The 144179-nt window shown below is 41.0% G+C and overlaps 2 protein-coding genes across 3 annotated transcripts; both read right to left on the reverse strand.

Annotated features, from left to right (window-relative positions):
• Positions 1–2636: 2636 nt before the first annotated feature.
• LOC148031935 (uncharacterized) lies at positions 2637–13512 on the reverse strand. 2 transcript variants are annotated; one of them, XM_087682523.1, is made up of 4 exons: positions 13243–13512; positions 5685–5805; positions 4666–4836; positions 2637–4398 (listed from the first exon to the last, which is right to left on the reverse strand). In XM_087682523.1, the coding sequence occupies exons 1-4, from the start codon at positions 13428–13430 to the stop codon at positions 3664–3666; spliced, it is 1215 nt and encodes a 404-aa protein (XP_087538649.1). In that variant the 5' UTR covers positions 13431–13512; the 3' UTR covers positions 2637–3663. The 2 variants fall into 2 exon arrangements, with proteins under 2 accessions (XP_087538649.1, XP_087538650.1); XM_087682524.1 differs by having other exon boundaries at positions 4666–4833; positions 13243–13511.
• Positions 13513–34124: 20612 nt separating this feature from the next.
• On the reverse strand, positions 34125–99748 carry LOC148031936 (uncharacterized). Its single transcript, XM_087682525.1, has 10 exons — positions 99382–99748; positions 63593–63630; positions 63328–63419; positions 39677–39727; positions 38318–38529; positions 37182–37269; positions 36471–36643; positions 35354–35500; positions 35148–35279; positions 34125–35001 (listed from the first exon to the last, which is right to left on the reverse strand). Exons 1-10 carry the CDS (start codon positions 99535–99537, stop codon positions 34612–34614), a joined length of 1479 nt encoding a protein of 492 aa, XP_087538651.1. The 5' UTR covers positions 99538–99748; the 3' UTR covers positions 34125–34611.
• Between the last annotated feature and the right edge of the window lie 44431 nt (positions 99749–144179).

The raw sequence follows: 144179 nt of genomic DNA on the forward strand, positions 1-144179 counted from the left end.
GTTTTAGGCTTTGAACTTTGAATTTACAACAAAAAATTGTCATCTTTGTTACATTTGCTAGTTCACTTTCATGGGAGTATTGAAGTTCAAGCAAGGAGAGAATATTGTGATGATCTCTTTAAGCTTTTAGCCAAATCAATTTGACCTAGTTTTGCATATGTATTTCAATACATGTGCACGTGAAATTTTTATTACAAATGTATTAAAATGTTAGTTCATGGACTTTAAATTCATGTTAACTACATTTTATATAGCTCTGTTAGAGAGAGAGAGAAAGAGATGAAGCCCCATCTTAAGTGTTGAAATGTCTTCCTCTCATCCCTCGATTAGGACATATTTTGATGCAATTCCATTGCTACTTTCATCTTATAGCATTAAAACTGAAAGATCAAAAGATCATGATGTGAGGTTCCCAAGCCTTAGCCACATGGAGAGACATCAATTTCACATCCAAACTTCATAAGATTAGAGTTTGGGCTTGCAACACATTATGTAAATCCTTTTGGCACCAAATCAACAGATTGTCAATATTGCATGTCTTGTTGGTGCAATGCAACATCGTCCCTTGGTTAGGTATAAAGAAGGGTACTTTGATCTATCCCCTATAGATTTGAGGGAAGCAGAAGGTCACGATAGGAACACATTGATTGAGAATTTTGATAGAGATTTAATTCATATGTACGAAGCTAGAATAAAAAAGGGAGTTTGCCCTTAATGTATTTGAACATGGACAATGCACGGTCATCCAAGGTTTGAGGGGTGCATATCATTAGATGTAAGTGGCTATAATGTATGCATACTTGCGGTAACAATTGCATGCATGTTGTAGCAAACACTTATTGAAAAACAATTTATGGAACATTGTAAGTATCTTCCTCAAAATTGCCATATCCTTAAGGTATGGCAATAGCACGATAGGAAATTTTGCATTGGTGAATCATCTTGAGGTCTAGTTAGCTCTGTTGATTAGCATTGTCCATGGACATGCTATTTTATAGAAAGTCAACATGCTTTGACCCGAGCCACTATAGATTTCAACAGTAGTGCAATCTTGGTCCTTTAGCAATGGTATGCCAACCCTTTTGCCATATGTGCAAACTCATGCATGCACCAAACTATTGGTAAAAACGTTGCTTTTTGTCCCACATGTTATATAGTGATGGTTTGATACAAAATGAAGGGGGATGGAGGTAGAGGTTGAGACTGAGATTAACAAAAATTTTGTAAGAGGTTCACTTTAGATGCAAGAGATCTGGAAGATTGTTAATCTAATGTGAGATTTGGAAGGAAATAAAGGACACCATCATATGACTCGACACTCTTGAAATAAATCAAAGGGTGTCCCAAACCATGGGTGCTTCCAAATATATAATTGTGTTCAATAGGGTCTATAGTTGTAGTATTTTGTGAGTGTGGATTCCTTGAGCAAACCCTCACATGAGAATGCGAGATCTTTGAGATATGTATACAATTATGTATGCAAATTTGCCTCAAATAATGGATGGTTACAATCAAATCAATGCAATACTTTCACAAATTACTCATATGTAATTTAGAATAGGAAGTATATTCAAACTACAAGTGTAAGAACTACATGACAACTTATCCATGAATAAAACCCATAGCCAAATTCTATGGGCATTCATAGCATCCTATTTTTAGCTTCAATGGTATGTGATACAATTGCTAAAAGGCATTGTTCTACCATCGTCATAGAGATGATGCACAAAATGTGACTTTTATTATGGTTGGTATTCTCCTTTTCTGTAAGATTGCAATAGCTAGAAAGATTGCTTTGACTTAGAACATATACTACAAATAGGTAGATTCAACAAACTAGAGGCTTCATATAGGATACCAACAAAATTGGTGGTGGATACACATTCTCTTTATGAAAATGGAACATCCTCAACCAAGAAGTGAACGATTGGATATTTGAACAATTATTGAGAAGCAAGCATTTCAAAGTCTAGAGAAATGGATGGAGCACTCCATATCCAACAAGATTGAAGATATGTTTGTTAGCAAATACAATACTACTATGGACACCACTCCATATCCAATAAGATTAATGATGTGTTTGTTAGCAAATTCAACATTACTTTGTCTACCACATACTCAAGCAAGGTGTCCATTAGCATTGTTTGAATTGGCCCTAGCATCTAACAACTTATAGCCAAATTACTAGTGCAGAAGAATAAATTGGCTAGCAATCTATCCTAAAAATTGACATGTGGTGCTTATCTAAAGAACTAGTTTCAAACTCCCACAATTATATCGGCTAAACTCATTGGTATGTTAATGACTTTTTAGTATATTGTATGAACAATTGACTCTAAACTATCTAATACATAAACTCAAATTGTACTTTTGTCTCCAAAATGAGGATCAATCAACATATCTAATAAAACCCTTTTCTTATTAGACTAGTGAAAGAGTAATTGTGACTACTAAATATATATTCTCTGACTGTGAATCCTCATTGACAAGTGTCCTTTGGACAGAATGACTAGACTATTCTTGTTGGACTTGTCAAGCCAATAACTAGTTGCTAGATGTTTAGTAGTACTTTGTGCCAAACTACAAACGAGCATGATTCCTCAAATTTTGCAATTCTCTAGGAATTTGGAGACATCTTTTTACAAATTCCCAAAGTTGCCTTGATTTAATCCTAGCTTGAAGTGGTTCTTTGGTAGGGCTTTTACTTACAAACATAAGTAAAAACGATCACTTGCAAGGCATCTTACATGTATGATATTACTTATTTTGCCACAATTCCTTCAAATTTTGCAATTCTCTAGAAATTTGCAAGCATCTTCTTACAAAATTCCCAAAGTTACCTTGATTTTATCATGTCTTGAAGTGGTCCTTTGCTAGCTTTTACTAACAACCGTAAGCAAAATGATCACTTGCAAGGCAAACAATCTTACGTTCCATATTCCAGAAATTGTTTCTTTTCTCTCTCTCTTGTGTGTGTGGGCATGGGTAGGGGTTTGTTTTGTAACATCGATTCTAAAATATGTTCCGTGGCATTTCATCTAGTTCCATGTTCTGTTAGTCAATCTGTCTCATTGTATGTTCCGAATACCAACCTAAAGCTACAAGGCGCGTATTTAAGGTAGAAATACCAATGTGTAGAATTTGGGCATCCATTTTTTGAACTGCAAATGTAGAATGACTAATTGCTGTTGTCATATGGTTGAACTGTTGCAGAAGTACAGATGACATGGACTGGTCTACATTGTGCATGCCTGTAGCATAACAGCACTGGCTATACTTGGGTTTACGTATGTTGCTTTATTTCAGCTGCCAACAGATGAGCCAGACGATCAGCTTAGCAGCTGCCCTGGTATCATCAGCAGGCAGAAGCAAGATTCATGTTTTACTTCAGAAGACCTTTGCACACATCTCGTGAAACTCCTGAAGAAACACAATACAGTTCTTTAACGTTGATCTGCCAAGTTTTAATGCATTGACAGCTGATACTATTCGCATGTTGAAGAGAATTTGCAAGAAAAGGAGTGAGCCTGCAAAACTGCTTCTGCCATAATATTTAACTCCCTCTGGCTCAAGCTTGCCATTGCACATGTGACATAACTCTTTGCAACCACTAAACATGGGTGCATCACCTCACAAGCTGCAGAGCTACCTGCTGCCACATGATCATGAACGTTGAAATGTATTGACATTGCCATCTCCTATAGACCGTTCAATGAAGTGTGTGCGCCTTCGCACACTCTCTTCTACAGAGGCATTCTCTCCTTTCTTTGTGCCATACATATTTCTAGCAGTCTGATCAAGAAAGTTTTTACCACTGGAAGAGGCATTCCTTGCTAGTTCACGAGCATCAGCATCAGAAGCTTTTTTCAGTCGGTGCCACCGTTGCTCCTCATGGACCTCTGCATTTCTCTGCATTTCTTTCAGTCGGGCAGCCTTTTCTTCTTCAGAGAGTTTACCTGCTTGGTACCTCACCGTTTGCTTGACCTCATTCCAGTTAGAAAGTTCTGAACTATGGCCAGAACTCTTCTTCACAAAGTCTGTCTCGCATTTTCGGCTCTCATAAGAATCAACATGCCTCCTTTTGTGAATATTGGAGTCACGCTTACTTGATTTTGACACATCACTTTCGTGAACTGATGATCTTCTGCTCCTTGCTAATTCATCTATGTCATCATCCAATTTTTTGCTTGGACTATACTTGCCTTTGGTTGATTTTAAAGTATGTGTGACTTCACCATGATGTGCAGACTCTCGTATCCTTTGTGTCTCCCATCCCCTGTTGCTAGTGTCAGCATTGTCATCTCCAGAACTATTGGACTCTCGTTTCTTCTTTTTTTTCCTTTCCTTCTTAATTTTATGCTCCAGTTTCTTCTCCTTTCTTGCCAATTTCTCTTGAACCTGAGCATAACAAAACATGGTCAGCAGATTGAGATGGCTCTATTTGACATGCAGGCAAACCAAGTTTAAAAGATGACACACAAAATACAGAGCATCTTTTTTTTTTGAGCTTCCCAATATCACCGGCTGATAAGACACCATGTGCAGATTAATATTTCTAGATCTTACAAGTGATGTTTGACGAGATGTGCCACAACTGTGCCTTATTTATCACTAGTCAGGACCAAGTTTGCCCCTTTATGTACAGTTTCAGAGAAAAACACATACCGACTTCTTTATCATGCTCATTTTCACTGGGTTGTCTTTAATCCGCGCGAGAGCTGCCTGCTCTTGCTGTCTAATCAGTAAGAGAGGGTCCGAGTGGATTTTGCGCCACTTGTCATTTGCAGATTGTGGTTTTTCTTCAACAAAAAGTGCACCTGGAGCTGCTGCTGCCTGCTTAGCATTTAAAAGAAGAAAGAAGAAACCATCAATAGATAATACAAGATGTAAAACACAATGGCTTCCACTGCAGTAAGAGAAAAGTTTCCTTTTAGAATGAACACAATGCCCTTACTAGAAACATGATATTCCAGCAAATATCAGGTTTTAAAATAGAAGAAAACTCCTAGCACATATGTTTAGACCCTTTAAAACTTGCTCCTCGAGTTACAATAACAGTAGTTAGTTAGATGTGTGTGCATAGAGCATTTTACTGTAAACCATTGCCCTATGTACACATATACACATAGTTACATGTATGAATGTGCCCATCCATGTGCCGATGTGAGAGAGAAACTGCGTGCAGGCGGCCGGGGGGGAGGGGCGGAGGAAGCATAATTTCTGCTACCATCAATTTCTGTCGAGCAAATCTTTTCCCTGGGATTATCAGGCCTCCTGTGGTCAGTCCTTTCAAGCACATACTTATTTTGTCCCAGGGCTGGTTTTGGAAACATTGTTAATGATGTTGTTGGTACTGCAAATCGTATAAATACTTCTACAAATGCAAATGCTCATCACCACCCACTGTCCTTAATGAGCCCATATTAATTCTCTCTATGAAAAAATGCAGATATATGAAACAGCCTACTATCCTTATTTTTGCAGAAACTCTTGAATATATTTTCTTCTTAAGTTTTAATTCTACTTGTCAAATCTTATAAAACAACTTGCTTCTGAGATTAAATACAAGCAGATAAGTGCATCTTTGTGTGCACCAACTTGTGGTTGCAGTCAATGGGCTGACATTATTTTCATTTCCACACAGACTTACAAACACTTGAATACATCTTTTGAACACATAGTACCTTTGCAGCATCGTTTTCCCCTTCTTTTGCATCAACTGGCTTTCCAAGCAGATATTCGTCTGTAGAGCTCCTGCCCACTGCCAGTCCTGAATCATAAAGAAATTCCAGCCGCTCTTGTTTTCTACATAGAGAGGATACTCAAAAGTTAAGGGCAAAGGAAACAACATCCTAACAAGAAAACAACACCTTTAACAACTCATATCTACTGAATGGGTTTAAAAATGTAAAATCAGAAAGAAAGCAGCATTCTGACGTATCAATATACTAATTAATCAACAACTTCAACGTCCTGCTATAGCAAAAACTTATGCACCACCATCAAATGAAAAAGAAAGAAGCATTCTAACAGCATCAATATACTAAGTAATCAACAACTTCAATGTCTTGCTATAGCATAAACTTATGCACCACCACAAAAAGAGTTTCAACCACATCCATCACTAACAGTCCATCATTCATGGTCCATCTCACAATGTCAAACCCATGAAAGATGCGCATGTGGGAGTGAGCCTTGAGACTAGTGAAGTCAAAGATAGCCATGCCTTGTGAGACTTAATCAGATATAGTTATTGCTGGAAGGTGAACCAAATGTCTCAGAGAGCCACGTTAGTCTTATAGTTATTGCTGAAAGGTGAACCTAGGGAAACCTTGGCTTTAATGGATGTGCGAGAGTATATAAAAGTTACATAATATTGTCAAGAGGTTGTCAACAGCAAGCACGAGGTTTATGTCATCAAAATGAGAAATAAAATTAATGATATAGCTATAATAAATTCTAATTCTATTACTCTTAGATCTTGGCATGGTGATCATTGCATCGGCAATGAAGTATATGACACCACACAAACAGTGAACACGTGTATTGGCTATGTGATACAAGGACAGTGCAAAAGGAACTTCGAAAATGTCCAATTTTCGAAATATTCATTTTTAAAGGTTTAATGATCACTTGAAAGTTTCACCTTGTAAGCAGCTCACTTGAGTTGTAACTTGTAAAGCAAGGCCGGTGCTTAACTTTGGTCTAGTGAACAATTGTAGCTCACTTATGACTAATCAACCATCAATTGAGTAGCCCTTGATCAAATTTGAATTTTGATTAAAAAGCAAGAGGTTACTCATTTAGAAAGTTGATATTGGCTATTTGGGATCTCTCCCATTTGCATTTGGTCGACCTACGAACCCAATGATCAAGATTTGCTAGCTGTTCAACCTACAAATCTGCATTAACAGCACACTATTCTGCGGGTTCAACATGTTGTACAACTGGTTCTAGTTGTTTCAAAGGCATCTCTTCTTGCTGAAATTGTGGTACATCATGGGTAATATCTTGTTGATCATTTTCAACATTATTCCTTGCATTTTCAGGGCCATTTACAGCAGGTATTTGCTGTTGTCTAGCGGGCATTCTTTGCTCTCCTATCGGTACATCTTCCCGGAATACAACCCCTTTGACTTCTTCAATCTATTCAGGTTATTTGTGCATGTGATCTTCCTAGAAGATAGCATCATTTCTGCATACAATTTTCCTTTTTTCGAGATCCCATAACCTATACCCCATTTCACCCTCATCACCATATCCTAGGAAAATACATTTACAAGACTTTGGCTCAAGTTTGTTGCATTCTTCCTTGCGAACAAATGCCTCGCAACCAAACACTCTCAAGTGAGAATACGAAGGTGGCTTACCCAATCACGCTTCTTGAGGACTCCCCTTCCTCCCAAAGACCTGTTTGGTAACCGATTAATCAAGTGAACGGATGTCATAACAACCTCTGCCCAAATCCATGAGGTAAAGCAACATGTGAGAGCATTGTACGGACCTTCTCTTGAATGTTCTTGTTTATAAGCTCTACAACACCATTTTGGGGCGGAGTGTGAGGGGCAGTGAGCTCCCATTTAATCCTTTCGCTATCAGAAAAGTCCTGAAGGGCTTTAGACACATATTCCCCACCATTGTCAGAGCGAAGACACTTAAATGTCTTGTAGCAAGTGCTAAGAATTTTTTTAATTTATCTAAGGCCTCGTCTTTGCAACAGATTGGATAAACCCCTACTTTGTGTGTGGCATTATCAACAAAGGTAATGAAATACTTCTTTCCCCCTCTAGAGATAACCTTGGCATCTAGCATACATCTAAATGTACCAACTCTAAGGATAAAGACTTTAGAGAGAGATTTTGTATGTGACATTTGAGCATGCTTACCATAAATACAATGATCACATTGTTCAAAATCAACATACCTCAAAGACAACAAATAACCCAAACGAGAGAGCACTTTCATTTCAATTTGACTCATGTGTCCCAATTGGCTATACCACAAAGAAACACTTGGTTGCTTGGTTATGGCGACTACATGATCACGCACGCTAGATACATGCAAAGGATACAAAGTATCACTTTTGGAGCCCTTGGCAACAATGCGAGAGCCCTTACAAATTTGCCATTTGCTATCCCCAAGGTGGTGTGATAGCCTTCGTCATCTAGTTGCCCTGTGCTTATCAAGCTCTTCTTGAGCTAAGATACATGCCTCACATTATGCAAAACAAACACGGAACCATGCTGAAATTTCAAATTCACACTGCCAATACCTGCAATTTGACATGCAAAGTTATCCCCCAAGTAGACAACACCACGTGCGCACCGCGATTGTAGTCAGAAAACCACTCATAATGTGGTGTAACATGAAAAGATGTACCTAAATCAAGTATCCAAGAGTGTGTCATCATCAAAATCTGCAATCAATGCATGTGCACTCAAAGAAGAAGCAAGGAGTACATCACGGTCACTATCATTTTCATGAGTGACTACATTTACCTCCTCTATCTTCACACTGCTTTTCTTTGTAGGTTGGTTATCCTTTTTCTCAGCCTCGTTGTCTTCAATGTTTTTGCTTTTGCCTTTCTCTTTCTTCAACTGAAAGCAATCCCGTTTGTAGAGCCCTTTCCTGCCACAATGATGGAACTCCACATTTTTGCCATAAGACTTGCTGCGTGCTCTAATTTCAGAACTGTCCTTTTGCTCTATCTTCACACTACTTTTCTTTGTAGACTGGCTGCCCTTTTTCTTGGCCTTGTTGTCCTCAGTATTTTTAATTTTGCCTCTCTTTCTTCAATTGAAAATAATCCCGTTTGTAGTGCCCTTTCCTACCATAATGATGACAGAGGTTTCAAGAGCTGTATCTTTGTTGCTCACACCCCATTCATGGAGGACATCGTCGTCAGAGCTTCCACCAGCCACTTGCTACCATCTAGCGCTTGATTTCAGCCTTCTTCACGCATTTGCGACTTTTGCCAGACATGTGGAGCCGTCACCTATAGTTGGGTGTTGTCGCCACCTGTTAGCTGTTGTCGCTATGATTTTCTCTCACCTCTATCTGTTGCGTTTGCACCTGACAGTTGTGCAGATTTTCTCTCCTTAGTTTCCTAGGTTTTTTAGTATTTCTCTCTTCTACACTGCCGTCTGCATCAGAGCCAACCTTCCTTGGCTACATTTACTAGTGTTCAATACTCACAGGTTGCCTTTGCTACAATTCAGGATCTATACAGAGTACGACACTCTATAATTCATAACCTCTGCCTTGATCCTAGAGAGATGAGAGTTCGAGATTCAATATTCACTGCATAGTGTGATTGCTACATGAGCACTATATATTCATTATTCACACTTTATTATTCATTGTGTTCATTGTCTCTAAATTACCCTAACCTAACCCTAACATTGTTCTGAGTTTATTAGTCTATGCTTTGACGTACGATTGGTTTCATGCTTTTTTGCGTTTAGAGCATTCCTTCACATGGTATCAAAGCTAGATACTCTCTGAGAAACCTTGGGCATTGATTGGAAAGCTCATTCGCGAAAACAAGAACAATAGAAGGATCACATGACTTTAAATACATTCACAACACCGCTCCAATATCCACACCCAAACATGGACAGAAACGATCAAGGGTGGGCCTCCTAGCTTGCTATTGCCCAATCTAACATGGAAGGAGAACCACAGAACTACCATGGAGTCCATAGACCATATTAAATCTCTACCACTCAATATGATCTCATCCTTATGCATAGGGCTCAGCAAGAGGTTGAATATAAACTTGAGTTTTCTCCTTTAGATTCAATGCACAGAACTAATGATCTTGCAAGACCTTCGGAATCTCCACTACGGACTCGCCATCCGCAAGTGGAACCTGGCTCGGATTACACATCACTTCCACATTACTTCTTTTTTCCAACGCCAGGTATGAATCCTAATTTTTAAATTCTATGCCAACTGATTCTGTATTTTTTGTTGGATCGGAAGATGGTCATCAAGAAGGGACTCTTTAAAACAAGCTTTGATTTGTGAATAATGAGAAAGACGTGTATTTCTTCATGAACACAAAACTAGGTAAGAAGCTAAAAGAGGAACTTGTAAGTATTTCTACCCTTCCTTTTCCTTCAAATGATTATATTTCTCATGGTCACTATGAAGTAGATGCATCTTTATCCAGTGCATTTAATGAACAAAAGGAACCAAAGATGTTTCCCACAACATCCATCAGCACAAATCCATTTGGGCTCCCACCCATCTCTCATCTTTCGTTGCGTCTTCCTTTCCACTTCCATTAACTACACCACAATACCCACCACCACAGACCACATCGGGGGTTTTACACATTTAGGCACAACCTTTAGGACCTCTACATACCCATCTCTGGGTAGTGTACCTATGATGGAGGCTTGACCTCCCACACACACACTTTCGAGTTTTCCCCCTCCATGGCATTCTTCGAGTGTGGATCGTTTGGTATCATAGTTTGCCTCTATGGCATTACCTAGTGGACTGTCCAATCATTCTATAGTGCCCGAGCAGACACTTCAATAAGGCTATTGTGTCCCAATGCCTCCACTTACACCTATGGTATCCTATGGACCTATGTCCATTTTGGCACCTCTGTAGCAATCGGCACTCATTGGACATTAGTAACCTATTTCTGCCTATCCATCTTTACCCCCACCTCCTTATCCACCACCACCACCACCATCTTATTCCATCTATCCATCTTCACAAACACCTCATGGTTCTAGTTCCTCACCTGCCAAGCATGCATTAGATGCCCACATTTTATGAGTTTGAGTGTTAGTTGTTGCGTTACGCATGATTGTTTGATCAATTCCATAACACGTCCACAATAGAGAGGGTTCTTGTTGCATCTTCTCAAAGGGGGCAATAGGGCAAGGGTACACAAAATTCAAATCAAAATCAAAATAGGGCTAGTGAATCCCAAGGAAACAATCAATCCACACTTAAACTAGGATGGCAGAATGTACCTAAAAAGAATAGGTATTGTCTATATTGTCAAAAGGCTAGCCATTATGACAACAAGTGTCGATCTAAGAGGCATACAGCCCAAATCCAAGAATCAGACCCCCATAGCCCAATCGAGTAACCCTCAACAAGGAAAGCAAAGTGGTGGCAACCCTCAGTAGGGACGTAGGAAATAACTCCTCAGTCACAATTCAAGCCCAAGGTCGCATCAGTTTTCCCACTAACCTAGATCCAAATCTCACTTTGCTAGATGATGTATATTTAGTATTATGTTCCCCAACTTGAGGTGAACTTGTTGTCCGTTCAGCAACTTTACCGGTTGGGATAGGTTGTTTTCTTCACAGCAACAACAGTCGAGGTCCTAGACTCTTAGATTAGTTTAGTGATTGCTCACAGCAAGGCACAACCTAATGGCCTTTACCACATGACCCACTTTCTTACCGAGCCGACTACTGATGATTTGGAGTTTTCTTGCTTCCAAGCTTTGGCCACTACATGGGGCCCACAAACTCTAAGCATCTTTGGCATTTTCGCTCAGGACATCTTGGCTACAACTCCCTTTATGAGTTGTCACATCAAGGGATGGTTGAGGGCCTTCAACACCTAAAATTGTTCTCAAGAAGTTTGTAAAGCATGTCAACTAGGTAAGCAGCATCGTACACCCTTTCCTTAGCAATCTATCACTCAAGCTGCGGAATCCCTTAAGCTCATTCATGTAGATCTTTGTGGTTCCACATCCGCTGCAGCCTTAAATGGCGCACTATGCTTCTTTTTGATAGTGGATGACTTCTCTAAATATATGTGGGTGTACTTCTTGAATCACAAGTCTGATGCTTTTACTTATTTTAGTAATTGGGTGCTGCTGGTTCATAACCGTACTAGATGTCGTATGTGTACTATGAGGAGTGATTCTGGTGGCGAGTTTACCTCCTACGAGTTTTCTAAGTATCTACAATAGCAAGGCATTGCACACTAGCTCACCTCTACCAAATCCCTTGCACAGAATAGAGTCATAAAGCATAGAAACTAGACTATCCTAAACATGACACGCTCTGTGCTATTCGTAGCAGAGCTCCCTAGGCACCTTTGGGTCGAGGCTATTAACACTTCAATATACATCCTCAACCAATGCCCAACAGCGATAGTCCCTAAAAAGACTCTATACAATGCATTTTTTGGCTCTCAGCATATTATTTCTCACTTTAGAGTTTTCGGTAATCGTGCTTATATGCACACTTCTAATGACAATATAGGAAAGCTCACCCCTCGAGCAAATCTCTTGATTTTTGTGGAGTGGACCTCCCAACTTGCTACTACCAGATCTAACATGGACAAAGAACCATTGGACTACCATGGAGTCCACAGACCATATCAAATTTTTACTGCTATCTCATCCTTATGCACAGGGCTCAAAAGGAGGTTGAAGATAAACCTAAGTTTTCTCCTTTAGTTTCACTTTAGAACTAATGATCTTGCAAGACCTTCGGAATCTACACTACGGACCGGCCATCCGCAAGTGATACTTAGCTCGAATTACACATCACTTCCACAATACTTCTTTTCTCCAATGCCACAAACAAACCCTGTTATTTTAGATTCTATACCAAATACTAATTTTGTATCTTTGAGTTCTCTACTTTTGCAATGTTCTTCTCTTTTCTTTCTCTTTTGTCTTGTGTTCAACAGCTTATTTCAATACTTGTCTATGCTTCCATTGCTGCACCACTTCTGACATGTCACACGATGATGTGCACAAACAGACCTTAAGTTCTATATGGTTCATCACCACACATAGTATGTGCTGAACCTCTTCTACTTTGAAGCAATCCTTGTTGGGGTTGTGTTTTGACCACTTTTACATAGCTAGCTTACTCATCCATGTCTCGTTTGAGCACTACATCTTCTACAATCCTCCGTGCACCATTCTTTGGCCATGTACCTCTTTTAATCAATGTTTAGCTGACTTTTTATAGCCCGAAAACCCTTGCTTAAAGATATTGTAGAAGAGTGACGGGGGATGCAGACTTACAGTGCAATGAAATAGAAGATCACACTCTATGAGATCGTGTGCACTTATGCAATATGTGGAACCCTAGATCCTCAAAAGCTTCAGAAGGTGTAGATAGGCGGAGGTAAATTCTCATATTCTAAATCTCTCGCTCAATTTCTAACAAAAGTTCTGGAAAACTTAGCAGGCATCAGATATGATCAGGTTGGATTATGCGCTCAAAATAATGAGGAATCACTTACGGAACGAGTCCGGCCTGTTCTTGGAGGAGGCGTAGTTCTTGTGCCGCACGCTCGTCCTGGATTTGCTTCTTGAGCTCCTCCAGCTTCTTCTGTTCAGCCGCGTGCTTCTGCTCTGCCTTCCAGACATTCTCGATGTTGCGGAGACTGCCCGTGTGCCAGCCTTTCTTGTTCAGAAATTTCAGAGCCATGGCTGGCAGCGCCTCTCTCTTTCTCGCTCGCGGATATGCCTCTGTTGTGTATAATTCCACCTGTCTGATGGATTACACGCTAATAAAAGGGCTATTTTACTCTCTTCTACGCGGGTAGGTACAAAAGGGCTCGTGTACTGGCTAGCTAGAAAACAGCCCACGTCACGCGGGCGTTTGATACGTCTATTAGGTGGTAACGACCGACTCAACGAGGGTGATGCCACACGTACTACTTGCTACACTTACTGAATGTATAGCAAAAGAAGTGAGGTGCATGTAACACCTAATTTAAGCCTTTATGTAACATGCTATCGAAGTGGCTAACTTTATTAATTAGACATGGAAAAACTCTAATTGTGATAACCAACTAATCTTCGACTCATTGAGGACTAGGATAACCAACTAATCTTCATAGGAAATCATTGGGACAAAATAAGGGGAGAGATGGAAAGCTAGAAAGCCATGACTAGTGATCTGGATGCTATATCCAATGTGCTAAGAGGAGATGTGAATTATATGGACATGTCAGAGTCCGTTAATAAATATACTCCTTGCCTAGAGGACAAAACAATGTTGGATGCACATTCTTGCCATGCTTAACATACTATTTACAAAAGAAGAAGAGTATAGAAAAGCAAAAGAAACATTAAGTCAAGCTGGCAATGACAAGCTTACTACACATATGGTCTAGCCCAACACATTTGAGTTGACCATACTTGTCCTCATAATGAATCCTAGACCTTCCCTACTTGACATCACAAGATTCAATGTCCACATCAACCATTGGGAGTTAAACAAAGATTCTTGCTCAACGGTGATGACTAAAGAATAGTCCAGAGGCCAAATTGTTAATAGTCAAAAGAGTTGCTTTAATAGCGTCAGTGGAAATGGACAAGGCTGCAGCAAGCATTAATCAATCATCATCCCAAATTGGTTGCATCCTTGATGAAGGTCGAAGAAGAAGAGGAAGATCCGACCATGGAAGAAGAATTCGAAAGGGCGACAATCCATGCCGCTCTACACAAGAAAGGGCCGAATCGCCAGTTCTCGGTGATTCAGACACCGTCAGACTATCAAGGTAAAGGTTTCAAGACCTTGATTGATTGTGGTAGTATACATTCCTTTATCTCACCAGTATGTGCAAAAAGTTTAGGAATAGCCACAGTAGAAGCACCTACCCTGCTTGTGGAATTGGAACATGGTCATCAGGTTACTTGTACCAGGCAAACTGCTAAGGTGGAATTCTTTCTGGGACATGAATCTAGGATTTAGATGGCAAAACCATGGAACAAATTATGGTGATCCTAAACTTGAAAAGGTGGATAGACTACTTGTGGATGTACGAGTTGTTAGAGTGAAGTTGGAACTGGGAATATTTGGAGGTGCTCGATCACAATTGAACAGGATTTCAACTCTCAGACCTTATTCTAGCTCTTGATGTCTTCAAGATTGTAAAAGCACAAAATGAAAATGAAAGTTCACTCGAAGAACCATACGTGACAAGTTTAGAGTTGGACAAGAGCACATATTTTGATCTGGATATTCCACAATCGACTCTAGCCAAGCAATCTAGCATAAAAAAATGATACATCTAAGGTAGAGAAAGATGAAGGAAGCCCAAAAAAATAAAGACTCTAATGTCATATGACAACAACTTAAAAAAGCCACAGGATCTCTGGAAGAGGTTCACTCACTTCAAGAAGGGGGACCGTGTGGTCATTCTAAGGGAGCTATATGTGACGGGGAGTCCAGTGAACCAATTGAACAACCTGCAAAAGTCAAGGAAGTGAATCTTGCACAAGAAGGAGAACCTCCTAAGCCTGCATATACTATCGATGATCTTGTGAAAATGGATGAGAAAGAACTTATCATAGTTCTTAAGAAATTATGAAACATGTTCACATGGAGCTACATTGATCTTAAAGGAGTACCATCGCATGTGCTCACCCATACTATCCAACTAAAATAGGCTAGACCAAAGCTTACATTGACCAATGCAATCCTCGACCCCTATGGAGGAAAATCATATTCTCTCTTGGGAAAATGTAGAATCCTCACAACTATCAAGATCGACCATCTTATTCCATGTGCTCTCAAATCCTGAGAATGTAGGAAAAGAAACCCTTCTAGGTAGAGCTTTCAAACGAGCAACAAAATGCTAGGTTGATTATCTAGTGCAACAGATACATCTGACACTCTCAAATGTGAGGATAATTACAACTTTCAATAAGGGTGATCTTTCTAGTCCTCAAGGGAAAGGCAAGATGCAAATCTTCTATCCAAAAGAGATATCAACTAGTGAGAGAAGTGGGGAAGCACTTGAGAAGTTGCTTCGAGTATACAATGAAGAGCAAGAACCTATTAGCACGATTGTTTCTCAAACAGAAAATTTAGTGAGTGATACTAAGGACACAAGGTGGACCTACAAAAATGATAGAAAACTGCAAAAAAAGGCCCAAACCTCGTAACTGGCAAAGACAATAGTAAAGAACTAATAGGCAACGATCAGTTCCACAATCCCTCCTGCTTGCTCAAGGGTGCTATGTAGGAAATCACCAATTGTGGTTGCCCAAGCCACTTGCAAGACCACCTTTGTCACACCACACACACGTGTCTCCTCAATGCAAGAAAAATAAACCTAACTATAAAACAAAACTTGAAAAGGAACAGTCAAAGGAGGCAACATTGACTATGATCCCCTACAAACAAGCCATCTATAATTGGACAGGGTAAAGCCCCAAATACAACAATTGTGAGAAAGAACAATTTCCAACACACATAATTAATACACTCAATGAGGAAGAGATAGTTGAAAGGCTCGGCTCCTCAATAAGAGACAATTAAATCATTGTAGCCTAGCATTATCCCTTAGTATGACCTAGGGAAGCCTCACAAGGAGACAAAAGGAAAAGAGAGCCCTAATGAGTAGTCCAAGGATACAATTGCTAAACTAGGTGAGGGCATAGAATCTCCTAAGCCTGCACTTTCATTATCCAAGCAAAAGAAAAGGAAGCAAAAGAAACAATAGTAGCAATGAATTGCTAGTACTACAAAAGCTACAAAAATCGAATCCAAGGAAAAGAGTGAGAATTCGATAGTCTTGATGCACGACCAATCCATAGACATCCCCATTTTTGCTTCCCCAAAAATTGCTAAACATGTGAATGCTTTGAAAGTTTCAAGCATTCCTAGCAACTAGTGCTTCCAACTATCACAAATAAAACTCAATCCACTAATAACAAGGTGCATGCTGTCCAATCAAGTGTGGAAATAGAATAGTGATGCCCATTGTTTGTGACACTTGTCATGTCTAATAAGGAACAAGATATGGTGGCCACAGAAGCTTAAGATAAACATAGGAATCTTGAAAGCACAAGAAATCCTACACTCCTTCAATCTTGCATGTCTCGACGACCTAAATCTCCTTTGCCAATGCAGTTATCAGAACCCTAGAAGAAATGGCAGTAGAGGAAACATGCTTAGAAAATAGGAATGCCATTGAGTGTCTCATAGAATTGGATGCTAAGTTGAAATTCCTTGCATGCATTTATGTCCATGCCAACATGGGCACATTGTCTAAAGAACATGAGAAATACCTAGCATATTCACTAACATGGGAGGAACAAGAACATCTTGAGACAAGCACTATGATGAGATTCTAGACAATCTTTGATGGCATATCTTTGATGTGAAGAACGATGCTTAATAGTTACATTCAATGAGGCGGTTTGTCAACATGATGTGCTCGAGATCAAGAAGATTAGACAACAAGTTGAGGGACAAAGCCAATTCATGAAATGGTGGTTTAATAATTAGGTTTCGATGGATGAGCTAGTTCTAACAGAGTAGGAACTGCATGTTGCACCTAGTAGACTAGGACACGGGACAATACTACTCAATGTTGCAAAATACTTATCCTTCCTAGTAAAGTTCCTATGACTTCTCGATGCTTGCACTCCACTAGAGTATAATCCTGAGTTCTACAATTGGCTTCTAACATCTTAGAGTGATAGGGATTCATAGTTGTAACCACATACATAAATTGATTATGTTTTTAATGATTGTGTACAAATCATATTTGTTTATATTAAGTTTTTAATTTTAAAACCAACAAAAGGAAAAATAATAATTTCACACCTTGTCGAGTAGAGAGAACTGCAATCAAGGTCAATGCAACTAGACTCAAGTAAGTGGCATTGTTCTAATAGAGTCCTATCAATAAAATTTAAAGCACATCAAGTGCATGTACTCCAAAATTTTTTTCCAAGTGAATGCAGCTTTAGCCTAGAGTTCATCCATCTCCCAATCCATACATACATCCTATGCACTTAATCAAACTAGCACTCCCCTAGAGAGAGAGAGCACGAGAGGTTTGCCCTTGCAAGTACAAGTGAATGTAGTGGCTAGCAGCTTCTATCTTGAGCCAACATCATTTGTGGTGCCCAGCTTCAACTAGTCCAATTGATTCCAAATGATCTCCCACCATTAGATTCTACTTCTATAAGCTGCATTTAATTCACATTACCACTCTTTGCTTGGCATCCAAAGCATTAAAATTTTCCAATTCCCACAAATGCCTTCCAATGACTTCAATATTCAAATCAAGCTCAAGCAACCACCACCACTCTCCTTGTAATGATCCCCCAATTGTCCTTGACATTCTTTGTCTTTAGTGCAAGCTAAAGCATGCTAACTCTGACAAAGAGTGCCATGGGATTGGTACTTGTTTAGCATCAAGCCTTCACTTCGTGGCATCGAGGAGAATGTAAGCCAATGAGTTTACTATACCCTTATCGATTTGTTTGTTCTTACTTTTGTATGGTTTGGGAGAAGAATGGACATATTGATAACTTTAGAGGATGTATTGGCTATGTGAGAGGTAGCAATTGCCAAATCGAATGAAGCACTTGAAACAATAAGCATTCTGTCAAGTTTGATAGTCGAGCTTGTGAAAGCTCCAATAGGTGATTTTGGCATGAGTGTCTAATTGTGAGCAAGGAGAATCTAATTTGCTTAAATAAGCTTGAGTTTAGGATATTAACTAAATCAAAGGGAACATTTTTGGAAATTGAGCTAAATAATAGCTTACATCATTATGTATTAAAAGACACAATCTAAACCATCATACAATACCAGGGAACAATTCTAGAAATTGAGCTAAATAATAGATTACATTATCATGTATTAGAAGACACAATCTAAACCATCGTACATTACCAAGGAAAAAAAGAAGTAGACTTTTTTACCTTTCCCCTAGAATAACTTTGCAATTTACTAGGTTTACTTTATCAAGAATTTCCCATTTATCTTCGATCAGTCTTTCTAATTTTACTAACTAACTTAGAATTAAGTTGGTCCTATAGCTTTCTAAAATAGAAATCATATGCAAGTCCCTTATTTACCATGAAGTGCAAGATAGCTAGAATCAATCTTTTCTCTCTAGTTAATTTGTTTGATAAATTGCTTGTAACCTAAATACATTTCTTGAGTTAACTTGGTGCCTATGCTTAATTCTTAGTTACTAAACTTTTATGCAATCTTCTCTAGGACCCTTTCGTATACTATTATTTTATCATTGACTAACTAAGATGGTGGAACCTGGGTTGGTATGATTAGGGTTAGTGTTACTTGTATTCCGACTCATATTTCCCAAAGCCCTCACAGCTCCAACAGTTTGAGTAGCTTTTGCAACTCTCACATCTCTTGGGCTTCTTCTTTTGGGAGCCATGACAGTTGCTGGCTTCGATAACTTTAATGAACTTGATAAATTTTAGCTTGGATGTTAGAAGCAATCTTCTTTTCCTTTATCTTTTTCTCTCTTCTCCCTCTATCTCTCTCTTTTCTTGTATTCTCACTCTCTATCTCTTATATTCTCTCTCTCTACCTCTTATCTTCTCTTATCTCTCTCTCTCTTTTGTTTATCTTCTCTCTTTCTATCTTTGATATTATATCTTCTCCCTCTATCTCTCTTTTATATTATACCTTCTTGCGCTATCGTTCTTATCTCCTTCCTTTAGTCTTCCAAGAGTAGCATGTTAGGATGTGATCCCCTGCCCGACCTCAGGCTTATGAGCCTAGCCTTATATAGGCTGACAGGGATACCCCCCTCCCCCTTTCTCTCTCTATCCACATCCCCTCCTAGAGTTTCCTAGATGGCTAGCATAGACTACATGCTTGCCATGATTGTTGCATAGGAATGAAGAAAGCTTTGTTTTCATGTTGTCAAGATGATGATGATGATGGTCATGGTCATTAGCAAGCAAGGGGGTAGTGAGTGTGGAGAGGTGAAGGAGTGTGGTGGTGGCTCTAGATGATAGTGCATGTAAGTTTTTTATTTTCTTTTAAATATTAATTTTTTTTTCTTAAAGTTTAGTTATCAAGGTTTAATTCTAGCCCTTGTTCTTATGCAAGGGCAAGAGTGAAGGAGTTTAAAAGTTGGGAGAGTCCATGTATGTCTCCTAGCTTTGAGGTATTGATTCATGTGACAAAATCTAAAGCATAATCATGCGAGGAAAAGAGAACTTGAGGTTTTTGTAAGTTTTGGTGGACATGATGCAAGAGAGAGACTCAATTTGGGATTTGAGACATTACAAGTCCAATGGAACGATAGGCACAAGATTGCTTTTGCCATAAAATGGGGATTATTTGCATACATAGTCACGCCCTTCGGGTTGACCAATTCTCTAGCCACTTTCCAATGCCTCATATATACTACCTTCAAAGACATGCTAAGGAAATGGCATGAGGTATTCATGGATGATCTTTGTGTCCACTCTAGTTAGGAGGAACACCTTGAGAAACTTCCACTCGTATTTGAGTGATGTAGGAAGTGCCACTTATCCTTCAATCTACTAAAGTGCCATTTGGGTAAAGCATGGCATCATTTTGGGCCATGTTATATCCAAAAATGGCATAGCAACTGACATTACCAAAATCAAATGATCACCGATCTTCCATCCATTGCCAATCAGAAAGGAGTTTATTGCTTCCTAGGGTATATTGGATACTATAAGTGCTTTGTTCTAAATTGTAATATCATAGTAAGACATTTATATAATCTCTTTATTATTTGGGAATGCATCAAAGTATGCCAAGCTACTTATGAGGCATTGAAGAAGGCTCTTGTAACCACACCCATTTCACAAGCTTGGCACATTCCATGTTGTTGTAAAGAGGTTTTCACATTATTTACTTGTTGTTTCATTCACTTTCTTTGTAGATCATCAAACATTGTTGTATTTATTGACTAAGCCATAAACAATTTGAGTTGATGATAATCTACCTGATGCCCATTTGTTTAGAATACAACAAGAGGCTTTACTTTTTAAAGCCAACTTGATACCATATTGGGTTGATGACATTATTCCTATCCTTGAGAATGGTTTACCTAAACAATCAACCAATAGAAGAGGAATGGCACATCCATCTTCTAATCAAGATTAGACCTATTAGACTATTGCAAGACAACTCTACAAACCACCAAATCCCCTTTTCTACCTTAGTAGGACTTATTATAAATTGTTTGAAGAGATGACAAGTATCTAAAGTGACACAAAAAACCTTGAAGGCTACTTTTCCCAAACATGTTGTAAAAAGAATCTAGTTCTTATCACAAATGCCACATGAAAATTTGTCTACTACATTGCCTTACAAGAAAATATCTAATGGTGTCTTTAGAGTATGTGGTTTGTACTCTTTCTCCTAAGACCTAAAGGTAATAGAAATAAATTTGTAAAGAAAAAATTATTATATAGAAGCTAAGGAAATTAATTAGCAAAAAGCATGTAGTTCATGAAAGGAAAGAAAAATGCCTAAAAGGATGCTTTTCATTATTTTTGAGCACAAGAGCTAAGAAATACATGTCCATAAATACATGCATGAGGGAGAGGCTCTCTCATGCATGGGGGGATATTGTACTAGTTCTCTTGTCTTGTACTCTTATCTTTATTACTCTCTTGTTCAATTTGTGTTCTCTCAATTTTTGGTTAATAATTGTGGTGAAAGGCTATGACTCGGGTATTTCCTTACCTTGAATTTAGATATCTCATTTGATAGACTTGAACTAATGCATGTGAAAGATACAATATCATGCAACAATTCCAAGATCCAAAGTGTTGATTAATAATTGTGCATGTGGCATTTGAATCTTTTGCAACCAAGAGATTAATGTTGGTGCCTCCCATAGTGTAGCGAGATCCGACATTCCCACATCTCTAAGCTCCATGGTAGAAAGCTCTCCCTCAAAAGAGACTTGATCCATGCTTTGATATTTTACTTATAGTCTTGTTGTATTTAGAGATCCATGCATTTTTAAATTCCTCATTTCACTCCCTTAATCATATTAGTGTTATTGATCCTTATTAACTAAAACAAAACAATACATTAGGCTTTAAGCCCATGAGCTCTTACATATTGAATTATATCATGTTCCATAGAAATATCAAATAATCACTTGAAACTAGTATCCTTTCCATGAGGCATTTAAGTTATGGGCAAACACATAGAAAAGCATGATAGATCATATCACATTCTTGTATTGTATATTTCATCATTGAAATAATCAACTTAATGGATAGAAAGAGAATACATGACATGTAAGATGCAAAAGCATGGCCTACTCTACTTTATGATTGGTAGAGTCATGTATATAAGATGTAAGTTATTTTGACATAACTTTGTGTTTCAAATTGTGAATAGGGTCATCTAGATAGTTTGATGCACATTGCAACATGTATTAGTTTCATATTATAAGTTTTTGGTACTAAAGATCCTCTTATCAAGTAATTAAAAAATTATAATAAATTTATTATGAGTATAAAATACTACCGATTGGTCTTAGAAAAGTAGGTGTATTACATACACCCCTCTTGAAAAGACTTGTCACCAAAGCAATGGTTAACATATAAAAGCTTCTTGACATAGAAAGAGAGCTACCATCACAAAACTAAATCCATTTGTTCAAATCTTCATTATCTATAAGTCTCACTCCTAATAACTCAAATAAATCCAAATAGAAAGAATGGTTAGCTTTTTATTAAAAAGACCTTGGCTATATTAGTTTGAAGAATCCTCAAAGAATGTCAATCATGAGTGTCTTGTCATTGATGAGCCTAACTTGAGCCATAAGGCTCACATGATTTTCTATTGTCATTATCATCTTTGAACGATTATCTCAATCTTGGGCCACCTATTTAATCTTATTTCAACAAATAAAAGTTTTTTTTGTGGATATCTCCATAATGACAATATTGTGTACCTTATGGTCAATTAGGTTCTTCTTTATTCTCTTTTCATAGATAATCTCACTCACACCTTGACTCACATCTCACCATTCTAGATAGATTCTGCCAACCTCAAAGGATACACAAATACTAGCACATGCTTGCATTGCTTAATACATTCTTATTTACAAGCTTCAAATAACCATATTCAATAAAAAATATGGCTCGCTCAAAAGGTTAGATAGCCATGAGCTCAAACGGACTAGTATTTCCCTAAGGTGAAAAAAAAAGAAAGAAAACATGGTGACAAGGAAGCTACACCTTTACCTTGGCCACCTATTTTAAAGTAACTTATTCAAGTCAAATATGATGAATTGACTCTTTGTTGGAGATAGATGTGCATAAATGAGGAACACAGTTGAATACTGACCATCATTTTTAAAAAAACATTAAAATTTGAGGATAGTTCATTGTCAATCAATAAAATTTATTTTGTACCAACCTTCCCTCTCAAAAAATTTCCCTTTTTCCTAGACCTATGCAATGATAGGACCCTATTTTGCTAATATTAGTGCAAGATCCCCACAACCTGCATTGCAATATACCATAATGTCCACTTGATGTGTGTATATTTGCTACAAGGTCATCTAAAAGGCATCTATCAATTGTGATGTTGAAAGATATGACATTCACTAATCCATAGGAAAATATGCAAAATACTATATAGAAAAATAAGGGTACATCTCATGAATCTAAATGTAAAGACGATGATCCAAAAGCCACCCCATGTTTGGCATTTAGCCTTTTGTCCTCCAACAACAAGCACTCACCACCATGAAGTGCATAGCTTTGAATAGATCACTGTAGTAGTTTGATATCCTGATGAGTAAATCATTGAAGTAGTTTATATATCTTGATGAAGCTCAAAACCATAGAATAGAAGAAGTACTCCATTTTACTAGAGTTTGAACCACAACCACCCCCGAGCTGTGTGATTCATAGTCACACTCTCATATTGAAAATACAATATTAAATCAATGAATGTCACTCTTACTCACATTCTCAAACTAATAATCTTACTCTCACTTACATTAACTCTCTTGATGAATGTCATTCTTACTCACATTCTTATCCTCACTCACACTTAACGCTCTTACCTTCACTCATGTTCTCACTCTTGATCTTGTGCTTTCTTAGATATTTAGACTTTGTTCTATCTTGAGAAAACCATCATATTCTAGTCACATCCCATATCCATAACACACATATAATTTACTACCATAATCATCCATAGCTTCATATCATCAACAAAATCAACAATTATTGATCATAATAATCACACACATATCATATGAATTAGGAGAAATAAAGATGTTAGTCTTGCATAATCAATAATGCCAATTTACTTATATCTCAAATATTCAACCATCTGTAAAGCTTTCTCTCACTCCATCACTCTTAACCATATAATGATCCCTTTCTTGAATTTTAAAAAACAAACAAGGCATTCGGCTTTAAACCTATGAGCTCATGTACATAGAGATAATATCACTTTAATATACCATTCTCTTCATAAGTCATTTTAGCTATGGGAAAAAGTAGAAGATCACATTATATACCTACAATGTATGTTTCATCTTAAAAGTAATCAAGTTGATATACATAAAGAATACATGATCTACTAAATCCAAAGACATGATATGTCTTGAAGTCATTTTGACAAGCAAAATCTTGTCTGTAAGTTGTAAATTATTGATCTATAAAAGATCATAATGATGGGTTTTAAGTGCAAAGTACTATTAATTGGTCTTAGGAGAACTGAACATGTTACATGCTACAAAGCTCCCTACTTAATTACTTGCTAAAAATCAAACTGAGACCTATGCAACATTCTCAGGCTTAAATAAATCATGGATGTAGCCTAATAAAACTACAAACACCAAACGCATCTACGCTATGCATGTAGATATGCATGTGTGGTGTAAGGTTTTCCTCTAGAGTAGCTCTTTGGTGGTGCAAGTTTTGTCATGTGTAAATATAGATTTGTCTCCTATTTTATGTAGATCACTAAGAACAAGCAAAACACACCATGTGCATATACATATATATTATAACACTCATTAAACCCCTCTTCCATGTGTGCATATGGAGATGTAATGTATTTTATACTAAAGAAGTTGGTCATCTATGGGTTTTTATGTCCATGTCTAGGTGTTTGTATATGTGCACACGCGTGCACACTCACACGCACACACACACACACACACACGTGCATGCATGCATGCACACATGCATAGAGACACAGTGTGTGTGTGTGCATGCACACGTGTCCAAGGGCACTTCCCCCCTTTCCCCCTCCCCTTCCTTCCTCTCCCCTACTACTCATTGTGTTTAAAATAGAGTGTGCAACATCATCTTGAACTGTCACATTAATTAACGTGACTAGTTAGAAGATCACCACATGATTATCACAACAACAACAATGAACCATTCTACCCTTCTTGTAGCTTTGGATATCTAGATTGATCTAAATGATACATTGAGCTAAAAATTGGATCTAGATTGTAGCTTTGGATCTAGATTGATCTAAATGATACATCGAGATAAAAATTGGAGTATGTTTGGTATTGTGAAACTTGGAATCGAAGACACCCAATGCTTCTAGCAACTCTAGGGAAGATAGAGAGTTCATCAAATATTAGTGTCCAAAAGTCATTAATGAACTCAACTCTTTTGTTTGATATCATGACTTGAAAAATAGCTCTTAGTGTTTAAGTCTAAAGGGACCATCACCTATGCAAGTAGGATCATGGCTTAAGTGCTTTAAGTTGATATCTTGTCCGGTACTTCACCTAAAAGAAAAGAATTCAACATATAATTGTGGATATTTGAGACTCTTCTCTTGGACATTGAAGGGGTCTTGATTGAACTCAACTTAGACATAGAAAGCACTAAGAAATTGCTAGGCCGAAAGTCCCAATCAAAAGAGTTTCCAACCTTGCAAATGAAATCCATAGACTAAGCCATTTAAGAGCCACCTATACTACATAGAATATGCTTTAATGGATTGACCATACTTGTAACAAAGAGGGATTTCCATCTTAACCTTGAGACTTGACTTGCACTATTCCACATAGGTGACCTATAAACACCCTATCAAGTCTAAGGAAGTCATCTTGACCATCAACTAAGCCCAAATGATACCTTAGCTCCTAACAAGACTATTGTCTAGACCAAAATACCCTCACGATACATGAATAACTAACGTAAACCAAGAAAACTGATAAGGAATGACTCTAGAGATTCAAAGAAAGAATCTAGAATTTGTATTGAAAAACTTTTTTGGAGTTTACTAAATCGATCAAAGGACCAAACAAAGTAGGTTATGTAGACTTTAGAAATCAAGAAGCACGGAACCAAATCTTGACATTTTCTCTTGAGGAGAAAACCTTGACTACAAGGGTTAAAAGGTTCCAAAAAGGACTTGATTGTGTAGCACTAGAACCTAAGTATATTATTGAGCCATTAAGGACTAAGAGGCATTCATCACCCAATGAGAAGTAGCCCTATTGTTCAACTAACTAGAGGTCTAAACTTTGAAAGTGTCCTTGTTAGGGGATTGCTCATTTGAAGAATCTCCCACCTCAATTGTTCAATATTGTAGAGTAACTAGTAAAACAAGATATTAATAAGTTGAGAAAAGAAGATACTATGAATGAACTACCCCAAGATCTCCATAATGGGCTTAGAGAGTACTAGAGTTGTCTAGGATAATAATTTAGATGAAAACACCAGGACATATCAACAATGTAGAAATTGTAAGAAGTTTAAGATAGAATATCATTATAAGAGTTATATAGTGGAATCTAGAGCAACAAAAGACTAAGAGGAAGAAAAATGAGGAGTTAGATAAGATAAGACAGCTCTTAAGTATGGTTGGAGGTGTGGAAACATCAAAGTATGCAATCTCAAAACTTGTCAACATAGTTGCTAGACAACCCCACTACCCTACAAGGTAGCACCTTTTTAGTTGCCAATTTGCTAAGTGGCCTAGGCATTGGCCTAAGGAATAAAGCCTAGTTAGTCAAAGACACCTCTAGTTTCCAAGAAACTAGAAAAATATAAGAGTTAGAGATGATCATTATGCTTTTGTGGAATAGTTTGAGCAAGTGTGTGATGCTAATAATCTCATGATAAGTGAGAGCAAGGCACAATATTTTGAGCTATTTGGGAGAAAAGGGATAGAATTTTCTTAAAGTCTTGAAGAGGCAAAGAAAACTAGTTTCTCCACCCTCAAAAACCTATTCATCAAAGGATTTTCTAAAGTTGGTTATGTAACATCTACATAGTCACATGAACATTGGAGAGAAGGGGAAAAGTATAATTAGAGATTATGTGACAAGTATCCAAGCTCTTTATAAAAGAATAATTGAAGTAGAGTAGCCCACGCACAAGGTTAGGCTTACAATTTTTATCAAAGGAATCAAAGATGAGCAATATACATGCCTATATCTAGTAACTCAACCTTGGATACGTCCAACTTGAATGGACTATTTTAAAAAGCAATTCATGTAGATGGTCTATTTAAAGAGACAAGAAAAAGCAAAGCTAAAATCTTTGGCTTAATTAGTCTTGACAACAATATATAAAAGAAGAAAGAATCAAGCTTGTTACGAGACTTGGCTAGCCTTAAAAAGAAAATCGATGAGGATAACCAAAAGTCTTACATGTCGGTAGAGATACAAATCTAATGCTCACTACATCCATTATGGTTGCAATAACTTTGCAAGAGGAATGCCCCAAATCCTAGGAGTAGACCTTGTAGTAATTATGGATGGCATCATGATGTAGCCAACCATCAAGCACCTATGACATTACCATATTCCACTCCATAAGGTAATCATCCATATTTGATAAATAGAGGTATTCCTTACATATGATAAGCCCCACTAGCACTACTTAATCCCCTTAATTAGATAAGCATAGCATTGAGAGATGATGCCAATTCATCATGACTACCAAGGCCACAAAACCTAATCATAACCCCTTCTCCAAGTGACATTCATGTACAACATATGTAGGGGCCTCTTAAAGAATGTGTCACACATCTATTTTTGGTTTTTCCTAAACCAGAAGCGTCCTTCTTTAAAGAAGTCACATACCATCTGTGTTCATAAGCCTATTTAGCATTGAGAGTTCTAATGAGGACCTAATTCCCATCCCATTGAATGTAGCCAAAACCATCATAAAGAGTGAAAATGCAACAACTTTTCTCCAAATAAACCTGTCTTAGAATAGAGAGTGACATAATAACATACAAAATTTATAAACCCAAGAGCAAAAAATGTGGGAGAGTATCTTAATCCCAAAATCAAGTAGACCTTATTGACAAAGTAAAAGATTATTCAAGGATACCAAAAGGGAGTGTTGAGATCAAGACATGGTGTTGGACTAGAGTGCTCCAAGAATGTCAAGCACCGCACCTTTAAGGACCCCAACATGATTAGGAAATATTGGAAGATCTGTATTTACACTTGTTAGTTGAAGAATAAATACTAGAAATGTCTCATGATGAGCAAATCCTTGCTCCCAAGAGAGCCAAATTCAATAAGTTTGAAGACATATTCAAGAATGATAGCAACACTAGTACAAATATACTGGTTCCTGGGGACGAAGTTTTATGGAAAGCTTGTAATCTTGGAAGGATGCAATGACAAGGGGCAATAGTAGAAACCTACTTGTAGAATGATCAACCTAGAATACCAATGCCCAGTCTATCACTTAGAAAAACCCATCGTGCCTTATGAGTAACCACTTTTTGAGACAAAGCCAATAGGCATGCTACTTTAGAGACACTATCAAAAATAGAATAATAGATTCAAGAGTGGGTGTTAGCATCACAAACTCAACTATCCTTCAAGTTTGGGACAATCTACCCATAGGTAATATTTACATTAATTTGAGTGTAGCCAATTTCTCAAAGATTAAACATGTGGGAGCTCTCAAGGATTGGCTAGTGAAGATTGCAAGTGCACAATTCTCAATCACCTCGATGATGATGTGTCGAGTGGACTATGAACTTTTACTTAGAGATTTTGTATGCAAAATGCATGACACATAAAAAATTAAGGAAATGGAAACTTGAAAGACATTCCCTATGGACCTCTATGCCATTCAAGATATACTATTAATATGAAAAAAACTAGGTAACTAGATGCAACCCCTTAGCAAATGTGTTCCCATTCTAGAGAAAGAATGAGACTAGATGCATATATGAGCTACCCTATGCTTACCATTCATTTCTGAAAAATGAGTTAGGGGTGTTGATATTAAGGAGGTGTAAGAAAATCCATTGCATGAGCATAGACACATCAAGTCTGTAAATTCCAGCCTAGAGTTTGGGAGTAGCCTTGCTTATGCTAGACACAACAAGAAAGTTCAATGTAACATTCATTGGCAAATATGAGTTTAGGTGGGTTGATGCTAAGTTAGGTACAAAAAAGTCCATAGCATGGGCCCATAATACATCAATTCATTTGTACATTTAGGCCTAGAGTTTGGAAACGAAATCCAATATGTGCCCTTCCTTATGCTAAACATAATATGAAATATCAATGTAATAATAGTTTAGATAAAATACCCTAACCCTAAGATGAGCCCACAATACCACCAACTTACCTTAGATCTAGGTTGATTGCAAAAAAACGGTAATGTGGAATGCTCACATAGATAAATGAACTAACCATAATACCCTCACATAAGACACTTGGATACAAATTGTGGGCAACCCAAGCTTGTTTCAATAGAAAAATCTAGGTAATAACATCAATGATGACTTGCTTATCCATTTTCTCCAACATCTTCTTGGAGGCTTCTATTCTTAGTGTTAGATAGGACAAGTTAGTGGAGTAAGACAATCTTGTCCATACAAGGCCTATAATGGAGTCATCTTAATACTTTGGTGATAAGAGGCATTATAGGTAAATTCCATCAAGGATAGATATTGCATCCATTGCCTAGGTTCTCTGCAACAATATGCCCTTAAAATATTATTTATGACCTGATTGACTCACTTTGTTTGGTCATCAATTTTGTGGGTGGCATGGCATATTAAAGCATAGTTACATGCCAAAGGCTTCAATAAGCTCTTCCATAATCAAGAAGTTAAGATAGAATCTCGATCACTAATGATTCTTTTTGGTAGTTTTTGATGAACAATCTTGCAATGTCGGAAGACTTATAGTTTGCCTTGACTAGAATAAGGTAAGCAATCTTTGTTAGTATGTTTACAATCAACATGACAGAGTTGCATCCTTCTTGACCTGAAGGAAACCCTACTATGAAATCCATACTAATGAAATTCCCACTTCATCTGAGGGATATCAAGGAGGGTGAAGTTTGATTGACATTTTAACATGCCCCACTTTCAGTCTTTGATAGCTTAAAAAGCATTCAGTGACACACTAAAGTACATCAATTTCTCCTAGTGATAGCTATTTCTTATTGCATTGAGGGACTTAGCATAGCTAGGATGTCCTAAAAATGGAGAATGATGTGCTTCCCAAAGTATTGTCTTCTTCAGTTCATGGCTAGAAGGAACACATAATCTTTTCTTGAAGTACACAAGCTCTTTCTCAATAAAGAAATCTCGGTACTTAAGTTGTGATTTAGGATCTTGATCTTTTAGTTGTGCTTTTTTCCTTAGCTGTTGGTACTTAGAGTCCTTTGCAACTTCTTCCTCTGCCATTTGAATGATAGGGTTACTCAGTATCGATATTATAGCAACTAATGATTTTTCTCTTGAGGGTTCTTCCATGATGAGAATATTAAGGAATGTCTTGTAGCTTAAATCATTGGCAACTATATTCTCTTTGCTTGGTCTATATTTTATTTCAAAGTCATACTCCTCTAAGACTTCAATCCACCTTCGTTGCCTCATGTTTAGATCTTAATAGCCCGTTTGAGACTTTCGTTATATGTTACTAAGGTGAATTTCTTGCCAAGCATATAATGTCTCCATAGCTTGAGAGCATGCATTACGGCTAATAACTCTTAAGCCATGAGTAGCATAGTTTCTCTCACGACTCTTTAGCTTTCTTGAGGAATAGGTGACAAGATGCCTCTCTTGCATGAGTACGCAACCTATTGTGAGAGAGTTTGCATTAGTCACAACCTCAAATTCTTGATGTAGGTGTGGAAGCTTCATGATAGAAGCTGTTACTACGCTCTGCTTGAGTTTCCCAAAACTAGATTGCTTAATTGGAGCCTACATCATAGAGCTTCTTGAGTATATGTGGCTATCAAGGTATAGTTCTTGATAAACACCATGTACCATCTAATTAATCCCAACAAGCTTTGTACTTCCTTGACCAAATTTGGAGGTAGCCACTCTTGCATATCCTTGACTTAGGCTAGATCTACTCTAATCCTCTTTTCAAATACTATAAATCCAAGGTATTCTATTTTCCTTCAAAGAACACATACTTGCTCTTTTTGGCATAGAGGTTGTGCATTCTTCATGCCTCTAACACAATTCATAGTTATGCCTCATTATCTTCTTTTTCTTTGGAGTAAGTTAAGATATCATCAAAGAAGAGTAAAACAAACTCATCAATGTAGGGTCTAAAAATATATTGCGCCAACTATTGAAAGTGGTTGGGGATTAGTCAACCCAAAAAATAGTACAATGAATTTATAATAACCATACATTGTGTTAAAGGCAACAGCCTTTGGGATGTCTTCCTCCTTGATCCTAATTTGGTAATATCTAGTTCTTAGATCAATTTTTGATAAAATCATTGTTTGAAGCCTATCAAGAAGCTCATTAATTCTAGAGATTGGATATTTGTTTTTGACTATTCCTTGGTTTAGACCACGGTAGTCTATCCAAAGATGAAGGATACCATCCTTCTTCTTTTGAGATAGAACTGGGGCTCCCCATAGTGAATTATTTGGTCTAATGCATCCTTGGTCTAACAATTGCTTGAGTTATTTCTTTAATTTGGTGGCTTTGGGGATTGACATTCCATAAGGCCACTTTGCCACATGTCGAGCTCTTAGGACAAGCTCAAGATCATGGTCAACTTCCCTTTTAGGAGGAAGCTCTATTAATTCTATTGGGAAGACGTAAGCATATTCCTTCATCTAGAAAGGTTCCTCTCTTGCTTCTTTATCTTGATCAACCTTGTTAAGCTTGATCAAGTAGACTTGTAACCCTTTTCATAATTCTTGGACCATATGTGAGGCTTTTGCTAGATCTTAGGTCTTTCAGCTTTGCTTTCCATTGTTACTTGAATTCCTTTTGCATGTTGGAATGTGACTTGGCCGTTCCTCCAATGGATGTGGGCACCATTGGAAATAAGCTAGTCCATTCCAAGAAGGCACTCGTAGGCACCCAAATTCATGATACAAAACCTTATGTTTGTAGACTCATTGCCTAATCAAACTCTACATTTCTAATTTTGTATGATGACATAATTTCTTTTCCATTAGCTAATTGTACCAAGGGTTCATATGCTTGTGTAATCTCTATGTCTAATTTTTGTACACACGTCAAAGAAATAAAGGAACGAGTACTTCCGCAATCTATCAAGACTTGGAAGGATTAACCTTGGCAATTTGTTGATGTCTAAATCACTGAGAACTGATGATTTGGTCCCTTGTTTGTTGAGAGTTTTGGCAATCACACCCATTTGTATGCCTCTTTGTGTAGAGCAGTGGGGCAAGGGAAATGCAAGCAATCTAGGAGAAGAGATTGAATCCCATAAGCACATTGGTGGAAAGTGCTACCATTCGAGTATCGAGGTTTATTCTTATATTATCAATCCTTATGTTTTTAATCGTAGCAATATATTTGCTAACATCTACCCTAGTAAATTAAGGTTAATCTCTTCCTTAATTCCTCTTGTGAGGTGGCTAGGTTTATATTTAAATATCTCACAATGAATTATTTAAATCCATAATTCATTACTAGTATGAAAGAACATTTGATTTAAGATTTTATGTATGAAAACTAGATGCAATCATGGAAGGATAATTCTATTTGAATTTCCTCTTAAGCATCTAGTGTTTTGTCTTTCTATTTAACATTCTAAGTATCCATAATAATCTTGGATTGTCTAGTAGTTGCAGTTTGTTTAGATCATCAAGGTTATCACCTAGATTTTTCTAATGTTATTTAAACAAGATTGCTTTAAAATAGGAACACATAACCTAGACTGGGGTTTGGGGAAGGGGGGCATTGCTTGTGCGTGCTACCTCCCATCTAACTTCAATACTTCTTTGCTTCAAGACCATCTTGTTGTCAATACACTCCTAGCTTTCTTCTTCTCCAATCTTCATCAAACTTGTAGTCTCGAATTGAGATTTATCAAAGTAGGAGAATAAATTCAAACGAAATGTAAGCAATGTTTGAGTAGCAAGAAATTTGGCTAAGGAGGATAAGCTTAGTGATAAGGTTATGATGCATTTTTAAAAGGGATTTTTTACATATTCCCCAAACAGAGAATAAAATAAAAATCAAAATAAGCGAAAAAGTGTATATTTTATATTTATCTTTAGGACCATTTTTGAAAAAAAAATTATGTTTCTAATCAAAACTACAAAAAAGCTAAAATCTTTATGAAAAATACTTTGATATGTATATTATGTATTCCCATTAAGAGTTTTGGAACCAATTTAAAATGAAAATTTCCACTTAAAACTTGTTCCAAATCTTTTACTTCACCTCTATCTTATGATATTAAAAAAGTCCCATCTAATTTTGGTATCATATGCACATGCTATTTCAAATATAGTGAAATAGGACTTAAGCCCACTTCAGTGGCAAATTACAAGATTGGAATTAAGGCTTAAAAGCATGGCTTTTGGCTAGCAATTGCAATGATGATGATGCCCATGTGGCTGATGGCAATGGAGCAGCTTTCTAGCATGTTGACGATATACAAGATGATGAGATCAACGACGTTGATGGCAGCCGTTTTTTCTTTTGCTTAATTAAAAAATTATACTAAGGTCATTACACACAATGCAGTTCCAAGTACTAAAGCGAATGTGCATCAGATCAAACTGAAGCTAAAACAAAATAGATCAAGCATATACTTGGAACAGCAGTAAAGGTCAGAAAAAGACCATGCTAAGTAAGAGTGAATACAAACAATCCTTGTCCTGACTCAGAATGCCCAAAATCCTAACTAATGCCCCTTCTTATAGTTATGCAGGCGTCCTTTGCTTCGACTCTTCTATCTGCCAAACTAGTCCCAAGAATACAAAAACAAGTTGGCAAAAGATAATCATATCTTCCAGTCATCAACTTTAGACTGTCAAATATGTTATCTAACTACCATATGCACAGTTTCTGAAAATTCAAAGTACTAGCTACTGGTTGTATCAAAAACTGATACTTAACTGACACACCCATAAATTCTTTAACACACACTTAATAGACCCATAATCTAAACAATCCTGTACCTCTGCTCAACTCTCTTCAAGGTAAATTATGGTTTATTCACACTGGTAGACAGGCACGTTATTTTCATCATCTATTTTGCAGATTTCTAGTTGGCCAGGAAATTTCTGCAGGTGGGAACACAGACCTACAAATCCTTTTCAGGTGCCATTGTATATAAAAGCCTTAAAGATTAACTGATTACGATACAAAAGTGAAAACAACTGCATGATAAGATCAAAGATGGGCTCTGTGCTGAAATTCTGAGACAAGTATTCAGGAAGGCCATTGAGAGGTCTTCCAATGTTGCTTTTTATGTACAATTTAGAGTCCACTATACGTAAAACCTCTTGTCTCCTCTCTCTGAGTGACATCCTCAATACCCTTCCACTATGATGACCCTGCAGCCTCAATGCTATCTTCCACATCTTCTTGTCCCAATCCAGTAATCTTACTTGTCAAGTCACAAATCCCCTCCCCTCATTTTCCAAAACCTGCAGTCTCAAAACGTGCATTATGTTGACCCTGCAGACTCAATGCTGTCTTCCACATCTTCATCAGCATCTTCCTCAAGATCCCTGTCAGACAAACTGTCATGGCCGAGATCCTCCTCTTTGGTTGGACTTGCAGTCAAGTTCTCCTTTATAACTGCTAGTAATGTTTCTCTGAAGTCAGAATGTTCCCTCAAATATTTTTTGAGATTTTCCTTTCCATTGGCTATGTGATTACCCTCATATGAGAACCAATTCCCAGACTTCTTGAGCAGGCCAATTTTGATTGCGAAGTCAGCGATTTCTCCTTCTCTTGAGATTCCTTTCCCAAATTCAATATCAAATGCAGCTGTTTTGAAAGGTGGAGCAACTTTGTTTTTCGCAACCTTTACTGTGACTGTGCTACCTAGAGTCTGCAGGAACATTTGAAAAGATCACTTTGTTTAGTGCTCACTCACTCAGGAAAAGCAAGTTTTAGTATGCCTTGACCAAAACCTGGTTAGAAACGTTTGGGTCCCAGCAGCAACTCTGCTGAAGCTGGTTAAAGATAAAGACTTGCCTCTTCTCCTCTCTTGATCAAGCCTGTTTTTCTTATGTTTAAGCGCACGGAGGCATAAAACTTCAATGCATTGCCACCAGAAGTAACCTCACCAGCACTACCATACCCAACAGTGCCCAACTTGGCTCTAATCTGCACAGAACAAATGCCAGTCAAAATAAACCATAATAACTTGTCACAAGTCCAGAATCTTTTCATTATCTTACCTGATTTATGAATATAAGGATTGTTTGCGATTTGGCAAGCGAGTGTGCCAGCTTTCGCAGGGCCTGGCTCATCAAACGTGCCTGCAATGCCATGTGAGCATCACCCATTTCTCCATCGAGCTCAGCACGGGGAACAAGTGCTGCTACCTGCACCAAACAAGTTCGCTAAGATTGTGAAGGAGATCTGAAAGACAGCAGGAAAAATCTCGAGTACGCGTGCACATGCCCAGCTTTTCAGACATGGGAGAAAAACCAATAAAGCATAAATCCTGATAGTGCTTATTGAAGTGACTTTAATGTTAAGAACCCCAAAAGACTGCCAGTGCTCTTTTGATTTTTTCAAATGACTCCTACAAAGTTTTTAAACCACAAACAGTTTCATTCAATTGTAGTAAATATAGATGGGGAAGGGAAATCTTGCCTTGCAAATGGCCTTGCCATAATCAGCATGCATGCTTGCAGGCCATCACTACACTCTACCTATAACTGAGGGTTTGTGTCTAACTGGCTGTATGAAACTCTTGACATAAATCAACCTTTCCCGAAGCAGCCTGGTAACCAGCTCTGTTGTATTTAGAGTGGCCAATCCCGATGGTTCGCCAGGTCTGACAATAGGACATAGCAGCAAACATGGATGAGCACCTGAACTCCTGGAATCCAGCTGCACTTTGCTCAACTTTGGATACAGTTCACAGAGAAGTGCAGAGGAACAATCTCAAGATGCTGAATAAGTGCAGCTTCTGCACCAAGCAAGCACGGGAAGCTTAACTAAAGAATGTTCTAATCAGCTAGAAGGTTTACTTAAAGACAGGCAGCCATGCATTTCCTTTACACCAGCTTGACTTCCAATAACCTTATCAAAGCAAATGACCTTATAAGTATTACCCAGATTACAGCCACTAGTTACATAAGCAACAATGCAGCTCATGTGTGGATAAGATCCTAGTGTTATGAAGGATTACAATGCAACAAGAAGAAGAGCAAAGTAGGAAAGACCACATAAAGAGGAGCAAAGCGCACATGATGGTTTGACCAGAAAGAAAAATAAGGTAAATAATACATGGGAACTAAACTGCAAGCATATCCACCTTGGGCGAATAAAGTAAATTGGGCTTACGCTGTCAACGACAATAACATCAATGGACCCACTGCGGATGAAGGTGTCAGTCAGGCTAAGGGCCTGCTCTCCACAATCTGGTTGTGCAAGTAAAAGGTTCTCAGTACGGACTCCAAGAGCTTCTGCAAATGAAGAATCCAGAGCATGCTCGGCATCGATAAAGACACAATATCCTGTAAGCCATCAAATTGAGAGTGTGTTTAGTTTAGGCCATGACATATCTGCAACATTTTCTTATGTGTAAGCAAACCATACAAAGTTGTAACGCCTTTACAATCCAACAACCAGTGAGTGCAAAACTTCGTATGTTTAAGATGTATATAGCGAGGAGTATTGCAGGGGATTGGAAGAGAGAGCCATAACCTTTTTTATTGTCTTATCTCACACAGAAGTGCATACAGTCAAAAGAGGTAGCCTAATCTAAGATTTTTCCTTACTAGATTAAGATTAGAATTGCAAATCATCCTTGGTCTATGAATGCATGGTCTCCCTCTTGTTTCGATTATGCAGTTTAATGGTGCGATTATTCCCCACAGATCAAGGAGTATCCACCACAAGATTGCAACTATAACAATACAAGCAGACACCACCAAAAGAGAGCTGCACATGTAAAGATGGAACATCTACAGAGACATCAATTTGTTCCGTGCAAATTGTACATCAAAATAGCTTCAAATAGTATGTCACATGTGTTTTAGAGTCAAAGACTACCTCCCAATTTTTGCGCCTCCGCAATAACATGAAGAGCCAATGTCGTTTTGCCACTTGCCTCAGGACCATAAATTTCCACTACCCTTCCCTGCCAAGAAATGTATAAATCTTACCATAATGTCGATCTGTTTTGTCAAATCAATATCTTAATTCATTCTCAACTTCATAGAATGACCCTGTGAGGGAGTAAATTTTCATCCACAGACACACGACATTCCTTTGAACTTCACCCAATCAAGCTCCGAGGCACTTTTTTGCACATCACAAAAAGAAAAGAAAGTAAAAGGAAGCACAAATATGCGCATTTGCATCTCTGACAAGAGACTGATCCAATACAACCCAACTTAAGTAACCACATCTCATCCCATACATGGAAATTAATAGCCCTCAAAAACCAACATTTGCAAATAGAAAGCTTTCACTACTTTACTTCATATAGTATCTCGCTGTAATTACAACCCAGAATTGGCAAAACATGGAGCTCATGCCTTTCTTCTGCAAGATTGTCAGTAAAAACAGAGACGAGAAAATGTCTCTCTATAGCTTTCACAGTGAAAGTATGCTATATTGTAACTTGACCAAATAGAAAGATTGCACATGACAACTTCAATAATGTTAAGATCTTGGAGGACCAATTGGGGAAAGCACTGGAGTTCCAGGGCATTGCACAGGCATAGGAGAGGAAAATTGACCTCAAACTATGTACAGACAGCAGTAAGCATCTGTTTAAGATTTCAAACATGTCTGACCTCCCATACACACTGCACGATTCCTTGCACTGCAGAATGAGCAACAATATGTTGCACGCTGCAGCACACCACCCCATCCCCCCCACAATTATGAAGAATTTTCATGTTTTGTTTGGGCTTTTGTGAGGATCATTAGCTCAACAGTTACATGCTATAACATCAAGTCACTAACACTGACAAATATTGTGATATACTAATCTGTGACCACAGCACAAAAATATTAGATGCATGTAAGTTTGCTACAAGCACAAACGCTACGGGCATTTGCATGCCCTACATACTAAAAGCATCAACGCTTCAAAACCTAAGTATGCTAGATGTTTACAAACCATCTGGTACCAGTATATCCAGACAGCATCGATCAGTAAAGCTCTTCTTTGTTCTTACCTTGGGTAGACCACCAACTCCAAGTGCAGCGTCGAGAGACAGAGAACCTGTGGAAATCACTGGAACATTCTTTTGAACAACATTCCTGCCCAACCACATGACTGTCTCCTTTCCAAATGTGCTCGCAATCTGATCAAGAGCATCTTCTAAAGCAGCATGTTTCTCATCAGAAACAGCCTCATCTGAGGTACTACGACTCTTTTGCTTCTTTCCTGGCCAAAGACGTGACTTTTTCCGTGAGCAATCAGCGCAGAAAAGACCAATTGAACATGGAAGTTTGACTGAGCACTCTGTGAACGCTAGCAAACATTTCCAATTTGCATGCTGCAAACTAGTCTCTCCCTCAAAGTTAAAAGAGTATACCAGAAAGATGCTTGCATACACATAAGTGCTTATGTAAAACACTTCTTCCAAAACACCATATCTACATAAGTAACTTACCTTACATACTCATGATTTGACACACATACTGCAACATTTTAGGCACCAACACTTCAATGACTTTAGTATTTGCAATCAATCAAGGCAAAGGGAATGAAAAGGACAACAATAAGGACACGGATAAGGATAAAGACCACGAGGCAAAGGAAGAGGAGGAATACAAAGACGAGGGGAAAAAAGTGAATGAAGAGTAAAACAGAAGGCAAGGAAATACTAAACAAGAAACAAAGATGGCCAAAAAGAGCATGAGTAGTAGTTAATGGCTTTCTTTCTCCCTCCATTGGACCAAAGTCTTACATTAAACCAATGTGCATACAGTGAAACAGAAGGGTTGACATAATAATATTCCCACACCCACTCGCAAGTCCCCTCCTCTAAAGAAGTGTTTGCTTCTACAGTGACAATAGAGAACTTTGAGCCCAATGTTTAGGCACATGTCACAAAGTAGGCACCAATTTATATGAAAGTCCACACATTCTCCATTTAGCATTTTTTGTTTTCTCTATTCCAGAGTGTATTCTCTACATGTGTAGAATTAGACATTCAAAGAACATAAGTATCACTTCTCTTCTGAGGAGGAATGGCACATTCGGCTAAACAATCTGGCAGGGTAGTGAAAAAAAATACCAAAAGTCATAATGAACAAGGAGAACTTTCTTTATTAGCCACTTAACCATACCTTAGAATGCTATCAACCACACTATTCAAAGTTATATAATCTGCCAGGGTAGTTGAAAGCAATGCCAAAAATCATAAAGTACATGGAGAACTTTCTTTGTTAGCCTCTTTCTACATATATGTGCACATGGTCAAGGGTCTCTTTTGGTGATTGATGCAATGAAACATAAATTGTGACACCAACACACTTCAGTTTCAAGCACTTTAAATTTGTGAATTGCATGATGCAGAAAGTGGCACCTTTAGTAGAGTAACGCCGATGTTGACCACGAATGGAAGACGTAATCCACCCTAGAAACAGCATCATATTATTCTGTTAACCAGTGTGCCAACTCTAAGTCAAACACATTCTTTAACTTTCCATGAGACGTATTGCATGCAAACCACATGATCATATGTTTGAACACATATGTAAGGCAACCTTAAATAGCCAACCTTGAATAGCCAAGAACACACATTTGATTCCTTAATTATTTCATGGTTTGTAGTTTTGTGACACTTCATACTGAAGCTATTAGACAATTTAACAACAGTCTTAAGACAATTTCCAAGACATTGAAACTTGTGACCATAAAGTTGTTGAGCTAAAAATGCATTACGTGCTGATTAGCCATTAAAATCAGGCCCAAAACATGCTTAATTAATTAAATTACCAAACTTTCATTAAGAAGAAAAGCGATCCTCAAGAGTGTTTATGCCCCATAAGCACAAACCCTAATTTGGGAAGATCCAAACTCTCTATAAATAGACAAGCTACTCTCCACTCAATCCAACTCAACAACTCGTTTTTGCAGATTGCTGGTACTGAAACTCTGTTGTCCACACCCCACATGGAGGAAATCTCAGTTCAAGTTGCTGCCTACCGTTCCAGACACTCAACCACTGGAAACTGCTGTTCAGCCCTTCTCCACTGTTGGCGACTACTGTCTTGACCTGTCCGACATGTACCGATGTGTTTCCAGCCTTTGCATGCGAGACAGCCTGCGTTTACCTCTGTCTATTGGCGCCCTGTTGTCAGTGGCACCTGCAGCCTGTGTTCACCTGTTCCAGCTGCCATACGGCCTGCCACATGAGCAGACAGGCTGCATTTTGCTGCTGCAACCTACCATACAGCTGCCACATTATCAGTCATTGTTGCATTTGTTGAATTTCTGCTCCAACTGCTCCAGAGGCACTGATCGAGCAGTCGTCAGCTGCATTTTCTGCTGCCTAACATCTCCAAAGGCTGCTGCTGCATTTCAAGATCCATCAAAGTACGACATACTCTTCAGCTCATACTCTTTGCCCCTGTACCTGAGACACACAAGTTTGAGGTTCAATATTGACCCTGCATAGTGTGTTTGTTGCATCAACCATTGTATTTATTCATTATTCACATTCTTTCATCTTGTGTGTTCATTGTCTTTATGTTATCCTAACCTTAACTGTGTTTCTTTATCAATCTATGTGTTTGTATTCTGTAGTTGAGCATTTCTTTATATGGTATTAGAGCTAGGCACTCATCGAAGAAACCTAAGCCCTTGATCAAACATCCCTGTGAGAGTGGAGGTAGGATCGAAGCTCAGCACAGAAAACAATAGACAGTAGAGAGTGAAGCACGACACCCAATGCAATAGACTGAAAGAATGTAAACTGAAAGTACAAGGTACAACCCTTAAACCTTAGGGTTGTAGGGGGGTGTTCACACCCGAACACGGTAAGTGCCCATAAGTGTGTCATAAGCACATATGAAATAATACCATAAGTCTGGGGGAAAAAACCTCTCCTACCGAGAGTAAAAAGTGCCCCAGTGTCCTACTGATCACTGACACTCTGATGTGAGCGTAGGCGTAAGTGAGACGTGAGTGAAATACCCAACAAAGCCCCCTGGAGTGAAGAGTGATACAATGAAAGAGCATCCAACTCGTATAACCCATGACATAAAGTGCCTGTCAAGACCAAAGTCATGTGTTCTTTGTCTCTCACCATGCATCGGTCATCATCAAATGTGACCTGCAATCCACAACGTGCTAAAGAAGAGATAGAAAGCAAATTCTTCTTTATGCCTAGCACAAATAAAGCATCTTGTAGGCGGAGAATAGAGCCATCAATGGCTATGAGCACAATCTCGCCAATACCTCTAACAGGGTATGATGCATTGTTGGCACACTGTACAGACTTGCCAACTGGAGCTGCATTAACAGATGCAAATAAATCTCTGCGAGATATAATATGCCTAGAAGCACCACTGTCAAAAAACCAAGTGCCTGCATCCTCAGTAGAGCTGATTGCTCCATCTGCCCAAGAGGTGTCATAACTGCATGTGTAAAAACAATAGTCCCTGTCTGCAACAAAGGACGCGGACTCAGTAGCAGCGGTAGGAGCATCAGAAACAGACATTCCTGATTCCTTTTCCTTCTCTTTGGCAATGCGCTTTCTACACTCAGTAATGTAGTGGCCTAGCTTCTTGCAATAATGGCATTTACCCTTTTTGGCTTGCATGCCCCCTTGTTTTTTGTTTGCCTGGTATGTGCCAGAAGTTCCAGAACTCTGTGGAGCATTCTTCACTTGGCTGCCTTTGCCCTTCTGTCTAGCTATAAAAGCCTGCTCAGAGGCTATAATATCCACTACTTTGGACTCATTACCTCCTTCTTACTTGGCTTTTCATACGGCCTTAAACCTCACAATGAGGATTGCCACGCAGCCAATCACTTTTCTTCAATTAGTCAGTTTGCTTCTAGAGGAGGAGCAAACACGGAGGAATAGTCGCTGATACCAAATGTGAGAGTGGAGGTAGGATATCATCTGTGCATCCGAATAGTACTCATCAACATTCATGAGTTGCTCTCGCAAGTCCTGAATTTTGTTCAAGTGATCTTGAATAGAATCACCTTCATCCATTTTCAATGTCTCTAACTCTTTCTTTAAGAAAGAGATGCGAGTTTCATTCTTGCCTGCAAACATTTGCTCCAAAGTTAGCCAAGCTTCTTGTGAAGAAGCTGCTGAATTAATGTGGGGGATGATTGACCACTGAACTGCCAATGCAATCAGCGACAAAACCTGTGCATCCCGTGTATCCCATGCTTTTTGAGTTGTTGTTCTTTGGGGAAGTGGCTGAAGTGGAGCAGGCTGAGGTGCCCGTGGTGCACGTCCTCTTGGAGGAGGAGTAGCTGGAGCCACAACTCCAGGTCAAGCTTCTCTTCTCCACTGACATAATCCCAAAGATTTTTGGCCACAAGTACATTCTTCATCATGAAGGACCAAAGTGAATAGTTATTTCCATCCAATTTGTCCTCCTTGGATACATAGGTGAAAATATCTCCTTGATTTGCCATGATTTTTCAATTACCGAAAATGCAAAAGAGCAATGTCGAAGCAGAACTTCACTAGAAATCTGAAAATTTTCAAAAATTGCAGGAAATAACTTTATGCAATTAGTGTACAGAGGTGCACTCTGTCAAAACTGTCTGTTATGCACGCAGTCCAACGTGCAATCAGTGTTCAGCAACACTGTACCAGCAAAATCCCCAAAATTTCTTGCCTCAAATGTGTTCAAAACAGTCTTTCTGTGACTGTACCTGCAGTTCATATGCCAATGTCCTCAAAAAACATAAAAGCCCCAAAATGTATGATAAATTTGGCCAGAAATTTGCATTCAATGTGTCCCAGACATGTTACTGAATGCTGTGCCTGCTGCTGCGTAGGAATCCCCTCTTCTAGAAATTTATCTGGAATGAAAGGATAAATTATTTTTTTTTTTAAATACCTAGCGGGCTGTCGTTGACGTGGTGCAGCAGCACACGGCGGACAGGAGGCGTCGAACGCGGCGCTGAACAGAGGCGCCCTGCTGGCTTGACGAACAGCACATGGCAAAGTGTTCTGACGACAAACAGGCTGTTTGGTGGCATGCGTCTGACGCTGACGACTGACGGCTGATGGGCTGTCTGGCGGGACAGTTTGGACCGACCACAGACGCAGGTAACTAAAGACTGGCAGGGCACGTGTGACGAGCAGGGTACTAACGATGCAGGCAGAAGAGCAGGGTACTCCTGAAGGTTGAGGCTGGACCTGAGTAGAGAGTCCCGAATGCTGAACGGAGCTGAGCTAAACAGAGCCAATGCTGCTCTAATACCAAATGTGAGAGTGGAGGTAGGATCGAAGCTTAGCACAGAAAACAGTAGACAATAGAGAGTGAAGCATGACACCCAATGCAATAGATTGAAAGAATGTAAACTGAAAGTACAAGGTACAACCCTTAAACCTTAGGGTTGTAGAGGGGTGTTCACACCCGAACATGGTAAGTGCCCGCAAGTGTGTGTCATAAGCACATATGAAATAATACCATAAGTCTAGGGGAAAAAACCTCTCCTACCAAGAGTAAAAAGTGCCCCAGTGTCCTACTGATCACCGACACTCCGATGTGAGCGTAGGCGTAAGCGAGGTGTGAGTAAAATACCCAACAATCCCATCTTCAAAAACAAGAACAACAAAGGAAATATGACATTGAATGCTTTTGCACCAATTCAGTCTCCAAAGTAACCTATGTCAAGAATGGAGCAATAGTAGGTTCCATAACCTACCCCACAAGGTTCCAACACGAGCGAAGATGCGTCGGATTATCTTGGAAAAAGTAGACTACATCCAATTACAGACGGGAAACTTAAGTTGATTATTGCTCACAAGGCAAAGAATATCAAAGCACTTAACAAAAGAATTGCACTTCGAGAATAGCTACTCAATGAAGGTATTTATAAATCTCTCTCTTCACAAGTTGCGCATAAATCGGATGAGGTTGCAAGGCTATCAAGACCTCCATCACAAATGGGTCTCCTATTGGAAAAAAAGATCTGGAGTACATTTCTTTCTTTCAGACTCATTCTTCCACCCGGGTGTAGGATACACAAGTTTCAACTTGCATTCCTTTCTCTTTTACTTCTACTCCTTTGAAACATTTTGCTAAAGATCACAAGGAAGATAGAGTAAAATTGTTGACCATGGAAACTATATTATAAGAAAAAGTCATGTAACTCTTCTTCTCCTTTTCCTTCTTTGAATTTTACTTCTCATAGTCAAAATGATTTTGGTGTTTTATCTTCATTGCATTCCACATCTTCATATTTATTTCAACTTTCACCATTAAATTGACAAAATCAATTCAATGCATCCATATCTTTCACACCTCAATTTCAAAACACACCCACTTCTTTCACTGCATCTCCCTTACCATTCATAGGATTTACTTTTCCCTTTCAAACACCACATGTCATATCACACACCACCTTGGGGGGTTCTTCAAACATAGCCATAGCCATACTTTTGGGTGGTGCACATACACCCATGGAACAGGTTCATCCTCCGTCTTATGCACCCTCAGGATATTCACTGCATGGGGTACCTATAAGCTTTCCCAAGTATAGACTAGTTTGCTAGCATGGCAATTCCTAATGAACCATCTAGTTATTCCATTGTGCCTCAACCAACAATGGGGCAAGGCTATAGAGTCTTCATGCCTCTTTCACATGCAACAATGAATAAGTCTCAATATATTCTTGCCTACCCACCTTATTCCCCTCTCTATTCCAATTATCCACCTTACCCTTCTTTCCAAATACCTCACAGTTCAACATGAGGCATGTTCTAGATTCTTAGAACTTGTGGGACCTTGCTTGGGGGATGGAACTCGAACTAGACCCGTGAACTAGACCCGTGCCGTGATCCACCAAAGTTTGTCCACTCATCAAAGGCTAGAAATGCCTCTACTATAGTCGAGTTGATATAAGGTCTACTCCTAGAATTTCACTCATATCTATAACACTTTGACCTGGCATCAAAGCAATGCAAATACTTGACTAACCACTATGCGGCTTAGGATATAACTTGTCGTATAAACCTTGACTATGAGCTTCAAAACTTCAAAATCACTGACTTGGATGACCTCAAGTTCAAGTTGATTGAGTATTGGCAACTTCTCGCTAGATTCTCCACTATGGGAATTATTGAGTTAAGAATGTATCACATGCTAATTAGCCATATAAGCAACCCCAAAACAAGCCTAATTGATTAATTTACCAAAACTTTCATTAAAAGAAATGTGTTTCTAGAGAGTATATGTGTCCCAAAAGCCAAACTCTAATTTGGGAGAACCTAGTCATTTATAAATATACAAACTACCCACCACTCAACCTTCATCTCATTTTTGCAGCTTGCAGGTGCCTTCTCTCTGCTATACACGCCCTATTCACGCATAATATCTCAACAGCTTAACCAAAGCTGTTGTTCATTGCTATCTACCATTTGGCAACTGTTTTTCAGCCTTTTGCTGATGTACCGAACCCTTCAATCAGCTGGCGACTACTGCCATTAACTGGAATGGCCTTCATTTACTACTTCAGTACCTCCTAGAGGTGCCATACAGCATGTCAGCCTGACACCTTGCTGTCCACATCAGCCCTACTGCTGCGTTCACCTGTTTCCTACATTCGCCTTGCCTACCACATCAGCAAAATCTATGTTTTGCAATCTATAGTATCAATACAACTCCCATATCATCATTACTGCTTGCATTTGCACATTTCTAGCACCCATCTACCTACCTATCAATGATCTAACATCCTACTACTACATGTGCTTTTGCCAAACACTCATAGAAGCTGCCTGCTGCCTTTTGGTATCCATCAACGTATGACACGTCACACACTCTTCCACTCACACTCTCTACCATGGTCCTCAAGACATTGCATAGCTGACATAAACATTACTTGGAAGATCAAGAATCGTTTCCAGGATTCGTTATTCTGCCATAATTCAAAAACATACATTAACAAAAAGAGAAGAAAACTTGTCCTAGGCTATGTTTACAATCCCAAAAAAATATTCTTAAGCTTATGTGGTATTCTATTTTAACAAGCGCTTTGATATCAATTGTGAGGTGTCCGCTAGGCTCATTCCAAGGCGCACCTAAGACCATCCTTGTTTCCTTGGGTAGGAACAAAATTTACAATTGCATTGGATTTTGCCTTTTTCTTTTGACCTTGGTAAAATTGGCCTTGGGTTCTTTTTGCTTGATCTTTGAATCCTTCTTTGTTCTGGTTATTGTAGCTTCAAAACTTATTATTGTTAGGTTTTGATTGTTCTTCTCACATAATAGGAGTAGCTCGAATCAAAGCATCTTGGAGGTCTATTGGACGTATTGATTCCAAACGAGTGTTCAGAGGAGAATTTAGCCCATTGCAGAACTTGGAGACTTGTTGAACAATATCCATGAGGGGTGCATATTTAAGAAGAGAAACAAACTTGGAATAATATGCCTCTAGGGTCAGTCCCATTTGCTTCAAATTAAAGAAGTCGTTTATCTATTGGGTGTGATAAGTTGGAGATAAATATCTTCCTCTTACAGCTTCTTTCAGCAAATCCCAAGTAATGGTATTTTCAGGGATACCTTGATCTCGGCACCACTGCTTCCACTAGAGTCGAGCTTCGCCAATTAATTTTAGCTTAGCTATCATGGCTTGGTTGACTGGGATAGTTCCAGCAACACTAAAATAATCTTCCATGGATTTGATCCATATTTTTGCATCAGCTTCCACATTCTTGCCTTTCTTGTCAAAATCCAAAGTTTTGATTTGCTTCAAAAGATTCATTTTCTCTTTTGGCTTTTCATACGGCCTTAAACCTCACCATGAGGATTGCCGCGCAGCCAATCACTTTTCTTCAGTTAGTCAGTTTGCTTCTAGAGGAGGAGCAAACAAGAAATAGTGGTGTGGATACCATAGTCTCTGAGTAGGCTTTTATGGCTAGACCATAGTTACCTGGAACACGGAATGCCAACGGGAACCGGATCCCCTGGAATGGGGGGAGCGTCCAAGGTCGGGGAATGGGAACGGGGGGAACGGCACATGTTTTAAGTGCCCCAAATATGGCCTGCAAGACCCAAATTGCCCCAAAGCATATCCCTCTAATTGCCCCAATACCCCTCAATGCCTGAAATTAATCCAAATGTCCCAAAATTGACTCGATTACCCCCATAGTTCCAAATTGCCTTGAATTGACCCAATTATCCCAATTTTCCTTAAAATTAGACAATATAAATGGATGAATACCTTGGAATTGAGGATAGACTGAAATTTGATTGTGATTTGCAAGAGTTGATAATGCATCAAATTAGAACTTTGCATGGACTCCTAATTAGCTTGTGGGTTGCCTTGACACTTTGAATCTTCAACCCGAGAGAGAGAGAGAGAGAGAGAGAGAGAGAGAGAGAGAGATTAGTGTGTGCACATTAGGCAATGAAGATGGTGAATATGTGGTAAAAGAAGTGTGATCCAAGCAAAAAGAAAAAAACGAAAAAAACGTCAATTTCTGGTCAACAGGCCTAGAATGGCCGTTTCAAACAGGGAACGGTAGGGAATGGCCTTGGGAACAGCAGGGAACGTTCCCTGGTCGTTTCACCTCCTTGGAGGGTTTGGAATGCGTTAGGCCATTCCTACAAGCGGGAACGGCCGTTCCCTATTTCTATGGGCTAGACATAAGGGAAAAGGCAGCCAAGTGAAGAATGTTGCGCAGAGTTCTGGGACTTCTGGCACATCACAAACAAATAAAAAACAAGGGGACATGCAAGCCAAAAAGGGTAAATGCCATTATTACAAGAAGCCAGGCCATTACATCATTGAGTGCAGAAATAGCATTGCCAAGGAGAAAAAGAAGGAATCAAGAATGTCCGTTTCTGATGCTCCTACTGCTGCTACCGAGTCCGCGTCTTTTGTTGCAGACAGGAACTATTGTATTTACACATGCTATTATGGCAGTTCTTGGGCTGATCAAACATTTAGCTCTATTGAGGATGCAGGCACTTGGTTTTTTGACAATGGTGTTTCTAGGCATATTACATCTCGCAAAGATTTATTAGCTTCTGTTAGTGCTACTCCAGTTGGCAAGTCTGTACAATGTGCCAACAATGCATCATACCATGTTCGAGGTATTGGGGAGATTGTGCTCACAGCCATTGATGGCTCTATTCTCCGCCTATAGGATGCTTTGTTCGTGCCAAGCATAAAGAAGAATCTTCTCTCTATTTCTTCTTTGGCACGTTGTGGATTGCAGGTCACATTTGATGATGACAGATGCATGGTGTGAGACAAAGAACACATGACTTTGGTCTTGACAGGCACTTTATGTCATGGGTTATATGAGTTGGATGCTCTTTCAGTTGATTAGTCAGCATATTTGACATCCACTCTTACTCTTGTTATAATACAGGCAGAGTTATGGCATGCTAGGATAGGGCATGTCAACTTTGGCAGCTTGATGCTCTTACAACGTACACAGATGCTAGATGGATTACCTCTACTAAAGAAACCTCTTGAGCACTTGTGCGAAGGATATATTTTGAGGAAAATGCATCGTTTTTCATTTCCCCACGATGTTGCTTTTAGAGCAACAACCAGGTTGTAATTAGTGCATTCAGATGTATGTGGGCCTATGCAGACAAAGTCGTTGGGAGGATGTTACTATTTTGTGACTTTTATTGATGACTTTACTCGATTTTGCTGAGTCTACTCTTTGGTCAAAAAGTCAGAAGTGTATGATGCATTCTTGGCTTTTATTGCACTTGTTGAAAACCAGGCTGGTTGTAAAATTAAGACTCTCCGTTCAGATCAAGGGGAGGAATACATGTCCTCTATGCTGAATTCTTTTTTGAAGCAAAAGGGCATTGTCCATTAGTATACTACTGCTTATACTCCACAGCAGAATGGGATTGCAGAGAGGAAGAATCGGTCACTCGTGGAGATGGCCAGATGTATGCTGAAAGAGCTCGCCTCACAAATTTTGGATGGAAGCCATCATGTGTGCTTGCTATATTTTGAACAGATGCCCCACCAAAGCTTTGAAGAAAATTACACCTTTTGAGGCTTGGAACAACCAGAAACCTTCTGTTGGACACTTTCGTACCTTTGGGTGCCTTGCATATGCACATATTCCAAAGGTACTCAGAAAAAAGTTGGATGACAAGGCTGTTAAATGCATTTTTGTGGGTTATAGCAATGAAAGCAAATGTTACAGATTCTATGATCCTGTTTCTAAAAAGGTGTTTGTCAGTAGGGATGTATTATTTGATGAAAAATCAGAATTTTCGTTGGCTGGTTTAGACACATATCAAGCTGCCCGTGATGTATTTGAAGGGCTGCTTCCCATTACATTTAGTGATTCAGCTGGAGTTTCAACAAGTGAACTCAATGTTCAGCCAGCTGCTCCTTTGGAAAATGCAGAAAATCAGCCATTGGCTAATTTGAATATTCAGCAAAGTGCTGAAACTGAAATTCAGCAAGAACTTATGCACAGTCAAGAGGCGAGACAAATGCCTAGATGGTATTTACAGACTATGAAAGATAGTCATCTGGATGCACCCATGGCTGGTCGTACTAGGAGGCAAGCTCGTATGCATGATACTGCACATACCATGGAGTTCGTTATGGCAGCAAGCACCCTTGATGAGGAGGAGCCTGAATGTTTTGAGGATGCACAACGGAGTGTGCATTGGATGGCAGCAATGAAAGCTGAATTGGATTCTATCACTAAGAATCAAACATGGGATTTGGGTCTTTGCCATTTGGGAAGAAAGCCATTGGAACAAAATGAATCTACAAGCTGAAACGAAATGCAGATGGATCCATTGACAAATACAAGGCAAAGTTTGTAGCCAAAGGCTATGCACAGAAGACAGGCATTGACTATGAGGAGACATTTGCTCCTACTTCCCGCATGATGACCATCAAGCCTATGGTTGCTTTGGCTGCTCATTATGGATGGATTGTGCATCAATTGGATATTAAAACTGCATTTTTACATGGGGAACTTCATGAGAAAGTATATGTACAACAGCCCATTGGTTTTGCAGTTGACGGCTTGGAACACTTGGTTTGCAAGCTGAAAAAAGCTTTATATGGGTTGAAACAAGCTCCTAGAGCTTGGTATGTAAAGATAAATGCTTTCTTGCTTAGCCAAGGGTTCATAAACAACTCATCTGAGTCTACCCTTTACGTATGTAAAAAGAGGGGATCCATGTTGATCATTTGTCTTTATGTTGATGATCTCTTGCTTACAGGGACACATGCTGATCAGATTTCAGCATTTAAACAAAATTTGCAACAAACTTTTGACATGTCAAACTTGGGGTCTTTGGATTATTACTTGGGCATTCAGTTCATACATGATGCTAGAGGTATTGGGTTATCACAGTCAAGATACATCAGTAAACTTCTTGAGAAGTTTGGCATACACGATTGAAAGCCAGTCTGTACACCAATGGAACCTGGACTAAAATTGCCATTACATGATGATAGTGATTTGTTTGATATATACACATATGCTACAGCACTTGGATATCTTATTTACTTATGCAACACTAGGCCGAACATACGGTTTGCAGTTTCAGCTCTGAGCAAATATATGCCTCAGCCACACATGTCACATTGGCAAGCTATTAAGTGTGTCTTCTGTTACTTGCACGGTACTAGATCTCTTGGATTGCTTTACGCCAAGGGGAAACCACTGCAGTTACATGCTTACAGTGATTCTGATTGGGCTGGTGATTATGATTCACCTCACTCCACTGGTGGCAATTGTTTCTTTCTTGGCTCATCTTGCATATCTTGTTAGCAAGAAACAGCCCACTGTTGCCACATCGTCATGTGAAGCTGAATACAAGGCAGCTTTCACTACCACAGTTGAATGCGTATAGATTAGACGCTTGCTAGCTGATTTAGATGTATCTATTACGGAGCCTACTCCTTTGTCCACGGACAGTCAGAGTGCCATTGCAGTGGAACGGAACCCAGCGTTTCATGCATGCACGAAACACATTGAGATACATTATCACTTTGTCAAAGAGAGGCTACATGCAGGTGATATCAACCTTGTCTATTGTCCTACCACCAGTAATGTGGCAGATATCTTCACCAAAGCTCTTCCTCGCGACAAATTTAAAGCATTTCGTAATGCTTTAAATTTGATCTCTTTTGGTGGTGGATGATCCTTGTACTCTTGATCACTCTTCACTCCAAGGGGGTTTGTTGGGTATTTCACTCACGCCTCACTTATACCTACAATCACATAGGAGTGTCAGTGATCAGTAGGACACTCGAGCACTTTTTACTCTCAGTAGGAGAGGTTTTTTCCCCTAGACTTATGGTATTATTTCATATGTGCTTATGACACACACTTACAGCACTTACCATGTTCGGGTGTGAAACCCCCTACAACCCTAAGGTTTAAGGGTTGTACCTTGTACTTTCAGTTTACACTCTTTCAGCTATTGCATTGGGTATCGTGCTTCACTCTCAGACTATCTACTGTTTTTTGTGCGAGCTTCGATCCTGCCGTCCTCTCTCACATCTCTCATCCAAAATCTTCTCCCAAATGAAATGGCACTGGATCTCAATGTGCTTCATCCGAGCATGGAACAACGGGTTCCGGGCCAAGGCAATGCAACTCTCATTGTCGCACTAAAGAATAGTAGCACCTGTCTACAGGCAACCAGGCTTTTCCAAGAGCCTGCAAAGCCACATTGTCTCACATGTAGTAGAAGGCGGCACTCGATACTCCACCTCAGTCGAAGATAGGGCAAGCGCGGGTTGCTTCTTGCTACTCCATGAAACAGCACTGGCACCCAAGGTAAAGCTATAAGTTGTCATGGACCTCCGATAATCCACATCTCCAGCCTAATCTGAAACACTCCATCCTATAACTACCAAGTCTGCATCACCTATACCGCTATATAATAGACCCCAAGTTCAAGGGTCCCCCGAAGGAACCTCAAATTCTCCTAAGGGGTATTAGTGTTGGCAAACTCCTGGTGGATACCACAATCTACACAAAAGCAAGCAAGCTCATTAGAAATTAATTCTCCGACCTTTTCCAATCATAAGGTCTTCAGTTTCCAGCCTGATCGGTTCTTCTCAAAGAGCAATCAATCCATAAAGTTGGAGAAAGCCTCCCACTTCAACTTCAAGAAATAAGCCCATATCATCCTACTGTAATCATCCACAACTAGCATGAAATAAAAGCTCCCTTTAAGGGACTCCATCCTCATCGATCCACAAAGATCAGTAGAAACAAGCTGCAAGGGTGCGAAAGACCGCCTCGAAGCCTTGCTGGCAATAGCATCACGACTTTGCTTCCCACAAATATAAGATACACAAGGCTGCTGGCTCACCACAATATTCGGTAAACCTCGATCAAGTTGTCCCTTAAATGCCTTCCATAGGTAATCATAGTTGAGGTGGCCAAATCGAGCATGCCAAAGCTCGGACTATGTTTGAGAGGTAAGAATAATAGAAGTCAAGGCAAAAGAAAACCGCAACTTATAGACTCCATTCTCCTCATAACCTGAAGCAAAGACCTATCTCGATCTACGATCAAGAATCCGAAAAGAATCCGCATCAAACTCGACCAAAAGACCAAGAGCACAAATCTTGTGCACTGAAAGTAGATGGTACCCCAAGGCCGGCACATAAACCACCTCCGATATATGGGCACCACCTTGCCCATCTGGAATAAGATGCATATTATCCTATCCCTTAATAGAGATAGAACTATCATCAATGAGAATATGGCCATGCGAAGGCCGCAAATAAGCAACACTTGCTAAAGGAGTCATGTGCCATGAGGCACCACTATCAACAATCATCTCCTAAGTGTATGGGGCCATCAACATGGCATCAATGGCCTTCAGGGTTCGATGCCTCAACCACCTCCAAGTGGAGACAAGCAGCTAATGAGGGAGCAACCACCACTCTGGAACCCTTTGAAGATTTCTCCTTCTTCTCCCTTTCCTTCTTCTCCTTGTTGAGTCAATCCTTCTTCCAGTGACCTATCTTGCTATATATGTGACAAGTGGACTCCTTTTCCTTGTCCTTCTTTGATTTGTCCTCCTCCTTTTGGTCCTTCCCCTTCTTCTGAGAGAACTGACCTACCAATGCCTCCAATTTCGAAGCATTGGTCCCTTCCCACTGCTCCTCTTGGTCAAGACCATAGGAATCAACTCCTCCCACCGAAGAGTCTTAGATCCCGCCCTGAGGCAATCAAGGCGAAATAAAAACCACTAAAATGAGACGGTAACTGTGAAAGAAAAGTTATTGCCATGTCTTTAGAAGTGATCACCTTCCTAGAGTTTTATACCTTCACCTAAAGCTGCCTCAGCTTGTTAATATGCTCCTGCATAGAAGATGACTTGTTGACACTCATGGCCCTCATTTATACTTTCCAAGAAACTCATTTCATGACAATCATGCGATTATACATCCGATCAAGCTCCAACCATATCTCCCAGGCCACTATCAAATGCTTGATATGAGAGATCACAGCTGTAGTTCATGAGAGAAATAAAAATGAGCAAATGCAAGCATTTAGTTTGTCCCAATGTGCTTGAGCCTCTGCCAACTCCGACTTATCACTTGAAGAGAGTTCGGTCTCAATCTTGCGAAGAAGGACGATAGATAGCCTCCATAACAAGCTCTACCAAATCATAAGACTCCAAAATGGCAAGCATCATAACCCGCCAAATGCGGTAATTCTCGCCATCAAGCTTTTGATCTAATGGAAGAGCCGGTAACATGGGCAACTTTCAATCCATGATCACCTAAAACTTTGTCTTGCCGCCTCAGAAGGCAACTTTACCTACAATGCCATAAATAATGCAAGTTGGATGCATTAAATGCAGCCAATTGCGTTGCATCTAACCGATTGCGCCTCTACTGTACCATGTGGCACCTATGTTGCTTGCCGCCTGTTGACGTCATCTATACAATCAAACCGCCACATGTCTTGCTTGCTACGACTGCACAAAACTGCTCACAAATGGAACTGTCTATCTAGGGAATGCCAATCTCTAACAACCGCAAGCATAAGACACTAGGCGACAACCCCAGAATACCAAGTGACAGCTCCTAGATGCAAGCAACAGCTCACACGTGGAGTCAAAGATTGGAATCAGGCACCAGATTGTAGGAAACGGCAATGGGAAGCTCTGACCACGATGTCCTTTGCGAATGGGGTGTGGACAGCAGAGATATGACTCCTAAAACTTGCAAAAACGAGATTAAGGGAGAGTGGTGGGCTGCATGCCTATTTATAGAAAGTTTGGGATACCCAAATCAATGTTTGCATGTGGGGCACAATAACTCTCTAGGATTGCGTTTCTTTCTAAAATAAGAAGGTTTCTTCATTAATTAAGTGTGTTTTGGGGTTGTTTAAGTCGGGCTAATGCATTTTTAGCACAACAAACCTATCGTATAAATCTTGACTATGAGCTTCAAAATGTTAAAATCACTCACCAAGATGACCTTAAGGTCAAGTTGATTGAGTATTGACGACTTCTCGCTAAATTCTCCACTAGAGAGGCTTCTAAGTCCCCTGATGACTCGGTTACATTGTTCCTAAACAAGCTACCTAGAAAATACTTCTATTTTGTACAATAGGTGATCTCACAGTCCACTATACATACGTTCGATAAATTTGAGTGTCAACTACTATGTTATACTGGATTATTCGGCCAGTTTCATAGAGCTTCCTCTCTAGAGGGGGCTCTTGTTGTTTCTTCTCACAAGGAGCAAGGACAAGACAAGAAAACTTAAAATCAAAACTGAGACAAAACCAAACAAAATCAAAACTAAGCTAGTAAAACACGAGGAAACTCCATGTCATCCTTGAAACCTAGGTGACAAAATTTACCAAACAAAAACCAATATTATCAACATTGTCAAAAGATTGACCGTTTTGATAATGAGTGTCTCTCAAAGGCAAGAGGCACACAACCAAAACACATCACTATGATTGTAAAAGTGAGCTTGGGCAAGTGGATAATTTTCCTACGATGGCACTATCCAAGTGACACCATTGCATAGCATTTTGCATGAGCATAATGCTTTGCATTGCCTCTTGTATGACCCATGCATTGGCATTTTGTTCTCACAATTATGTCTATTCATCCTTTTTCGATCAAAGAGTGGTCAACTCAAGATCCACCATATTCACACCTGCTCACATAAAAATCTCCACTACTTCCACCTATCTTTTTTACTTCATAGCATACCCTTGCATAGATTTCTTTATTACTAACACCCAATGATAGTTAGGATAGCTCATTCGTTTTATGATGTATTGGATATGACTATCCCTCTAATTCTCTCCTTGGGACAGAGATTACTCAATAAGACGAACACTGCTTAAAAACCTCACACTAATACTAAATCAAAATAAAGGTTAAAGGCCCTTCAAAAAAAAAAGCATCAAAGTCTACTATAGTTCCATCCACCTTTGCAAGTCTTGGTTGGCCACCAGGCAACTAACGAGCACCCTTTGTCCAATGCCTTGGCCTTTATCAAGTGATCACTTAGACTCCCTTGGTAAGATAACCATTGCCTCTATAGTCTTCCTAGATCACTAAGCAACCAACGTGTACCCTTTGCCTAATCCCTTAGTTGCTTCGAGGTGGGATGCCTTGGTGCAAAAGAAAAGAAAATATGGGGTTGGGCTAGTATAGTCCCTTTCCAGTTGCACTTTTGGGCCTAAGAGAGGGTGTTGAGCTAAGAATGCATTACATATTGATCAGCCATATTAAAGAGCCCTAAAACAAGCTTGCTTAATCAATCTACTAAAAGATTCATTAAAAGAAATGCGTTCCTAGAGAGTGTCTATGTCCCATAAGCCAAACCCTAATTCGGGAGATCCCATCCATCTATAAATATACAAGCTGCCCACCACTCAGTCTTAATCTCGTTTTTGCAGCTTGTAGGTACCTTCTCTCTGCTGTCCACACCCTGTTCGCGAAGGATATATCAGCCAAAGCTGCTACCCATTGTTATCTACCATTTGGCACCTATTTTCGGGCCTTTTGCTGCTGTACCAGATCTTTCTACCACTTGGCAACTCTTGTCATAGGCTGGAAGAGTCTGCATTTACTGCTTCCGTACCTCGTGTGTCACGGATCCACCATTGTACTACTACATTTGCTGCTGCTAGACATTTATGGACGCTGTTTGCTGCATTTCAGGATCTGTCAGAGTATGATACACTATTCTGCTCATACTCTCTACCCTCATCTTCAAGACAGGAGAGTTTGGGAGTCAATTTTCACCTTGCATGATGTGTTTGTTGCATTAAGCATTGTACTTATTCATTACTAAGATTTCATTATCTTTTGTGTTCATCGTCTCTATATTAACCCTAACCCTAACTATGTTTCTTTATCAATCTTTGCATTTGTCGTACAATTGTGTTTATATTTTGTAGATGAGCATTTCTTTGCGGGCCACCTTGATGACCTGTAAAGAAGGCTCCTACCCCTAATGACCAAGTCACCTTGTTCTTAAACAAGCTGCCTAGAGAATACTTCCATTTTGTGCAACAAGTGATCTCACTATCCACTATGCCTACATTCTATGAATTTGAGTGTCAACTACCACATTGCGCTCAACTATTCGATCAATTTCATAGTGTGTCATCCTTAGGAGGGTAAGAAAGTCAAAGCCAAAATCAAACTAAAACTTAAAACCAAGCTAGTGAGTCACAAGCAAATTCCCAGCCTTCCCTAAAACCTGGGTAGTAGAACGTACCATAGAAAAACAAGTATTGCCAACACTCTCAAAATGTTGGCCACTTTGACAACGAGTGTCAATCAAAAAAGGCACCCAACATAAATCTAAGACTTAAAACCTCACCGAGACCCAGGTAGCAAAATGTCCCAAAGAAAAATAGGTATTGTCATAACTGTCAAAAGGCTGGCCACTTTGACAATGAGTATCCATCAAAAGACGCACATAACCCAATCTAAGACTCAAACCCTCGCTCCTCAATTGCACAACCCTCAACCAGGGAGACAAGATAGTGGCAACCAAAATCAGGGGCAACAGCAAGACCAAACCCACACTAAGAAACATCTTTTCTTATTTGGATTGTCGATGATGGAGCCACCCATCATATGACCCCCATCCAAGATATTCTTGTCTCCCAAGCCCCAACATTTGGGAATGTTTGGTGTGGGTCCCGGGAACAACTCCTCATTCAAGATCTATGATCTAGCTCGCATCAGAGTTGATACTAACAAGTGCTAAGATCTCATTTTGCTATACGATGTGTATTATGTTTCCCATCTTGGGGCAAACTTCTTATCCATCCAACAACTTTGCCAATTGGGGCAACTACTTTTCTTTATTGCAACCACACTCGAGATCATAGACTCTCAAAACGATTTAGTGATTGTTCACAGCAAGTTATAGTCTAGTGGCCTCTATATGATGACTTAGTTTCTTTCCCAGCCGACAACCAAGGGCTCAAAGTTCCACCACTTCCAAGCTTTATCCACCACACCAGAGCCTACTAACAATGAGTACCTTTAGCATTATCGCTTTGGACATCTTGGGTATGATTCACTTTATGAGTTGTCACACCGTCAAATGATTGAGAGCCTTACTCACCTAAAACTCCCAAAAGATGTATGTAAAGTATGTCAGCTAGAGAAACAGCACCGCACTCCATTCCCTTGACAGACAACACATCGAGCTGAGGCACCCCAAAGATGGATTCATGTTGATCTTTGTGGGCCAACCTCCAATGCCACCCTTAATGATGCACTATATTTCTTTTTGATAGTGGATGATTTTTCACAATACATGTGGGTGTATTTTCTAAAATATAAATCTAGCATATTTACCTACTTCTCATCATGGGTGCTTCTGGTGCATAACCAAAGGGGTCGTCGTGTAGATTGTATCACGAGTGATAGTAGTGGTGATTTAATCTCCCATGAATTCACCAAGTTTCTATAGACACACGGCACTGCTCACCAGCTCACCTCTACCAACTCCACCTCTTAGAATGGAGTCATAGAGTGTAGAAACCGGATGGTGATAAACATAGCACACTCTATGTTATTTCTAGCATAGCTACTCGAGCACCTTTGGGTCAAGGCTATTAACACTTCAATGTGCATCCTCAAACTAGTGCCCAACAATGGCGTTCCCTCCAGAGAGCTCCTTCGAGATATTTTTTGAAACTCAGCTTATGATTTCCCACTTTAGAGTCTTCGGGTAATGTGCATACATGCACACTCCTGAGAATAAAATAAGTAAGCTCACTCTCTAAAGCTAATCTCCTAATTTTTAATGGATATTCCTCCAAGGCAAAAACGCGTCACTTGTGCGGTCAATCCTCAGACAAATAATGACATTGTTCTAAGAGATGTCACTTTTTATGAGAGGAATATTGTGTAGCACACTCCAGTAGACTCTAAGTTGATTTCGCACCCTATTATATCAAAGATAGTGCCATCTAAGCCAGGATTGCTATCCACTCCTAACCCACCTAAAGAATCTTCATCACCCGACACCCTTTGCAAGACCCACTACCTCGCTTGATACCAGCAAACCGTCTAGGATTCAAGTATCCTTCCATCGAATTTCACTCCAAAGGGCCCTCCAAGATCTATCTGGGTTACATCTCATGCCACACTTGCATCTGTCTTTACGGCAAATTATATAGCACATTCTGAGATAGAAAGTTAATATAAGGCTCTTCAACATCCCTAATGGTGAGAGGCCATGGAAAAGGAGCTTGAGAGCATTGATCAAAATGAGACTTAAACTTTGTTGGATCATCCAAATCACAAGAAAGTCATCAAGACCAAGTGGATTTTTAGGATCAAATTAAAAGTTGATGGGATATTAGATAAATGCAAGGCTTGCCTTACGCAAAGGTTCCGACAAAAGTAAGGTATTGATTTTGAAGAGACCTTCACATCCACAGCGTGGTTGACACCATTTCTTCTATTGGTTGTACTAGCCATTCACCACAGTGGGCCACTCCATGAGATGGATGTGTGAAACCAACCTTCCTTCTTGGAAAGGATGGTAATATCCCCAATTAAGCACTTAATTACAACAATCAGCAAATGAGCATAACTTAAAATTACCTTAATAATCTTGGACATTGGACACCATGTTGGCCCCAAAACTAGCGCCTCTTTCAATATTTCTTTAACTTGATTGCTAATGGAATGAGTATAAGCTGAGATTCACAATCCCCTTTGTTATTCCAAAAACCCCTTGTTGCAACAACAATCCGCAATCAATTTGAGCCAATTGCCCCTTTTTTATTGAGGATGGCATCTAAATTTACAACCACCAACAAGCCAAATGCTGCCCCAATTTACAATGAATAGGCTAGCATTTGAATTCCCTGACAATGACATAAATTTCACGTATTGAATTTAGGTACAATGCATTCACCAATTGGCACAGGTCCCGAGGTGGTCATCAAACCCTAATTTTTGCAAAATTTTAGGGTTTACAGCAAACATCTCTTTGATGTCCATTAAACTTAACTAAAATTTGATCCAAAAGGCTAAGGAATGCTGAGAATGATTGAGCACAAGATGGAGAAGGTGAGAGAATGCTAGAAGAGAGAGATTTCTGACTTTCACACGAGAGAGGCCTGAAATCTGATTGTTGTCTATACCAAACAGCATTTAACGCTGTCATCAACTGCCAAGACACCTCAAACTGCAGTCGCCTGCCCCAATCAGCTGTCACCAGTTCCTAAAGGTCCCAGAATTCTATCACCTGCATCAGATGGCTTGATTCTTGCTGCTCCAACCTCCAAAAGGTCCTCCACAACAAAAAAAGTCAAACCAGCAACCTGTTCTCTCTCTTTTCCTCAACCTATATGAACTAAATCTCTCTCTCCAACCTCCAAAAACGTTTTTCAATCTTGCATAGGCATTTTTGCCAAGTGGCAACCTTCTAAATCCATTTTCCACCATTATCCAGTCATTTAATTAATTTTCAAAATTAAATAATTTTGAAAACTAAAGTCAACCCTTCTGACCCTGCCCAAAATTAATTGTGCCCATCCATATTTAAATTAGCTAGGCCATTTGCAACCTAGAGTGGTTCTCAACCTCTCTTGACCCTTAGACTAGCATTAATTCATTAATTAATGCTAGTCCCTGGTGTCTTCGCTGACACTTATTGGCCAAACTACTACCCTAGGGTCAAATCTGATTCCGGCTAACCAACAAAACCCAGTCGGCATAACTTAGCACAACTTTTGCCTTTGACACCCACTGCATCCTCAAGGTCCTTGGCCTGTTACAATGAAATAACTGCCATCTGCATCACATGTGCTTAAACAACCTTGCACATTTGATTAATAACTTAATCAAATGTTATCAATAAGACTAAAGCATCTCAAAATTTCACATTTCCATGACAAATTTCAAAAGTACCTTCCTGAACACACACTTGGGGGAGGAAGTCTACATGGAGCAGTCTCTTGGATTTCCTTCTATGAACCGTAAATATAAGGTCGTTCGTTTGCCAAAAGCTCTTCATGGGCTGAAGAAGGACCGCACTCTGATTCCAAAGGATGAAAAAGTTTCTTAGAACTCAAGGTTGCCATTCTACCCCTTATAACCTGAGCTTATATGTCAAATCCACCTTAGAGGGGACCAGCTATATCCTTCTATATAGTAAAGATCTATTACCATAGCAAATATAAGAATCCAATTGTGTTTCACATCCGAGACGACTCACCTTGGTCAATTGTTCTATTTCTTGGGAATGGAGGTAGTTCGATCTGGGGATAGTATTTTTATCTCACAACAAAACTACACCCTTTAAAAATTATTATTCAACATCATTTTCTCCATGTATCTCTCTCTAAAGTGAGCTTCCTTTTCCTTTTATGGGTGAAAAACTCTTGTACGAAATGTATATTCCTTTTCCTTATTTTTGTTCTCATCCCCTTGTAAAATCATCTATCCCATGATATAAAAACTTACACTATACTAGCAAAGCACATGCACATCTCTCACATTCTCCATCCCTTGTGATCTACCTTCCCTCTTTCTTATCCTTTTTTTTTTCTCATGGAAAACTTGTCTATGAAGACTCCATGCACTTATTGCACTAATCAAACACGGCATGTAGCCATGCTTCTTAATCCCACTATCAAGCTTTCTAAAGATCCCTAGGCCAACCCTTCAATGAGCATATGTATAGATCAATTTTGCAAGAAATCACTCACATTAATCCATACCAAGTCAAATCTTACATACTCAATTTCTTTGCTCAATCTGTATTTCAACGCACCTAAGATGTCACATTGGACTGCTTGTTTATGTGTTTTGAGATATGAACGGCGTACTTGTTCATATGGATTGACTTATGGTCATGGTTTACTTTTACAAGGCTACACTGATTCAAACTAGGCCAAAGATCCCAACACCCGGTGTTTCGACAATGGCTACATCTTCTCTTTGGGCACAACTCCCTTTTCTTAGTCAAGCCATAAGCAAGAGATGGTGGATACTTCCATAGCCAAGGCAAAGTATCAAGCTCTCGTTGATTGTATAACAAAGGCTATTTACCTGAAGAGCTTGCCGGTAGCGCTTCACTTTCCATGTGCTTCTCCAACTATCCTCTACTGTAACAACTAGAGTACCATTACACTAGCTAGTAACCCCATCATCCGTTAGCGAATGCAACAAGTTGAAGTACATTACCACTTCACCAAAGGGCAAGCTAAGCTAGGCACCATCCGCCTAGAGTTTGTGCCTTCATCAAACAATTTTGCAACTATCCTGACCAAACCGGTCAACCATCTAATTCTCCGATACCTTCTATCTAGGAATGGCAAGGATTTTTTATTAATGGGGAGGGGAGATTCCCTCTCATTTTTCCTTTTACTTTGAGAGGGAACCACTTTCTTCTCTTGAGGGTGACAAGATTTTGGTTCCTTTTTACTTCACAGACAATTATTCTTTGTTTATTATTTTATTATCTGCATCCTCTAGATGACTATGATTGTAAAAGTGTGCTTAGACAAGTGAATAATGTCCCTGCAAGGACACTATCCAAGTGGCATCATTGCATCACATTTTGCATGAGCATGACATCTAGCATTGTCTCTTGCATTACCCCATAAATTAACGTTTTGTTCTTGTAAATATGCATCTATGCGCATTTATTCATTTCTGGTCAAAGAATAGTCGACTCTAGATCCACCATATTCGTAGCATCTCACATGGCAATTTGCTAGGATAACATTCATTTGCTTGCTTTCATCTTTCTTTTTTGCTTCTCCACATACATCTCATAGCTTCTTCACAACTTTTTCCCTCATCATCAATACCTAGTAGTGGTTGGGATAGCTTATTTATTTTGTAAAGAACTAAGATCTAACCATTCTTTTTATTCTCCCCTAAGAATACAGATTACTCAATAGGACAAACATTGCTTGAAAACCCACTCTTAATGCTAAGTCCAATCAACGATCAAAAGCCCTCCAAAACAACAAAAGGCAAAGAAAGTTCAATGTGGTCTCATCCACCTTAGCAGGTCCAGGTAGACCACTGGCAGCCAACAAGCACCCTTTGTCCGATACCTTTGCCTCTTTGGGACCATTACTTGGGATCTCTTGGTAAAATAACCATCACCTCATAGTCTTGGAAAGCCATGGGTATCTCAAATGGGCATGCTGATCAATTACTGAAGGGTTGCCACACCAATATTTTTTGACAAATTGAATAATATATTAAAGCATACTTTACTATGCTTAGAAGCAACTCCTATGATCTCACTTTGCCTATTCCCTTTAGCTATTATCTCCATTGCAAGTTTGCAAACAAATCTCGAACGTTTCAACCTTCACTTAAAAACCAAATACAAAGTTCTCAGTCAGAAAAATAGCATTAACACCATAATAATCTTCATGAGGCTAATAGGAAAAACTCAGCACTCACTGTGTTAAGTGAGAACCGTCAAAAATAGTCACTATATGAAGGCCTTCAAATCCTAATACCTATGCTATTTCAGAACCTTACTAAACAATATTTACAAAAGGTTTAGATGAAGCCTTACCCTCACAAGATACACTCTTGAATTGACACTGGCCAGCTAAACACCTCACTGTCTGTCTTGGCAACTTCTCGAGATGCCCTTTTATTGTGACTCTGTGAATCAAATGGTCAATGCATAGTAAGAGTGCAAAAGCAGACTTTTGTAAACAAATTCCAAAGGCCATCAACAAGAACCTGTGCACATAGTAAGTATAGCTTTGAGGTTTAATTCCCACACATACAGGTGAAAACAACAAAATCTTATTGCCTAATAACTAGACAAGTACCTGCTCCATGCTGGATATCCCACAAAGAAACGTTCAACCTGCAGGGGAGGAAAAAAGATATAAAAGGAGTGAACTTGTTATAAAAGCATTACCATGAACATGAAGGACTTCAAATATGACTAAAAGACGTATACCACCTTTCCATGAGATATTCAGTTAAAGTGAACATACTAGTATCTTGATACTTTCAATACTACTTTTTTTATGATTTCTTGATACCTGTAGGTATACAAAATTATGAGTTCCTACTTTGGGATACTAAACACCACAACTATATATATATGAGAGAGAGAGAGAGAGAGAGAGAGAGAAGTAAATGCTTTCTTGGCATGCCGCGGCTTCTTCAGTCTCATTGCCAGTCATATAATCCAATTGTGACTCTTGTATTGTCAACCATATAGTTTGCTTGTATTTTGTGTTTCTGGTAGTTCATACAATCACCCTTAACAGGAAAAACAAAAGAGAAAAAAGTGAACAGAATGATAACAATACAAAGTGGATTGGGATTATCTTGGATTTAGAACCACTCTCATCTGATGAAGGACAAGAAGATCACTGCAAAAAAGCTTATGATCTTTCTAGAATTAGTCTCATGCACAAGGACAAGAAGGTTGCCACAAAAAAGCTTGTGATAATTTCAACTTTGCAAAATCTTAGGAAGGACAGTCAACAACCAAAAAAAAAAATCAACTGCATGTTGAACAATCTCAACTCAACCACAATCATAAAGGAATATCCCCTGTGAGAAAACCTCTAAATCCAAGATCCAAAAATCTATTATCCATCTACCATCTTTGTCTCTTGGGAAGAGGTATTTTTCACTACAACTACAATTGGAGTATTAGATGTCAAGACCAATCTAGTGATAGCTCAAGGCAAGATATAGCCTAATGGCCTCTATCTAGCTTCTCAATTCCTTTTGCCATTGACAGTTGAGGGCTCAAATTTCCATCACATACATGGTTTGGATATGGCCAAATCAACTTCTCATAATGAGTGCCTTTAGCTTTATATACAAGGTCAGATTGGCTACTCCCTTTATGAGCTCAAACCTGCCTTTAAAAATAATCTAAAGTGTCACAAACATAAACTAGCTTGCACATATGAAATAATATCAGCAAATAAACCAAAAGAGCCACTAAACAAGAGAGCTAGAATACTCTTGCACAATAATAAATGGCACATAATAGGCCCCAAAGGTTGGCACCCCTTATGGTATTTCTTTATCCCTATTCAAAGCTTTGCATAAATCGATGTGGCATGATGTCACAAACCAACACCCTCTTAATACTAGTAATTCCCATGCAACTTGTAATCAAATCAGCCCAAACTTGTCTCAAGCAAAATGTCCTCGATTGCTCTCACCAACCTTGAACAAATACACGACAAATCCATCCACTCACACCCTAAAAGATATAATGCATATCACTACATGCAAATCTCAATCCAATTAGCCTCAAAAGTGACATTAGAGGTGCAAACTTGGTTCCACACTCCTGAACACTACAAATAATGTGTACTATATGCAAATCTTAGTTTCACCTACTGTAAGAAGTCTTAGCCTTGTTCATCCATCAATCCCAATGCTTTGCCCTAACCTTTGCACACCTAGTTCTTTGTCAAACTTGTTAAGTTAGGATTCGGCAACGCACACACACTCACTGTGAACAAGTGAACAACAAGAGAGAAGAGTGCTAGAAAGTCACATCCACTATGTGAGAATGATGATAAAAGTGCAATCCCTAAGATACTAGGTACTATACCCTTCAGCACCACACACACTCACAAAGAACAAGTGAACAGCAAGAGAGGAGAGTGTTGGAAGGTCAAATCCACTATGTGAGGATGATGATAAAAGTACAATGCCTAAGGTACTAAGTACCACACCCACTGACAAGAGTTCACATAAGAAAAAAACCCAATGCCCATGGATAAGGAAGCGTTCACACTAGAACCATGGAGGAACATGATATGTATAACCAACCCCCCCAAGTGAATGATGTGAACATATGCAACGAAGAGGTAGATTAATGCCCAAATGGTATCAAGCCTAGAGCCTTGCAAAAGACTTCAAACTTCGCTCTAGAGAGAGCTTTTGTAAACACATCTACCAAGCTATCCTAGGTGAGGACATAAACCAAGTCAACCTTCCCTACATGAATCCTTTCTATGACATAATGATAGTACACCTCAATGTGCTTAGTCCAAGTATGAAAATTTGGATTCCTCGCAACTACCATGGCACTCATTGCCTATATAGATAGGAGAGGGTAACCGCTGTCCCACACTAAGATCAACCAAAAGTCTTTAAGCCATACACATTCCAATGTAGCTATGAAAGCTGCCTTGTATTCAATTCAGCCTCCCAAGTAGATGTGGCCATTGTAGACTACTTGCTCGGCCAAGAAATACATGAATCACCAAGTATGAAACAATTACCACTAGTGGACATCCACATTTCAAAACAACTAGCCCAATCACTGCCTGTGAATGCATGCAAGTAAAAAAGTGTCTTTAGGATAGAAAAGGCCCAACGTCTAAGTCCTTTAAGATAGCAAAAGACACGTTTAATTGCTTGCCAATGTATAGTACCAGGGCTATACATAAAGTGTGTCAATTGAGAGACTTAAAACTAAATATCTAGCTATGTATTACAAAAATACAATAAACAATCAACAACCTACTGATAAAGAGAAGCATCAAGTGGATCTCTAGTATCCTCAACTATAAACATGTGGCTTGTTTCAAAAAGAGTAGGCATAGGGTTGAAGTCTTACATCTGAAAACACTCAAGAAGCTATCCAATGTACTTAGATTGTCACAGAAGAATGCCCCCCTCAACTGCAATAAACTATATGCTAGAATAGTAGTACAAGTGGCTAAGATCTCGATGGAATACAATGAGATTCCTTCTTTCTCCTTCGCTCTCCAATTGCCTCTTGCAGTTATGAATGACTAACAAACCTTTAAACCAATTTGTCTCTTGGTTTCCTTGGAGATTGGCCTTCAATCTACTCCTTAAATGGAAAATTCCTCCCCAATCTTAATGTAGGCTAGCTAGCCTCTTGAAATCCTCCGAATAGGAGGGATATAACCAACCCTTTCTATATCAACTATTACCAAGGCATATTGGCTCAATGATTCAAATTAATTTGATGCTCATTTACTTTGAAAGGCGATTAATATTATTTGAGTGCTTCGAAATATATTCAGTGTTCATCTTTCTATTCAAAGGTGGGAACACCCTAGATTTATACTTGAGTCGTCATTGATGAGATGCTCAACAAAAATTATAAGTTTAGTCGAAGAGTCAGATTGACCAAAAAGCCCACATAACTAAGACTTTCTCACTCGAGTAGTTACATTAACTAGAAGGCCATATAATGAGTGGTTTTCAAAAAGTAAAACCAAATGCTCATGATCAAAGAAAAAAAACCATGAATCAATGAATCTATACAATTAAGCTCTCTAGAATCTAAATTTGGCAACTCCTAAAATTTAGGAGGTTACTAGTTTGCCAAAATGAAAATTATATTTGTGTCAAAGGCTCCACAATTTCGCAGAAAACAATTTTTTCTACAATGGCTATCTTAAATTCTTAACCATTTGAGAGATTTTTAAAATACAAGATTTAGAAGCTTCTTTCCTTAGAAAATTCATATGTGGCATCTAGAATAGGATGTCTCGTTTTCAACAGACGAGTCCCTACACTTGTCATTTTCAACAAACACTTATCACTTGAAGCCTCTAGTTTTCCTTGTTGAGCACCCAAGCCCCATACCTATATATTGGAGATCTCTCTCTTCATTTCGAATAAACTCTCTTACTAAAATTTCAGTCACATGCTTTGTACTCCCCTATCTATCACTCATTCAATACCCACTTTCTATTAGCTTTGTCTAGTCCAAGCACTAAAGAAGAAAATCAGCTTGTTGCTCGTAGTATATAGAAATTAGAGTTTCAAAACCCTAATATTTAGAATTGCAACAAATCAACTCTTTGTATATGGTTCACGCACTTCACACCCATGCTTTATTTCAATAAATTCCTGCAAAGGGGGAGGGCCCAATTCCCCTCTCAAAGTGGCGCCTACTCTCTTTTTTGTTTCTCTCTTTTTTTTTCGTAATGGATGTTCCCTCTCTCTCTCTCTCTCTCTCTCTCTCTCTCTCTCTCTCTCTCTTCTTATTTTCATGGTGATAATTGATCAAGTTAGTTAAGTTCAAAGTATTGTCATTCTCACGTTCTTTCCTGCACTTACACCGTAGGTACTTGCTTCAAACTATAGAGAGTCGTATACAACCTGCACATTTGTTGGGTTTAATTCATGCTTCGCTCACAAAGGAGTGTTGATGATCCTCAATAGAGCATTGGGGAACTTCTTACTCTCCTTACGAGAGGTTCTTTCCCCCAAATTTATTCTCTTTTATTTTATGTACTTGTGTTGCATAGTTTGGGCACTTATTATTCTCTCTTAAGTGTGAATACACTCTAGCAACCCTAAGGTTTAAGGGTTGTACTTTATACTTGCACGCTACACTCTTGAGATTATTGCATTGGGTGTCATGCCTTTACTCTCACACACTCTCTTCACTGTCAACTGTACTCTCAGCTGAGCTTGAGCTTCGATCTCTGTGCATTCTCTCTCCTCTCACATTTGATATCAAAGCTGGCCCTCAACAGCTCAGCTCATAGCCATTGCCAACTAAGCCGCCACCTCTCAGCTGTCCTCAACTCCACAGCTATAGGCCACATTTGGCCCCACCGATAGCTCGAGTTCGTCAGCCAACCCATTAGTCCGCTTGCGTCCGCCCCGCCAAGTAGAGTCACCACCTGCAACACGCCACTTGGCCTGCATCGCGAGTGCCAACAGCGACACCCCTAGTCCAACACTGTCCCATGTCTGTCTCCAACAGTCGCCCGCTAGCCCTATGCCACCAAGGCTACAAGCGCCCTCCAGCTCTACTCCCTGCCCCTAGTCAGCATTCTTGCACTCGCCCCAAGTCCTGAACGCCACCAATGCCCACCAACTCAGCCAGGTTTGCCAAGTCCACCAAATCTACTCGTTGAAGGTGCCCCCAACTCAATCATAAGAAACAAAGGTAAAAATCAATTTTTTAATTTTCTAATTCAGGTTTCATTTACTGGAAAGGGCTTGTGCCTAGGCAATATCTATCTGCTCTTGCAAGTATCCAAGACACATTTCTCGCAGAGATTTTATACAATTTTGGGTCAGAAACTTAGGGGTTTTTTTGTCAACTAAGAGATTGGAAAATGTACATCAATGACAATCTAGAATACATTGAATTTGAGCATTTTGGGACAAGAAATTTTGGGGCTTCTGCATTTTTTGTATTGTTGAGCACTGTTTATGCCTTGGACGATGTGTACTTCAGACAATTTTTTGACAGAGTGTGATTAAATTTGCTAATTACAACAAAGTATTTGCAATAATTTCTAGAAATTCTAAAATTTCCAAGTTGGTCTAGCTTGAAGTATTAGTCTTTTGCTTCTTGATCACTGAGTAGTAAAGAAGTTGGGCTTGGAGTTGTGGCTCCAAATACACCTCCTCCAACAAGATGAGGACAAAGGGAAACTCAGCCCACTCAACCTGTTCAGCCCGCTCCAACTCGGCCACTTCCCCAGAGATCAGTAGCACAAAAGGCACGGGACACACAGGATGCCCAGACTTTGTCATTGATTGCATTGGCACTTCAGCGGTCCATCATCCCACATATTCGGTCTGCAACTTCTCCATGAGAAGCATGGCTAACCTTAGAGCAGATGTTTGCTGGAAAAAATGAGACATGCATCTCTTTCTTGAAAAAAGAGCTTGAGACTGTGAAGATGGATGAGGGTGATTCTATGCAAGATCATCTAAATAAAATTCAGGACTTGCCTGAGCAGCTTATGAATGTAGATGTTGCCACCCTCATATTTGGCATTTCACACGGCCTTGAATCTGACTATGAGAATTTCCCCACAACCACTTACTTTCCTTTAGTTGGTCAGTTTGCTCTTAGAGGAGGAGCAAACAAGAAAGAACTGTGGGGTGGATGTTATAGCCTTTGAGCACACTTTTATGGAAAGGTAAAAGGACAAGGGTAGCCAAGCAAAAAATATTCCACAAAGCTCCAGGACTTCAAGTACTTCACAAAGCAACAAGAAACAGGGGGGCACGTAAGCCAATAAGGGTAAGTGCCACTATTGCAACAAGCCAAGTCACTACATTACAAAATGTAGCAAGCACATAGCCAAGGAGAAGGAGTCAAGGATATTTGTTTCCGATACACCTACTGCTACTGAGTCTACGTCTTTTGTATCAAACCATGGCTATTGTTTCTACACATGCAGTTATGACTCTTCTTGACTAATAGAGCATTTAGCTCTACTAAGGATGCCGACACATGGTTCTTTGACAATGGTGCTTCTAGGCATATCACATCATGTAGGGATTTCTTTTCCTCTGTTTTTGCATCTCCCATTGGCAAGTTTGTGCAATGTGCCAACAGTGCATCATACCTTGTTAGAGGTATTGGGGAGATTGTGTTGATAAACATTGATGGCTCTGTTCTCCACTTGGAGAATGCATTATTTATGCCATGAATAAAGAAGAATTTGTTGTCTATTTCTTCTTTGGCAAAGTGTGGTTTGCAAGTCACCTTTGATGATGACAGATATATGGTCAGAGATAAAGAACACGACTTTGGTTTTGACTGGCATTTGATGTCATGGGTTATATGAGTTAGATGCTTATTCAGTTGATCAGTCGGTCTATCTAGCATCTACTCTCACTCTTGCTATGTCACAGGCAAAGTTATGGCATGCTCACATGGGGCATGTAAACTATGGAAACTTGATGCTTATGCAACGTACACAGATGCTTGATGGTCTACCTCTCTTTGAGAGACTTACTAAGCATATATACGAGGGATGCATTTTGAAAAAAATGCATCATTTTTCGTTTCCTCGTGATGTTACTTTAGAGCAACTGCCAAATTACAAATTGTGCATTTGAATGTGTGTGGCCCTATGCAAACTAAGTCATTGGGTGGTTGTTACTATTTTGTTACTTTCATTGATGACTCTACTTGTTTTTGCTGAGTCTACTCTTCGGTGAAAAAGTCAAAAGTATATGATGCATTTTTTGGCTTTTGTAGCACTTGCTGAAAATCAATTTAGCTATAGGATTAAGACTCTTCGTTGGGACCGAGGAGGGGAACACATGTCTTCCATGCTGAATTATTTTTTGAAGCAGAAAGGCATTGTCCATCAATATGCCACTGCTTATACTCCGCAACAGAATGGGGTTGCAAAGAGGAAGAATTAGTCACTCATGGAGATGATCAGATGTATGCTTAAAGCAAAGAGCTTACCACATAGTTTTTGGATAGAAGCACTTATGTGTGCTTGCCATGTTTTGAACACGTGCCCACATTAAAGAATGTCACGGATTTTGAGGGTTGGAACAGCCAGAAACCTTCTGTTGGACAGGGTGTCTTACGTATGCACACATTCCCAAGGTACTAAGAAAGAATTTGGATAACAAGGCTGTTAAATGCATTTTTGCGGGGTACAACAGTAAGAGCAAAGGATATAGATTATATGATCATGCCTGTAATAAGGTATTTGTCAATAGGGATGTGGTTTTTGATGAAAAATCAGAATTATCCCTCCCTAGTTTTGATACATAACAGGCTGCCAATGATGTATTTGAAGGGTTGTTGCCCATTTTTTTGGTGATACAATTGGAGCTTCAACAAGTGAACTTAATGTTCAGCCAGCTGCTCCATTGAGTAATGCTGAAAATCAGCCTATGGCTGATCTGAATATTCAGCAAGGTGGTGAATTTGAAGTTCAACAGGAGCTATTAAAGATAGTCATTTGGATGCTCCTATTGCTGGTCGTACTAGAAGGCAAGCTTGTATGCATGATGGTGCACATACCATGGAGTTTGTTGTGGTAGCAAATACACTTGATGATGAGGAGCCTGAATGTTTTGAGGATGCACAACATAGTGTGCATTGGATGGCCAAAAAGCAAGCTGAGTTTGATTCTATCATAAAGAATCAAACATAGGATTTAGCGTCTTTGCCTGTTGAAAAGAAAGCCATCGGTACAAAGTGGGTCTATAAGCTGAAAAGAAATGCAAATGAATCCATTGATAAATATAAGGCCAAGCTTGTGGCTAAAGGCTACGCACAGAAGAAATGCATTGACTATGAGGAGACATTTGCCCCTACATCCTGCATGACTACCATTTGGTCTATGGTTACTTTGGCTGCCCATTATGGTTGGATTGTGCATCATCTTGATTTAAAGATTACATTTTTACATGGCGAACTTCAAGAAGAAATGTATGTTCAACAGCCAATCAGTTTTGCAATTGTAGGATCTGAACACTTGGTGTGCAAGTTGAAAAAGGATTTATATGGTTTGAAGCAAGCTCCCCGAGCTTGGTATGCAAAGACTAATGCCTTTTTACTCAGCTAGGGATTCATAAACAGCTCATCAAAGTCTACACTTTACGTATGTAAAGAGGGGGGATCCTTGCTGGTCATATGTCTTTATGTTGATGATCTTTTGCTTACAGGGACACATGCTAATCCTTTAGCATTCAAATAAAATTTGCAGCAAACTTTTGAGATGTCAAATTTGGGGTCTTTGCACTAATATTTGGGCATTCAAATCATTCATGATACTAGAGACATTGGATTGTCACATTCTAGATACATTGGTAGACTTCTCGAGAGGTGTGGCTTACACGATTGCAAGTCAGTTTGTACACCAATGGAACCTGGACTTAAGCTATCCTTGCATGATGACAATGATTTGTTTGGTATCCATACGTATGCTCCAGCAATTGGATGTCTCATTTACTTATGCAATGCAAGGCCAGACATTCAGTTTGCCATTTCAGCCCTGAGCAGATATGTGCACCAACCATGCATGTCACATTGGCAAGCTTTCGAAGCGTGTTTTTTGTTACTTGCAAGGTACTAGAACTCTTTGATTGCTTTATGCCAAGGGCGGACCACTGCAAGTACATGCTTACAGTGATTCAAATTGGGCTAGTGATTTTGATTCTCGTCACTTCACTAGTGGTAATTGTTTTTTTCTTGGCTCATCTTGCATCTCTTGGCTTAGCAAGAAATAATCCATTGTTGCCACATCGTCATGTGAAGCTGAATACAAGACAACTTTCACTACCACAGTCAAATATGTATGGCTAAGACATTTGTTGGCTGATTTAGATGTATATGTCATGGAGCCTACTCCTTTGTTCACTAACAGTCAAGAGTGCCATTGCAGTGGCACAGAACCTAGTGTTTCATACACACACGCAACACATAGAGATTCACTATCACTTTGTCAAAGAGAGGCTACATGCAAGTGATATCAGCCTTGTCTACTGTCCTACCACCAATAATGTGGCAGAATCTTCACCAAAGCTCTTCCTCGTGACAAATTTGAAGCATTCCGCAATGCTTTAAATTTGATCTCCTTTGGTGGATGGCCCTTGTATATTGATCACTCTTCACTCTAGGGGGGTTTGTTGGGTTTGACTCATGCCTATGCTCACAGAGGAGTCTCAATGATCCTCAAAAGGACACTAGGGCACTTTATACTCTCCTTACGAGAGATTTTTTTTTCCAAATTTATTATCTTTTATTTTATGTGCATGTGTTACACAATTTGGACACTTATCATGCTTTACACCTTTTGGGTGTGAACACACTCTAGCAACCCTAAGGTTTAAGGGTTATACTTTGTACTTGCAACCTTACACTCTTGAGATTATTACATTTTCCTTCACTCTCACACACTCTCTTCACTGTTACATATACTCTCAGTTGAGCTTGAGCTTCGATCTTTGTGCATTCTCTCTCCTCTCACAACGTTTTGATATTTGAGCTTTTTGAACAAAGCCAAAATGTTGCCTAACATAGACCTCCTCATGAAGATCACCATTCAAAAAAGTAGTCTTCACTGTTGAGCTAAAAAATGCTTTACAGCTGATTAGCATTTTTAACAATCCCAAAACACGTTTAATTAAAGGAAAATGCAAATTTGGTATGTAGTTCAAGAAAGTTTCAATGGTCCCCCAAAACCCTAATTTTTTGGGTACCCTTCACCATCTATAAATAGGCAAGCTATGCCCACCATTCAATCTCATCCCTTCAGTGTAAGTTATCACTTCTCTATTGTGTTTGATCTATCTATCATCGTGAGCCCACAAACTAACTCCTTCGTGCATCCAACTCTCCATCAGCTAGGCAACAGGTGGCAACTCTCCATCATCATTAGGCACCAACTCTACAATATGCATTCAACCTTTTCATCCATAGGCAACAGCTGGCGACCATCTTCTCCCTACTAGCAACCATCCTACGGTTACATTTGCAGCTTCTTGCTGCCGCCCTCTGCTCCAGGCACCTTTCCTACTATCGCCTCAATAATCTAGCCCTCCAGTAATCAACGTTTGGTGTTTTTCCTCAACTTCCACACTTTGACCGATGGTCACAACATTAGGGACTTGTCTTCAATGGGACGTCACTCTCCAACACTCCATGGCTCTACCCTTGGGCATTATACATACTCTTACGTTCATTTATAGCATTGATTCACTTCAGAGTTTCTTCTCTCTGCATTTGTCTCTACGTTTGAGTTTTGAGTTCTTGTGTTTTGCATTTTGCGTTAGGATTTGAATTTTGCTTCTCTATCTTAGTCTTTGTGTTTCAATCTTGTCGTACATGTTGTGTTTCCTCAATGCAAACACTAGCATATCTTAACATTCACATCCAACTGATGCACGTACCAATCAAAATGGGCAGCCAAGGCATAACACTATGAATGGTAGTCATACATGAAGTGGGTGTAAATGTCTCATCATAGTCAATCGCATGTTGTTGGGCATACCTTTGGCAACAAGATATAACTTGTTGCAATCAATGCTACCATCAAATCTACATTTCAATTTGTAAACCCACTTTGTGCCTCTAAGGTGCTTGCCAGCAAGCAATAGGCAAGTCACATAACTCCCATGTGCTATTTTATGGAGAGAGCCCATCTCTGACTACCTAGCTGCCATACAATGCTCATCCTCTAAAGCACCATGTAAAGAAACAAGTTCCTCATTGCATGCAGTAGTAGCCATGAGTGTTTGCACAATCAAGTTACCCTTTGCATGGCAAGTGGCTGCTCTAGTTCTACCAAGAGGTAAAACAGATTGTTCGCTCTCCCATAATGTATCCAACAGGACTATTTTAACTTTCCCAATAGCAGCCCTCTCATCGACCATTTCATCATCATCCATGCCCTGATCAATGGGATGAAAATCAGGGTGCTGTTCAATATGTGTTTGCTGCTGATTTTGTTGCTGTAAAGCTTCAATAGATTGCTGAAATTGACCAAATTCAGGTGCACTTTGCTGAAACAATGGCAACAAACTGTCAAACATATCCATATACTGACATTGGGCTGATTTTTGCAATCCATTAAGGGATAACCAGCATGTTCAACGAATACCATATCTCTACTAACAAAAACCCTATTTGTGGACAGTTGGTACAAGTGGTATCCTTTACTTTTTGCACTGTAACTAATGAAAATGCGTTTGACAACCTTGTCTTGCAATGTATGTCTTCATGGCTTTGGCACCAAAGCATATACCAAACAACCAAAGACATCAATGTGTGATACCATTGGTTTTCAGCCATTCCAAACCTCACAGTATGTACATTTAGCCAATGCTTTAGTGGGGTTGCAATTTACCACATATATTGCACACATAATAGCATCAAGCCCAAACTTTGGGGCCTCCTTATTGAATAAAAGCATACAATGTGCTATCTCCATCAAAGTGTGATTCTTTCTTTCAACCCCATTGTTTTGTTAAGGTGTGTAATGTGTAATACATTGATGTCTAATCACCTTTCCGCCAAAAAGGAGTTAAAACTCTCATGACATGTATTCCCCCCCTCGATCTATATGAAGTGTAATCAGCTAGCATCCATTGCCATTTTCAGCCAAGGCCAAGAAGGTTTAAAAGCATTGAAACACTTCTAATTCATGCCTCAAAGCATATGCCTAATAATGACAGGTCATGTCATCAATGAAAGTAACAAAGTACAGGTACCCTTCAATGGATTTGGCATGCATGGGTCCACAAATAGCACTATGCACAAACTATAATTCCTCATCAGTACACATAGATCCACCTTTATGAAATGAAGAACAAAATTTTGCCAAGTATACAACTCTTACATCCATTATAAGTAGGTGCTTTCAATGGACAAAGATCAAGCACCATATTTTTGCTTCTTAAGCGAACCAAACTTACATAATTAAGATGACCACATCGAGCACGCCATAGCTTAGCCATCCATAGTGATTGCATCAAATTGTAATGCATCCTCTGATGCCCTCCTCTCATATAAATCTAACGAATAGAGGCGATTATACAATCTACCGATGACAATGAGGGCATCCCCATCACTACAAATGTCACGAGGACATGTATTTTTAAAACCTCACTTAACATGTGGATCAATCATTAACCACATGGCTAAGTAAATGCTACACATGTGAGGTGTAACTAGGGTTAGAGTAAAATTCACGAGACCAGTACCTGAGGAAATCATGAGATGTCAAAGGCAAACGTTGCTATAAATTATGCCGCACAAATACTTGGTGCTATCTGGTGCCAGTTGTTGGCCTAGGTCATTCGTTTGGCCATAAGTGTCAGTTGGTGATACCAGAGAAGTGGCGTTTAATGGTACCTAATCCCAATCTAATGGTCAAAGATGGTGCAGAGACACTCGGAAATGAAAGTTGCCTAGCCAATTTAATTATTGGCCAGTCTGATTATTTTTCAAGGCACTGAAATAATTATTAGATTAATTTTCAATTTTAGAGACTGAAAATTAATAATGTTCAAATAACCATTTGGGAACGCTGTCACTTGTCAAAAATGCACATGCAAGACTGAAAAACGTCTTTAGAGACTGGAGAGGGGCATTTTAGTGTATTCAACCTACAAGAGAGAGAGAGGAGATACTGCTAGTCTAATTTGCAGCCATTGGAGGGCCTTCTGAGGCAACCAAGGGCAAGAGAAAACCAATCAACAACAGGTGAAAGCATCTACAAGCTGTTGAGACAGGGCAGCAACAATAAATGACTGATTTTCAAACGTCAGGAAGTGGACCGCGGAAGTGGACCGCCAGGATGTAAAACGCAAATGCCAGATGCCTCCTAATTGCCAAATGCAATGGCAGATGATGACAATAGCTAGTGAAGACTAACGCCTAGGTGAGGAAAGCTGACACATAGGTGATTTCCCTCATCAGTAAACGCAAGTTGTAGAAGTGGCAACAGATAGCTGTGATGTTGCCACGTATAGAAAACACCTCCAAGCTGAGAAACGCAAGATACAGATGATGCCTAATGGGTGGAGGTTGTCGCTAGATGCAAAGGACTGATGCCAAATAATGGGAGAGATGCCGCCAACAATGGAGGAAGATCGCCAGCTGTAGAAGACCTCCAAACACAGACCTAATGATGAGCAATAGGGCCCTTGAAGCAAAACGTGAAAGGTGGTGTGAGCCAGTCGTGAGCCTCAAACTGCAATGTCCTCCGGAAGGGGTGTGAGCAATAGGAGAAAGGCTAGAGAGAGAAGGGAAGGGCATCTAAGTGAAGGAAGAAGAGGGGTGAAGGATGACTAAAGTAGATCAAAATGAACGAAGTGATTGCCTATTTATAGACATAAGCTCTCTAGAGTGGCACACCATTGTGTGGGCGCCCACTGATAAAGTGACCAAAATGTGAACACCAAATCTTTTTGGGGTTGTCAATGTGAAATCCTAACTGAAGTGTGTAAACTAAAGAAGTGGTTTCTCAACACCATACCCACCCTATTTCTCATTTAGCACTACCACTCCTATTGCTACGGCCATAAGGCTTGCCCTAACGGATTGAATTTTACCACTTGGTCTAACTTTACACAACAAGTGCTTGAATCTTAGGGTCTTTGGGACCTAGTCATTGGTCTAGAGCCTATGCCAGACCCTTGAGTTGCTTTTATTTTATTTCAGAAAATGATTTTGAGAATTACCATATTCTCCAACGAGGTAAGCTTGTTGTCCCATGGTAAGCAACAACTATGGCCACTGGGTCTTGTGCTCGGCTACTCTCCTGTATACCTATTGCCACTCTAGGTTCAACAGGCTGCATATTTACTTCAGTTTTGCCCTTCACATGAGCCACCTGCTGCCTATCAAATCTGCTCATCAGATCTGGGGCCTTCTACCTGTCAAACCTGTCCCAAGCGGTTGCCAATTAGTCCCTTGCTTGTCAGTTGCTTGTTTGTCTCCTGCTCGTCAAAACAGTCACCTACCTGTTACCTGCCCATCTATTCATTTGCCTATGACGCGAAGAACCTGCCTTGACTATTGTGTCATTTGACCTGCTTGTGCCGATATTTCCATTCGAACTCGACAGTCAGTGCTTTTTCACCATGCTGTCCCAGCCATGTGGAATCCAGCCTGACACATTAAAAAACATTATTTTTAAAACCTTACCCATCAATTTCTTCAATCTCCGTCGATGCCTGTTCACGCGCATCTCCCATCCAAGCCAAATTTTGGGGATGCTTATAGCAGACTTCAATTTCCACTCAATTTTACATCAAAAATTTGGGGGTTTTCACATTCAGGCCCAACTTTCACTAAATTTCATCATACAAATTTAAACTTTTTATGAAATTTGTCCAAATCCATTGACATTGAGGCCAATTACACCTTCTACATCGACATTCATGGGCATTTGAGCCTTTTTAGCTATAAATTTTTCTTCATCATCATTAATTGTGAGAAAATTTGTAATTTTTTTGGCATTTTCTTTGCTTTTTCATAGTGCTACACTTACAAATACACATTGCTAGCAGCTTTTGTGAAAAATCAATTGCATGGAGCAAGGAATGACATGCCAAAATGATTTGCTAGACATGTTTTGGGATTCTAATAAATTGGATGGCATAAATTATCCTATGTGGGCACATATGATGAAACATGTTTTGGTTGCTAAACAATTTTGGGGTTATGTATTTGGTTTAAATGTTAGGCCTGCAGGCCCTGCTACACAAAATGTTGTAGGTTCATGTAGTTCATCCACTATCACCTTTGATTGTACTCTCATGCAAAAGATAGGTCATTCCGCATATTAGATCATGCATAACATCCTAGGATGCTTGGGATAAACTTGGTTTGTTATATCATGTGCAATGAGACTCATGTAGCCTATTTGCGCAAATAGCTTGAGATGGAGCATGGCAGAGTGTGGTTCAATGGATGCCTACATTACACATGTCAAGGACATAATGGAGCAGCTTGCAAATATTGATGAGATAATTCTAGATGCATCTCTTCTTTCTATAGTCTTGGCTGGCCTACTTAACACTTACTAGAGTATTGCCAATACACTTTCCTTGCAAAAGGAGATGTCGATCCATACATATTTGATACATTGGTGTCATTGTTATTGCAAGAAAAGCGATCACGAACAAGGTTGTCACATCTGATGGTGTCCGATTAGTATTGTCCGATACTAGTATGGTACTAATTGGACTAATAAATCTTGGACCTATGCTTGATGCTATATCTGATGAAATTCTTTTTTTCCATATAATTTAAAGTCTATACTTAATGTTTGGACTTAAAACATACATTTAGAGACTACTCAAAACTAAGTGCAAAAGAGAGTTGACTCAACTTTGAAGACTTTAGAATATACTATGAATTGGTAAACCAACAACTTTATTATGAGTCAAATGGCAATCTGATACAAAAAAGGTTTACAACAATGGATCATGTATGATGTGACAAAGATTATCAATCTCATACAAGTCATGACATAAGCTCTAAAGTCTAAGTACTCGTATTACTCTCAGCATCAAAGCTAGAAGCATCCTCACTGGTACTTGAGGAGTCATTATCCCTCTCAACAAAATCACCTTCATTAAGTACATTACCCTCTTCATTATACTCGGGCTCTCTAAGCTCTACACAGGAGGTAGTGATAGGTGTATCCTCATGTGCCGCACTAAGAGTATCTCTCGAGCCACTCCCATGTCTTGTGTAGCATCTAAGGACCCCATGATCACTATGGATAGCCGGTATCGATGTCAAAGTAGAAGCTCCATCATGAGTAGTGCGAGAGAGATCAACAACGCACCCACATGCACAACTACGAGAGATGCGCAAGTCAATCTCCTTGAGCTCCAAAAAAAGATCTCTAAATATTTACTCCTTCTTCAAGTCTCTCTCACGAGCCACACTTGTAAGTGTACTTGCGGAGAGCTTGAGCACATCTACATTAACGTGTACATTTAGAGGATAAATAACTTAAGAGTTAGACTAACATAGTAACAAGTATATAGATAAGGTATACTTGTCCTGCCATAGACATCTCATGCATACTATGTAACATGTGTAAATTGAAGCAACAATAAACTAGTAGCTCCAATTGTTGTATACTAAACATGTTGCGAATTTTCATGTGCACAAGGGAATAGGCGGATTAATTCCTCTCACATGCACCCGATGAGCAATCCTAAACCAGGTAGGAAAAGAAATTAGATTTAAACTTAAAAATTTAAACTTGTAATCAAAATCAATTTAAAAGAACTAAATTTTAAGAGCTTAGAGATTTTGTTGCAAACCTCCACAAGAATACATAAAGCTGCTTTTTAAAGGTGGGGCAATTAGTAACCAAACAACTCCCACCAAAAAAGAGGCTTTACCACCAATAAGCCCCTTTTCCAACAAATTATGGAAGCAAACCGGTGTCCCTTTGATTACTAAAGTTAGTGAGCTCTTGGAGGAAGAAACCATGATGCTGTTTTGCCAAAGCTTTTGGAAGAAAGTCATTGCAATTAGCAAGGACATTTACATCAATAAATAAAACAAAGCTTTTTGAATGCAAGATGCAAGAGTGGTGTGAATCCATAGATAGGTCGCTTTATTCACTCCCATCTCTTCTTCGTCAAAAAGAGAATGTCATACAATCCAAAAGATGTCCTAGAAGCTATCTTAGGCACATCCTCATGTCTAATGCATATCTGATGACTCTTCAAAGTTGAATATGATTGTCTCTACAATCTATCCATAACATCATCCATCCGAGGGATTAAAAACGAAATTCTTTATTGTGATTATATTCAAAGCACGATAGTCAATGCACATACACCATGAACCTTTTTATTTTTTGCACCAAAAGCATTAGAGAGAAAAAAAGTAAAGAGTTGGGATGAATCAACCCTTTTTCTAACAGCTCATTCACTTGGCTCATTATCTCCACTTGTTGGGCTGCACTTACCCTACAAGGTTGCTTATTAGGTGGGCTACTTTGATGAGATCTATGCTGTGATCTTCTAGTCTTTCAAGCGATAGTTGCCTTAGAAGTGACTGAGAAAAGCAACCAATACACATTTTCAGAAATGAAATGTTCCATCTCTAACTTTGACACATTCCCAACATTTTCATTATCAACTTTATCTTTAGTAAAAAGCAAGTGTGCTAAATGGTTATTTTTCATAACTTTAGAAATGGTAATAGCCGATACAACTAGGACAAATTTCCCTTTCAACTTTATATCCAAAGTATGGGTCTTGCTCTTTGCTAAATAATGATCACTTTGGCATGTGAATCAATCATTGCATGCACATGATGGCACCAAGGCATACCAAGCAAGACATTACAACCCTCAAGTGGAGCAATGAAGAACTCTTCCCTATCCACATATCTCAAAATGTGCAAATGAAGCTTTCTGATGTGACCAGTGTTACAAGCTCTACATGGCCCTTGCATACTATACTAACTTCTCCCATGGATTTTATTTTATCCTCTCTAATACCTAAACGAGCTGCCATGTCGGTAGAGATGAAGTTGGCTCATGCTTCATTATCAAAGAAATCAAAGCATACTGATCTCTAATTTTGCCCCATGTTCTATATAACTCAATAGCATCATCATTGGACTAATCACTAACAACATCCAACATCAATCCAACTAATGTTTTGGGCTTCTTACCCTTGGGATCTCCTTGATTTTCTAATTTTCCAACTTGCTGCCTATTGGAACAATCCTTAGCTATGTGACCCTCATGTTCACAAACAAAGCATTTATTTGTAGCCATTAATTCCCCACATTAGATGCTACGAGCTTCTTATCCTTAGGATCTCCCTGATTTTCAGATTTTCTAGCTTGTTGACTATTTGGACAATCCTTAGCTATATGACCCTCTTATTCACAAACAAAGCATTTATTTTCATCCATTAATTCTCTATGTTGTGTAAGTGATTTCCCACCGTTTCTTTGCTGTTTTGACCTCCTTTCAGGTTGATTTTCAGATCTGCCCCTTTTCTCAACCTTTGACAACTTCTTATTCGGCTTCTCTCTGCTCTATTGGAAGCCTGAATCTTTCCCACACAGCAATGCATTAGTTGTAACAACAATCTCTATGGGCTGAGACATACTAGCCACACTGGATTTAATGCAAAAATCCCTGATCTCTTTAGGCAATCCACATACATACTTTTCCACTTACTCATGAAAAGAAACTCGACGATAAGAAGTTACTGGCAGCAAAGCATCCCAAAACTTCTTATTACATTGGTCCAAATTCTTGTATTCTTATACATCTAGCTTATTCAAACTTGTCATGATGTCCACCTCAAATGTACTAGTCAACCAATTTAATGCAAACATTTGCCTCAATTGTACCCATGTTGATGGTGCTCTACCTTGCATTAAGAGCATGGATCACTACTACAATCATTCCCCTTCAAGAAAGTGGCTACCTTCCAGATCTTAGAGGATTCGGTGAAGTTTCCCTCTGCTTAGGTTGCATCAAACTATTGAATGAAAGTCAAAGCTTTCAGCCTATCTGGTGCACCACTAAAGGAATCAAACTTCACCCATTTTTCGCCCTCCTCAAAGTCTTTTGTTGCTCCTTTGGGAGTCAAGTTGTCGTACATTGGCTGCCACAAAAATGGTGCATTTGTTGTATTTGCTATGACCAACATCAAAACAAGGATTTGCATAACCAACACTCATTGTTTGAGCCCCATAAGCATTCGGGAGTGCCAATACATTTCAAACCACAACGCTTTGTGCCTCAAGCATCACTTGCTGTCATACATAGAGTTATGTATATTACCAGCCATACTTAAGTCAGAAATTGTGTAGTACTGGAAGCATAGACAAGTACTGAATTAAATTGCTAAACACAAGACAAAAAAGGAAGAAAATAGAATAACATTGCGAAAGAAGAGAACTCAAAGATGTGCTCGAGAAATAAAATCCATATACCAAACACGAGAAAATCACATACAACAATGAGTCACTGGCTATGTGGACACTGGCATTGGCTCCTCTCTCCAACAGGTAGTCCACTTGTTGAATGAATGATACATAGAGTTATGCATATTACCAACCATACCTAAGTTAGAAATGGTGTAATACTGGAAGCATAGACAAGTGCTGAAATAAACTGCTAAACACAAGACAAAAAAGGAAGAAAATAGAACATTGTGAAAGAAGAGAACTTAGAGATGTGCTCGAGAAATGAAATCCATATATCAAACATGAGACAATCACATACAACAATGAGTCACTAGCATTGGCTCCTCCCTCCGACAAGTAGTCCACTTGCTAAATGAATGATGATGACCGAATCCTAACTAAAGAGGAGAAGGAGAAGCCCCACAATAAATAGGCAATAAATATACCTAAAATATCAGTTGCTCAGTCAGTATTAAATATTGGCTGACTCCCATAAAATAACACCAATTTTAATGCTGGCCAACACACATAAAATGCCACAAATAAGTCACTACAAAAATGCCTAAATAAAAAATAATATGCCCAACCCTGACATGCATGTACAGATTCACACATAAGCTGACAATCTTGCTAACACCCCCTCTTAGATCATGGGTGATCTAATACAATACAATGATACAATGATAATGACTCATTGCAGTCTATACAACATAGAACCACCAAAATACAACCATGGATATCCAAGTAGTAGATGATCAAGCCACCACCAAGTTGCCTTGAAGAGAACCTTGTGTCGATGTTGATGGTACTAGCTCCTGAAAATAGAGAAGAACCATAACATGTCTCTATGTCCGTCATCAATGTCTTGCAATAGCATACAAGACCATCTTGCCAAAAATGCCTCTGAACATATGTGACCCTGGATTCCTTGCCTTTAGCCAAACCGCCAAAGTGTCCCCTCATATGAGCACAAGACTAGGAGTCAATCCCGCTTTGTATCAAATAACAAACTCATCATGAACCTGGATGCCAATCCTAGCTCCAAGGTTTGAACCTACCAAACTACGGTCGATGCATTAGGAACGTCCCTCTCGAGAACCTATGCACCTGTATACCTATACAAATGAGACACGACTACCCCATCTCACCATCCTCTCACACTCCCTCTCTAGCATTGAAGAGTCGTGGAGAATAACTGCATTAACTAGACTAGAAAGCAATAAAGGAAGGGGGCAGTCAAGTCCTTCTCTCGATCTGAAGAAGTGGATCCCTTCCGTAGCTTAGACTTCTCCGTGGCCGGAGGATCGGAGTCAAAGTCTAAGGAAGAGGACTCATCGGAGGAGTCTGCATCTCGCTGCTGCTGCTGCTGCTTCTTCTTCTTCTTCTTCTTCTTCTTCCGAGGCTACTAACTCCTTGCAATCCTTTCACCAATGCCTCTTCTTACCACATTAATAACACTAGGCCTTTCACTTCTTCTTCCTATCACCCCTCTCTGAAGCTATAAAGGCCTCACTAGAATCTCCATAATGAGATGGAAGCCTCCCCTGTAAACACAAAGATGCCTCATGCTCAAGCAGCATCAAGAACATATGTGTGTAAAGCTCACTCAAACTCCAGCGGAAGCTTGTAGAATACCATTCCCATAAGATATTCCTCTGAAAGGGAAGATTGCAAATGGCGAAGCTGGTCCTATATCTGTGTAACACGGAGCAAAGCTAATTGAATGGTGTCCTTTAATTCAAACATCATTTGTTAATGCTGGCCATAAAGGGTCACTGCACCAATGGTGGAAGCTGTACAACATCTGAAGATTCGACCATACTTCTAGAGATGTCCCACAAGAGGTAACCCACTAGTAGAACATCATTAGAAATAGATTGAATAACAGCAAAATAGGCACACGCATCATCCGAATCCCATGTAAACAGAACTTCCTCATGGTTTTCCTCATCAAAACCTTTGAGGAGAGGAAAAGGACACACATGATCAATACCCCTTTCGGGCAATTTGCCCCTTGATATCCACCCAAAACTTGTAAAAATTGGACCCCTGATGGACTACACCCCCAATTGCTAGCATGGGTTCCAAGGTGACTGCTAAACCCTAATTTTTGCTAAAAACTAGAGTTTACAATAGAAATTCCACTACTACCCACCAAATCTAGCTGAGAACTCTTTCAAATGGCTGAGATTTGCTGACATAATCAAAGAATGGGCTGGAGAAGGTGAGAGAATGCCGAGGAGAGAGAAAATCTTGAATTTCCACACAAGAAACCTCATAAATTTATTGCTGCTCTATCCTGACCAGCCATAAATGCTATTGCCTGCTGTCTCAAGCCTCCAAAATGCTGTCACCAACCCTAATTTGCTGTCGCCACCCCCAAGAGAGCACCAACCTACTCTCACCTCTCAATTCTCTCCTTGACACACTAGTTGCACCATAATGGTGAGTACCATTAGGAGATGATCCTTCTCAACAAACATACCTTGAATCAAATTCTCAAATGCTCCACTATACACCAAGCAAAGTGCAAGATGGCCTACAACCATCCCTTGCACAAGCACAAGATCATGATGCCCCAAGGAAGAAGAATCCATGTCACCCCCAAGGGTGTTATCTTAAGGGTAGAAGCCATGATGGACAAGGTTGAGGCCTTCAAAATCTTGATGCCCAACTTGGAAGTTTCATCCTTTGAGTTGAGCTTTTTGGGTTTATTCTTAGCAATGTGACCCTTCTACTTGCATGTAAAACACTTATTCCTTACTTGAGCTTCTTTTGCTCCCTCGGACCTACCACCTCCTTGGAAGAATCTCCCCCACTATCCATAGAGCTGCCATTCTCTTTGGCCTTATGGCATCTATACGAGGTAATGTCACATGTGCATAGTGCTCCACGTACATGTGTTGGATCACTATCAATCCCAAGAACATGCGCATTACAGACAAATGTTTAGGACATGGCCACTACATGATTGCCTTGACCTTCTCAAGATCCATAGAAATCACCTCTCCCAAATAAAAGACCAACATCGTGTAGAACATAAGATCCCATCAATGATCCATGGTGCTCAAAGTTGTAAGGCCCCCATTATGAGGAGAAGCCAAATGTGAGCCCGGATATTGGTTGAGTCCTGACTTGTATATATCAGATGAGGTCTATATGACCGGATGGCCAAAAGGTGGCCATTGTGGGTCTAATCTTTGGGTTGGGCTGAGTAGTTAAGCTGGTATCAACTCGAGGCACATTGCATCGAGTTGCGGGGTAAGGGAGTTAAAAGGGGCCCCTATTTTTTTGTCCGGGGGCCGTGGAAAGCGGCCCTTGGCTGGGGGGTCCTAGGGGGGCCAGCGACTCCCCTGGCGAGGGTTCAGAGGCAGCGCCCCCGGCCCGACGATAAAGGGAATTCCCTAGCCAACTAGTAGAGGCAGGCCAACCTAACCGCCTTCACGGGCTATAAAAGCTAAACCCCTTCACAGCCATCGATCATCTATCTTTCACCCAATCAAAGTTGTTCTAGCTAGCCTTAAGCTCTTCACCTATCTTCTATCTAGATCGCCATCTAAGTTTCACAGTGGAAGCACACGGGTGGACAGACCCATCTCTGTATCAGTTATTTGGAGCTAAAGAAATTTTCTAATTCTCCTCTTATCAGTTGTGCACTCTCTATCTCTATCTCTTTCTCAAATTCTGTTCGCTGCATCGTGTAATTTTTTTTACATGGTATCAAAGCCCAAGGGGCTCTAGGGATTGAAGAGTGCACAAGAGGCAAAGGCTTCAACAGCAAATAGGAACAATGTCGTCTTCCGAAAGCAGTTCTGGCACATCACGAAGCGGTGCAGGAGGTGGTGCTGCTGTACCAGCTATTCAAACACTGAGGATTCATCTACCAACCTTCAGCGAAGGCAAGTTAGATGGTACAAACTATACCTTGTGGAAGTTCAAAATTACAACTATCCTTGATTCTTATGAGCTTTTGGAAACTGTGCTGGGGACTAACAAAAAACCACAACCTACCCCCAACCCATCAAATCCTAGTGTGATGATTCCTCTGAATACAGATCTTCTACGAGCTTGGAAACGAAGGAATGCAGATGCATTGTGTACCTTAGTTACAAGTTGTTCTGACAACGTTCTGACTTTGATTCAGCATACAACCAAAGCATCAGAGGCTTGGAATGTACTAAGGAATCAGTATAAAACGCGAAACCAAACAAAGATTCAAAACTTGGAGAATCGACTAGCAGCGGAGAAGTTTGCTGAAGGAGAGACAACTGAAGCATTCATCACTCAAATTAAGAATCTGCACGACTAGATGGCTGGTGCTAGGATACAAAAGACTAGCGAGGAGCTAGCGAGGAGGTGTATTCAAATTTGTCCACAAAAGTTTAATGGACTGGTAACTGCCCTTAATACTCAGGTGAGACCTCAAGCTTTGAGTTTTGAGAAGTTTTGTGCATTATACTGGAGGAGGAATTGAGGCTGAAAGCACGAGAAGAAAGCAACAATGGAGATGCTGCATTCTCTACCAATGCAGAGGGCAAAGGTAGTTCCTCCACCAAAAATGATGGTGACAAAAAGAAGAAGGGCGGTAAGAAGAAGTTTCAAGGAGAGTGCTTCTACTGCAAGAAAAAAGAACATGCAGTCGCAAATTGTTGTGTCAAGAAGGCAGATGAAAAGAATGGTACCCTTAAAAGTAAAGGGAAAGAGACAGCCAATACGACTGAAGAAGAGTTGGAGCTATTCATGGCGACCATTGAGGAGGTGTGCTCCTTGGCGCAAGAAGAATCTACCACTGACTCATGGGTGTTGGATAGTTGGGGGGCCTCCCGTCTATACAATTCTATACAGCCTCTACAAAAATCCATCACTGTGACGGTTGGAAATGATGCAAAATGCCTTGCAACGGGCACAGGTACTATTTCATTTATTGCTGCAAATGGTGATGTCAAAAAGCTTTCAAATGTGTTGTATGTTTCCAAAATTAGGAGAAATTTGTTATCAGTTGCTACCATAACTGATCTTGGTCATGAAGTGAGGTTCAAGAAGACAGGTGCAAAAATTCTTGACAGTGATGGCAAAGTTGTTGACAAAGGAGAAAGAAGGAACAACCTATATGAGCTAAGTGCTCTTACAGCTACCGCTGGAGTGGGCACAAGTAAGCTTTGGCATGAAAGGTTTGGACACATCGGATTTGCAGTGTTGAAGGAGATACACAAGCAAGGTATGGTTGCTCACCTACCTACAATGACTGAATTGAAGGAACTATGTGAAGCTTGTATAATGGGCAAGCAATAAAGAAAGGCATTTCCACAAGAAAGCAAGAATAGAGCACAGGCTTCTCTAAAGTTGGTGCATGCTGAATTGTGCAGTAAGTCTTGTACTAAGAAATGCACTTAGCCACTTACACAGTCCCAAAACATGCTTATTTTAGGCTTATTTTAGCCAAAACCCTAAAACGGGGGGCAGATCGAGAAAGTTAAGTGGGAGAGGATCTAGAATCCTAATTTTCTATAAATTGGCAGCCAACCCTCCACTCTTTTACAATCTCGTTTTTGCAGGTTTCAGGTGTTACCAACTTGCTGCCCACACCCCGGTCATGGAAGAAATCTCAGCCCTTACTCTCCATCATTATTCCCTATAGTCTGGCGCCTGTTTCCAGCCCTCCACATGCTGATTGCTGCTATTTCTGCCTGGCGACTGACAACTGTTCATCTGCACTACTGTCGTACAGCCTGCCACGCCAGCAAACTGCTGCGTTTACAGGCTCCAGCTGCCGTCCTGACAGTTTTCTCTCCTGTCTGCAGTCACTGCAATCTTTCTCTCTCCTACAGGCTGTCCTGCCTGCGTTTTCAGTCTTTCTCTCTCCTGCAAGCTGTCATGCCTGCGTTTTCAATCTCTCTCCTGCAGGCTCCGTTTTTAGTCTTTCTCTCTCCTGCAAGCTGTCCTACTTGCGTTTTTAGTCTTTCTCTCTCCTGCAGGCTATCCTACCTGCGTTTTTAGTCTTTCTCTCTCCTCACTGTTGTTTGCATCAAATACAGCTTCTCACTGCTGCGTTTGCTGGTGTTCAACATCCGGGGGCTGCCTTACTGCAATTCGGGATCCGTTCGGAGTATGACACAATCTCCAGCTCATTATCCCTGCCCTGATCTTAGAGATACAGGAGTTCGAGGTTCAATATTCATTCACTGCATAGTGTGTTTGCTGCATGAGCATCATATTATTAGTAGTCATATCATTTCATTTATTCACGGTGTTCATTGTCTCTGAGTTACTCTAGCCCTAACCCTAACTGTGTTCTTTTTATCAATCTGTGCTTTGTCGTACGGTTTCTGTTTATGTTTCTGTGTTAGGGTATTTTTCCTTACATGGTATCAAAGCCTGGTACTCTCTAAGAAACCTAGACCTTTGATCTGGAAGCTCTTCGTAAGAAGCAAGAACAACAGTAGGTTAAAATGACTTCGAACACATCAACACTGATTCAATCTCCAGATCAGCCTATGCCGAGAACTGAGCGGGAGTGGGCCGATCAGCTTGCTCCACAAAGTTCCAACATGGTGGAAGAAACATCTGAGTATATGGAAGAAAAGACAAGCAAGCTGACCTCTGACGAATATAAACTGATCATAGCCTATCGACAAAAGAAGATTGAGGAGCTCAACCGAAAGATTGCCCTTCAAGAAAAGCTTCTAAATTAATGTATGCATGGATTTCACTCTTCAGATGTTGCGCATAAATCTGATGATGTTGCAAGACCGTCGAGACCTTCATCAAGGATGGACCCCTCTCTTGGAGAGCAAGATCCGGAGTATGTTCCATTTTTTCAAACTCTTCTGTCCTCTCCGATGCAAAGTACTTTTGATTCGTCTTTTGTATCTTCTTCTTTTACCTCTTCTGTTTTGCAATATACTGGTAGAGATCATGTGGAAGAAGAGTCTAGCCTGTTGACTACGGAAAAGGTCCTCTAGAGGACCAATTCTTGTATATTAACACACGTCGCAGGGATTATAAGAAAAAGCTAGATAACTCTTCTTCTGTCCTTCCTTCTTTTCCGTCCTTCTACTTCACATCATCAAAATGAATTTGGTGTTTCTTTCACTTCATTACATGGTATATCATCATCTTCACAATTTCATTTTCAGTCTTTAAATGATTAAAATGAACAAAAAGAATCTGCACCTCATACACCTCACTTTCAAAACCCACCCATACCACCACATTCTTCCGTTGCTTCACCACTTCCATTTATACCATTTACTTTTCCATTTCAGACACCTCATGTCGCACCACACATCACACCGGGGGGTTATGGAAACATAGGCACATCCTTTAGGACCTCATCCTTCCCTCAGCCCGGTGGTGTTCCACCTACCTCATACACACTTTCAGGATCATTGCAGCCTGGGTATCCCACTTAGTCCCTCCCGAGTGTGGATAAATTGCCTCCACAATTTGCCTCCATGGCATTGCCTAGTGGACCTTCTGATGATAATGCTGTGTCCCAGCCTTACTTTGAACAAGACTACTGTGTCCCAGTGCCTCCACCTACACCAGCACCTTATGGAAACATTCATGTTGCAGTACCTCCGCATCAATCGGCACTCATTGGACACTCACAGCCTACTTCTGCCTATCCACCTCTTCCCCCTCCTTACTCTTATCAGACACTCTCACCTCCACCGTCTTTTCCACCATTCTCTTACTCCACCCACCCGACACCTCATGGTTCTAGCTCATCTTCTGCCAAGAATGCATTTAATGACGACTCGTTTTAACGGGTCAAACTTTACTACTTGGTCGAATTTGATGAGACATGTCGTTGATTCACATAACCTATGGGATCTAGTGCAGGGATTGGAACCCCAACCCGATCCCATATTTGTTCCATACAAGGTCGTCCGCTCATGGAAAGCTAGGAATGCCTCCGCTATTGTCAAGCTAATGCAAGGCTTATTGCCAGAGTTTCAGTCTCAGCTTCAGCATTTTGACTTAGCGTCAGAGCGATGGGCACACTTGACTGACCGCTATGCAGCTCGAGATAGAACCCGTCATATTAATCTTAACCATGAGCTTCAGCTTTTCAAAATCACTAACCGGGATGACTTGAAAGTCAAGTTGGCTGAGTATCGACATCTCCTCGCTGAATTCTCCACTACGGGGACTCCCAAGTTCTCTGACGATCAGGTCACATTGTTTCTAAGTAAACTCCCCAAGAAATACTTCAATTTTGTGGAAGGAATAGTTTCAAAGCCTACCGTGCCTACATTCTATGAATTTGAGTGTCAAATGTTGCATTACGCACGGTTGTTCGATCAGTTTCATATGAATTCCTCTTCAGAGGAGGCTCTTCTTGCTCATTCTCAGAAAGGGTAACAAGGGAAGGGCAAACCAAATCAAACCTCCACTCAAAATCAAAATCAAACTCAAAAACTAAATCAATCTGGGGATTCTCAAGGAAACTCCCAGTCACAACTCAATCCTGGGTGGCAGAATGTACCTAAAAAGAATAGGTATTGTCAACATTGTCAAAAGGCTGGCCATTTTGACGACGAGTGTCAATCAAAGGCACGAGGCACAGTACCAAAACCCAAGTCTCAGACCCCCGCCCCTCAGTCGGGTAACCCCCAACAGGGGAGACAGGGTGACGGCAAGGGGCAGTTTACATGTCAGACTCACACTATCATTGCACAGCCATCTCAATCGACAACGTTCTCAACTCCAGAGGGCTTGTCTGACTGGTCTGCAGAGGCCCATATAGTCTCCATAGAGACATCAAATGCGAGTCTCGTCCACATCTGTGAGTTGCCTCCCAACGAGGTTACTGCAAAGGCCCACTTGTCACAACCGAGCACTTCAGCTCCAGTTTGGATTGTGGATAGTGGAGCTACACATCACATGACTCCTATAGAGGACATTTTCCGTACCCGAGCCCCTACAGCCGAGCGGGTCCATGTAGGAAACAACTCCTCAGTCAAGATTCAGGCTCAAGGTTACATCAGTTTGCCACTGACAAGGGTCCGGATCTGGCTTTACTGGACAATGTATATCATGTCCCTCAGCTTGGGGTGAACTTGTTATCTGTTCAGCAACTTTGCCAGTTGGAGCGAACAGTTTTCTTTACAGTGACCACAATCGAGGTCCTTGACTCTCTGACTGGTTTAGTGATTGCTCATGATGAGGCACAGCCTAATGGCCTATACCACATGACACTTTCTGACCCAGCCGACCGCCGAAGGCTCCATGTTCCATAGCTTCCAGGCCTTAACCACATCTCAGGAGCTTGCGCACAATGAGCATCTTTGGCATTTTCGCTTAGGACATCTTGGTTATGACTCACTTTATGAGTTGTCACGCCGTGAGCTGGTTAAGGGCCTTCCACGCCTGAAGCTAGCTCAAGATGTCTGTAAAGCCTATCAGCTCGGGAAGCAACACCATACCCCATTTCCTCAACAGTCTACACATAGAGCTAGGGATCCTCTTAGACTGATTCACGTTGATCTTTGTGGACTGATATCCACTGCTGCTTTAAACGGCGCACTGTACTTCTTTTTTTTAGTGGATGATCATTCTCGATACATGTGGGTGTACTTCCTCAAGCATAAGTCAGATGCTTTCACATATTTTTCTGCTTGGGGTGCTGCTGGTTCATAACCAGACTCGTCATCGTGTTGGGTGCATGAGAAGTGATAGCGGTGGTGAGTTTATCTCCCACGAGTTTTCCGAGTTTCTACAGAAGCATGGCATTCCTCGCCAGCTCACCTCTACCAACTCCGCCTCTCAGAATGGAGTCATAGAGCGTTTTTACCGCACAGTCATGGAAATGGCACGCTCTATGCTGTTCGCAGCAGAGCTTCCTGAGCGCCTATGGGTCAAGGTTGTTAACACTTCGGTGTACATTCTCAACTGGTGCCCAACTGCGGCTCTTCCTCGGAAGACCCCGTATGAGGCATTTTTTGGCTCTCGACCTATTATTTCCCATTTCAGAGCCTTCGGGTGTCGTGCGTACATACACACGCCTGATAACAAGATGGGTAAGCTTACTCCCCGAGCTGATCTCCTTATTTTTGTGAAATATTCCTCTGAAGCTAAAGCCTATCGTTTGTTCAATCCTCCGACAAACAAGGTGATCGTTAGGTGGGATGTTGTTTTTGACAAGAGGGATACCCTAGGACAGCCCTTCGATGCACACACCTATCATTCTGTTGTATGAAAACTTCTTTGGTTAATTCACAGTAGGCCAGATTTAGCTTACTCAGTCAGTATTTCAAAGCACCTAGGATGTCACATTGGATTGTATGTCTTCGTGTGTTGCGTTATTTGGAGTGTACTTTCTCTTATGGCTGGACATATGGTTCTGGTTTATGTTTGCAGGGGCACACTGATTCTGATTGGGCAGGAGATCCTGACACCCAGCATTCCCATGGCGGCTACCTCTTTAGCTTGGGCACGGCTCCCATTTCTTGGTCCAGCCGTAAGCAACAGATGGTGGCAGCTTCCACGGCCGAGGCCGAGTACCGGGCTCTCTTCGATGGCACCACCGAGGCCATCTATCTGAGGAGTTTACTAGCGGTGCTTCATTTTCCATGTGACTCTCTCACAGTTGTCTACTGCAACAACCAGAGTGCCATTGCCCTTGCGGGCAATCCGATCATCACACCACAAACACGGCATGTGGGAGTCCACTTCCACTTTTCTAGAGAGCAGGTTGAGCTAGGCACTATTCGCCTAGAGTTTGTACCTTCATCGGATAATTTTGCAGATATCTTGACCAAAGCGGTCAACCGGCCGGTTCTTCAGTACCTACTACCCAGAATCGGCTTGGGTACACCCTCCCCTACTTCTTCAACTTGACAGGGAGAGGGTACTTCCCTCTTGCTTTCCCTTCCAGTTTGAGAGGGGCCGGCTCGTACTCTTGATCGTAACAGTGATAATGCTTACAATTTTTTAGACATTACATTCACTTATTCTTTTGTATTATATTATGGGCATTTGTAACTTCGTCCGCACTATCAGGATGACCTGATTGTAAAAGGGCACTTGGACAAGGGAACACTTCCCCTGCGAGGGCACTGTCCCAGTGGCACCATTGCATAGCATATTGTATGGGCATGACATATTGCATCTCCCTTTGCATTACCCTATACATTGGCATTCTGTTCATATCAACATGCATCTGTGTGCATTTATCCCTTTTTGGTCTTTTGGAGTGGTCGACTCTAGGATCCACCATATTCGTAGCGTAACACATGGCAGTTCTCCTAAAGGCAGTTTCCCTACCCTTGCTTTGCTTGTCTTGCTAAGCCTACCTTTTTTTTTTTGCCTCTCACATATTCAACACATGATTGGCACATACACTCACTTTTATCATCCTTAGGCACTTATTCTCGTCAATGCGAGGGATTGGCTTGCTAGTTTTGTGAATAACTTGGGTTTAAAACTCTCTTTATCTTTTCCTATCTGTCACTTACTCGGCCACTACCCCTATATTACTTATGTATTTTCAAAACACTTTTTAAAAAAAAACAAAATAAAACAAAACAAACAAGTCCATTGTTGATTCCATCCGCCTTTGTAGGCCTTGGTAGGCCCTTGGGCAGCCGACGAGCACCCTTGGTCCGATGCCTTGACCTCTCTGGGGTGATCACTTGAGCTCCCTTGGTAAGATATCCATCGCCTCTGTAGTCTTGGTAGGCCACTGGGCAACCGACGTGCATCTTTTGTCCGATACCCTGGCTGCTTTGGGGTAGGACGTCTTAGAGTAAATCAAAATTTAGGTTGGCCTACTTTTCTCACCCTATTTTAGACCTGAGAGGGGGTGTTGTGCTAAGAAATGCACTTAGCCACTTAAACAGCCCCAAAACATACTTATTTTAGGCTTATTTTAGCCAAAACCCTAAAATGGGAAGCAGATCGAGAAAGTTAAGTGGGAAAGGATCTAGAACCCTAATTTTCTATAAATTGGCAGCCAGCCCTCCACTCTTTTACAATCTCGTTTTTGCACGTTTCAAGTGTTACCAGCTTGTTGCCCACACCCCGGTCACGGCGGACATCTCAACCCTTACTGTCCATCACTGTTCCCTACAGTCTGGTGCCTGTTTCCAGCCCTCCACACGTTGATTGCTGTTGTTTCTACCTGGCGACTGACTGTTGTTCTCATCTGCACTGCTGTCGTACAACCTGCCACGCCAGCAAATTGCTACGTTTGTAGGCTCTAGCTGCCGCCCTGACAATTTTCTCTCTCCTATCTACAGTCGCTGCAGTCTTTCTCTCTCCTGCAGGCTGTCTTGCCTGCGTTTTCAGTCTTTCTCTCTCCTGCAGGCTCCGTTTTTAGTCTTTCTCTCTCCTGCGGGCTGTCCTGCCTGCGTTTTCAGTCTCTCTCTCTCCTACAAGCTCCGTTTTAGGTCTTTCTCTCTCTTGCAAGCTGTCCTGCCTGCGTTTTTAGTCTCTCTCCTCACTGTTGTCTGCATTAGATCCAGCTTCTCACTGCTGCGTTTGCTCGTATTCGACATTCGGAGACTACCTTGCTGCGATTCGGGATCCGTTCGAAGTACGACACACTCTCCAACTCATTACCCCTGCCCTGATCCTAGAGATATAGGAGTTCGAGGTTCAGTATTCATTCACTGTATAGTGTGTTTACTGCATGAGCATCGTATTATTAGTAATCATATCATTTCATTTATTCACTGTGTTCATTGTCTTCTGTGTTAGGGTATTTTTCTTTACAATAAGATGCCTACACATGCCTTGGGGGGATCTTCTTATTTTATGTTGATTGTCGACGACTACAGTAGGAAGATGTGGATATACTTTCTTCGTGATAAGACTCAAACTTTTGGTAAGTTTAAAGAATGGCTAAAACTTGTTGAGAATGAAACAGGGAAAAGTGTGAAGAAATTTAGAATACATGGTGGTGGTGAGTTCAACTCAAAGGAGTTTGAAGACTTTTGCAAGAGCAAAGGGATCAAGCGTCAATTGACAACGCCTCACACACCTCAACAGAATGCTGTTGTGGAATGCAGAAATAGAACCATTGTGGAGATAGCAAGATGCATGCTAAAGGGCAAGAGATTACCTAATCATATTTGGGCTAAAGCTGTTAATACTGCAGTCTACATTTTAAATCAGAGCTATACAAAGGCTCTCGAGGAAAAAACATCTCATGAAGCTTACACTAGTAAGAAACCATCTGTCTCACACTTCAGAATTTTTGGATGTGAATGTTATGCACATATTCCAGATGAGAAGGGAAACAAGTTACAATCAAAAAGCACAAAATGTATCTTCTTGGGTTATAGTGATGAGTAGAAGGCTTACAAATTATATGACCAAGAGGCAAAGAAGATCATCGCGAACCGTAATCTTCTTTGAAGAAGCAACTACATACAGTGAAGGAAGAGAAGGCAAGTTCTTCCACTTTATCGTCAAGCGACGAAGTAGTCCACTATGAACCTGTCCCAAGAGCTGTCCCTATCCTTAAGGAGGAGGAAAGATCGTCTTCAGATGATGAGGAAAAAGTTCACCAACCTGATATCACTCCACCGGAAAAGCCATTGCCGCGTTGGGTGAAGCAGCTCTATGACCACAATAATCCTATGCCCACATATGTTGAGGAGAAGGCAGACGGACCAAGGAGGTCTCAGAGAATAGAGGAGCAAAGAAGGGCTTTTGCTCACATAGTCAATATGGCCTTGACGGCTGAGATTATGAGAGAAGTAAAGGAGCCAACTGACTTAGAAAAAGCACTTGCAAATCCAACATGGAAGGCAACTATGTAAGCCAAGTATAACAGCATAATGAAAAATTACATTTGGGAGTTAGTGGATTGGCTAGCAAAGCGAAAGATTATTGGCACGAAGTGGATCTGGAAGGTAAAGTACAAGGCTGATGGTACCTTAGAAAAGTGCAAAGCTAGACTGATTGCAGAGGGACTTTATAGGTTGAAGGGTTTGATTTTCAAGAGTCATTTGTCCCAACTGCCAAAATGACCACTATTCGCACAGTACTTGCAATGGTCAGTTTACCAAATGGATGTTAAGTTAGCGTGCTTAAACGGTGACCTCAAGGAGAAGGTGTGCGTGGCTCAACTACCAAGGTTTGAGGCCTCCCATTCTGAGAACAAAGTGTGTAAGCTGAAGAAGGCATTGTATGGGCTGAAACAAGCTTCCAAAGCATGGTACCAGTGGATAGATAAGTTCCTTTTTAAGCTTAAACTTCAAAAGATGTGTCTCAGATGCTAACTTGTATGTTTGAGGGATGGTGAAAAGTCTGTAGTGATTGTCCTATATGTGGACGACCTTATTACACAGGTGACTATGAAGATATGATCAACCAAACTCGAAAGGCTTTGAGTTCTGAGTTTGAAATGACAGACTTGGGCTTGCTGCACTATTGTTTGGGAATTAAAGTCTAGCAAGAGCTAGGAAAGATCTTCATCTCTCAGAAGAAGTATGCATGGGAGATCTTGAAGGCATTTGGCATGACCGAGTGCAAGGAGATAGCTACACCTATGGAGGTGAACGCAAAGTTATCCATTGAGGATACATCAACCCTAGCAGACATTGGGAGGTACAAGAGGATGGTCAGCAGTCTAATCTACTTGTGTAACACAAGACCAGATATCAATTTTGGCGTTTTGAGCAGGTTCTCAAACAAACCTTATGAGAGTCATTGAAAGGTTGGGATGTGGGTGCTCAAATACTTAAAGAAAACTCTTGACTATGGTATCACATACAGTTCCAAAACTTCTCTTGTGGGGAATTGTGACTCAGATTGAGCAGGAGAAAATGATTCCAGGAAGTCAGTTGCTGGTTATTGTTTCTCTTTCGGTTTAGGAATTTTCTCTTGGATTGGTAAGAAGCAGCCAACAGTGGCATTGTCTTCTACCGAAGCACAGTACAAGGCAGATTGTTTTGTTGCATGTGAAGCAGTATAGTTGAGAAGAATCCTATGGCATATGGAAGTACAGGATGAATAACCAACTGTGCTAAGATGTGACAATCAGAGTTGCATCGCCATTGCCAAAAATCCAATGTTTCATGCACGCACCAAACATATAGAGATCCAGTATCACTATGTACGTGTTTTGATGGAGGATGGGATAGTGGAACCGGTCTACTGTCCAACAGAGGAGAATGGAGTGGATATCTTCACCAAAGTACTTATGAAGGATCTACTTCAAGTTCATCTTCACAGACTTAGCATTGGGCTGAGGAGATAGTTCATCTACAAGTGGACATTGAGGGGAGATGTTAGATATGCTCAATGCTCCACCCTCATAAGGTGCCACCAATGATCCATAGTGCTCAAAGTTGTAACGCCCCCATTATGAAGAGAAGCCAAATGTGAGCTCGGATCTTGGTTGAGTCCTGACTTGTATATCAGATGAGATGTATATGACCGGATGGCAAAAAGATGACCATTATGGGTCTAATCTTTGGGCTAGACTGAGTAGTTAAGCCGGTAGCAACTCGAGGCACATTGCACATCGAGTTGCAGAGTAAGGGAATTAAAAGGGCCCTTATTTTGGGGTCTGAGGGCCGCAGAAAGCGGCCCTTGGCTAGGGGGTCCCAAGAAGGCCAACGGTCCCCCTGGCAAGGGTTTGGAGGCAGCGCCCCCGGCCCAATGGTAAAGAGAATATTCTCTAGAATATTCTTTGGCTGACTAGTGGAGGCTCATATGGTAGGTCGGTCAGGCCAACCTAACCACCTTCACAGGCTATAAAAACTAAACCTCTTCATAGCTATCGATCATCTATCTTTCACCCAGTCAGAGTTGTTCCAGTTAGCCTTAAGCTCTTTACCTATCTTCTGTCTAAATCGCTATCTAAGCTTCACAGTGGAAGCGCACAGGTGGACAGAGCCATCTCTATATCAGTTTTTTGGAGCTAAAGAAGTTTCTAATTCTCCTCTTATCTGTTGTGTACTCTCTATCTCTATCTCTTTCTCAGATTCTATTCACTACACCATGTAAATTTTTTTTACAAAATTCAACTTCTTCTTATTCAAGAAAAGAAGATTCTCTGCAACTACCGCTCTACTAATTTAAGCCTATTCCAAAGAGTCAAAACAACGACAAGGGCTATCTGCAAATGGTTCTTCTCGATTTTTTCAAAAAGCTACCTTGTCTCAGCGTCAAAGCTCAGTGACTCCAGCTCGAAAGAGTGGTTTCTAAATCTTCGGTTATGAAGCTTCGAGATCGATCCATAAAAAATGCAAGTCTATGTCCAAGACCGAACATTACAGAAGCTACTTCTTGTGCAAGTTTTTCAAGAGCAGCCCAGCTGCCACAACCCCCCTTCGCACGGAAGCCCCCCTAAACATGAAAAAAGAAAAGAGAGAAAAACAAGAGCGGGACTGCCCCAAGGCTCGCGACGCATAATAGACTGTCTCGTCCGGAGCTAGCAACATTGCCACGATCGAGATGAAAGATGCAAATGTGGACGAGAAAGAGGCATACCTTGTTGAACCAAGGGTCATGGAGGACGTCTGTGCTGCGTTTGTGGACGATGGAAGGGTGAGCCGCTTCATTGAAGAGGTAACATACGCCCCCATGCCTGCGCAGGTTGCAAGGCAGCAGGTGCTTATGAGATCGAAGAAGCAATCGTTGCGCCATCACAAAATCACAGCAGCGCTTGGAAAGAAGGTGGTGATCGTAGGGGCATCCAGCATCAGTCGTAAATATACATAGACGCCCATATCATCCCCCATTCACAAACCGCCGTTTGCGCGGCATGTGCTTGTGCCAATGTGGTCATCGGGGCACTTACACATTGTCACGGGGGCACCTACGGTGGTGTACAGCATTGATCGTTCAACTTGGCATAACGTTTCTTCCTCCTTTGAATCTAAAAGGTACATGCACAAGCATCCGGCTAAGTGAGAAATTAGAATGAGGATATTTTCAGCTTCTTGCTAGTAAATTTCAAAGAGTTTTAAAACAAAGTCTTTTGTGTTTGAACCTTAGTCTTTGGTCGTCGAATGGCCAACTACAAGTTCTTTTCACAAATTTTGATTTTACAGCTTGAAGATATTAAATAAGTTTTATGACTAAGGGTGAGGTTTGGGGGAGAGTTAGGGTTTTAGGTTGGGGCTTAGATTCAAGGAGGCAATCAACAAGGTTAGGACAATTTTCAATGAAGGGTGTGATACCCACATACACCCTTCTCTCTCTCTCTCTCTCTCTCTCTCTCTCTCTCTCTCTCTCTCTCTCTCTCTCTCTGTGCACTATTGCGCATGCTACCATGCAAACCCAACAGCCCTTCTCTACCCACTTGATTACTGGTTGGCTACATCCTTTCACCGTCCTCTAGCTATCTAATTGTCGCTAATGCCAATCGCTTATCTCTCATTGCACACCAGTGCTTCTACTGGGCATTATCACCCACTTCTTTCCACTGGTCCCCCACTAACTACTTGTCCTCTCATTGGTTGTGCCCTTTGGCCATTATTGTTGCTTGCTCTAATTGCATTGTCATTGTGTTCCAATTGCAACACCTACATGCTTGCTTGGCATGTCTCATACATATATAGATAGAAGACTCCAATAACATGGCCTTCAATAAAGGGTGCCCTTTTTCTTGTTACAACAAGGTGGTCCAAGAAGAAGAGGAAGCAAACAACACTCCCTTTGCACAGAACATGAGTTTTCAAATACACACTAGTTAGAGAGAGAGAGAGAGAGAGAGAGAGAGAGAGAGAGAATGTGTGTGTGTGTGTGTGTACAAACACTATAACAAACAATAATAAGCTATATTACTGGATAGCCTCACTTCCACTTGATGTAATGAAGAGGAGCTCATGGAGCTCACTAGGCCCTTCGATAGGGTCATCAACATGGAATGCAACTTTGTGCTAATCACAATCTAGCACTCATTGAATTTGTAAACCCTTGCTTTAAGGGGGAGAGAGAGAGAGAGAGAGAGAGAGAGAGAGAGAGAGAGAGAGAGAGAGAGAGAGATGTCAAAGAGATGTTGGAGAATAATTTTTGGCTTATTTGGGGCTTGTTATAAGTTTTGGAGGCCCTTTGGAGATTTGGCATATCCCTTAACCATAACCTAAATATTATACAGTACAGTTAAAGCTAATTCAAAGCTAATAAAAACCGCACTATATTCTTTTAAGTTTAGTTTGGTTATACTTGGAGATTGAGGAATACTCAATTTACTCCCCACTCACTCTCACCTTTATGGAGGCAAATGATTGAAAAGACCCTACCCATGTGCATGTCTTGTCAAGTGACTTACTTAACTCTTAATGTTTTGAGTTTTCTTTCTTGCCTCTCACTTACTAATGAACTAATAAGGCCAAATGTCAAAATCTCTAGAAAATATTCTAAAATATATTTATTAGCCATCATTGATCAATATCTATCATCGTCCCAACTAAGAATGGAGGGGAAGGAGAGGGAGGGAAAGTTTAAAATGAGAAAAATAAAAAATGTAAGGGTAGTAAGAAGTAATTGAGAGGGGAAGAGAAAACACAAAAAAACCTTCCCTCCCCTATATAACATACATCCCCCCCTCCCCCATTAAACCATCATCAACATGACATACATGTTCCTAGGATAAAGGAGGCAATGTCCAATAGTCCATTTGATACCTCTCCTCAAATTATAGCATCATTTGGACCCCATAGGATGCACATACTTAATCCATCAAATGGTCTCTAAATCCAATTAAAACAAATCATAAGGTCTCACATTAAAAATAATCAAACCTGAGGATGAGCTATCAAACTAATTCGGTCTTTCCATCCATAGGACAAGATGATCATGACCTCCATCTAACCACTTTCCGCCCTACACATCTGACAAGGTTCAATTAGTAAAGTAGTGAAAGGTGAGAAGGATCGAGCAAGAGAGCACGGAGGTGAGAGCTATAGCGAATGGAGCAAGAGCAAGAAAGAGAGAGACTCCAAATGTGGAAACTCCAACAGTCACAATGTGTGATCGGCCTTCCCTTTATTCTGAGCTTTAAGAGCATCTAGCTCATCATGAGCTTTCCTTGCCAAAAGCATGTCATCCACATAGAGTACCAAAACCAATAAAGATCTATCATGAGCTTTCTTCGTGTACAAGCAAGGATCCATAGCACTACGACTGTAGCCCTGTGACTACATAAATACGTCAAACTTATGATACCATTCCCTAGGTGCCTGCTTCAAGCCATAAAGACTTTTCCTCAATCTACACACTAGGTGTTCCCTACCAAGCTCTTCAAAGCCCTTAGGCAGTACAAGTCTCCATGCAAGAATGTCGTCTTGACATCCATCTAATACGAGTCCAAGTCAAGCTGTGCAACCAAAGCTAAAACCAAGCGTAGGGTAGTCATCTTAACCATAGGAGAGAAGATCTCATCAAAGTCAACACCATGCTCCTACTTAAAATCCTTTGATACCAAACTGGCCTTGTATGATGGCTTGGGGTGTCCAGGGGTACTTTTCAACTTGTACACCCACTTGCATGGCAGAGCCTTCTTGCCACTAGGCAAGGAGACCAAATCCCAAGTATGATTCTTATGTAATGAGTCTATCTCAGAATGCATAGCTCTCTCCCAGGAGTGGTTGTCACCCCTACGTATAGCCTCATCATAGGTGAGAGGCTCTCCTGTATCTGTAACCAAGACATAGTACATAGAGAACTCAAAGCGATCAGGAGGGTGTTTATCTCTGGTAAAACACCTCACTACAAGCTGTGCTTCCTGTCAAACATCATGTCTAACATCCTAGCCATGAGTACCAACTGTTGTTGTAGACTGTCCAGCAAGCTGTATAGCAGCTCCTCCTTAAAGATAACCATGCGTATCTCCACCACTTTCTCAAGCAGCCTATGCATTTTGTTCTCATGGAATATAACATCATGGCTACGGATGACTTTCCACACATATGGATCCTAGAGACAGTATCCCATCCCATTTGCATCTCCATAGCCAAGGAATATGCATTTCACACTTTTAGGATCCAACTTATTGTGCTTGTCCTTGGGCACACGGCAAAATGCCTCAAATCCAAAGATGCGCAAATGAGTATAAGAGAGAGGTTTTCCTGTCTATCCCTCCTCTACAACTTGAAAGTCAATGCCATTGCAAGGCGATCTATTAATGATATACACTACAGTCTTAACTACCTTTACCCAAAAATGTTGTGGTAAGCCTGCATGGCTAAGCATAATGCGTACCCTCTCTTGGATAGTCATATTCATGCACTTAGCCATACCATTTTGGGGAGGGGTATAATGGGTGGTCAAATGACGCTTAATACCCTGCTCATCACAAAACTGCTCAAAAGCACGTGAGATATACTCACCCCCATTATCTATCCTTAGGCATTTCAATCTATGCCCAAACTCGTTCTCGGCAAAAGTAAGCCAATGCTGAAATATTACCAAGACATCAGACTTCTACTTTAACAAATAAGCCCAAACCTTATGTGAAAAGTCATTGTTAAGGTGAGCACGAGCTACTGCCAAGACCCATGGACTGCTTATTGTTCAAGTGTTTCAAGCGAGTACTAATGGCTACCTCTCACATAGCCAACATGCTATCCCTCTCTACAAGTGTAGTGAGCTTGCCTTGATGCTCAATTGAGTTGCTTTCTCTCTCAACAAGCACTCTGATAGCTCTATGATTCTTAATGCAAGTTTAAGCATCCTCAAACCTCCACCTCCAAACTCCATCCTCCATAGCTGCATGTGAGACAAGAGAAGAGAAGGGAAGAGGAGAGAAGAAGAAGACAGGAGATGGTGGAGAGCTTCACCTCCTTGATCCCTCACCCTCAAACACTCACTCCCTCACACTCTTACACTCTCACACTCAAGCACACACAAGCAAGCAAAGGGAAGAGAAGGAGGGAAGAAAAAGAGTCCGCTTTGCCACACACCAAAGAATGAGCTCTCATTCATCTTTTGAACTTTATATAAAAAGTTCTAAATCGCATTTGGGCGTTCATCCCCTTTTTACATGGTCGAGGCCTTTTTTTCCATAATTCTCCTATCTTCATAGCTTCCTTTCTACCGCCCATCTACATTTACAATTTGCATAGGTAAGAGCCCGATGCTCTTAAAATAAATCACGATGCGCCTTGCGCTCTTTTACAAAAGTATTAACTTGAGCTTTTTCTTAAGCGTCTCTCCTTGATTTAGGACTTTTTCACACTTCTTGTGTTTCCCGATTTTTCTTGGCATGCCTTCGTTCTCCATTCCACTTATAGGCCAAAATCCCACATTATAGGCCACGAGATGCACCTAACTTGAGGACCCCTAGGTATAATGGCTGTGGTGGATGTGCAACTTGCGGTGGCGACGTGTGATACCTTTTTCGTTTTCTCTTCTTTTTCTTTTCTTTTTTTAAGCATAATAATAGTAATAAAGTTACATAGTTGTGATAGAAGTTTAATCTTCGTCATCGGAGTGAGGTACGAAGGGGGCTTAATAGATTTATTAAGGAATCAGTGGCTTTGGAGATACCCCTTGAGGTTTAGGCAGACTTGAAGGGTGGTAGTGGAGAGGAATGGATGATTGTAGTAGGTGAAGTGACTATCATTCATGTCCTCTAGTAGAGCTAAGCAAAATGAAAGCAATAGAGTTGCTCGCATAATTAGCCGAGCCATCACGCAACTATCTATAGCATTAGGATCAAAATGGAGCATTGGTAGGCCATGCTCCTACAAGGTGGGGTCTTGCCTAAGGAGTATCCTAAGCAATCTAAGGTAATTACAAGTGGTTATAAAGGCAGGGTCAGGGCATGAAGAGAATTGGTTAGTGAATTTGATCAGAGTATCATACAAGTTTTCTGACGTGAAGACAAGGGCATCTTCATATGTAGTACAATGAGGATTATAGATTATAGGGAAGTCATAACGGCCCTGGACACTGGATTCAAAATCCACTTCCATCCTTCGAGGATAGGGCATAAAGTTTGGGTCATTCTACTCGAAGGGTTGAGTGTTGCAAAAGGCCATCCAAGTGTCCAGGTTGGTATCATAGACCCTTCTTCTCCATGTAGGTTGGTGTCATAGACCCTTCTTCTCCATGTAGGTTGGCATTCGTAGGTAGGTACAGACTATGGTACTTCAAAAACTTGATTTTGCCAAAATTCGGCGTCTTCTATGGCCGATAATGTGGGATTCTCCTCTCTCTCCTCCAACCATCTTTGTCCAAGCCTGCTTTCGATGTTAATCACCTCCTTCACCACCTTGATAGGTAACACTCTACGCAGGGTGGTGGGGAATTGGAAGTTGAGGTTGAAGGGGCTCCTGGCCATTTCTTGCCTCTCCTAGATTATGAGGTCAGCATGAAACTTGCTGGGGTGTCGTTTGCACATGGTGGGATAGGTGCCTGGGGTACTTTCACTCCCCTGGCATTCCATTTTCTCCTTGTCTCCTCCACCATTTGCTTTCTTATTTCTCTTAGTGTTGCCTTTCTTTCTATGAAGGTGTTTGCATGTTGTTGCTCTTTATGCCTCAAGGAAGGAGGGGGTGGGACAAGCTCATCTTCATGTGGTCCCATTTCAAAGTTCACGTCCACCTCCCTTTCTCGGCTTGGCTCTTGCTACTCCTCTTTGAGGAACCCCAGTGCGTCCACGTCCTATGAGGTTAGGCCTGCCAGTAGGAGATAATGGCGTTGTTCTTCCAAGCTTGGGCCAACTCCACTAGGTTGTGGCAGCATCTGTACTCCAGCCTTCAATGCCCTGCGAGCCATTCCCAGATTCTTTTTCATTGCATCCATGGACTCTCCCTTCTTTGCCTGGGTTACGTCCAATAGGGTTTCTAGGAAGGCACGTTGTTGGGTGTGGAAGCTCACTTGGGAGGCCTCTGCTCTACTTTTAGTAAGTAACTTTTTGCCAAAGCTTTGACCATTTTTTCGTTCTGATTGGGCCATTCTTCCACCCTCTTATTCATGTCTTCGAGGCTTTTCCCCTGCCTCTGGGCTAGCACTATCAGCCTTCATTCTTGGTTTTCTATTTCTACCCTTAGTTTTTGCTGTTGTTCATGTGCCGAGGTAGCCTTTTGGGTTAGTCTCTTCATCTCTGTTTCATATCTATGAGCTTTTTTCTCCCTCAGCTCCTCCAGCTCTTTTGTGGCTTCAGTGAGTTTCTCCATTTGAGCTTGTAGACCTTCTTAGAGTTCCACAATCTCTTCATTGTGCTACCATAGGCATCGTGTGGCCTTGATTTCTCCATTCAAGCACACATGCCATTCAGCTTCTATCTCTTTCTTAGCTTGTAGTTACTCTTTTAGCTCATTGCTTTCCCTTTAGGCCATGGCCATTTGGTGTGTTCTCTCTAGCTGGAATGCTGCCATGGCCTCCTTTTCAACTTCAAGCTCTACTACCATGGTTCTCTTCTCCTCCTTGACTCTCTCTAGTTGAGAGAGGAGCTCTTTGATGTACTCGTCATATTCTTTGGGCGGCCTCTCTATTGCGGGGATGGAGGTTGTAGAGCCTACCACCTTTTGCTTCTTAGGGTCTTGCCTCGACTTGGCACTTGCCGCAGCCAGTCTTTTGGTCCCCACCAAGGGGGTTTCTTCTCTTGCTCCTTGGTCCATTTCCTTATTTACAAAGTACTGGACCCAAGCCATTAGGTTGCTGGCGTCCACCTGCGTTGTAGAATTGGGAGTGGAGATGGCGGTGGTGGTAGTGGGAATTAGGAGGGCAGGGATGGGGATGATTGGAGCCTTGCCCTTGCCTTCTTGCACTACAGGTGGCATGAACTCAGGCACATAGGTACTTGATCTTGGCCTTTCGTTTCTAATGGGGCTTGCGGGTTCTAGCTCATCGTACCTAGACTGCTGCTTAATGGACCTGCACGTGGCAAGGGCCATGCCTTCCTTCTCTTTTTTCCTCAACTCCTCCTCCTCCTCTTCCTGCTTTTTCTCTCTCCTCCTTGGTCTGTTTGGACTCCCTGCAGGCCCTTTGCAAGTCCACCCTTTCTTGTTTCCTCCTCTCCTCCTCCTGTTGTTCTTGTGCAGTTTTCTTCTTTGTCTTCCTAGCCTGTCCTCGGCTAGTTTGCTCTTCTTGTTTCTTTCCCTCTTCTTCTTCACTCAGCATCCTTTCGTTGGACTGTGCCTCTAGTTCTTGGTGGGGTGGCAACCTGCTTGGTGTTTCGTCCACCCCTTTTTCTCCTTCTTCCTGCTCCTATCCCAGGGCTTCCCTGATGATCGCTATGAGGACCCCACCGAATCCCATGGTTGCATTCTTTGAAGACGAAGCTTTTCTTTTAGCATTGGTGGCGGGAGATTCTCCTTCAGTGGGCTACCCTCTCGTTGCGAAGGTTTGTGCTAAGGTCTCAATGGTCTTTCTCACAAACCCGTTGAGGTTGACCTCATCCAACGACCTTGCTACGATACTCTCTAGCAGGGGGACATTGATGCAAATCATTATGGAGTTGTATCTTTGGCTAGAAAATAGCATGTGCACCATCTTGGCTTGGAGTTGGATTTCATGATCAGGATTATTTGCCAAGCTGATGTTGTCATTGGTGTGGACTTTTACCTTGTCCATCCCTAGTAAGACATATACTTTTTTTTTTGCTTCCTTTCTACTTTGTTTACCAGGCCCAATGCCTTTTCCACCAACTCCAGGGTCAATTTGATTTGCACTTGGCGAGTTTCTTCCCCCTCATGCATAGTTATGGTGTCGTGGTTTCATTGAAAAGTCCTTAGGGACTTTGCACAATGGAAGTAGTCCTGGCTCACTACTTCCACGTATTTCAGTAGATTGCATTGCTTGATGATCTACCTTACCACCCATTCTTCAATAACCACGTCATCTAGGTTGAAGATATGTCGAAATTTGAACAGGTTGAAGGCTCGCATTTCCACTGAAAGTCCATATTTTGTTTGTTTTTCCTCTGAAAAATGTAATTTTCTAGCCTTTTCTTGGCATGCCATGGTGGGTGCCTATCATGAAGCCATATTCGCCATTAGTGGTTTTCAGAGTAATTGCAAGCAATAGGAAACGACTACATGCTCATTGAACTGAAATGCTCACGTGCAGAAGTAGACTTTTTTCTCCTAGTAGTCTATTGATTTTAACTTTTATTGGCCATTTTCTTAATCACAAGTTGTTGCATTTTACCCTTGCAATGTGTTCCTTTCCTTTATTGTTTTCTCTATGTGTTTTGTTTGATTCACCTTACCCCTTCCCTCTTTGCAATGAAAAGAATCCTTCCTAGGATGAGAGGGTTAGAGGATGAAGGGCCTTTAGTGCACCATCTTAATGTTTTACTTTCACATGAGGCAGGCGTAGAAACTTGAATTATATTCTAACCAAGCATAGCTATCCATATCGAAAGGGCGGATGCCCACATGTGTAATCTAAGTGAGGACATCAAGTAGGAAGTTACGAGAGGCCACTCTCCTAGCAACGTGCAACCTTGATCCTTAGATACCTCAGTTGCAATTAACTTTGAGATTGCTTCGGAAGCTTTAATGAACACGAATTCCGACTCCTCCCAAGACCAAGGGAGTGTTCGCACTTTCGTCGCTATAGGTTCTTCCAAGAGTTCTAGATCTAGTTGATCGTAGCTTTAGTCAATGTCATGAAAGTAGCGTCCAATCGTCGAAGGCAGGCAACCAAGTTGTCCCCAATATTTTCAGCTAAATCCGTGGCCAATGTTAGAATTGAGCACCGCTCATAAGAGGGTCTAAGCCTGCGGTAGGTGGTTGAGGTTTGACAACACTAGAGAGGTCAGTAGAGCTAATGGTCTCGGGAGGGGGGTCACTCATGAATATATGTATATATAACGTGAGTTCAAAATAAGGGGTTTTTAAAACACAAAATTTTTACACTTTTTATATACAGAAGCGTGTAATATAAGGGGGTTACTTACAGATTGAATAGAAAAGGGTTGTGTTTTATTGAAGAAAAATTCACAGATTAGGATCTTTATAAATAGGCCATGAACTCACATTATATAGAGAATATATATATAGTGAACCTCCCAAGCTAATGGTTGTCGCTTGGTTTGCTCGTGAGTTTGTAGCTTGGCCTTATGTTCGATGGGCGTAGTTGTGGCTGCGATTGATGTACTACTTAGTGCATTTGAGAGTTGAGGGGGGACATCACTGGGACTAGATGTGGTCGGTTTGTTAGTAAAAGGTTACGATTTTGGCCAATACATTGGCTTATGCCCTGTTGCGCTAGGATTTAGATGTTCCATGAATTTAGCAACTTGAATTGGTTGCGCTTTGAGTGGTTCTGACAGGACGTTTTGTGTGGCCAATCTTGAAGATGGCATTTGAGTAGTGCCTTTGGATGTTTGGGCTTTAGGTAGCCAAATCCAGGTGTTACTTACATAGTAGCCTTGCGCTTGCAATAAGGTCTTGGGGACCCATCGCGGCTTAATCGTGCGTCGATGTTTATGGTTCGGCCTTGGCTTCCTAGATTTTGAGTGCGGATGGTTAGCCTTGCGAGGTCATGAGTTTCTATTCCTAGGCGGCACTCCCTATTTAGGTGCCCATTTGGATTGGGGTTCAAGGGCTTCAGTGTTGGGCTGGGTAGGCTGTGATAAGTCACAATCCCCCTCCTGAGACTTGGTGATGGGTTTCTCTACCGGTGACTTTGTGGACGTGGAAGGAGTCAGACCACCCTTGCTGAAAGTTGTAACAATGCGGATGTTACCTACGGCTAGGTGGATGCATTGTGACTCGTAATTGACATTGCAACGAGCTTGCTTCCTAAAAGTTTGTCCTAGCAGTGATTCTGTGCCTGCATCCTTAGTGCTAGGCAACACATAGAAAATTATCGATATGCTCTCAGACTCGATAGAAACTGCAACCTTGCACTTTTCCAGAAGTTTGTAGGGTTGGTCTCCATAAGGGGTGAAAGTAGTATTAGTGGGCTGCAGCTGTGGTTTGCCAATTTGGGTCCAATGGTCATGAGTCAAGATATTAAAATCATCTCCCTCCTCGATCAATGCGTTGATGGTGCATGTGTGTTTAGCAGTGACCGTCATGCGTAGGTAAGCTGGTGGTACTCCTTCCTCATCCCCACCATTCACCTCAGTGATAGTGGCTACTCACACATGGACATGGGGTGCTAGTATTGGGGGACTCATGCAATGGGTGTGTGGGAGGGAAATACTTCTTTATGTAGTTGCCATTAAAAAAGCCTATGCCCTCACCCTCTAGGGTTTCTAGTTTGACGTTGCTAGTTCGGTTGATGGTTTGAACCTTAAAATGTCCTAGCCCCCAAAACTTCACCTTTTCCTTATGTCCCTTGTGTTAGATATGCTCAATGCCCTACCCTCATAAGGTGCCACCAATGATCCATGGTCCTCAAAGTTGTAAGGCTCCCATTATGAGGAGAAGCCATATGTGAGCCCAGACATTGGTTGAGTCCTAATTTGTATGTCAGATGAGGTCTATGTGACCAGATGGCAAAAAGGTGACCGTTGTGGGTCTAATCTTTGCGTTAGACAGAGTAGTTAAGCTAGTAACAACTCAAGGCACATTGCATCGAGTTACGGGGTAAGAGAGTTATCAGGGGCCCTAGCCAATGGTAAAGGGAATATTCCCTAGCCAACTAGTGGAGGTGCACATGGAAGGTCAATAGACACATGTGCATATGGAAGGTCAACAGACACATGGGCACATCGAATGTCAATAGATACATGTGCATATGGAAGGTCAATAGACACATGGCCACATGGAAGGTCAACAGACACAGGTGCATATGGAAGGTCATCCATCATGACCCCCCCTTCACAAGCTATAAAAGCTAAACCCCTTCACAACCATCTATTATCTATCTTTCACCCAATCAGAGTTGTTCCAGCTAGCCTTAAGCTCTTCACCTATCGTTTGTCTAGATCGCCATCTAAGCTTCACAGTGGAAGTGCATCGATGGACAGAGCCATCTTTGTATCAGTTGTTTGGAGCTAAAGAAATTTTCTAATTCTCCTCTTATCTATTGTGCACTCTCTATCTCTATCTCTTTCTTAGATTCTGTTTGCTGCACCGTCTAATTTTTTTTACATGGTATCAAAGCCCAAGGGGCTCTAGGGATTGAAGAGTGCACAACAGCCAAAGGCTTTAACAGCAAAGAGGAATAATGTCGTCTTCCAGAAGCAATTTTGGCACATCAGGAAGCGGTGCAAGAGGTGGTGCTACTGTACTAGCTATTTAAACAATGAGAATTCCTCCACCAACCTTCAACGAAGGCAAGTTAGATGGTAAAAACTACACCTTGTGGAAGTTCAAAATTATAACTATCCTTGATTTTTATGAGCTTTTGAAGATTGTGCTGGGGACTGACGCAAAACCACACCCTATCCCCGACCCATCAAATTCTAGTGTGATGATTCCTTCAAATGTAGATATTCTACGAGCTTGGAAACGAAGGAATGTAGATGCATTGTGTGCCTTAGTTACAAGCTGTTTTGACAGTGTTCTGACTTTGATTTAGCATACAACCCAAGCGTCAGAGGCTTGGAATGTACCGAGGAGTCAGTATGAAACACGAAACCAAACAAGGATTCAAAACTTGGAGAATCATCTAGCAGCGGAGAAGTTTGCTGAAGGAGATACAATTGAAGCATTCATCACTCGGATTAAGAATTTGCGCAACCATATGGCTGGCGTTGGGATACAAAAGACTAGCGAATAGATTGGAGGTATCTTCGGATTTGTCCACAAAAGTTTGATGGACTAGTAACTTCCCTTAATACTCAAGTGAAACCTCAAGCTTTGACTTTTGAGGAGCTTTGTGCATTATTGATGGAAGAGGAGTTGAGGCTGAAAGCCTGAGAAGGAAGCAACAATGGAGATGTTGCATTCTCTGCCAATGCAAAAGGCAAAGGTGGTTCCTTCACAAAAATGATGGTGACAAAAAGAAGAAGGGCGGTAAGAAGAAGTTTCAAGGAGAGTGCTTCTACTGCAAGAAAGGACATGCAATCACAGATTGTCGTGTCAAGAAGGCAGATGAAAGGAATGGTACCCTTAAAAAGTGAAGGGAAAGAGACAGCCAATACGATTGAAGCAGAGTTGGAGTTATTCATGATGACCATTGAGGAGGTGTGCTCCTTGGCGCAAGAAGAATCTACCACTGCCTCATGGGTGTTGGATAGTGGGGGCCTCCCGTCACATGGCCAACAAGAAAGGTCTACATAGTTCTATGCAGCCTCTACAAGAATCCATCACTGTGACAGTTGGAAATGATGCAAAATGCCCTGCTACGGGCACGGGTACTATTTCTTTTGTTGCTGCAAATGGTGAAGTCTAAAAGCTTTCAGATGTGTTGTATGTTCCTGAAATTAGGAGAAATCTATTATTAGTTACTGCCATAACTGATCTTGGTCATGAAGTGAGGTTCAAGAAGACAGGTGCAGAAATTCTTGACAGTGCTGGCAAAATTGTTAGCAAAGGAGAAAGAAAGAAAAACCTGTATGAGCTAACTGCTCTTATAGCCACCGCTGGAGTGGGCATAAGTAAGATTTCGCATGAAAGGTTTGGATACATCGGATTTGCAGTGTTGAAGGAGATGCAAAAGCAAGGTATGGTTGCTTACCTACCTAGAGTGATTGAATTGAAGGAACCATGTGAAGCTTGTATGATGGGCAAGCAATAGAGAAAGGCATTTCCACAGGAAAGCAAGAATAGAGCACAGGCTCCTCTAGAGTTGGTGCATGCTGATTTGTGCAGTAAGATGCCTACACAGGCCTTGGGGGGATCTTCTTATTTTATGTTGATTGTCGATGACTACAGTAGGAATATGTGGGTGTACTTCCTTCGTGATAAGATAGCTTTTGGTAAGTTTAAAGAATAGCTAAAACTAGTTGAGAATGAAACAGGGAAAAATGTGAAGAAATTTAGAACACATGGTGGTGGTGAGTTCAACTCAAAGGAGTTTGAAGACTTTTGTAATAGTAAAGGGATCAAGCGTCAATTGACGACACCTCACACACCTTAGCAGAACGGTATTGTGGAATGCAGGAATCGCACCATTGTGGAGATGGCAAGATGCATGCTAAAGGGTAAGGGATTGCCTAACCATTTTTGGGTTGAAGCTGTTAATACTGCAGTCTACATTCTAAATCGGAGCTACACAAAGACTCACAAGGAAAAAACACCTCATGAGGCTTACATTGGTAAGAAACCATCTGTCTCACATTTCAGAATATTTGGATGTGAATATTATGCACATGTTCTAGATGAGAAGAGAAACAAGTTAAAACTAAAAAGCACAAAATGTATCTTCTTGGGTTATAGTGATGAGCAAAAGGCTTACAAATTATATGACCAAGAGGCAAAGAAGATCATCGCGAGCCGTGATCTTCTTTGAAGAAGCAACTACATACAGTGGAGGAGGAGAAGGCAAGTTCTTCCACTTTATCATCAAGCGAAGAAGTAGTCCACTATGAGCCTGTCCTGAGAGCTATCCCTATCCTTAAGGAGGAGGAATCATCATCTTCAGATGATGAGGAAAAAGTTCACCAACCTAACATCACCCCACCGGAAAAGCCATTGCCACATTGGGTGAAGCAACTCTATGACCACAATAATCCTATGCCTACATTTGTTGAGGAGAAGGAAGATGGACCAAGGAGGTCTCAGAGAATAGAGGAGCAAAGAAGGGCTTTTGCTCACATAGTCAATATGACCTTGATGGCTGAGATTATGAGAGAAGTAAAGGAGCCAACTAAATTGGAAGAAACACTTGTAGATCCAACATGGAAGGCAACTATGCAAGCCGAGTATGACAACATAATAAAGAATGACATAGACACATGTGCATATGGAAGGTCATCCATCATGACCCCCCCTTCACAAGCTATAAAAGCTAAACCCCTTCCCTTCACAGCCATCTATTATCTATCTTTCACCCAATCAGAGTTGTTCCAGCTAGCCTTCTTCATCTATCTTCTGTCTAGATCGCCATCTAAGCTTCACAAAGGAAGCGCACGGGTTGACAGAGCCATCTTTGTATCAATTGTTTGGAGATAAAGATATTTTGTTATTCTCCCCTTATCTAATGTGTACTCTCTATCTCTTTCTCAGATTTTGTTTGCTGTGCCTTGTAAATTTTTAGACCTTTACTGAGTATAGTAGTACAAAGTTACCCTAATCAAAGTTGCATTGCTTGATATACTTGTCAAACCAGCTTTCGCACCTTGCCTTCTCACATATGAGTGCATGGGTGGCTAGAAGCCGGGTTTGTGTTAAGCGTTCGAGTTCAATCAAGCGTTCCGTCCATGCCTCCTTCCCATCCCATCTTTCTTAAAGGGCGATCATGAGACTTGGTATGAAGAATTCCAAGGGAAGGATTGCCTCTGTATCTTATGTCAATCTAAAGGGGTGCTGTCTTGTAAGCTGTGTGGTAGACCCACAAGGCCGCCATCAATTTTGTTATCCCAATCACTGCGTGAAGCAGAGACGACCTTGGTCAATACATTTATTAGGATTTTATTTGTCGATTCAGCTTGACCATTTGCCTGTGGGTAATAGGGTGAGGATTTTTTATGGATGATTAGGAAGGAGAACATGAGGTGAGCTATTACTTCGTTGATTAAGTGTGTGCCCTTGTCACTGACTAGTTCAATGGGGTAGTCGAATCGTGAGATCACTTGCTCCCACAGGAACTGTTGGGGGTAAAGGCGCCTCTGCCTAGCCACCCGTGTATTACTACACTGACAGTCACTACCACTGCACACTGCAGGTGGCGGGCGCCCGTCACCGTCACTTTATTCTTTATTCTTTTAGTGACTGTTTGAATAAAGCAAGGCCCGATCACACATTGTAACTGTTGGAGTTCCCATTTCTAGTCTCTCCCTTTCTTGCTCTTGCTCTCCCGCCATAGCTCTCAAGTCCAACCTTCGATCCGTTGCTCCCTTTCAACTGGTATCAGAGATTTGCTTTCCGACTCTTGAGCTTGGTTCGTGGCATTCTCAGCATCCCATCGACTCCTTACTTGCATTGGGTCTCCTTCCTGGCAGGCATATCCGACTCCTTCGAGCTCTCGTCACTCCTCGGCTTCCCGAGCATCTTCTCGGCATTGTTGGGCACCTTTAGGGCATTACATCATAGGTATTTGATCATTTTCTTCAGGGTTTATTTCAGTTCTCAGGTCTCACAGGCTATAAACAAGATTGGGGCAGCCACCATTGAAGCTCCCTTGCTTCATATCTCACTTGCCTTTGAACAAGACTTACTGGAGCTTGTTTGAGGCCTTCCTTGGCTTTAACCGGTGGCTTTAACCGGACCCCTCTGAAGCTTGGCCACCATTTTTTGCAGCCCCAGGACCAGCATTTACAGTTGGCGAAATCACACAGCCCTCCCATATATGTCTTCAGCATTGACAATCACAATAGCAGCTCTCCCCCTCCATTGGCACTTGGAAAGGCTCCATTTCGGGCATATGAACATGCTTTGATGCTTGGTTTTGATGGTTGATGTGTTGACATAGCATTTGGACTGATTTAACATTGTTTTAGGTGTGTCATAAGAGTCCACAGGCAGTTTATGATAGTGTCACACTGACATTTGATGCTACAACTTGTTTGGCACTGTCATTTGATGCCTGGTTGGTCCCGTTTGATGCCCGGATGTTAGGGGAATGTATGCCTATTGTTTGGCAACCATTTGGAGCTGATTTTGGTGCTCGAACTCTCAGTTTTGAATATTAAATCACTACTGTACACAGTTGGGCTGAAGTCATTTTACTCATGTATACTTATGCCTATGCTTTTTGAGCTATGTTTCGGACATATATGGTGATGTATTGACACTTGGGGCTCGACATAGAGCTTGCTTTTGATTCGGGATCGTTGGTTGACTTGAGCTCGCTTTGCAAAGAATTTGGATGCTCCATCTTGGATGTACTTATGGCACATATGTTGCTTATGTCTGACTGGTCTTGACTTGCTTAGCCTATGCCATTACTACATGCTAGTTACATTGTTTGGAGCCTATTGCTACTGGAGCTCGGTCTTGGCTTGACCTTGGATTCTCGGAGCTTACTTGAGCTATTTATTGGCTTGCCTGAGTTGTATCTTGGGATGTACTTGATGTCTTACATGCTTATGGATGCTACATACGGATGCTCTACCGCCTACATGTTCGGGATGTACTATTGATGTATTGTCTTAGACTTATGCCATTGGCACTGTGTCTTGCCTTGGCTTGAGCTCTTGAGCTCATACATATGACTTTTGTGCCAGTCTTGAATGCTTATAAGACATTGAGCAGGTGGTACTTTTATGCATTGAGCCGTTACATACTATTGAGCAGTTAACAGACACTTGAGACTTTGGGACTTCTTACCTTTTGGGATGATACATCATATGTCTTGGTTCACTGTATGCTTATGAGCTAAGTCTCAGTTTTGGATCCATATCTTTGTGAACCGACACCTGTTTGTGTCAAGTTTTGGTAGTGGCAGGAACACTTTGCCCCGTTGCCTGGGGGTGTGCCTACTCACTGGCAGATGTTTGTATGACATACTTGGGTGTTGGATTCATGCTTATTGACTATCATATGCTTATGCTATGCCTGCATGATGCCGACTTTGGTCTTGGCAGTATTTGATTGCCTTGGGATCCGATTTTGGCACTGTTAGCTCTCTTTTACTGAAATCTGAAATTTATTACAGCAAGCATATATGTATGGACTGACATGGATTTTTCATGCTAAAACACTCTGAAATGATGTACTTTCACTAGTACTTGGTGGGCAGCAGCTTTGGTTCCACTTTCTTCGCCATTTTTCCTTAATTTTGGTGATTTTTTGGTCATTTTTTGTAGTAAATAACAAGCAGTTTTGAACTGTCTATAGTCTTCCAGCCTGCATTATGGTGAGTTAGTCCACTGATCATGCTATTTTCAACATCACTAAGCTTGATGGTACAAATTACTATTATTGGAAGAGCCATATTTGGCAGGTGTTGGTGCAGAAATCGCAAATCAAACCTTTGAGGTTAAGTGGGCATCTGCGTGCAAATATGCCAGATGAGGAATGGCTTGAGCTTGATGAGTTATGCAAGTTCACTATTGTATTGTCTCTCACAGAACATGTTCACTATAATGTCTTTGAGGAAGAACAGAGTGCATGACAGTTGCGGGAAAAGATAAAAAATCTCTATGACAAGAAAAGTCCAGCGAGTCAGATGTATTGGCTGAAGCAGCTTATGGATCTGCGCATGAAGGAGAATGTGATTATGTCTGCTCACTTGAGCCAGTTCCATGCTATACTCAAGAACTTGACTTCGTAGGACATCACTTTTGCAGAGGATGTCACTCATCTTTTCTTGCTTGGTACTCTTAATGAGTCATGGGATGTATTCCGCACTGCATTATGTGCCTCTACTACTACCTTGAAATTATCTAATGTTGAGAGTGCTCTTTTGTAGGAAGAGGTTAACCGTAACAATTTAGATGCCTCTCGTGTGTCTCATGCTATGACAGTTGGAGGCAGGAATGATGGATATGGAAAGCATGGCAGTGGTACTGGCCGTGGACGGGATTCTCAGAAATCTCGGTCCAAGTCTCGTGGGAAGTCACGTAGCAAATCCCGTGGCAGGAGTGCAGATGTTACTTATCACCATTGTGGGAAAAAGGGCCATATTAGGCCACAATGCCATGAATTGCGCAATGAAAGGCGCAAAGATAAGGGGAAAGACAAAGTGTATGATAAGTCTTCTGATCGCAGCATAGTACTTGCAAAGTCCAGTGTTAAAATTGAAGAGATCAATGTTATGCAGCTTGAGAATGTTGATGATGATGATTATATCCTAGCAACCTCTTCTAGTGCTTCGCAGATGATAAAGATACACTCTATGTATGCACAGTGTTGGCTCTTGGACTCAGGTGCGTCCTTTCATGTGACACCTTGCTGAGAGTGGTTTCATTCATACCGTACTGTTTCGAGTTCTCTGCACTTGGGTGATGATAACTCTCTTGATATTGCGGGCATTGGTGATGTTAGGCTGTAGTTTCCTTCTGGTAGCGGTTTTGTTATGTAGGATGTACGTCATGTACTTTCTTTGACACACAGTCTCATGTCAGTTGGACAGCTTGATGACGCAGGATATCATGTATGTTTTAGAAACTCTGCATGGAAGATCACTCATGGCAGACTTGTGATTGCGAGAGGTGCTAAGGTTGGCAGTCTCTACCCCTTGATTGTATTAGCTTCTTCCCTTGATCATGTTTTGTCTGTGGGTTCTATCCCACATGTATCTCTTTGGCATGCCCATTTGGGCCATATGTCTTTGAAGGGAATGAAAATGCTTTCTGGTTTGCAGTACTTACCGCCCCTTGATTATGTATGTTTTGATTCATGTGAGCATTGTCTTTATGGCAGACAAACTAGGTCTACGCATAAGAAGTCTGGTAGGCCACAATGAGTGAGGCCTTGGCATTGGTACATTCGGATGTCTATGGACCCATGCCTTATTAATCTATGGGTGGTGCAAAGTATTTTGTTACATTCATAGATGATTTTTCATGGAAAGTTTGGGCTTATCCCATTAAGCTGAAATTCGATGTCTTGGCTGTGTTTCAGAGATGGCTTGCATTGGTTGAGAACCAGTCTAGGTATAGGCTAAAATGCCTAAGCGATGAGAGGGGTATTAAGCGTCAGTTGACCGCCCCCTACACCCCCCCAGAATGGTTTGGCTGAGCTGATGAATAGAACCATCCAGGGGCGTGTATGCAGTATGCTTAGCCATGCAGGCCTAGCACAGAGCTTTTGGGCTGAGGCAGTTAGTACAGTTGTGCATGTCATAAATAGATTACCCTCTAGTGGTTTGGATTTCCAGGTTATAGAGAAGGTATGGACTGGAAAACCTCCCTCTTATGCGCATCTCTGTGTCTTTGGATGTGAGGCATTTTGCCATGTGCCTAGGGACAAGAGAAGTAAGCTGGATCCCAAGAGTGTCAAATGCATTTTCCTTGGTTATGGGGATGCAAGCGAGATGGGTTACCGTCTCTGGGATCCGCAGGTGCGGAAAGTCATTCGCAATCATGATGTAGTCTTCCATGCAGACAAAATGCATAGGCAGCCTGAGAGAGTTGTTGAGATCCGCAGGGTCATATTTCAGGAGGAGCTGAGAGCTCCCGCACAGCCAGTTGGACAGCCTACAGCTGTAGCAGATGCTCATGGTCAGGGTATTGGACAGGCAGTTGGGTAGGCAGTAGAGCCTACTGTGAGACGATCTACTAGAGACAGACGTCCACCTGATAGATTTTAGCCCTCGATGCATTATGTCTTGGTTACAGATGCAAGAGAGTCTTTCACCTATGATGAGGCTATGCACAGGGGTGGCAGTCACTTCTGGGAGAGGGCTATGCAAGTGGGTGTACAAGCTAGCAAAGGGTTTTAAGCAGGAGCATGGTGTGGACTTTGACGAGGTATTTTCTCTTGTGGTTAAGATAAACACCCTGCGCTTAGTCTTGGCTTTGGTTGCTCAGATTGACTTGGATTTATACCAGATGGATGTCAAGATGGCCTTCTTATATGGGGACTTGCATGATGAGATTTATATGGAGCAGCCTAAGGGCTTTGCAGAACTTGGTAGGCAGCACCTAGTGTGCAAATTGAAGAAAAGTCTTTATGGCTTGAAACAGGCACCGAGGGAGTGCTATCATAAGTTTGATGCCTTTATGCAGTCACAGGGCTACAGTCGGAGTGCTATGGATCCATGTCTTTACACGAAGAAAACCCGTGATGGTTCTTTATTGATTTTGGTACTCTATGTGGATGATATGCTGATAGCAGGGAAAGCTCATGATGAGCTAGATGCTCTTAAGGCTCATCTCAAGAAGAGCTTTGAGATGAAAGATCTGGGACAGGCCGCTCACATACTTGGTATGCGCATTAGACGCGGCAGGCATCAGGGACTCCTCTACTTGTCACAGAGGGAGTACATTCATAAAGTCCTTGAGCGCTTTCACATGCAAGACGTAAAGCCTATTGGCTGTCCATTGCCTTCTTATGTGAAGGTATCATAGGCTGATTGTCCGCAGACAGTCCCTATGCATCTGCAGTGGGCAGTCTTATGTATGCCATGATAGCCACTCGTCTAGATATTGCCTTTGCAGTTGGTGTTGTGGCACGCTATATGGCTACACCTGGCAAGAAGCATTGGGATGCCGTGAAGGGTATCATGAGGTACCTGAAGGGCACTGCAAATATGTGCATATGCTATGGTAGCCAGGATATAGGAGTCGTGGGGTACACTGACTTTGAATATGTAGGATATGCAGATAGTAGGAAGTCCACTTTCGGCTATGTATTCACCTATGCTGGAGATGCTGTTTCTTGGATGTCTAGGGTGTAGAAATGCACGGCCCTTTCTACTATAGAGGCTGAGTATGTTACAGCCACTGAGGCTTGCAAGGAGGCCATTTGGTTGGGTTGTTTAGTTGCTGACCTTGGTATTGATGCTATCTCTACACTGCATTCGGATTTTATGAGTGCTATTCAGTTAGCCAAGAATCTGGTCTTCCATGCGAAGATGAAACACATTGAGGTGAGGTATCACTTCATACGTGGGGTCATTGAGGACAGGTCTATTGATCTTGTCAAGATCTTGACCAAAATCCTGTAGATCTGCTTACGAAAAGCCTCTCTACAGAGCGCTTTGTCTTCCTCAGGAGGTTGATGGGCGTGGGATGAGGTGACGTCTTTCCTCATCCTGTTGTACATGTGTACATGTTGTACTGTGTTTTTTCTTTTTCTTTTCACTCCTCACTAGGGCAGATTCGCCTTTAAGTGGGAGGTTGTTGGGGGTAAAGGCGCCTTTGCGTAGCTGCCCGTGTATTACTACACTGATAGTCACCTCCACCCACTGCACACTACAGGTGGCGAGCACCTGTCACCGTCACTTTATTCTTTATTCTTTTAGTGATAGTTTGAATAAAGGAAGACCCGGTCACACATTGTGACTGTTGGAGTTCCTATTTCTAGTCTCTCCCTTTCTTGCTCTTACTCTCCCATTTCGATCCGTCGCTCCCTTTCAGGAACTTAGCGGTGGTCCTAGTGTCATGCTTGCTCGTAGCTCGTGCTTCTGTCCATTTGGATAGATAGTCGGTGGCCACAATTATGTATTTAGCCCGTGAATATTGTGTCGTAAGAGTAATGGGTCAGATGAAGTCAATCCCCCATTTCTCGAAAGGTTGTCATGTGATAATTGGGGTTAACTCCATGCGATTTTTACGGATAGGGACTTTAGTTCGTTGGCACTTATCACAATGCTTCATGAATAGCATCGCATCTCGAAAGAGGGTGGGCCACCACAGCTTGGACTGTAGCACTTTGCATGTTATTGCATCTCCACTGAAATTTCCTTGTACAATTCCACCGTGTGCCTCTGTCAGTATGTCATGCATCTCATGCTCACACATGCCTCTGCGCAGTAACCTGTCTTGCCCCAACCTGTAAAGTTGGCTAGTTATCAACTGATAGGGTTGTGATTTTCAAGATAAATTGCCTAAGGCATGTCTTTTCTATCGGTCGTTCTGGTAGTTCGTGTTCAAGCATTTGAACTATGTCATCTACCCAATATGGCATCATGTCAGCTCTAAACAAATCTTTTTTGTTGGATAAGTGGAATAGATGCACGTCTGACAGTTTATCCATAATGCCCTATCCAGTTGCTTCTCCTGTGGACACGAGATAGATGGTCAGCCACATAATGTTGCTTCCCTTTACGCAGCACCATTGAGAAGTCAAACTCTAAAAGCAGAAGAAGCCATCTAGCAATGTGTCCTGTAGCGCACGGTTTGTTAACAAGATATAACAAGGCTTGATGGTCAACAAAGAAAGTAAAAGGCGTAGCCAAAAGATAATGTCGGAATTTCTTTACAGCAAACACCATGGCCAAGCCCTCTCTCTCCGTTGTTTAGTAATTCATTTCAGTCTTAATGAGTTGTTTGCTAGCAAAGCTCATTAGGTAATCCAGGTTGTGTTCACCAAGTTGGCACAACACCACTCCTACCACGAATTTTGAAGCGTCAATGTGCACATGAAATATGAGTGTCCAATCCGGGGCTCGTAGTATCGGTGTGGTGGTTAGAGCCTTTTTTAGTTCCTCATATGCATGTTGGCATTATGCGGTCCATTCGAATACAATCAATAGCTTGTATAGAGGTATAGCAATCAATGCATAGTTTAACACAAACCGTCGATAGTACCCAATATGTCCCAAGAAGCACTGAAGACCCTTGTCATCAGTTGGGGATGGAAGATCGACAATGACCTTGATCTTGGAGGAATATGTGGCAATGCTATTCTTTGACACCACATGTCCTAGGATACATTCAAGCTTCACCTAGAACTGGCATTTTAAGGGGTTCAATGAGAGGCGGTATAGCCGACATCATTTAAAGACCTCTTGGAGCTTGCCTAAGTGTTCTCGCGAAGGAGAGTGAATGCACAAGTCATCCATGAAGACTTCTGACTCCTTCCTCATCACGTCTTTGAATATTATACACGTCAGTCATTGGAAAGTGGCTGGTGCATTAGTCAATCCAAAAGGCATGACTGTGTAGGCAAAAACTCCCCATTCACTAGCGAATGCCGTCTTATGCCTATTGTTAGGATGCACTTGCACTTGATTTTACCCAGAGAACCCATCCAAAAAATTGTAGGCCTCCTTGCCAGCTACTCTCTCAGTAGCCACCCCTTTATAAGTAACAGGGTAGCTCCTAAAGCTACTGCCATGATGAAACATTATAGAGACATGAACACTGAGCAATACCGCTAGATCGCCGTAGATGTTAGTTTCTTAAAGCGTCAACAAAATCTAATTGATACTAGAAAGCTCAATGAGGGGGGCCCCATCACGATTTAGATATAAGTGGTGTAGTGGATAGCATTTCTCTCGTAATTAACCTAATGCATGTGCTCTATGTATGGCAGTGGGTAATTATCTCTCTTCGTACCTGCATTTACCTTATTGTAATTGACACACACTTGAATCTTCCCATTTTTCTTTAGGACAATGACAATGGGCGAGACCCAATCCGCGTGTTCAATTTTGTAGATAAATCCCGCTCTCATCAGTTTGTCAATTTTTTCCTTAATGGCGTGAGCATGCTTTGGATTCATGGGATACACTGCTCCTTGGCAGGCATTGCATCAGGTGTCATGGGTATGTTGTGGGTCACCACACTCGGGTCTACCCCTTTAAGTTCTTCTAGGGACCAAGCAAAGACATCTATATACTCTTGCAGGAGAGTAACCAGACTTGCTTCATCTTGCTCAACTAAGTCATCTGCTATAAAGACGGTTGTGGGGTCTCCCCTTCCTTAGCTAAATTGACCTCTTTAACTTTGGCGAGTCCCTCGATTGGTTCGCTTGCTTGCCCCTATCATTTGGCTCCTAGCAAGATCACCATCCTATCTCCCTTTTTGAACCTTGTGAATCATTTTGACAGGTCTTGCAGTTTTTGTTGTTCGTCCGTCCACGTTTCTTTGCTTCTTGTTTGTAGTTCCTCCTTTAACTGTCTGCATCATAGGTGGATGGGTAGGCCCCCCTTAGTGGGTTTGGTCTTGGGAGACCAAGGTATTTCTTGGTCACTATCTGAGCTGATTTTCGATTCAAAATTGAACTCTGTGTCTTTGCTAGAAGAGGGGACTCTCTCCCGGTGGTTGTAGCTCAGAAGGTGAGTCTGTTTGTAGTAGTGGTGTGTCACTTGGTTGGGCTAGGGCTACCTGCTTGTAGTTGATTGCACTCGTGTACTCCAACCAAGTTTGATCGCAGTCCTTATGTCTATTTGCCTTCTCCACTCTAATTGCGCCCCGCTTTTGCAGTCTGTGGTCTACTTGTATTTGTTCGATTATATATCCCCTAGTATCATACTCTAGGGTATCGATTTCCCTTTCACTCTCATCACTAAAAGAACAACATTCCTCATATTCATCGTCGGAGTTGTCTTTGTCCGGTGGTCGCTCTTGATTCTCCTGGTTTTGACAATTCCCTTCTTGTTGGTCGAGGAGTAAGTCCAATTGTACTTCAAGTTCAAATCATATACCTTGGACCATTGCCATTCAAGCTCATCTAAGAGATCTTGGAGTGGCCTAAGGTTCGTTGCTGGATTGCCAGCCAACTTGTTGATTAAGTACCCTAGGATCTCCTGGAGCTCGCATCTATTGCTTGGGACTCAAAATGCAACATGACAAGGTCATCCACATAGACCCATGGTCATCATGTAGACTAGCACTGAAGGTGTATCCTTGAACTTATCAGTTGCCTTGATGGCTTGTTCGTACGCCTCAGTATCTGAGAGCCGTAGGTCGATGGTAGCAAGAACATGCATCAAGTCTCGCTCGTCCTCAGGGCATGGGATATACTTGGTAAGAGCCCTATAGGATCCCGTAGTCTGTCCGTCCCCCTTTAGCATGGTGGAGATGGCATCGAGGTCAATTGGTGTAGTCTTCCACGTGTCCATATCTATTCTCACGGCTTCTACTCGATAACCTAAGAAGATAAGACAGTTGCCCCAGCCCTCTACGACTCTCGCATTGCGCATCCAGGGTTAGCCTAACATGATGTTGTAGTCCACTCCTTTCATGACTATGAAGCCAATAGAGAATCGGATCCCTGCGATCTTTACTCGCCAATTTTTCAACACTCCAAACAGCTTCACCTTCATTCCATTTGCCAATGTGACATTAAACCTAGCAGTCTTGACTGGTGGGTTACCCCAAGTTTGGAGTACCATATGGCTTAGTACACTCACTCTTGCCCATGTGTTCACGATCCCCTTTCTCGTGACGTCTCCCGGTGCTAGGACTGGTAGGACTACATGCATTTTCGTGCCTTCCCAAAAGGCATTGACGTGCAGGGATTTAGGTATGGAGTGCATAGTCACGCTTGGTATTTGAGTTTCTGCATCATGCTCAAGCAAGTCTGTGGCAATTGGCTCACTTGGTTCTTCAACCCACTACTTTAGCTCCAGCCATAGTGTTGGGTGCTGCCTAAGCAGGTTGCCTAAGCTCAGAGTTACCGGGGTGGTCACCAGTATATTGAGGAGGTTGCTAGTCACTTACCTATCTTCTAGGTATGTGGTTCTTGGCCCATGGCCTTGATTATTTTGCTAGCCTGAAGCATTTAGACTTGTCCAGGTGGCCCAGCTTGTGGTTCCATCGCCTCTCTTGGTTGTGGGAGAAAGATTGGAGTGCCTATGCTCGAGAGATCATCGATCTTGTCCTCCAGTATGGGTGCAACGTCCTTTAGGTGCTCCTGGGCTTGCCTCACCCATTCTTTCACCTTCTTGATGGCTTCAAGTTGGCGCTTCGGATTGGGGTACTCCCTGACCTTAGCACACTTTCCTTCTCAGTCGTCTGTGGAGCTAACGTCTCTTCCTCAGTGTGAATGACTTTCCTTCCAACTGGCAATGTTGTGGCACTTTCGGTTTTGAGGGTGACCTTAACATCTAGTTTTTTCTTCCTTCGTCTCCGGCTCTTCTTTCCAATTGAGTTTGCGTCAAGGTTGCTAGGCCGTGGTAATGATATGTCGACCTGCTTCATGTGCGCGCGGGTCATGACCTGTAATGGAATAGGTATTGCCTCCCCATTGAGTGTATTGACATTGAACAACCCCAATGGAACCAATGGCTCGTTCACCGAAAGGATGGCCTTCGTCGAAAGGATGGCCTTCGTCGAGGGCAATCGACAAAGAGATGAGTGATGCCACACCCGACACATCTGAGGTTGACTTTTTCCTTATTTAGTTGTTCTCTTTCTGGACAACATGATGATATGTAGCCCGGGTGAGCCGCAAGTCCAACACAAGATTGGATCTTGGGTCAACCCTATGAATCCCCTTCCCCTACCTCTACCTAACGCCATCACTGGTACCGCGGTCAATAGTCCATCAAAACTGGGTTGCCTTTTTTGACATACGAGACATAAGGGCTTATGTAGGTTTCGTTTTCATTAGGCTCCTTCACATAATGGATTGGAGCATCACTCAGTCGATGGGTCACATAGGGTCTTGGTGGTCGGGGTATGCTTGTCAAGTTAATCTCTATCTTAAGGATGATGAGCTTTGCATCATTTGGTGCTAGAAGCACGAGCTAGGCTCCTCATCCAAGGAAATTTGACAGTCTGTTCCCTAGGTACGATGGGTTGTACTGTTGGACATAGGGGAATCTCCTAGGCAACCTATAGTGCATGGCATTGTGGCCGAATCTACCACAATTTGTTAAAGGCCTAGACCTAGGATCCTGGCACTCGGCCGTGAGGTGGTTGCCGCCACAATGCACTCATTGGACATGTGGTCGCCTTGGTTTCCTCACCAATTCCTACATTCGTGCTAACTCCATCCTTACCCCGGCTAGCTCATGGCCTTGGTCTACACTCTTCCCCCAGTCCTTCATGCTAGGAGTTGATTCCTTGTTGGAGGAGGTGGTCCCCTATGAGGTCCTATGACTGGAGTTATCGCGGTTTGAATTTCGAGAGCTTCTCTCCCTCGACTAGTTATCCACCCTAATTGCTTCATCGAAGACCCTTGCCAGCACGTGTCGCTGCAGGCTAGAGTTACCTGCCAAAGCCTTGTACAATTCCTCGTTGCGAATTCCGTTCATGAACAGGTGGAGACTACTCTTTTGTTTGGTCGCTCATTCGTGGGGATTCTCTTGCAGAGGTTGCGTACATGAGTGACGTATTCTCTTATGTCCTCCTTGTCCCTTTGACTTACATTCATCAGTCGGACTATGAGGTTATCAGAGTATCCCGCTTTCAAGAATCTCTTAAGGAAGAGATCTTTTAGTTGAGCAAAGTTTGCCCGCTCTGTCATGTCTAAGCTAATGTACCATGTCCTACCCTTATCGCCTAAGTAGAGTCCAAAAGCTTGGGAGCATTGTGCAAGGTCCGTGAGACTGTTGGCCTTGGAAACTTGCTCAAACTACTCAACAAAACTGTACCGGTCGCTATTAGGCTGGTACTTGTTCAACTGCTTAGCTATCACATGGATTTTTAATTGGCTCTTTGCCCCTTGAGTAATTCCTAGGCCTGAGAGTAGTGAGGTCGCCAATGTTGATGCACTCTGTTCAACAGTCGTGTTGTTGATGAGGTGCTTGGTCATAAGCTCGCTCAGTGTGAGGTCTGTCTCTAGTGCTTTCTCTTTCTTTGCGGTTGGTCTTGCCTTATTTTTGCCAGCTAAGGCTAGCATGCATCAAGCCTCGTGCACATCTATGTCTTGTTGCAGCTTCCTAGTTTTCTACTTGCGGTTGTAGGTAGCTATGCCCTACAGTGCTCTCCTAACTGCTTTCCTCTCTTTCTCCAGGCTTGCCACCACCTCCTCTACTGGCCCACCGTGGACCACTATCCTGGTTAGCATGTCGTATTCATTAACCATATGTTCAACTGGTCCTCTCCCTGGTCTACGTTTGCTCCTGACATCATTCCTGCTTCCTGCTCCACAAGGTTGTTCATCAATCCTAGTAGCTCTGGTAGCACCTTGCTCAATCTTGTTATCCTTTTGGTCCCACTACCGTTTTCAAAGGTCCTATTGATGGGGCTCCAAAGCATCCAACTATGTTATGGGGTCTCCTCCTATTGGTGCGTTCCTTGTTATTAAGTCTAATTGTATTCCTTGTTAGTGAAAACAGTTCTCAACTTATGTGCACTCAGTGCTGGGTGTTCCATTGTGCACAGTGCAAAATCAAGATTTTTGTATTTTTCCAGTGCACTTTTGTGAAAGAAATTACTGTGTGGGGTGCGTCGATGAAAGGATCATGTAATTCTAGCTATCTCCCCTTCATATTTACGACCTAGTATGCCTCTGCGCATGGTCTCTGGTCACTCCTGAGGGTAGTACAAGAACTATGCTACTCCCTCTACGCTCTATCAAGGTTGGGTCATAGTCAAGAGGTCAATCCCTGGGCTACAAGCCTAGTCGCCTATGCGACCAAGCTCTTAGAGTCTACCTCTAAGTGGCGTAGTCACGGTTTCTTCTAGTTCCTGGCTTTGGCAAGCCAATGTGGGTTTCTTGAGGTGTTCGAGAATGTGTTCCAGTAGGTCCTGCTGCCCTTGGGGTGGTCCTACTCCTAGTTCTTCTATCTCCTCCCCAACTGGTCTGATTCCCAAAATTGGACGGGTCGATCCTAGGTGGACTGACTGTTTTGATCCAACCCCGTAAGGTGGTTTAACTGTTCATGTGGTCAGATTGCATTTTTTGGTCCGATCGGGTTATGTGGTCTGTCGATTGATAGGCGATCTCGACTGGAGAAGGTCATCCGATTGGACGGGTGGGTCGATCGGACTGTTGGTTTGGTCAAGATAAAAGGAGTTGATTTGACTGGATGATCTAGTGGTCCAACTCCTAGCAGCCAACTCTTGGCAGTTGGATGGTTTGATTCTTCCGATTGGATGGTTTGATTGCCCAACTTTGAGAATTGGACCAAGACATGTTGGTCCGAGAGCACAATGCGAGGACTGTTGGTTGATTTCTCCTAGCACTCGTCACGGCCCCCTATCATACCTTCCAGATCACATCATTGACATGTAAAGAAGATCCCTATGCACCTAAATCGATCAAAAACACAGAATCAACGTACATGAGCTCCTATGTGATCAGTAGGTCTCTCTCTCTCTCTAATGCAAAATGAGGTCTTTCTTGCCATTCCTAGCCTCTTATTGCCCTACCCAAGTCTGCATTCACCTTAATCTTGCTCCTTGTACCAGTATTTAATCCAAAGTTTCAATTTTTGCCATTCTTTTCCTTGGTTCAGCCTGTTATACAGCAGCAAAACCCTACTGTGTGCTCACACTATTTTAATCCTATCCTACCTAATGCAATAAAAAAATCACCAAATAGCATTCATGCTTCTTTAGCCTACTCATCCACACATCCAAACCCAAAAATACTTACTTTTTTCTGATGATTAACACACTTAAATCTCCTATCTACCTCAAGCTCCCATTTGGGGCTAAAACTCTTACTTTGATTCTCGATTTGAAGCACGCAAGCACTTAAGCTTGAATCCGTTGGTCCCAGCAAGAACCAAAATATTGAGGCAAGCACGAGCTCCACCAAGATCCACGGACTGCTTATTGTTCAAGCGTTTAAAGCAAGCACTAATGGCTATCTCTCACATAGCCAACGCGCTATCCCTCTCTATGAGTGTAGTGAGCTTACTTTGATGCCCAATTGAGTTGCTTCCTCTCTCAAGCACTCCAATAGCTCCACGATTCTTGATGCAAGCTTAAGCATCCTCAAACCTCCACCTCCAAGCTCCATCCTCCATAGCCACACGTGAGACAAGAGAAGAGAAGGGAAGAGGAGAGAAGAAGAAGAGAGGAGATGGTGGAGAGCTTCACCTCCTTGATCCCTCACCCTCACACACTCATTCCCTCATACTCTCACACTCCCTCCCTCAAGCACACACAAGCAAGCAAAGGGAAGAGAAGGAGAGAAGAAGAAGAGTCCACTTTGCCACACACCAAAGAATGAGCTCTCATTCATCTTTTGAACTTTATATACAAAGCCCTAAATCCCATTTGGGCGGTGATCCCCTTTTAACATGGCTGGCCATAGCCTAGGCCCTTTTTTCAATTGTTCTTCTATCTTCATAGCTTCCTTCCTTCCACCCATCTACATTCACAATTTACATAGGTAAGAGCTTGGCACTTTTAAAATAAATCACGGTGCGCCTTGCACTCTTTTACAAAAGTATTGACTTGCGCTTTTTCTTGAGCACCTCTCCTTGATTTAGGACTTTTTCACTCTTCTTGTGTTTCCTGATTTTTCTTGGCGTGACTTTGTTCTCCATTCTGCTTTTGCCTTGACTTTATCTTCTGCTTTAGATTTTTTGGATTTTTCACTTTGTTCATTTGAGGGTTAACATTCATCAATAAATGTAACGAAGTACTTCACACCCCCTAGTGACTGATAGGGATGGGTCCACAAACATCAAAATGCACAAGAGCCAATGGCTCACCCATGTGTGACATACCATACTTCTTATGCGAGTTCTTAGTCTATCTGCCATATAAATAATAATCACATGACACAAAGTCAGAAGAGTCAAAAGGTGAGATATATTGCAAAGCACGAAGCATTTTCATTCCTTTAAGAGACATATGTCCCAAATGAGCATGCCAAAGAGATACATGTGGGATAGAACCCACTGCCAAAATATGATCAAGAGTAGAACCAAATACAACCAAGGGGTAGAGGTTGCCAGACTTGGCACCTCTTACAAGTACAAGCGTGCCATGAGTAATTTTCTATGCAGAGTCCCTAAAAGACACATGATATCCTACATCATCAAGCTGTCCAACTGATATAAGATTGTGGGTCAATGCAGGTACATGGCATACATCATGCATAAGAAAAGTGCACCCAGAGGAAAACTGCAGCATAACATCACCTATGCACACAATATCAAGAGACATGTCATCACCAAGGTGCACAGAATTAGAAATAGTGCGGTATATATGAAACCGGTCTCTGTAGGGTGTCACATGAAAGGACACACGCGAATCCAAAAGCCAACATTGGGCATATATAGAGTGAGTGTCAGTACCAGTCCCCCTTGAAGCCTTAAGCTTCCCCCTTGAACTTGGCTTGTTGAGGCTTAGTTTGGAGGCTTCTATTGGCTTCCTTGAGCCCCCTTGTGGTTCCCTTGAGCACCCCCCTTCATCAAAAACGTGATCAGCCCCCTCCCTATAGTTTGCGCCATTTTTTGGCACTTGAAAGCAGCTCGTGATCCTCTTCCTTCAGCTCCCCTCCTTGTTGGCACTCTTTGGCACTTCAAAATGGCTTCATGAGAGCCCCTGATACTTAGCATTTGATCTTGGCACTTGGCATTTGACTTGGCATTGATTTGTGAGCTGATTTACTTCAGTCCAGGACTATTCAGAGACAGTTTACAATAGTGCTACATTAGCATTTTATGTTTGGGCCACATTGGCATTGACATTGGTCGCTCGGTTGGTCCCGAATACTCCCCAAATGATGTGGGAATGTATGCCTATCATGTGAGATGGTTTTGGAGTTGATCTTGCTCAGTCATTGACTATTTTACATAGTCCATAGCCAGCCCAAAACAGGGCAGCCCCTTGTCATTACATTTTATGCTCATGCTACATGGTCATCTGATGCCCGATTATGCCTGGTTGGTGCCTACATGTCTAGGAATGTATGCCTATGAGTTGGCACTTGATTTGAGCTTGGTTTGAGCATTATTTTACTCAGTTTTGGATTGTTATTTGCTGTTGGAAACTTCAGGGCTGAAGCTATTTATGCTACAGTTGGGTTATGCCTATCGGTCACGGGGTGCTCCCAGCTACTTGGTATGATGTCATGATATATTTAGACTATGCCACATGTCTTGTTTATGCTCGGGAATGCTTTTGAGCTGAGATTAGAGCTTGATTTGGGTTTGACTGTCACTTCTTTGCAGCTGGCATTTCATCTATGACGTTTATTCCTAGGCTACCCAGTACGGGTTATGATATCTTGGTGAATGCTTTATGCTTTAGCTATTGATGGCAGTTGTTTGAGCTCGTCTCGACATTCATTTGGGTATTCCCTTGAGTAGTTGGACATTCACTTGGCTTTTTCCGTTACGACTTGGCTTTTTCCATTACGACCTTGGATGCTATATGGGATTTGATGCTCTGATTATGGATCTTGGCTATTACTTGGATGCACTTATAGGTATTGAGTAGTGAACTGCTCCCTTGTTTTGGCAGTTACCTATTGAGCTGTGATTGCTTGGATAGTGCTTGGGATACTTATTGATCAATGGACTTGGATACTTATTGATCAATGGACTTGGATAGTGCTTGGGATTTACAATTATGGCCATCCTACTTCTTTGTTGTATGGCATCTATGTTATTTAGGCTGCTATTGCCAGTGTATGTCAGGGAGCAGTCGATCTTTATGGCCACCTGTGTATGCACATGGTCTGCTGCTATGTATTTTATAGAGCCTCTTACCTGGATGCTTTTACACAGATATTTAGGCTGCTATTGTCAGTGTATGTCAGGGAGCAGTTGATCTTTATGGCCACCCGTGTATGCACATGGTTTGCTGCTATGTATTTTATAGAGCCTCTTACCTGGATGCTTTTACACAGATATTTGGGATTTTATTAGAGCTTGATTCTTGCAGGCTTATTTGCCACCTATCCTTCTTGGTTAGACATGTATGTCAGTACATGGTATGAGACAGTGCAAAGTTATGTATACTCCTATGTTTTGAGGATGCTTATGCATTTATGGCTCCGAGGCATGCTTATGCTTTTCTGGTTGCGAGCTACATTGGTTGGATATGTCATGCTTTTGTCTGCTAGGCTTGTCTATGTGGAAGCTTTTGTGTCCGTGGTTGATGCCTTTGTGTTCTCTCCTTCTGGTTTGGATGAGTCCCCTTTGCAGTATGCTATGAAGACTTCCAACTCTTCTAGTCATGCAGAAAGTCCTCTTGATGAGCCTATTCTCTCTGATGAGAGTCCCCTTGATTCTTTGAGCCTCTTGGATGTATTGGACAGCCCTACTCATGCTATTATAGAGCAGTTGTCCTCTTCTACAGGTTTTACAGGTTCTGTTTGCTTTCATTGTGGAAAGACAGGGCATGTGAAGGGTAAATGCTTCAAGTGGATTAGAGAGTAGAAAAGATTGCGCCGCACTAGACATGAGAGCACAGTCAGTGATACAGTAGGTGAGACCACTATTGATAGTGGTATGGCGCATGTAGTTACCCATGATGCAGCAGCTGAGCCTAGACTCCTGGCTTTGCGTTACCCTGCAGATTACTTGCTCAAATTACTTGCTCAGTGATACGGCCTATACCTTTGATTGGCTTTTAGACAATATGGCATCTTGTCATGTTACTCTGCATATAGATTGGTTCTCTTCTTACAGGGAAGTTGACATATGTATTTCTTTGGGCCTTGAGTAGGATTGTCATGTTATTGGTACAGGGGATATACACTTGGCTTTGCCAAATGGGTCTTCTCTTATGCTCTGTGATGTCTTGCATATACCTACACTCACTAAGAGCATGATCTCTGTTAGTCAGTTGCATGGTGCAAGATATTATGTCTCTCTTGGGGATATGTCACGGGAAATCCGTCGTGGTTGCTTGGTATTGGCCAGAGGTGCTAGATATGGCAGTGATTATGTAGTTCATGTCTCTCATGTGGGAGATTCTATGGTTGCAATTACGCAGATACCACATGCATTGTTATGGCATTGTCGCCTAGGCCATGTATGACATACTGAGATGGATGCTTTATGTGATATGGGCTTATTGCCTGCTCTTCCCCATGCTATTTGCCCTCATTGTACTCATGGTCCATGCAGAGCCTTTTTGGCTTATGGCAATCATGTCAGGCATGCTCCTCTAGATCTAGTCCATGTTGCAGTACATGGACCTATACCTTCCCAGTCACTTGGTAGAGTGTCGTATTTTGTGACCTTCATGGATCATGCTATCCACCGTGTTTGGGCTTACCCTTTGGTACAGATTGAGGATGTTGTTACTATGCTTGACAGGTTTATGGATTCTGCTGGTAGCAGGCCTAGATGCTTTCAGATGGATTATGAGAGTCATCCTATCTTTCCCAACTTACGAATCTCTTGTCAACAATATGGCACTGATTTCTTATGCCCACGATATTATGGGATTGTTCATGGCATGTGCCTGACTTTACAAGCAAAGGTTGCTTCTATGCTTACCGCAACTAGGTTTTCTTATTGCTTTTGGGCTGAGGCTCTTATGACGGTAGTCTACTTGGTTAATCAGACATCGTGTTTCTCTTTGGATGTTATTACTCCGCATGAGACATGGAGTGGCATGAGACCCTCCTATGATCACTTGAGGATGTTTGGTTGCCAGGCATATATCATTATGCCACATGAGCCTATGTCACGCAGATGCATACTCCTTGGTTTTGGAGATGCTGACTTTACAGCTTACAGGCTTTGGAATTTAGATGCCCAGCAGGTTCTACATAGCCGTCATGTTGTCTTTTATGAGACGCAGACACCTCTTAGGCCTCTTGATGTGCGTTCAATGCACTTTATGGCCTGATTCTATAGCCGTATATCAGTCTCCCGCTTTGCTGAGACCACATACTGTCTCAAGACCCCATTTTCGGGATGCTAGCTCTCTTTCGATGATGTCACTGAAAGAATGAAGAATGAAGTGACAATGATGGGCACCCACTGCCTACAATGTGCAGGTGCGGGCACTATCAATGCAATAATACACGGGCGACTAGGCGCATGCACCTTTACCCCCAACAAGTAGGTTATTCTACTATGTTATTTTTTATATGTATCCTTTTCAATTATCCTATTCCAAAAGGTTTTTTGCATGATGCTTTATCCACATAACATCAAATAATCAATCTTTGAGGAAGTAATTCCATTTTCATTAAAGGTTTGATTCCTTTATTACAATCTCTATAGTGTTCTAAACTCCCATGAAGTTGTTCACCTATTGTCTAAAACTCTAGACCTTCCATCCCAATCTAGACAATAAGGATCATGAAGATATCACAACCCTATCATAGGCATTAGGGATTTACTTACTCAAAGTCCCTCTAAGCTCCTCTTTCTAAGGTGATGAAGCAATAAAGTGCTTGACCTTTTTTGCACCATTTAGCTCTCACTTCTACATATCAAGTAGTTTATCTCATTCTCTTAGACAACTTTATTGTTTGACCCTAGGGTTAGTTCAACTATCGATGGTACATAATTGGTTCCACAAATCCAACTACCATATAATTGATTGAATCTTCTTATTACAGTTACAATCATTGTCATGCGGCAATCATACTAAAATAACAAATATAATCATTTCAAAGAGATCAATGTAATAACATATCTAAGCTACAAAAAAACATGGATTTGTCAACTTGATGAGGGAAGGTAAAGTTCACATTTGTTGTTGTTCCCATGGTAAAGTTAATTACGGCCTCATTAGCTTTGGCATCATCTCTATTGCAAATGGGTTCCTTCTCCACATGTCTTCCTCTCTTAGTACCATATTGGTTTAAGAACATCACATTGACAACGTCATAGTTTTGAGTGGGCTTCAATGGATGCAATAAAGAGGTATGCAAATAATCAAAATGCTATAGATACAACATTCCCTTTCTTTTTCTTCTATCATGTATTCTTCTCTTTCTAACAAAATTTCTCTCACCTTATCTCACACACACACTCTCCCTCCTACTATCTCTTTTGTTCTCTCACTATTCTCTTTCTCACACTATCTTTATCTCTCCCTTCATATCAATCGTAAAGAGCGAAGAAGAATGCACAACCAAACCGAAAGCATGCAAATCAAAGTGCCACAATGAATTCGGATAGAATTATTTCTTGAAAAGTTGGGCTTCATCAAATTAGGTTACACACTTACATTTGCAATGTGCACCTATAATGTAATCTATGTATTTCTTGCGGTTGCATTATTATTATTATAACATTTTGTGAGAGCTCAACCCACTCCCATGCAATTTGTAACAACTCTTTGAGTTAGATAAGAACACCTACAACAAATCTAAGGTTGTGGATATGAAACTTCTATCCATTTTGGAGTAGATAAGGTTGAATTAGCCTATGATGTATATATAAATAAAAAAGGACCAACAAATGCCTCAAAAGTGGATAGGATGTCAAACCTTTTGGTGGAAACCCTCATTCTAACATTGATATATCAAGACCAAAAAGTGAATGAAAGAGCTCATTCTTGTATGTGTAACTTTGAAGTGCAACCCTTATCCTTGTTTCTTCTTGTGCACCATGTTGGGAGTAAGAGTGTGAGTGAAAGACTTGGAGAGTGAAGCTATTCTCTCATTTTGATTTATTCTCTTCTTCCCCTTTTTTTTCATGGCTTTGAGGGTAAGACGTAGGGTGTGATGTTGAGATTACCACTTCCAATGGAGTTCTTGTGGATTAGATCTAATGTGATATAGTATCAAGAGTGAATTGAGGAGCATGCCATGAGTTGTGAGCATGTCAATATGGAATTTGGATTATAATGCATGAAGGTGATAATTCTAGTCTATTACATCCTCTTTAGTCCTTTGTTATCTTTCTTGCATTGGGATTGTGAGGAGAGAGTGTAATAGCTTGGAGATTGGAATGTGAGCTAATGAAATGAGATTTGCATGAATTAAGAGACTGCTAACAAACTTCTTATGGCATTAAGACTATAATACAAAAAGGTGAGAATGTGAGTCTATTACAACCTCTCTAGTTATTTGTTTTCTTTCTTGCATTGGATTGTGAGGAGAGAATGTAATGGCTCAAGTATAAAAATGTGAGCTAACCATGTAAGAGAGGGTTGTGTGATTTGCATGTTTCAGGCTCTTCAAGGAACAAGAGCCTATCCTATCTTCCATTGTTGAGAATTTACACCAATATTTTGGTTCTATTATCGAGACATGGATGGAATCAATTTCCAATAGCACTTGCATTCCTACCTTACACTAGAATAGGAGTTTTGTACACTTGAGAACAACATGAAGTAGTGAGGGGTCAATTTAAAGATTGAGTTTGATTGTTTAGGATAGAGTAGATTACATTGAAAATTGAACCCCCCAAAAAAGACTTTAAAATTTTTACAAAATCTCCAATCTTTTGTGGAATAGATTATGGTTGCAAGATTTACTCATTGTTTGGTGAATTAGTTGCACTTCGTGATTGATCTATTTTCCAAAAGTTGTCAAATGTATCAAGAAGGGACCAATGAAAGTATTCTAGTATTTGGAAGCATCAAACTCTCTGTTTTTCTTTTCTTGAACCAACTATAATCACTGGAGTACACACCTCTCTGCTCTTGTGTCCCACCACTCTAGTCCAACACTCGAGTCTTCCACGAGCACTTAAGCCATCACATGCCACCTATACCTTGAGTCACCAACATACAAGTCCATTCAACTCCATTGCACTTGAGTACATGTTTCAAGAAGAAGTCGTAAGAGTTACAAGTGTAACGAGAGAGAGAGAGAGAGAGAGAGAGAGAGAGAGAGAGAGAGAGAGAGAGAGAGAGAGAGAGAGAGAGAGAGAGAGAGAGAGAGAGAGAGAGAGAGAGAGAGAGAGAGAGAGAGAGAGACTAGTGGTGCCATCACTAGAAAATAGTATGCCTTCTTCATCTAATAGAGAAGGCTAGGACAAGCAAAACCAAAGACTCTCTTATGCATTCTCTATCATCTTTTCTCTTTCTCAAACCCACCCACCAATTCATAATCACCAACTACTTAATATCTCTCACCTATCTGCCCCACCAACACTCGAGTAAAAATGAGGTAACAACACTCAATAGTCATGCGCCTTCCACATGCTCAAACCAACTCCATCTCTAAATGGTTGGAGTAATCAACTTATGCCTTACATGACTTACATCTTATATGAATCTAAACGGATAAACCACCACTCAACAATTGATGTCAGGCATGACCACTCCCTTACCTATGAAAAAGCTAACCTATGTACCCTCGACAAGAAAACCCATGTGGGTAAGAGCATCCTCATCCATTTCTAATGATGGTGACTATTTGCTTTTGTGAGTATCAACATTACAATTTATGATGGGTGTCTTCATTACGGTTAGCACCTCAACATTTGTGAACACATCGTTCTTTGATTATTGTGAGCAACTAGTGGAGTTCTAGGATGACTTCCATGATCATTAGGATCCCTAAACTCCATGACTCAATAGGCTACCTACTTACAAGCACACCTTCTATGCTGTCACTTGACTAACACAAAGGACACAAGCACTGCTATGCTCCATGCTCAAGCCCCAATGATAAAGAGCCTATGACCCAATGGGTTTGCACTCAGATTGGCAGCATGCAACAACTACATGAACAACCACAGAGCCACATCAAAACATGTGGAGTACAATCATCTAGAATGCACCATGTGTACCATCATTGACTCGTAGACTCAAAAAAAAGCACAAAAAAAAAACTTCCAAGGAGCCTAGTGGGCTCACAACCAAAATGAATGAGATGTCACTAATGAGTGTGGACCCACTTATATATTTACTATTACCCACACCTGTGGGTGTCGGAAAAGGCGTGGCCTTGAGATGTACCCAACTGCTATCCTCACTTTCACCCATCATTACAACCCCCACACATGTATCTTGACTTGTCTTCTCCACCAATTACCAACTCTAGCCAAGTGACCAATGCAACGATACAGATATGATATAATACAAGCCATCATCACAATATTGCGACGGAAGAGAGGAATATACTTACTTGTATGGGCTTGTCGAGAGGGGTGGAAAGGTGAAAAAAAGTGAAGATTATGTTGAAGTATGCTTTATCATATTGTAACTTAGCATATTGTTATTCCATGAGATGCACTCAACTTGAAACCTCCATGTTTCCACCACAAGTAGGCATGTAGGTACAAAAACACATATGTATTGTTGCTTAGGCACTTCACCCGTAGAAATCACCACACAATATGGCCACCTTGGACATAGGCATACTAATAGGTTTACACATCTAGCATCACGTAAGCTAGGTTAGCCCACCTTAGTTCACGTAGTGTGTGCTAGTCCCCACAAAGATCCACCTAACATTAGCACTACATTTCACTTAGTAGAGAGGCCTAGTAGTCCTTGCCACACACTCAAAGCATGTAGGCAATCACACCCACTTGGGTTCCATGCACAGTTAGACCACTTAGGCACAACAACACACATTAGTAGATTAGTATTCCATGAGTTAGACGCATCCCTTTCACACCTAGGACATTAGAGGAAAACCTCTTAGGGAAACCCAACCTTAGAATAACACTTACCGCGGCACATACACACACCATTAGGATACCCACCTCCAACTTCCATTTAGCATACATACAAGTCACCTACCGATATGCACTATATGTTAGAGACATGGCATACCCTTTTAATCCTAACTTACAAATCCATTCATCTTAAATCATAACCTTAGGCATATACCTTGCGTCTTACATTAGTAATTTGGCTCACATCACAATTGACATAAACACCCATCCAAGGGGATCCACACTAGGGTTAGACTTACACCTCTCATGCATAGTTAGGAGTACACCTCTTATGCAATGCATAAACCTTAGGGATTTAAACCCTAGCCATCCAACTTAACCCTTGGTCACGACCTCTTATATCCTTCCCCTAGGCACTTAGGTGAACTCACCTTCCTCAAAGTCTATATGAACCGCAATGATCTTAGGCTAAATTACATATTTGGTACACACCACATCTCACTCCTCATTATCCCATTCAATACATTTAGGAACTCATAATCAACAAACACCCCTTATAGGGGTGTGTGTGCACACATGCGCACGTGCATGCACACACGCACACACATGTATCCTTTTACCCTAGGACAAATTTATGTTTCTACACCATAGTCAAATGAAACATGCATGCTAGCCTGTTTGGATATTTCAACTTGGAGCAGCTCACATTAGGACATATGTAGGCATAACCCTAGTATAACTCATGGTGGACACTTAAAGGCAGACCAACTTCTTACATTACCCTTAGGCCAGAACACACAAAGACAACCATGGAAAGTCACGTGCTTTCTCAACCTACCGTGATTGGGTACACTAAAATTAGCTAGTATAGACTTAGGACCCTAGCCTAGGCTACACCTCAAGCATTGCCTTGACCCCTCCTAGTCCCAAACACACACTAGTTTTGAGTCATATAGGTATAGGACATCTAGGATCACAACCACTTAATGTTGAGGTGAGTCAACTTCCTCATAGGAAAACAATTGATTGAGTTGCCAATAACATTATGTTGCCTCAATCACATCAGTAGTAGCAAGGACACATTCAAGGTGCAAAAGAATAAATCAAAATGCCAACAGAGATCGACAATATCAAGAGGTTGATTCTAAATTTGGGAGAAATGGGATCTATCAATGATCCCTCATCTTAGTACATCTTCGATTTCTTAATAACTCGAACATCTCCAAGTAGGAATGCACATAGCCAATAACTTGTCGATTGGTCTAGATTGAACACCTAGAAAACTAAAAATCAATGATCTCCTCAAAGAGAGAACTAGAAATTAAAGGGGAATAGGCATGTAAAACTTCAAATTAGGTTGAAGTGGTGGAGAGCTAAATGTGATGCAAGAACTTCTTGTTGCTCTTCAATACAATGATCAGAGCTCTCAAAGCTCATGGAAGTTGTAAAGTAGCCGAGAGCTCATAGACCCAATGTACATTGTAGAGATTAGAGAGTAGCCTATTGATCTTTAGTATGTCTTAGACCTAATTGAGTGTGCTCTGAGCACAATGCAATTTCTTATTGAGCCCCTAAAAGGCTACCATATCTTGCTCCGCAAGCACATATTGGAACCCAAAAATGCAATGGAGACTCTCTTTATAAAATAACTCCTCTCTTAGCATTGTAAACTCCACCTAATCGAGGAGCAATAATTCCAATGACTTAGATTAATCCTTGGGGGATACTAAAACCCATAGGACCAATCATAACATATCCATTTAGCAACCCTCCTATGCATCTCATGGAAGAACAATATGCTAAGGAGGAATATACAAGTCCTTACATCACATACAATGAAGAGCGCAACATAGTCCACATGGAATATTGCCCTATCCCAATCATGTTGTTAGGACATGAAAAAGGAAGAGGGGTGAATTACTTGCAAAAATGATACAGTGCTGGAATTTCCACCAAAAAAAGTGGCATTGCTCATATGCATCTAGACTATGCCAAATACCAAGCATCTAGTAGTACCTAAACTAAATCTATGGGATATAATATTTGATTCGTAAGGTTAAGGCCATAGTGTTGACCTTGAAGATTTGAAAAGATAATACCTCCAACATATCTTAGGGTTAAAGTTGTCGCAAAAAGAGAGCATGTCATAGTGCTCTCATCAAAATGGAGCAAATTTTAATATCCTAAACTATGGTCCATGGATTGAGATTAAATAGCCTAAGCCAAAAAATGTAACTATCAATCTTTACCATAGGACCTCCATATTCAATTCTAGGCAAATATAAAATCCTCATGATCATTGAAATTGAAAGTATGCCAATCATTTATATGTGCTACTCAAATTGTGAAGATGCACAAAAGGAAGTCCTATTTGCAAGGCCTTTCAAACATGGTGCTAAATGTGGTGTCAATTATTAAGCACGATGTTTTAAAGTTAGGCATGGGACCAAGGTCACATCATGTGTAAGAGCCCTAAGTGCCTTATATGAGGTTGGTCCATGTAGGTGCTCTATATGCAAGGTGTCATTATGGTCTGTGTTTCTTTGCGAGCTATTTGTGCACATGGGTTTTGCACATGTGAACCTATAGCATCACTTGAGTGCAAAAGTCTAGAGTGTTGTGGCCTCATAGGATATCACTTGCGCATGAGACAAATTTACTCTATTTAAATCCACTTACAAGCTTGAGTCTAGTGGTGTGTTTTTGGTATTAGTCTATGTTAATATTCAAGTATCAAGTGGAGATTCAAATGCATGGCCAACTTGTTGCCATGTAGAAAGTTACTCTCCATCACTACACACTTGAGTTGGTGGCTAGCTGGAGTGTAGGCACTTAAGGTTGTAGTCATTACTCAAGTGCTTTTGCACTCAAGTTGAATGTGGTGCTTTTGGTCACTTAAGTGAAGCGCTAAGTTGAGGCCTCTTGCATCTTTACTTGAGTGGGAATCCAATTCAAGAGCACTTGGATTTGGTGTACAATAACATGTAAGCTAAGATAGTTATTGTTGAGTGTCTTTAGCTATTGAGTGTCTAGGTTCCACATTTTCCTCAATCTTGGAGTGTAGTTGGCAGTACTCAAGTTAGGTTGGCGATCAATCATCGAGTGCAGTTGACCTCTCAAGTGGTTGCTTCATGCTTGCTTGTCAAGTCAAGTGGCATGCCTCGAATGGGTCACGTGAGTAGCCTTGACATGGCTCAAGTTTGAGAGATGGTCTAGTGGGGAACCAACCGTGAAGTGTAGGATAATAGAGTTGATTTGAAGGTGGTCTAGCATAGGATTAGTGATTGAGGGCAACTAGTGAACTTGAGACAAAATGATAATCTAGTGGTGGTGCTACTCAAGTGTGTTTTTCTTAAGAGGTTGTTGGCGATGAGCACTCTAGTGGTTGATGAGGTGGGTGTGTGATTGATTGCACACAAGTGAAGTGCCTAGACTCAACTTGAGCGCAGTGTTATGCTCTAGCCTATTGTGGTCTGCTTAATCATAGGGCTCAAAGGATTTGTTGTCCCTCCATTGTGGCTTACTTTTCTCTCATGCTTGCTTTTCTTTCGTGCATGTTTGCTTTTGCCATAATGGTTGGTTGATTTTGATTCTTGTAGCCATTCAATATGCTCTTCATTTTGTGCAATCATTTATTGCTATGATCCAATGGTCGATGGAGGGTCTTCACATGCAATGTAGTAGCCTATTTTGGTAATAACTTTGGTGTTATTCCAAGAAATACTCTCTAATACTACAAGCTTTCTCTTACCATTCATCATCTGCATCATCGAAGCATGTCCACCCTCTCTTGATGTCCCCCCAAGCACAATGGTTGCCTCCACCTCTATAGATGCCAGTGATCATGTTTGTGTTGCTCTCCTTCTTGCTCTTGGAGGGTGTCTCCCTCCTTGCACTTACCTACTCACGGTGACAATAGGCTGTCCTACTCTAGGTCAGGGAGGCAAGTCAAAGTCCTCTAAAGACTCGTCATGTTGTTTCTCTCTTTCTTGCAATAATCCAAAACAAGGTAAGAGGGGGAGATAACATGGCCATAACATAAATCAAGAGAGGAGCTACTTACTATTACTTTGATAGGCCATTGCACCATTATGTTTTCCTCGAAGTCAATCTCAGTATTACCTATACCATGGGTCTTCACACCTCTTTGATGCATAATGGTGATGATGAGAACTCACACTGACCTATAAGGGGCAAATTCAACACGGGGAACGTCTGATGAACCACGTATTCTCCTATGCTATGATCGTCCTCGAAAAGGGTGACATAATCTTGTCTTTTGAAATTCGATATCACCACGATGGCAAGGTTGATATTTGCTTCTTGTAGATATATTACTTCCTAGATTTCCTACCATCAATAACCAATTATGAATTAAGTAAACATGGTGACCAGGTTGAGACTCTTAGAGAGAGAGAGATATATATATATATATATATATATACATACATATATATACATACATACATACATACATACATACATACATACATACATACATACATACATACATACATACATACATACATACATACATACATACATACATATATATATATAATGCAATCCATGGAATTTTTTCCGGTAGGAAGGGGTTGTCAGCAGTCCTTTCTCCCAAAGAAGAATTCCACCAAGTCCCCTTAGAGTGATAAAGGATGCTGACGACCCCTTCTTGGGTTGAAGAAAAATCCCACAAATTCAATCCTTCATGTCTCGGAGGTGATTGCATTAAAAAATTTTCTCGAAAGAAGGGGTTGCTCCTCATGGAAAAAATTTCCATGAGTCTCTTATGGATGGGACTTATGGAACTATTTTTTGCTAGATAAGGAGTAGCCAATAGCTCCTTGTCGGTGAAAAATAATTTCACAAGGCCTCCAAGAGATGAAGGATGGGACTTGTGGAATTTTTTTTGTTGAGAAGGGGTTGACAACAGCCCCCTCCCTAGTGAAAAATAAATTCACAAGGCCCCTTTATCTCTCTGAAGGGACTTGTGGAATCATTTTTTATCGGAGAAGGGTTCCTGATGGGAAAAAAAGTACACGTCTCTCTCTCTCTCTCTCTCTCTCTCTCTCTCTCTCTCTCTCTCTCTCTCTCTCTCTCTCTCTCTCTCTCTCTCTCTCTCTCTCTCTCTCTCTCTCTCTCTCTCTCTCTCACACATGCACGCACGCACGCACGCGCATGCGCACCCACACACACATTCATCTTGCTCTCTAATACTTCCAAATAAATGATTAACTTGTCTTTACTAACTAAACAACCAATTTGTTAACTATTGTTAGTATTAGTAGTCAGAACTAATTTGTACTAGTATCTAAATAACTAAAACTACAATTATGATTTTAATTAGACTAAATAATTAATTAAAACTAGATATGTACTAACTACTAATAAATTAATAGTTTTTAACAAATAATAAATTTATGTAATTAATACTTATAATAAATTAATAGTTTCAAATAATTAATTATTACTTCCAATTAATTTATTAATTAGTATTAGTATTAGTAGTTAGAGTTTCTTAGAACTAAAATTAGATCCATTTAACTAGAACTATAATTAGCTGTATAATAAGACTAAATACTTAATAAAAT

Source organism: Lygodium microphyllum, chromosome 8 (genome assembly GCF_053477565.2).
Source record: "Lygodium microphyllum isolate KBCC chromosome 8, Lygodium_microphyllum_v1.1.10, whole genome shotgun sequence".
In the NCBI taxonomy this organism is placed as follows: Eukaryota; Viridiplantae; Streptophyta; class Polypodiopsida; order Schizaeales; family Lygodiaceae; genus Lygodium; species Lygodium microphyllum.

Coding starts and splice junctions, on each gene's coding strand:
- LOC148031935 (XM_087682523.1), bottom strand. CDS start 13,430: ATGGCTCTGAAATTTCTGAACAAGAAAGGCTGGCACACGGGCAGTCTC. Junction 5,806..13,242: donor GAACAGGCCGGACTCGTTCC/GTAAGTGATTCC, acceptor CTCTCTATGTAG/AAAACAAGAGCGGCTGGAAT. Junction 4,399..4,665: donor TGAGCATGATAAAGAAGTCG/GTATGTGTTTTT, acceptor TGTTATGCTCAG/GTTCAAGAGAAATTGGCAAG.
- LOC148031936 (XM_087682525.1), bottom strand. CDS start 99,537: ATGGCGCAACGATTGCTTCTTCGATCTCATAAGCACCTGCTGCCTTGC. Junction 63,631..99,381: donor ATGACCCTTGGTTCAACAAG/GTATGCCTCTTT, acceptor CCTCCCCTGCAG/GTTGAACGTTTCTTTGTGGG. Junction 39,728..63,327: donor CAAGAGTGTATCTTGTGAGG/GTAAGGCTTCAT, acceptor TGCTGTTTCTAG/GGTGGATTACGTCTTCCATT.